Genomic DNA, 121,799 nt, shown 5'->3' with positions numbered 1-121,799 from the left:
CCAGGGTGGCCTGGCGTTCGCCCGCCTGTCTCCCCATCCTGCCTCTTGGGGCTTTGTCCTCAGTGTCCGCAGTCACTTGGGAGTGTGGCAGCCCGAAGAGGCCCACAGAGACCCGCACTGCCCTGGCGGGGGGTGGGTCGCTTTTAGGCCACCGTCCTTCTCCAACCCCAACGCGGCTCCCAGAGGATGGATGAGGCACGAGTACCTCGCAATGTGGAGGGTGCAGGCAAACGGAAATCCCCTGTGGGACCCGGGAAAGACTCTGTCCCTCTTTGGGCCTCAGTTTCCCCTTCCTCCATTTATAAAATGAGAGAATTGGGCCGGGGCCCCCTCCCCTTCAGCTCTGGCATCATGGTTGGGGAAGGGAAGTTTTCCCGCCCGTTCTCGCCACACTCCAGCAGGAGGAGGGACAGACTGGCTGTCTGTGCGGAGTGGGGGTGTGCCTGGGGTGGGGGTCCACCCTGCTGCCCACACTCTCCCTCGCTCTTTCCCAAGTTTCCCCGAGTTCGGCCCTGAGCGCCCTCTGGTGTCATCTCTCCCACCTTCCAGGCATTTACCAGTATTTCCGTAGGGCGTTTTGTAAGATAAAGAAACTATAATAATATTAATGAAAAGTATAAAATGTATAGAGTTTTCAAGAAACTGTGTTCTACTTCCAGAAAATGGTCACTTTAACTTTGTAAATATTTACCTAAAATGATATTTACAAAACTGTGGTATATATTATTTGATTGTATATGTATAACTGTAAATACATTTGTACCTCTCTTGTATTCTAAAATAAAAATTACTTGGAGCATTTATCACTTAGCATCTGAATGGGTTGACACTTTTGTCTACATGAAAAGGAAATATGGAGAGTGCCTGGAAGCTCGAGAGGGGGTGGGAGGAGTTGTCCATTATGCCATCTATAAGGAAAAATCTTTCTGTCGCAAATGGGGTGTCAACTCCCACAGGCAAAGCAACCTGCCTCCAGATCCTAGGACACCTCAGGAGGAGCTGGGCTGACTCCCACTTTCCAGCTGACTCTCAAATATAGGGTCCCACTTTGTCACTTCCCCAAAATTTTTACTTACTCCCTCCCCGCCCCCCCCCCCCCATGTTCATGGACAACTTGAAGGAATTCAAGCAGCCAGTGGGGGGAGACCAAGATGGACACCAAGTGCCCTCCCAATGCATAGAATTCCCAAAGGCTTAGACACCCACTTCAGAGCTTCCTTGAGGAGGACCAAAGAGCAGAGAAGCCATCAATGCAGGGCCAGGCCTTGGCTCCTCCCTCCAGGGGCGTGTGACACCGGGCAGTGTGAGTTCACACCTGTGTTCCAGTACACGCCAGCCATAAGGGTGTCACCCTTTCAGGCTACTGGCATCCTCATCTAGCCACACGCGTGCGTACATATACACACACAACTGTAGCCGCTGAATGCACACTTGCTCACACAGGCCACCCCCCTTTGGAGCTTCAGGTGTGTACTCCCAAAGATCCCCGTACTTTGGGGGACTGCACCCTAGCAGGTGGAGGCATGGGCAGAAATGTACATTTAATGTATTCATTTGCATATCCCATCTGGGGTTTCCTTCCAGGGGGGCCCGTGGAGGAAGTCACCCTTGATTCTCCTCCTCCTGCTCCCATCACAAACCTTGCCTTTGCTTTGATACCTCACCCCTAGGTTTCTGATGCCTCTGGTGGCCCCTGGCATTACCATCCTCCCACTGCAGCCCTCACCCAGGCATCTAACCAAATGGGTGTGGTAGCATTAAGCACTCTCCCCCACCCCCACCCTACAGATCACAGGGACCAGAACCCACCTGGTGTCAATAGGCTGTAATTGCAGCCTAAATGCATATGATAAGTCAGCTGCAGACATTTCCCCCTGCTGGAGGTACAAGGATGAGCCGGCAGGAATCTGGTCATGAAAAATTTGCTATACTCACAATTCCCTAGAATCTGGAGGCAGGGCATAGCACGCAGGGCCACACGGGGAAGCAGTGGGGTCAATTAGGAGGCGGAGGAGCAAGGGGGAAAGGTGGAAAGAGCCCTCATGAATTCAATTAGTGTCTAACAGAGACCCCCTCAATCCTCAAGCCAAGTGAGGACACAGTGAAAAGACAGCTATCTATGAACCAGGAAGCGAACCCTCATCAGATACCCAATCTGCCAATGTCTTGATCTTGGACTTCTCAAACTCCCAAACTGTCAGGAGTAAATTTCTGTTGTTTATAAGCCACTCAGCCGAGGATATTTTGTTATAGCTGCCAAAATAGACTAAACAGTATCCATAATGCCATCGTAACAGGCTCTGTAAATGCGAGTGCTGTAAGAATGGGAGGGATTAAGGTTATGTCTATCCCTCCGAGGATGAAACTGAATCATGTGAAGACTATACCCTTTCCTTGGTCAACTGGAACTCCCAGGCCTACCTCCCTAGCCGGCTCAAAGGACACTACCGCCCTCTTATGGTCGAGGCTGGACTCAACAGATGGACCCTTCTCACACTCGCAGTCATGAGCTTTAGGTGAAAGAAATGCTGTCTCTTTGGAGATTTAGCAAACAATTAGTCTATGGGTCTTCAGGAGGCAGCAAGCCTGATTTTGTGAACACAGTGCACAGGACTGACGCAACTTATTTCATTCAATCCTCTTTAGGGTCCATGTGCCTGAAGAATGATCTTCTCCAATTCCCTGAGGTTTGGTGTGAATGCTATAAACCACGCAGGGCAAGGGTGAGGGGAAGGGTGTAGATGATGGTGGGTGCTGAGCCGGCCCCACGGGGCGGCAGTGATGTGGAATTCTGGCGGCACTACTAGTAGGAACAGCACAAAAGCGGGCTCTTCTTTCGGTCCACATAGTGTCCTTTTGCGCTCATTCACACAATGAGCTGGAAGGAAACTCAGAGTGCCATTTCTCAATTATCTCTGACCCTGGAAAACCATAAACTGGACGATGACTGCGAGGCCGATTTGGCAAGAAGTCCAACACCCTACATGAGATTTTATTACCCAGGTGCAGGCTTCCCGTAGTAAAAATGGCGATGCTGCTCCCTCCTTCCCTTAACGTGAGCCTAACTGTTGCCAATAGTGATCATGGACGCCAGAGCACGAGTTCCCATTGGCTGCTGCTCCGAGGCCCCGCCCCCTCCCCGAGCGTCGGCTGGGAATTGCGGAACGAGATCTCGCGGCTCTCGGCCCGGTCGCGCCTGCGCAATTCATTGGCGCCAAGATGGCGATGGAGATGAGGCTCCCGGTCGCTCGCAAGCCTCTTAGCGAGAGCCTGGGCCGCGAGACTAAGAAACACCTGGTGGTGCCGGGGGACACCATCACCACGGACACGGGCTTCATGCGGTGCGTGGGGACCTGGGGGCTCGGGGCCACGAAGGGCGGTTGCAGGGCTCGGCACGTGTCCCGCTGGCCACAACCTGGGCCCCTGTCCCCGGTGATAAAGCGCCCGCCGGGCCCCGAGCGCATCTCACGAGCATCCCCGCTTTATAAGGCCTTGGGCTGCTGCTCCCCGCATCCTGTGTGTCCCCGTGTGCGTTTGTCCCAGATCCTTGGAGCCCTTCTCTCCCGTCCTCTGCTGGCCCGGGATCTTGGTTCCTCGGCCTGAGGTCTCTGAGCCTTCCTCGCCGGAGACCTGGAAAAGGGGGAGGGTTCGGAGCAGGGGCCCCTTAGGGGGGACAGGGGGCTCCTGGTAGGGCCCCCTCCTCCGCCGCCTGCGTCATCTCAGCCAGGTGCACCATTTCGGAATCAGCACTTGTTTGGGCTGAAGGCAAACACGTGTATTGTGCTACACGCACCCAAGTACATATGCACCTTCGAAGCTGAGCGCCGTGCAATATGTCGTCGTTAAGAGGGCAGGCCCTTGAGTCCGACAGTGTGGGTTCCAGTCCTGCCATCCCATGAATTGTACTTCCTCTCCAAAGTCGGTTTCCTCATCTGGAAAACAGTGCTAATAACAGTAACTATTTGATAGGGTAACGAGGATTAAATAAGATCCTTATGTAAAGAAGCAAAGCCCACCATGATACCACCATCATAGATAAATACTGGTGGTGTTTCCTCTTTTTTGCTGGGGAGGAGAAGTGCACATGCACATCTAAGAAGGGTACAGCACTTACAGAATTGCCCGTTCACCTTTTAGTGTGAGCTTATTGGATCCTGAGAAATCTGGTGGAGTTTATATTCTAACCGGGAGAGACATGATAAACAATAAGCACAACAAACAAGTTATGCAGGATGTTTGGTGATGAATCCAGTGGGGAAAAAAATTAAAAGTTGAGCAGACGAAGTGGCATGTGGTTGGGAATATGGTGGGGGTGGTAGCCGTGGGGTAGGTGACGATTTTAAATGGGGCGGTCAGCGTAGGCCTGATGGGAAAAGTGCCATTTGTGTAGACCTGAGTGAGACGAGAGGGATGTCCATGTAGCTCTCTAGAGTAGCAAGTGTGCTAGTCAGAGAGCAATCGCAGAAAAGCCAGGCTCGGAGGGAGGAGGAACCTGTTAGTTGGAGGAATACATTGTTCTCAATGGGAGAGCGCATCTCAAGTGTTACCCTGGTATCCTTTGTGTCTTCCTCTTGCAACAGGGGCCATGGGACTTACATGGGGGAAGAGAAACTTATTGCATCTGTGGCTGGTTCTGTGGAAAGAGTAAACAAGTTGATCTGTGTGAAAGCTTTGAAAACCAGGTGAGAGCAAAAGGTGTGTATTCTCTGTCTTGTGGCGTCCACCTTGCACAGCCAGGCCTTTTCTGCCACGCCCTACACCCCGCCCCCCCCCCCCCCCCCCCCCCCCCCCCCCCGCCTGCCCTGTCATTCTGGGGGTCTGCGATTTGGAACATGCATAGGTGGCTAGGAAAGTGTGGGCTTTGAAGATTTCCCCACATTGCCTGGCCTTTCCAAACCTTTGTTACCTCCTCTGTAAAAGGAGGGTAATATCACAACCTAGCGCCTTCGTTTTTTTTGTGTGTGTGTGTGTTTTTAATGTATTTTTATTGATTTCAGAGAGGAAGGGAAAGGGGGAGAGAGACATCAGTGATGAGGGAATCATTGATCGGCTGCCTCCTGCTCGCCCCCTACTGGGGATCGAGCCTGCAACTCAGGCGTGTGCCCTTGACTGGAATCAAACCTGGGACCCTTCAGTCCACAGGCTGATGCTCTATCCACTGACCTAAACCAGCCAGGGCGCTCCTATGGTTTTTATTAGAGTCCATTGAAAAGGTGCATGTAAAGTACTTAGCACAGGGCTCAGTGTAGGCTAGCCCCAGAAGGGAGACCACTGGGGTTGGAACAGTGAGCAAGGGAGAGTAGGAGCTGAGCTGGTGGTCGGCCTGCCCTGCAGCCCTGAGAAGCATTTTGACTTCCACTTGTGTAATCCAGGAAGCCCCTGGAGCGGGTGGAGCAGAAGGAGGACATGATCTGGCTTCTGTTTTGATAAAATCACTCTGGCTGCTGTGGGGAGACGGCAGGGGGACAGGGACAGGCTTACAGAGACAGTTGAGGGGTCTTACCAGCTGAAGGGATGGTGGCTTGGACTAAGGTGGTAGCAGTTAAGTGGAGAGTGATTAATTCTGTATGTATTTTGTGTCCTGGGTGTTTTTATCATGAAAGGGTGTTGGATATTTTATTTTTCAGTGTTGTTGTTTTTTAAATATGAGACCATGTCTGTGAGTAAAGATAGCTTTACTTCTTCCTTTCCAAGTGGGATGCCCTTTATTTTCTGTGTATATTTTGAAGGTAGAGCCAGGATTTGCTGGACTTGTTCGAGAGAGAGAGAGAGAGAGAGAGAGAGACAGACAGACAGACACTGATATTGAGATTTCTATCTTTCAAGAACTCCTCTTAAGATCCTAAGGTTTTTGGCTTGAGCAGCTGGAGGATGAGTTGTCATTTACTGAGATGGTAACACTGGGAGGGGATCAGTTTGTGATGGAGGAGGGGGGCTGCTGGGAAGCTTTGTTTTAGGTCTGTTACATTTGAAAATGCCTATTAGAGGTGCTGGGAAGCCAGCAGTTGCCTGGAGTCTGGAATTCAGGGGAATGGTACAGTCCCGTGCCTTTAGGTTGGATGAGCTCACAAAGAGGTGAGTGTGGGCTGGAAAGAGAAGAGGCCCAGAGACAGAGCCTTCAGCATGTCACTGGGATTGGGGTGAAGAGCTAGCAAAGGGGCCGGGACGAGCAGCCAGTGGGTGGGGGAGGCAGTGGGTAGACGGGTTTGAGGGGTGTGTGGTCTCACTCTCCTCTCTCCTCCCTTGGCTGATGCAGAACCCGCCTGTGTTCTGTAGCCCACCGGAAGGTATTCCATGATAAAATATCCCATTATCATTGCCGTGTAGTTGACAATATAGAGGTTCAGGCTTCATGAACTGCTTGTAGTAAATGTTTGCTTGAGAATAGTTAACGAAGACTGTGTACTCTAGGAATGTTGGAAGTGATCAGTGCCTGAGAATAAGTCCCAACAGCATAGTTGTTTGAAATCACTAAATGTGGTACCGACTCAAGGCCCTCATCCTGTTTAACTGAAATCTCAAGTAGTGCTTGGTTTTGTACTAAAGTCCACTGATGGATCACCATTTGTTTTATCTTTCAGATACAATGGTGAAGTGGGTGACATCGTAGTGGGGAGGATCACAGAGGTAAAGTCGCTGTCATCTTGGTCTTTACATAGTAAAAGCAAGCTGGTGACTTAATGAGCGGGATAGGCATTCTGTGTGCAGTTACGTGAACGAAGCAGTCACTGCGTTCGGCTCTTGCTCGTGACCTGAGATGTAAACAGTTGGCTTGTTATTTGGGGGATTTTGGTCGCTCATGTTGTGAGGTCTTGTCCCTGGAGTATGTGTCCAGGTGTGGAATTTCTTTCTGTTTCTAGGTTCAGCAGAAGAGGTGGAAGGTGGAGACGAACTCCAGGCTGGATTCAGTCTTGCTTCTGTCATCCATGAACCTTCCAGGAGGAGAGCTGGTGAGGGCTGCAGCTGGGCCTGTGTACTTTGCTGCCGGGAGCTCTGGGTCTCTTGCTCCACCAGAGGACTCTGCTTTACCTCGGGGTGGCCCCGTTTACTCCTGTTGATCTGCTGTGAAGTTTGCTGCCCGATGTACACGCAGGCTTTTCACTTGGTCCAGGCCTCCCCACATAGGCAGCAGTTGGGGTGTAGTAAGATCCGGAGTGTCCATGGGGAGGAACCCCAAAAGAGAGTTGGAAAAAGAAGCTCTCAGGCTCGGTACTAACCGTTTTCCTTCTGGGAACATCAGCTTTGCACAGAAGTGTTCCTTGAAAAGTGTGTTTTGCATTTAGGTTCGATTCCAGGAATTGGGTGGCATTGGGTTACTCCAGGCAACTGCAGCCTTTTGTAAAATGCCATGGTTTCCCTTTGCCTCCTCCCTGTGCTAGGTTCTGTGGAGAGTGCAGGACAAAGGAGGCATGATTGTGTTCCTGAAAGCTTACAGACTGCCAGGGATGTGCGATAACATCCAAATACCTGGCAGTCGAAGCACAAACGAGTGTGGGATTGTACAGAAAGAGGATTAATGTCAGTGAAGGAAACTCAGGAAAGGTGGGCACTAGAGTTGGTCCTTGAAGGATGAATAGAATTTCAAGGATGAACTCAGGATATCTGAGAGGAAGGGGAATGTGTGAGCAAAGACACAGGCTGGAGGCGGTCGGGTCCTGCTGGAGCGGGCAGGGCTGCCTGGGCAGGTCATTGGGAAAGGGGGCTGGGCTGTATCCGGAGGTCCTGAATATCATGTCCGGAGCTTGAATACTTTCCGAGGAGGGAGAAGGAGAAGAGCCGTGGGAAGGTTGTAAGTGGTTGTTGCTCTCGTCTCCTTGAGGGGCACGGGTGACCTACACGGGTGTTTGGGTGCTGTGACTGCTTTCCGAGATCTCGAAGCGAGTGAGGAAAAGGAAGCAGAGAGGCCCTTCTGTAGGAGCTGACTTAGTAACGTCCTGCCTGTGTGTGTTTCAGAGGAGAAGATCGGCAGAGGATGAGCTGGCCATGAGAGGTTTCTTGCAGGAAGGGGACCTCATCAGTGTATCCTGCACCGTGCACTGCAGCCTCTATGCTTATGTGGGGCTGGGAAGTGGGGCTTAAACTGTGTCTCCCACAGGAGACACATCCGAGTCCCAGATGGAGTGTCAAGGGCTCTGCCGCAGCCCTGCTCCAGTACTTCACGCAGGTGGACTCTCCAGCTCAGGGGTCCTCAAACTACGGCCTGCGGGCCACATGCAAATACAAATATTGTATTTGTTCCCGTTTTGTTTTTTTACTTCAAAATAAGGTATGTGCAGTGTGCATAGGAATTTGTTCTTAGTTTTTTTTAAACTATAGTCCGGCCCTCCAACGGTCTGAGGGACAGTGAACTGGCCCCCTGTTTAAAAAGTTTGAGGACCCCTGCTCCAGCTCTTGTTCACATCTGGGCGGCTAAGTCACTTCTTTGGGTCCTGTAACTAATGGTGGCCTGTGCTTTAAGCTAGACTCACATTTTCTTAATGACATTAGCTTTTATCCCAGGGAGTAGGAAAGGTTGTTCATAGCAAGATACTCATGACAAGTAAGAGGGAGAGGTTGGGTCACAGCGATGTCCTCCCGGCCCAAGACTGCCAAGCGGGACTGTTGGGTGGGAGGGAAGGTTGGAGGGGGGCAGGGACACGGGATGCAGATGGCGTGAAGAACGTGTGTTCCTTCATCACCCTGGCCAGGCTGAGGTGCAGGCAGTGTTCTCTGACGGAGCTGTCTCCCTGCACACGAGGAGCCTGAAATACGGAAAGGTAAGTTGGGCCCTGGCTGTTCCTGTTTGCCGACCGAGACTTCAGGTCTGTTTCCGAATCCTCGGCGCGCTCTGGGATTCCGACCTGAAGAGCCCCGGAAGGTAGGGCTCCAGGCTGGCGTCTAATGATTGCCTCACGCAGCCATGGGCCGGTAGCGTTGTGGTGGATGACAATTCTTACTCTTCTTTTACTGACGAGATTGTTCTGGCGGGAGCCCCTATGACCGAGGACCCTGAGGTCCTGCCGTCTGCTCCCTCCTCCCTCCCAGTGGCTGCTGCAGCTCTGCATTGGGCCAGGGCTGAGAGGCAGCCGTGGAACAAAGGGAAGTCTCGGACTGATGAAACAGGACAGTCCAACTCAGACAAATGTCTAATCAATAAAATGGATATTATCGCTGGGAACGATTGTTCACTTGAGCCTCTAAATGAAGTTTTACTGCTTTGCTTCTATGAGGTTACATTATTGAGGCTATTTTTTAAAATGACAGCTTACTTCCCAAAACAAATTATGACTTGTTAGTGTCTTGGCTTTATCGGAATGAACCTTTTCATTTCCTTCCCTTAATGGAGTGATATAGCCAGCCACGTTGGTTGCCCTGCGTGCGCTGACCTTTTGGGCCTGGGTACTGCGGACCCTCTCTCAGCCGGGTGTGGGATTTGGGCTGTCCTGTCAGAACCAGGGGTGGATGTGCACCCTTGGTCGGTCCCCTAGCCCAGTGTTACACATCTTGTGGGCAAGATAGGTGGTCGGGGTCAAGGTGCAGCAGAACAGTGCTCCTTGGCCTACAAGAGACTCGAGCCAGGTCCTCATTGGCTGCAGCTTCTCTAACAGCCAGCGCACCAGCCCTGGCTTAGAGTGTGGTGGTGATGATTGCAAAGGACAGTGGTAGAGAAGGATATTGAAAGTCACCTTCTCTTGGGATATGTCAGCAACCTATGCACCTAGAAGTGTTCTCTCTGAATAATTACTGTGTATGTGCAGATGGGTGACCAGCAACAAGCTACTAACAAGAAGGACTCTGATTGCACTATAACTAGGACATGCATTCTGTAATCTGCTTTTCCTTCACCTCGCTGATGATCCCACAGTGACCTAATTTGTGATGTATTTCTCTAGCTAGGTCAGGGTGTTTTGGTCCAGGTTTCCCCCTCCCTGGTGAAGCGGCAGAAGACTCACTTCCATGACTTGCCTTGTGGTGCCTCAGTGATTCTGGGTAACAATGGCTTCATCTGGATCTACCCGACACCTGAGCACAAAGAAGAGGATGCAGGGGGCTTCGTTGCAAACCTGGAGGTGCGTGAACACCACTGTAGCCATCGGGATGGAGTGGTGCGCGGTCTCCCTTCTGCTGCTGCCGGGGGTGGGGCTTGCTGTGTTTAACTATATTATTGCTGTAGTCTGTTAGTTTGAAGTGTTTCGTGAACATTGTATTGCCCTCTTTCTGAAGAGATGAGGTCCGTGACAGATGGCACAGTGGTAGGGTAGTAGCTGAACGAAGAGCCACTGAAGAAGCCATTCTTTTTTAAAATCCTTGCCTGAGGATATGCTTTAAAATGGTTTTAGGGAGGGGAGGGGGACGGAGGAGGGAGAAAGAGAGAGAGAGAAACATCGATCGGTTCTTCCTGTACTCGCCCTTAGCAGGAATAGAACCAGTGACCTTTCGGTGTTTGGGATGATATGCCAACCAACTGAGCCACACTGGGCAGGGCAAGAAGCCATTTTTGTGAATCCTGCTTGGAGTTAGCCATTTGATTGGTTTGGAGTCTCAGAGTGATAACTGAGTTATAAATGATTTCTGTGGTTTGCTGTGACCGTTCACTTATTTTGGTCCTGTTTCTATTTCCCTCCCCTTTCCCTTTGCATCCGCCGGCAGCCTGTCTCCCTTACCGATCGAGAGGTGATCTCCCGGCTTCGGAACTGTATCGTCTCACTGGTAACTCAGAGGATGATGCTGTATGATACCAGCATCCTGTATTGCTATGAGGCATCCCTTCCACATCAGGTACTCCTCCCAGGGCTTCCCTTTTCCTCACTGGCCTGGGAGCAGGTATTGCATATTTATCCATTGGCTCCAGTGTTTACTCGGTGATGGCAAGCACATCCTCCAGATGCCTTTGCCATGTCCAGCAGTATGAACCGATCGGTGGACAGCCTTAATGAGCGTCTGGGAGCTCTTTCCCCAAGATACTTGTAATAGTCTCAGTGTCTGGTGCAGGGGTGGGCAAACTTTTTGACTCGAGGGCCACAATGGGTTCTTAAACTGGACTGGAGGGCCGGAACAAAAGCATGGATGGAGTGTTTGTGTGAACTAATATAAATTCAAAGTAAACATCATTACATAAAAGGGTACGGTCTTTTTTTTTTTTTTTTTTTTTTTTAAGTTTTATTCATTTCAAACGGGCTGGACCCGGCCCGCGGGCCGTAGTTTGCCCACGGCTGGTCTAGTGTCAGTAGAAGGGTTTGGGGCATGAAGGTATGACAGCAGCCCTCTGGACTTCATCTTGCCCATTCCGATTTCAGCTCTCTCTTTAGTGAGTGCTGGAAACCTATCTTATTCTTGTCAATTGTATCCCAGAGAGTTTTCTAGCAGATCATAGCCTGTAATACTTAGCCTCTGATAAATGAAACATAGAAAGAAAGATAGAAGGCTTATGTTAACCATGCTTGCTTTCTGCATTTGGCCTGATTTGATGGTCTGCTGTGGTTGGTTTCTTTTCTGAATAAACACTTTTTCCTTTCTTTTTCAGATTAAAGACATCTTAAAGCCAGAAATAATGGAAGAAATTGTGATGGAAACACGTCAGAGACTTTTAGAACAGGAGGGCTAGGCAGAGGTGTCTGAAGGACAGGACTGTGCCTGACAGAGCAGCTCTTGAAAGTGAAGAATCTGAGTTGTAGTTCCGTGTGTGGCTCCGAAACTCATCATGGACCTACATTGGGCTGCCTCCAGCCACAGACCTGCTTTCTTCTGTTCGAAGGCGAAACCTGGGAGAGGTGAACTGCGCTGCTGGCCCCTTGGGCTGCCTGCACATCCCAGCACTTGGGTGGCTTTGCGTCTTTAAAAGTACGCAGTGTTCCAAGTGGACTCCCATCTGGAATAATACGAAGAATCTTTCCTTTTCTACTTAACCATCACTTCACAAAGCACAATGCCTCAAGAAATTGCCTTTATAGCTTGGCTGTATGGCTCAGTGGTTGAGCATCGACCCATGAACCAAGAGGTCCCTGGTTTGATTCCTGGTCAGGGCACATGTCCAGGTTGCAGATTTGGTCCTCAGTAGGGGGCGTGCAGGAGGCAGCCGATTAATGTCTCCCTCCCTCATCAGTGTTTCTATCTCTCCCTCTCTCTAAAATCAATAAAGCAGCAACAACAACAAAAATGGCTCCTTGACCCTAAATTGTCTGTTTTGGCTTCCATTCCCACTTCCTCTGCAGCACAAGTACAACACTGAACATAGCTAGTAAAGTTAACCCAGCAGTCTGAAGAATAAACTTAACCAAGCAGCCTTTTGCTGGGTTGGAATCTTCCCTTCACACGTTCCTTCTAGTGATAGATTCAAGTGCATCCACACCAGCCTGCCTTATTCTGTCCTGCCATTGAGGGTGATTTGTAAGAAGTTGAATTATCGGTAATAGAATGAATATTTTGGATGTTCCTCCTATAATTAAAGTAGCAATGCATTAACTTTTTTTTAAAAAAAATTGATTTTTAGAGAGGAAGGGGGAGAGAATACTGATGTGAGAGAGAAATGTCGATCTGTTGCCTCCCACATTTGCCCCTACCTGGGTATGTGCTCTGACTGGGCATGGAACCTGCCACCTGTTAGTGTACGGCATCCCCCAGCAGCCTGTCTCCCTTACTGATCGAGAGGTGATCTCCCAGCTTCGGAGATCACCAATGAGCCACACTGGCCAGGGCAAGATGCTGAGTTACTAAGAAATGCCAGAATTACTGTGCATTGGTTTGTCTGATGTCGAAAAAATGGTTTAAAGGCACTGTTTCTGTTCTTGTGTTCTTTGTAATACTTGAGAACTGAGTACAATTGAAGGAGGGCATAGCAGATTTAAATTCTGCCAGAGGCCTTAACTACTCTACTTGGCTCACCTAGTAAAATTTAAACCTAGGATAGTTTCAATGGGAGTAACATGGAATACTGTTTTTGAAAATTTTGAAATACAGTTTTGGCTGTTGTTGAATTAAGACTATATATATATATACACACATACATACACACACACATATACATACACACATATATATATATTTTCAATATATTTTTATTTTCAGAGAGGAAGGGATAGGGGAGAGAGAGAGAAACATCAATAATGAGAGAGAATCATTGATAGGCTGCCTCCTGCACACCCCCTACTGGGGATTGAGCCCACAATCCAGGCAAGTTCCCTGACGGAGAAGTCACCGTTGTGGAGTCAATTGAACAGTGACTTACTGGTTCATAGGTCGACACTCAATCACAGAGCCACATCAGCCAGGCATAAAGGGTATATTTCTCGTTTATAATACTCAATAGCTTTTTAAAAAGTCATATTCTTTTTCTGTTCCAAGTGTATCAGTTGTTTTGGGGAGTTTGCAGACAACTGAATATTCTATAGGCTGTTGCAACTTTGAGATTTGCAACAGCCTATAGAATTTTTGAGAACACAGGCCAGGCCATATGCCTCTTGAGAGAAGGGAATAAGAAAAGATGGGAACCCGAGTCCCTGGTTTGGTTTGGTTTGGTTTGAACCAGGGCCATATGTAAGTTTGTTGAAGTTACCCTTCTCAATGATCTCTCTCAAGCTGCCAACCTATGCTGTTCATTCAGTATCTGCTGAAGGGGGTTACCTACAGAGTAGAAATAACAAGGCTAAAAGCGCCTTCAGTAGTTATTTTCTGTGGCCCACTAGAGGGCGCCCTTGTTAAATGTACTATTCCAGCGGGCGGAAGAAATGGAATAAACGGAATGGAATAGGATAGATCAGTGGTTGGCAAACTGCAGCTCATGAGCCACATGCGGCTCTTTGTCCCCTTGAATGTGGCTCTTCCACAAAATACCACGTGCGGGCGCGCACATACAGTGCGATTGAAGCTTCGTGGCCCATGTGCAGAAGTCGGTATTTTGTGGAAGAGCCACACTCAAGGGGCCAGAGAGCCGCATGTGACTCACAAGCCGCAGTTTGCCGACCACTGGATAGATGAATTATAATGGTACTGAAGCCCTTTAGCAACTTGGTGGATCTACTGTCAGGATTTCCTGGGCTCTGGATTCTAGTTTTAAGTCCTCAAAAATATTCTGCAGTGTTATACACGGAGTGAAAAAGTATAGTCAATCTCTAAAATTAAAGCCTGGGCTTGGGGCTCACCTAAAATTAGAAAATGGTTAAAGTAGGAAATGGAGATTTGGGATAAGTGTTTAGGTTAAGTACAGCTGACCTCTATACTGACTTTAATAAAGCATAATTTCAATCTTTGTGGAAAACCAAGATCTCATTTGATCCTCCTGATAACCTTGTAAAGTTGGCAGTTATGACTCCACTTAAAAGTGAAGAAAGCGATTCAGGGAGTTATAAGACTGGATTAAGCCCATTAACAACTGAATGAGGAATAGCTTTAAGCTCTAGAGAGGTATCAGAGCAATCCAGAGAATGGGCTGGACTGATTGTGAAAGAAATGGGTCTAGAAATTTTATTCCAGCATTAAGACATACTTTGGATTGTTACTCATTTTGCTTATTTCCTGTCATTCCCTCCAAGTGTGCTCTTGGAGAACAGGGATGAGTTGTCATCTCCCCTCTACCCCCCTGTATTGTATCCTAGCCCCTAGAACAGTGCTTGATACACAGGGGCTCAATAAATGTGTGTCCTGAATGAATTGTTAGTTCAAGAAATGTGTATTAAAAAGAGTTATCTGATTGCCCACTTTTAAACTAGAGAATGAAGAATGAAGATGAGCAGGAAATTGTGAAAACAGGAATAGAAATAAAAAGAAAGCAAGTCTCCAAAAAGAAAAATTAGGTTGGTACTACTCAGGATGAGATAATGGGTAAATAAATGAATACAGGTCTTGAAGTTTTAAGAGTGGTCTACAAGCCAGGACCAAGTTTGTCAGCCAGATTGGTTTGTGACAGAGCAAAGTTAAACCAATTAACATCTGAATATAAATTCCAGCTCTGAATCTGCACAAATTTTCTTTCATGTGCTTCACAATTCACTTCCTCCAGGTGACTATTTCTTGAAGCCTATGTAAAAACACCATTTCCCAAGCCAACAAATATTTCCAAAATATATAACAAGATAATGTGTAAGACCTGTAATTTGGCTGTGGTTTCCCCCTAATATTAGTAGCAACTTATTAAAAAATCAGTGTCTAATTAGGCCAACTGTTATTTGATACTGAGTGGCACAGTGGAAAACCATGGGTTTTGGAGCAACATCAACTGGACTCAAATCGTGACTTTGTCACATACTAAGCAAGTGACCTTGAGTAAGTCACGTTTCTGAAGCTCTTCCCAGCTGTATAACGGGGACTAGTTCATGCCTCATCGGGCTCTAGTGAGGATTAAATGAGATAATACTGTGTATGAAAAGCATAGCAGTGCCTGGTGTAGAGTAGGCGCTGTGGTGAGTGGATCCTATTAGAAATGGGTATATCCTGGTCAGGCGCACCTTGGGAGACATGGAGAGTAAAGGGTAGGGAACCAAGGTGCTTTTTAGTTGCAGAACATGGGTTCTGACAGGTGTGGGTTTGTGTCTGGGTCATTGGTCAGCTCTGTAGGCCTGGTAGCCAACAGTCCGCACAATTTCTTGGCTTTACACAGTGGATGTTTTCATGTGAATACATGTACACCTGTGAAATGAGTTTTTATCGTCAAGGTTCCGCTCAAGCATCTATGATTGCGCCTGGCTTAGCCTCCTGATGCCCCAAAGAAACAATGAATTCTCTAGCAATATGTCGGATGCTTTCCAGTCATTTATTTTTCTCTAGTTCTAATATTTATGCTTCTTGGGGGAAAGGTGGAAGTTTAGGGTCGGGGAGTGGGCACCAAAAACCTTGGTTTCCAGGAGCGAGCAAAATTTTCTCCCTTAAAGAGCCTCAAGGAAGTAATTCAACTCCGGTTCTGGGAAAATCCAAACCGTAGTTTTCTCCTTGCTTTGGCTCCTCGCGGGTCTTTCAACCCTCGCAGGGGAGTCGTTGGCCAGCCCCAAGCGAGACCGGCTAGAGTCCACCCGCTCCCAGGAGGGTGGGACCGAAACTCAGGAGCCTGGGCAGAGGGCAAGAAGTCGCGGGTGCGCGCGGACAGGGGGGAAAGCTACGGACCACAACTCCCGACATGCCCTGCGGGCTGCGCCGAAAACGGTTGGCTGGGAGCTCTAGCTTTATTGCCCTTATCGGCCAATAGGACGCAGGAGGGAGACATGACCCGGATTCTCGGGGACCAATGGTGGGACAGGGGAGGCGGGTGCTTCCTTACTACTCACCTTGCCCTCGGAAAAATCCTATTTCAAAGGTTGGGCCGGGGCGGGCTCTGGCGGGCAAGGAGAGCAGAGCCGGAAGGTGCGGCGGCGCCGCGAAAACGGCGCCAGGAGGGTCCCGGTCCCCGCGAGGCGCGCGCCGGACGCCGCTGGGGGCGGGGCCGGAGGCGGGGCCTGGCCTCGTTGTGGAGCGGCTCGTAATCCATCATGGCGGCCGCGGGGGTCAGTGTCCGTTCCTGAGCAGCGCCGGAGCTGGAGCCGGTTCCCAGGTCCTGCGGCTGAGGATCACCGCCGTTGTCCACGGCCCCTACCTGCGGGGGGCGGCTGGGCCCCGCGGCGGAGCTCGGGGGATGTGACTGCCCGGCGGCTGCGGCAACGTCCGGGGCCGGGGGAGGGGGTGTCTCGGGCAGAGACCCCCGGGCTCGGGGCGGCCGGGCCTCCTCCCCCCTTCGCCGCCTCCCCGCTGCGGAGCCCCGAGAGTCTTGGGTCCCTCACCGCCCTGCGCCGGCTTTGGGACCCCGGGGGTGGTCTCTTCCCCCCTGGACCTGGGACGCCCGGCTTCCTGAGGCGGAGGAGCGTCGCCCGAGTAAGCCGCCCGCGCCGCGCCCGGCAGCCACCCTCTCACCTCGAGCCGCCCCTGCGTCCGACCGTCCGACTCCCAGCCCCAAGTTTGGCCTCGGAGCCCCCCGCGCCCCCCATTCAAACCCCCTCCCTGCTGTCAGGGGGCCTCCCCTCCCCCAGGTTGCTCCCGGGAGCCTCTTCATGCCCTGACTTCTCCCAATGTCACCGACGGCCCCCCTCGTCCCAGCCCTGCCCCAAACTTCCATGCGGAGGAAAAGTCTGGACTCGTTTCACCGGCCGTTTAAAAAGCGGACTTAGGAGCTGCCGGCCATGCCTTCCTCCTCCGCGGAGCCGGGGGCGCGCGCTCGCTGAAGTCGGGGCGCCCCGTGCGGGCCCTTTTCCGGGGAGCAGGGTCGACAAGCCGCCGCGGCAGCTGGTTGGGCAGGAAATTGGTCCAAAGATGAAGAAGAAACGAGCGGGTGGGTGACTTCCACGGGGAAAGTTCCGGGGAAGCCTCCAAAGACGGTGGACATTTCCTTGATGTGTGGGAACCATCGCAACGACTCGGGGGTCACCGACCCTTTTCCCGCGTCTCCGGCGAATCTTCCTGGTTTAGGTGTTTCTCCTGGAAAGACGTCGGCTATTCAGCCAGTACAAAGGCACAGAACAGTCAGGAAACTTTTTGGGGGGGCATTGCCATGACTTCGGATTGACAAACCGCGAAGATAGTCGGACCCCCTGCTGACACGTGTCAGCCTGCAGGCGGCCGGCTCCCTCGCGGGGTGAGGGAAGGGGTCCCCCCCGTGACTGACCTCAGTTCCCGGCCCGCGGACAGGCGGTGGCTGTGAAGTCCCACGTGGACGTGGGCCGTTGTCGTCCTCGGCTCGCGGGCCCGTCTGAAAGGTGGTGGACCCTCCTCCGGAAAGGGGCCCCGTCCTGGCTTTATGGGGCAGCAGCCTGGAAAAGTGCTTGGGGACCAGCGGAGGCCGAGCTTGCCTGCCCTGCACTTCATCAAGGTCGCAGGGAAGAAGGAGTCCTCCAGGCACGGGGGCCCCCCCTGCAATGTGTTTGTGGAGCATGGTGAGTGCTTGCCCCGCGCTCTGGGCCCGTTTCCCCTGGGTGTTCAGCTCGGGGGAGGCATGCATGAGGGTCGGGAGCCACCGCGCCGGTGTCGGTTCCTTCCTGTGCTGCTTAAAACTTGTTACTGTAGCTATCCTGGTTTCTCTGCAGAAGAAAAAGTTGCGTGGTGACGGTTCGTCATTATTCAGTGGTTTGTTTGTTTTTTGAGTTGCTTATTTCTTGTCTGACTCTCACCGGCTGTCGGTTGACCTTGGACAAGCCATTTCACTCTCCCAGTTTCCTGAGGAGGTTGGACTTCAGCGCTTTCCCAGGATCCGCCGTCCACGATTCCACTCCAACCTGAGGCTGGGCTGGTCCCCGCAGGTGCACAGAGCCTGTGCTACTGTATCCACAGAGGGCTTTTGTCAGTCCTTCCCCAAAGCGTCAGAATCGCAGGTCCCCGCTGGCACCCGTATCCTTGCCCTCTTCAGGCACAAGTACTCACTTGGGAGCTGCTGTGGGAAAATCAGGCAGGGAAGCAGCATTGCATATGAATGGTTACCCAGCTTCTCCTTGTTTTACTTTATACCAGGGGTAATCCTTTCCCATGGATGCAGTGAAAGTTCCTCCTCCACTCTCCCTGTTTCAGATGACATTTGGGGCCAAAAAGTTGTCTTTGACATTTTTATGGACATAGTTGGCATTTGAGTTCTGACAGTACATGTTACACTGTTCACTTCTAGTAATTCTGTGTGAAGTTTTAAGTCAGTGTCAGCTTAGAAGATGTTTGTAATGAGTGGACCACGAACCAATTAATTAGGGTCCTCCTTGTACACTTGCAGCCTGACATTTTTCAGACTGGGTACTTTATATTAAAACTAATTTTAATTTAATGCATGAAATTTGTGCAAGAGTAGGCCTTCCTTCCCCCGGCACCCTGGACCTGGGCTTCCCTCCGGCCCCCAGCAGGCACCTGGGACCCAGGCTTCCCTCACAGCCCAGCTTCGTCCGGAAGGACATCTGGAAGGATGTCTGGTCTAATTAGCATATTACGCTTTTATTATTATAGATATTGGTTGAGCCCACCAATCCTATAAGCAAAGATGTGTGCAAGCAACATAAACTTTAAAATTCAACCATAAATACCTCTTAACAGTGGATGACTACAATAAACAAAGGTCTCTGTTCAGTGAACTTGCATTTGACAGTTGAGGTTTGACTTACTTACAGAAAAATATCCACCTCATCTAAATGTTCTGGGTACTTGGATTTTACTTTGCCTTAAAACATTTGGTTATATTTTAGCATTGGTTTTAGACAGGCAAATATGGTAATATGTTATGTTCTGGTGCTTCCCAAATTCAGCATTTGTAAAGTGAATTATTTACATTTTAAATTGCTAGTGAAATAGGAAAATTGGTTCAGATTTCAGGAGAGCTTTGACCAAACATAGAATTTAAAATGTACATAGCAGTGACCCAGTAAAATCTCACTCTTGGGAAGCTAACCTGGAATAGAACAGTGTAGTCCCCTAGATGTTCCTGATATACCCCTTTGGGGGTCCAGGGTTAAAACTGTTTGCATATTAATGCAATACCAAGATGTTATTTGTACTCTTTGCATGAATGGTGCAAAAGTAATGCATGAATCAAGGCTGTGGTACCAAACTACTAGTATACTGGTAGCCATGTATGCATGCTGTGCACCCATAGTTAAAAAAAAGGGCTTTCACTTAAGAATGTCCTTGGTGAAGTAGCAAAAACTATTAATTTTATTAACTCTTGACCCTTGTGTATATGTGTTTAATATCCTATGGGATGAAATGGGAAGAATGCATAGCACTTTTCTGTTGTGTATTGATTATCTCTAGGCAGAGCACGGGGGCAGTTGTTTGAGTTGGAAGCTGAACTAGTGCTTGTATCATGGACTGTCACTTTTACTTGAAACTATGATGAAAAACTACGACTGACAATGGTTATTCAGAGTTAACGTGTAAAGGAATCTTTCAAAGAAAACAACTGGTAGTATCTGTTGCCAAAGATAAAATTTTAGCTTTCCAGCAAAAAATAGATTGTGGAAATAATCTTTTTTTTTTTTTTTTTTAATTTTGTTTTATTGCTTAAAGTATTACAAAGAATATTACATATGTCACCTCCCCCCCGCCCCTCCATGGAAATAATCTTATTTTGTAGAGATTGGTGGTAATATTTATAAATGTGCTATTTTGATATCCTCCTATATAATAAAAACCTAATATGCTAAGTGTCTGGTTGACCGGTTGGCTGTTCAGCCAATCAAAGCATTATATGCTAATGATATGCTGAGACTGCTCAACCGCTTGCTATGATGTGCACTGACCACCAGGGGGCAGACAGTCGACTGGTCAAGCAGACTCTATGATGTGCACTGACCACCAGGGGGCAGTCGACTGGTCGACCAGTTGCTATGACATGCACTTACCACCAGGGGGCAGGTGCTCCAACTGGTAGATTAGCTTGCTGCTGGGGTCCAGCCGATCCGGACTGAATGAGATGGGCCAGACATGCCCTGGAGCCCTCCCGCCGTCCCTCTCCAGCTGGCTAACCTCCCGCGTCCCTCCCTGGGTCCCGATCGTGCACTGGTGGGGTCCCTTGGCCTGGCCTGCGCCCTCTCATAATCCGGGACCCCTAGGGGGATGTCGGAGAGCCGGTTTTGGCTCAATCCCGCAGGCCAGGCTGAGGGACCTCACTGGTGTACAAATTCATGCACCCGGCCTCTAGTCTTATAATGAAATGTGTTATTTGGAAGATCTACATAATTCAGTGAATCACTCTTTTCTAAATGATCAACGTGATATTATAAAATTACATACAGGTAAAAGATTCATTCAAGGTGCAAGATGAACCAATGAATTTTTATGTAACAGAATACAAAAGTTCATTGATACAGTTTTAGATTCTACATTACAGATAACCTTAGGAAACTACCAGTTACCAAGTTTTGGTGCAGTTTCAAAGAATATCTACAGTTATCTAAAAATAGGTTGAAACAGTTATTTTCCAGTTATAACAAAAACATTTATTTTTAAATGAATAATTAAAAATTTTCAGTTTAAACTTCTAGTATGGTAAATAATGATGAGCTATATAAATAAGCTCTATATAAGCTATATAAACAAAAACTCTTCAGGGTCCTCAATAATTTTCCAGAGTATCAAAGAGGCCTTGAGAAAAAAAAAGTTTGCCCTAGCTGGTTTGGCTCAGTGGATAGAGCATCGGCCTGCTGACTGAACGTTCCCAGGTTCAATTCCGATCAAGGGCATATGCCAGGGTTGCGGGCTCGATCCCCAGTAGGGAGCATGCAATAGGCAGCCGACCCGTGATTCTCTCTCATCATTGATGTTTCTATCTCTCTCTCCTTCTCCCTTCCTCTCTGAAATCAATAAAAATATATTTAAAAAAGTTTGAGAACTGCTGCTATAGAGAGTTTATAAAGAGGGCACATAAGGATGTGTATCAACATACTGTAAAGTACTAATACTGAAAGATGTCCATGTAGTGGCAAAAGGGAAGTTGAAGATCAGTCTGCATGGTGTGGCGCGCTCTCTCTCTCTCTCTCTCTCTCTCTCTCTCTCTCTCTATATATATATATATATGTTTTTATTGATTTCAGAGAGAGGAAGGGAAAAGGAGAGAGAGAGAGAAACATCAGTGATGAGAGGGAATCATTGATTGGCTGCCTCCTGCATGCCCTATGACTGGGAATCGAACCGTGACCTCCTGTTTTAGGTTGACACGCAACCACTGAGCCATGCTGCCCGGGAACTCATCATGGTTTTGATAGTCTATTGAATATTCTTACCCGTTGGTGTTTGGGTGTTTGGAGATGGTTTGTTTTTTTAGCATTCCAGTGTGGGGTTTGTGTGTGTGTGTGTGTGTGTGTGTGTGTGTGTGTGTGTGTTTCAAATACAAGCAATTATGCATTTATTATATAAAAGATAGCATACGGTATATACTGTTCTGTACTTTACTTTTTTTGTCTTTCACTCAATATATCCTCAGGATCTCTCCATATGGGAATATGGGTATCTTAGTTTTTCTTACGGCTGCATTGTACCCCACTATATTGCAAGTGTCATTAATTTTTCAACTAGTCCCCTCTTTCTGGACATTTTTGAGCTGTTACAGTGCTGCAAGAATAACCTTATATCTGTCATTTTAACTTGTGCAAGTTTAGGTGTGGGAGAGCTTGCTAAAAGTGGGAATGCTGGGCTAGAGGGTTAATGCATTTGTAATTTTTATTAGTAGGTAGATGTGACTTTGTAGACTAATAGTAGTAGATATTGATATGGATACTGGTTGGTAGATATTACTCCAAGTTCCCTTCCGTCTTGTACTAGGTTACACTCCCATTGCTGGTAATGCACAAGAGCCTAGCCAAGAGAGTGTGTTGTCAAACTTTGGGACTTTTACCAATCTGATAAGAAATAACATCTTAGTATGTTTCTGATTAGTAGCTCTCTTATGAATGAGGTTGAGCATTTTTAATATTTTGAAGGAACACATATATTTATCTTTTTGTGAACCATCTCACCGGGTTCTTTGTGTGCCAGATACTTAAATAGGCACTTGTGCAGGGTAACGGCTCTTCCCCCCTGTGTCTCACAAGGAACGACCCCACCCCAGCCTCTCGAGGTGTCCTGAGTAGGTCGTTTTCAGCCCTGGCTGTACTTCAGGTCCTACTTCCAGGGATCGACTTAACTTGTCTGGGGAGATGCCTGTGCCTCAGTGTTTTGTTTCGTTGTTTAGTAAGGAGTGACTTCATTCAAAAGGAAGATCGCAAGGATGGGAGGGACTGTTGCAAAGGGAGAGCACTCTGACCATAAGGTCTGCAAGTGTCTCAAGTGTGTCCTTGTTTTGTTTTTGTATCTTTTTTTTTTTTTTTTTTAACTTTCCCGGTTATTTTAACAGGCAGCCTGGATTGAGCATCACTGGCATAAGCCAGTCATAGGCATCCCAGACTGCTTCAGTCTGATGGAAATCTAGGCCTTTTTTCTTTTCTTTTCTTTTTTTAAAATATTTTTATTGATTTCAGAGAGGAAGGGAGAGGGAGAGAGAGATACATCCATGATGAGAATCATTGATCGACTGCCTCCTGCAAGCCCCCTACTGGGGATCAAGCCCACAACCTGGGCATGTGCCCTTGACCGGAATCGAACCTGGGACCTTTCAGTTCCCACGCCGATGCTCTATCCACTGAGCCACACCGGCTAGGGCATAGGCCTTTTTTCTTGTGTTGGGCTTGGGGTTCTTTGCTTCTGGAGGCCAGCGGAAGCCATGAGGGCAGCTGGCCTCAGGCTAGAGCTGAAATGCTGGGGCTGCTGCAGCCACCTCCCCTCTGGACTTTGAATTAGGTGACGTGATACATTTCCCTTATTGTTTAAGCCATTTTGATTTGAATTGACTATTACTTGCACCACCAGTTTTTATCGAAAAAGTAATACATTTTAACCTAATCAGTTTTTTCTATCTCCCATTTTTTGAAAGAAAAATGGCAGCTTCCATTGACAAATGATACTACCAATTCTTTATATCTGTTTTGCTCTTTAGTTTCAAACCACTTTCACACATTTTTTGTTTTGTTTTGTAAAATTGGCAAAATCCTGTTTTATGAAGATAACCTTACTTCTTCCTACCACAGTGAACAATCATATCCCCAAGGTATATTGTTGGGTGACCTTGTGATAACATCAGTTGTTAGAGATAATAAGGTCTTTATATTGCCTTGAAGGACAGTCCTGAGATAGTGTGTCCTAGTCATTGCTGCTGCCTCTTCTAGGTGATGGACTGGATTGGCCAGTACCAGCCCTCCTGCTTCTCCTAGATTTTGGCTTGTTCCTGCACTTGGCACCTCAAGTTAATGTGCTAAGCCCCAGGCCGTGTTTAGAGAACACAGGACCTGTGGCTTAGGGAGCTTTTATTGTTGCAGACTGCATTGCTAGGCAGCCAGAGGCAGAGCTGTAAAGTCTACTGAATGCCAGTGCTGGTTCTTGCTGCCCAGGGAGCAGAGTGGTGAAAAACTCAGCTCAGTTCGAGTCTTCCTTGAAGCCTGCTGTGGCCACTGTTCAAATAGCTTTGACCTCAGAACCTGTCCATTCTTGAGGAATGATGGTGGATTAGGAAGAAAACAAAAAAATCAGTCCCAATGCAAAGAACCTCCTACCTAAGATAGTCAGAACATTGCCTAAGGGGAAAGAAATGTCATGATAGTGTTTCTCTTTCAATTGCCTTTCCTTATCTAGGCTAGTAATAACAACAGGTAACATTTGTTAGTGCTTTCTATACTCAGGCACTAGTCCAGATTTTAAAATTGACTTTTAGAGAGAGAAAAAAACACATTAATGTGATAATGAAATATTGATTGGCTGCTTCCTGCATGCCCCCTACTGCAGATCAAGCCTGGAACCCGGGCATGTGCCCTGACCAGGAATCTAACTGGCAACTGTTTTGTGTGTGGGATAATGCCCAGCTGACTGAGCCATACCAGTCAGGGTCCAATCACTTTTAATATATTAAGTTATTTAATACAACAACAATTGTAGGTATTTTTAACAAGGAAAAATGAAAATTAAGAATTCATCATTATTAGTACATCTGGAGAGTTTATTTTGTTTGAGAAGCATAATTGAGGTAGTTGCTGGGATGAAGTGATTTGTCTGGACAAAGATGAATGCATTTTTATCTTAACATAAAAATGTTAAAACATGCCCTGGCCAGGTAGCTCAGTTGGTTAGAGCATCATCCTGATACACCCAGGTTGTGGGTTTGATCCCCAGTCAGGACACATACAAGAATTAATCAGTGAATGCATAAATAAGTGGAACAACAAATCGATGTTTGTTTTTTCTCTCCTTCTCTCTCTAAAAATCAATTAAAAGTAATTTAAAAAGTTATAACATGATATTATGAGTAACTAGAGGCCTGGTGCACAAAATTTGTGCATGGGTAGGGTGCGTAGGCCTGGGCAGTGATCAGGGCTGATCAAGGCCTTCTGGCTGCCAGCTGGGGCCTTCCTTCGTTCCGTGCCACCCCCTGATGGTCAGCATATGTCATAGAGAGCAGTCAAACTCCTGGTTGGTTCAACTCCTGAGGGAACAATTTGCATATTAGCCTTTTATTATATAGCATAGTGATTACTTCCCCCTCCCATTCAAAACAAAATCTATTGTTTAGTGGATACAATCTAAAGAAAAATTTTTTTCTTAGAGAAATGTGATATATTCTTTTTTTGGTGATATATGAGCCTTTCAAAAGTTTGGCAGTGAAAACAGGGCTCTTTAAATACAAGAAAAGTATATTGTTTGTGTGACATGTTAGCAATAAGCCCACTGTGTAGCTTTATGTTACTTTGGCTAGGCTATGATTTGTGACATTTAATGAACATGCTCCTTGGCATTGTCTAATTCATGATTATGCCCTTGTCAGTCAAACTAAATGCATAGTGTTTCCAGAAAAATGTTCAGGGCCTTGTTTTTTTTTTTTTTTTTTTAGTTTAATTAAAATATGGGTATAATGCATGGACACAGACAATAGGGTGGTGAAGGCCTGGGACAGGGGGTAGGGGCAGGCTAGAAGGGGCCAATGGGGAAAAAGGGGGTGGAATATAATACTTTCAACAATAAAGATCTAAAAAAAATTAACTACATTATTGCCTGGCCTGTGTGGCTTAATGGTTGAGCGTCAACCTATGAACCAGGAGGTCATGGTTCAATTCTTACACATGCCCAGTTGCAGACTAGATCACCATTAGGGGGTGTGCAGGAGGCAGCTGATCAATGATTCTCATCATTGATGTTTCTATCTCTTTCTCCCTCTCCCTTCCTCTCTGAAATCAATAAAAATATATTAAAAAATAATAAAATAGCTACATTGTCTTTATGAAAACAACATACATTTCTGTAAATTACTCAATCAAGGAAGATTTGATTTAGAAAGTAATTTGAAGTTCAATCAGCATGATCGGATCAGTGCTTCTTTAATTCCTGTTCAAATGAAAATTAATCCTCTCCTACTGAAAGTGACACGCAAAGTAAGGAAAATGTGGTGGAGGGAGGAGAGCAGGAATACCAGTTACCCTGAGACCTATGGGTTGTACCGGAGAGGCAAGACCACACCTGTCCTCAGGCCTTTACAAAAGAGTGCAGAGAAAAACGAGCAAGATAAGAAAAACGTAGTGAAAGGATGATTTCTTAAGAAAAGGGATAAAGTGGGTTGGTTATTCCACAGCTACTTGCCACTGCGTAGCACCAGTGCTGTGGGGGCTGTGGTACATCTGCTCAGACCTTGTCTAGCGGGGAACTCTTGTGCCTTTCACAAACCAATTGTCAAAAGGGAGGAAGCTGGGCATTTGCCCCATAGTGTTAATTCTTTGCTGTGGTGCAAGGCTCGTTCCTAGGCCCACCAGAGTTTCAGTGTCATGTATGTTGTCTGGTTGTCTCTGGTTTTGGCTGAACTCAAAGGATGACCATTTGTGCGGAGCATTGATGCTTTTTACCACTTACGTGCTGCAGCTGTGGTGGGTGTCATTTGGAGGATGTACACTCAGCAGTGAGTCAGATGGGATGCACACATGGCTTTTCAGTTATTACCCAGTGCACGTTCCTAATGTACTTCTGAGAAGCCCTGATGACAGTATTGAAAACTTTTTACTGGCTGGAAGTTGAGGCCCATTTCAACAAGAAGGACTTCCATCTCTTCTGAAGTACGCTGTTGACTCACAGGTGATGAGTTACATATAAATAACGCATCTTAGACATACACCAGGTATCTATAATAATAAAAGCGTAATATGCTAATTAGATCAGACGTCCTTCCGGACGAAGCCAGGGCTGCAAGAGCAGCCCAGGTCCCAGGTGCCGGAAGGAAGCCTGGCTCCCGGGTCCAAGAGGGAAGCCGATGCTGGCAGCTGGGGGAAGGAAGGCCTACTCTTGCATGAATTTCATGCATCGGGCCTCTAGTTGTCATATGTTCCTTGCCTAGTATAGCTGCTGTTGGAGTGCTTTCTCTGTGCTAGGCTCTATGCAGAGGCCTTGACATCCTATTTTAAAGGTTACGAAAGAACGCCAGAGCCCTTGCTCTACAATGCAGTCTGTCGTTTGTAACCCTCTGGTAGTTCCCATTATGTACAGAAACAGTCTCTATTTTTGTATCCTTATTCCTAAAAAAATTTTGAGCAAGCAAATTACACACACACACCCACGCGCGTGCACGCGCGCATATGGGAAAGTTGTGTTTGAAGTTTGGGAGTTGAATGTTTTTGCTTTTATGGAGACAAAGTGGGCAAGGACAAGGTAAGGTGGTGAGAAGGGTACTGTCCCTTCCTTGGAACCTTCTCATTATGTGGTGCCTTGGCAGTTTTATGCTGCCTGCCTAATAGAGCACCCTGCTGTTAGATTTGCAATTTTCTGTAGAAGGAAAAAAAATATCAAACAAACAGTAGCACAGCTCTTCATACCTCCTGTTCTTCCTCCCTTCCTTCTGACTTATATGACTTCTGATAGGAAATTTTCCATTTCACTCCCGGAGCGAGGGGAAAATGACTTCCACATTTTGGTTTCTAATTCTAAAATTCTAGATTTCAGCCTGGATTCTTTGATAACAGACCTGAATGCTTATTCTTTGAAATGCATGTGGAAAAATGTTTATCACTGTTGAAATTTGACATTTTTGATCTCATGGAATTCCAGAATTGATTTTTAAATTTCTACTTGTTTGTGGCTAAAATTCTATTTTTAAAAGAGTAGAACGTACTCCCAGCAAATTGAATATCAAATAAATAAAGGGGACCTGGACAAGTAAGGCTTGACAGCGTGACAGTGTATGGTAAACCAAATCTTCCCAGACTGTAGAGGAGTTCTTTTGTCCCTTGACAGTTTCCTCCTCTGTGTTTATCTCCTAGTCAAATAGGAGACAGGGGTGAATCATGGTTTTATATGAATTCGGAACCCAGCTTACCACCTCCTAGCAGTGTGACCACCATTAACTTAGTAGATACTGGTTGAACACATCCTCTACACACACTTCGCTAGGTATGGGGAGTACAGCAAGTCTTTTTAACCTCTGCGTCTCTGGTTCCTGATTTGCAAAATGGCAATCATAGTGCTTCCTTTGATTGTACAATTGATGAGGGAATTAAATAATGAATAAAATGTGTTTAACAGTGCCTGCCACTTGGTTAGCCCCCTTAACAAAAAATAATTATTGCTGCTATTATTGTTTACAATTCTAGAATAATATACCTGTCAGTAATAAGCAGGCTGAAAAGAATTCAACCAGAGGACAATTAAGAAATAAATTCTATGCCGAAACCGGTTTGGCTCAGTGGATAGAGCGTTGGCCTGCGGACTGAAGGGTCCCAGGTTCGATTCCGGTCAAGGGCATGTACCTTGGTTGGTTGCCGGCACATCCCCAGCGGGAGATGTGCAGGAGGCAGCTGATCGATGTTTCTCTCTCATCGATGTTTCTAACTCTCTATCTCTCTCCCTTCCTCTCTGTAAAAAATCAATAAAATGTATTTTTTTAAAAAAAGAAAGAAATTCTAGTAGTAATACTGTTGAGATGAGCAGTTTACCTGCCATAAGGTTGTACAATGTTGATAATTAAGGATTATCCATAAAACCCGTGGGTTATATCTGAACATATGATGACACTGGAATGCAACTATTCAAAAAAATTCCAGAGAAACTCTGCTTGAACTGTCAACACTTTTTTTTTTTTTTTTTTAACTACTTTCTATAGGGTGGTTGGAGGACGTGAGCTGTAGAGATCTGTCCATCCCTGGGCCATGAACTTAGCACTTCTGATGACGTCCCTGAGGGTTTCCTTGTCTGGGCCTTCAGGCTGTTGGTGCTGAGAGAGGCAGCAGCCTCTGACCAGACTTCTCTTTCTTTCCTTCTCTAATTTACTGTGTCTTTAGGGGGAAGTTATCTAATCTTTAAATCTACTGCACACTTCATTGTTTAGGCTCTTTTGTTAGAGTCTGCATAGTTTTCCTTTATAAACCTGTGTGGATATGTGAAGCACAGTTTGGTCTGTAATACATTGAGGTTAGTTTGCTAGAGGTAAGTTCTGAGATTTATGTGTGTGTCTCCATCAGTCCAACCTAGAATTACACAGTAAAGCAAACTTTCAATTTTCCCTGGTCAGAAGGAAGGATTCACTGTACGGACAAAAGCCTAAGACTATTTACTTTCCACCAGACTATTTGCATTACTTTTCCTTTATGTTGTGTGATGGATAATTCTCCTCATGACTTTCTGGGAATCTGTCAGTTAAAGGAATTTAAAGTAAATCTTATGCTGTGCTAGTTATTTGGTGATTGGTTTTCCAGCTCTTGCTTTTGGTCTTCCTTCTTACGTCATTTAGCCGTGTTATTATTTTTTGAAATTATTATCTTTTTAATCGTGTTTAGAGAGCAGAAGGTTGAGAGAGAGAGAGAGAGAGAGAGAGAGAGAGAGAGAGATTGATTTGCCGTTCCACCTTTTTTTGCATTCATTGGTTAAGTATTGAACCCGTAACCTTGGTGCATCAGGACAAGGCTCTAACCAGCTGAGTTACCCAGTCAGGACTATTCATTTATCTATTGAAGGACATTGGATTGTTTCCAGTTATTGATGATTATGAATAGAGTTGTTGTAAACCTTTGTGTATCATTTTGTGTGAACATACATTTTCAATTCACTTAGCATATTAGTTTTCTATGGCTGCTGTAAGAAATTACCACAAAGTGGGTCGCTTAAAACAATAGATATTCATTTTTCACTGCACTAAAAGCCAGAAGCCTGAAATTAGTATCACTGGGAGAAGTCGTGGTGTCAGCAGGACCTCGCTCCCTCCAGAAGCCACCAGCATTTCTTGGCCTGTGACCCCTTCCTCTAATCCAGTGGTTCCCAATGTGGGCACCCGCTCCATAGGGGGGATTTGATTTTTAAGGGGGGATAATTCGAGAATGAGTTAATTGAATTTTTTTTGCATTTTTTATGGTTCTAGGGGCCTCATATACAGTATATAAATATGTATTGTGGCCCTAACTGGTTTGGCTCAGTGGATAGAGCGTCGGCCTGCGGACTGAAAGGTCCCAGGTTCGATTCCGGTCAAGGGCATGTACCTGGGCTGCGGGCACATCCCCAGTAGGAGATGTGCAGGAGGCGGCTGATCGATGTTTCTCTCTCATCGATGTTTCTAACTGTCTATCCCTCTCCCTTTCTCCCATAGAGAGTTAGAAACATCGATGAGAGAGAAACATCGATCAGCCGCCTCCTGCACATCTCCTACTGGGGATGTGCCCGCAGCCCAGGTACATGCCCTTGACCGGAATCGAACCTGGGACCTTTCAGTCCGCAGGCCGACGCTCTATCCACTGAGCCAAACCGGTTTCGGCAATAAAATATATTTTTAAAAAATATGTATTGTGACATATTTATGCATTTCAGTTCTCTATTGTTTTGAAACTTTATTTGCTATTTTTTCATATCACTTCATATTATTTTTTAACAATTTCTTAGTGATTTCTTCCTCAGTACTTCAACTGTTCTTTCGTTCTTTTATTTTTTCTCTTTCATGGATGCCATGTTCTTTGGAAGCTTGCTTAGACCAAGTTAATGGCCTTTTAGGCTTCCTCCACGTGAATAGGAGTTCACTTTTTGTCACAGGGTGGGGGGCATCAGGATTTTAGAGATGCTTAGGGTGGGGCACGGACAAAAAAAGGTTGGAAACCACTGCTCTAATCCCTCCAACCTCTCACTTCCATTGTTACTCTTCTTCTGTTTTGTAGTCAAATCTCCCTCCCTCTTATAAGGACACTTGTGATTATATAAAGGGCCTACCAGGATAATCTTTTTATCTCAAGATCCTTAACTTAAGCACACCTGCAAAGACCCCTTTTTGCCATATATGGTAGCATCACCAGTTCCAGAGAGTGGGGTGAATATGTCTTTTGGAGGGCCTTTTCAGCTTACCACACTTGGGTAAAGACCTAGGCATGTTATTACTGGGTCAGATGATAAGTATACATTTAATTTTATAAGAAGCTGCCCAGCTATTCTGTAGAGTGACTGTCATTTACATCCCTACCAGCACCCTTGCATGCCAGAATTAATGGTATCTTTGCCAGAACTTAATATTATCAGTATTTTTTATTTTAACTGGTCTGGTGGGCACCACATTGTGATTTTAATTTGCATTTCCCTGCTGGCTGATGATTTTGACCATCCTGTCACATGAAAACATTATGCCTTTTAAGTTTCCTTTTTTATTACCTTCATTAGTATGAGGAAGAAAAGAATGAACTGAATCATAGCTAAAAAATAACATTATTCTTTTACAGTAGAATATTTCTAACAGCATTGTTATACAGTGTAGTACACATTATAAATCTTTTATTCCATTTTATCTCCTTTAATTTCTTCATAAAGTTTTGCTTGAGTTAATGATATGCTTGATTCTAGTTTAAGAGGTGACGGTTATAGAGCTTTATAATGAGTAATAAAAAATCCATGTCATGCTGATTCTCTTTTAAATGAAAAATCTTTAACAAGCCCCACCACCATGACCGATGACCCCACATGATACGGATGTATCTTTTTGTCTGCTATCAGGCTGCAGTTCGCACTGGTTAATGTTGCTGTAGGTCAGTTTTAGGGACATTAGCCATCTTTTAGATTAGATTTTAAGCACTAACCATTTATTTTGTCTTGAAGCAGTGATTTATAGTAATAAATTATGCAGAGTTCTTTTTTGGTCCTTGATTAAGTCTAACATAGTATCATTTATTACTTGAATTCTTGTAGAGTTATGAGGGTTAATTACATGAATGCCAACGAGATTAATAATTATCTGAGTTTGTAAGTTCGATCCCGGCCCCATGTCAGGGCACATGCAGGAAGCAACCAATTGATGTCTCTCTCTCATTTCGATGTTTCTCTTCCTCCCTCCCTTCCTCTTACCCACCCCCCTCTACTCTCTCTAAAATCAATGTAAAAAGTATCCCCGGATGAGGATTAACAACAACAAAAATCTAGAAGGAAGATTTCCTGCTGTACAGCTAATTTTAATGGGAAGGGATTTATTATAGAGTATTATATAGTAACAGAGTTATTGGGAGGGAGAGGGTGCTAGGCCAAACTTCATGAATGATTCCCAAGGCCACTCCACAGACCTGGGCCACCAAAGAAGCTGTAGCCTCTTGGTCATTGGGAAGTTGCCAGCTCTAGAACCATTGCCACAGTCAAGAACATTATGTTCCTGGCTCCAGAGCAAAATAGATGTCCTCCCTGCTGCCACTTGATACCCATGAAGCTAATGCCTGACACAGGACCCCTAGTTCTACCCCAGAAAGCCAATGGCTGCCACAGCAGGACTTGCCTCTGGCAGCAGCAGAAGTGTGCTCTGCTTCTCATCTGCTTTCCAAATCTCGTGTGATTGTATCCAGTTGGTGAAACCTAAATCATGTCCAAACCCTAGCTGCAAAGAAAGCCGTGAGGTGTTTTTCACTTTCCAGCCCTGCAATATACTAGAAAGGATGCCAGGAGGAGGATGGAATGGGTACTAAGCATCATCCACCTTTTCATCACAGGTTCTTACCCTGACAGTAAGATGTATCATAGAATTTAGGGAGTCTTTGACTCCTGGAGTTTTATGCACCCTTTGTGAATGTGCATGAGAACATTTTCCTTTTAAAGGAGCCAATGCTTCCATTAGATTCTCAAAGGGACAATGATCGAACAGAGGGCAAACACCATTGCCCAGACAGTTTAGTGATTAGGCACTCAGATTCTGAAATCAGGCAGACCTGGGTTTGAATCCTATCTCTGCTACTTACTTGGTATGAGATCTTGGACATGTTATTTCACTTCTCTAAGCCTTAGTTTTCTCATCTTTAAAATGGGGATATTGGTGCTTATCTCCTAGGGTTGTTATGAGGGTGAAGTATAGAATGCATGTATATTAAATGCCTACTATATTGGCTAGCTCAGAATAACCAGTAACTAACTAATAGTTTCATTCATTCATTCTTTAGAAGAAGGTGGCAACATGAAAATTTTGTTGTGCTGCTGCCTCTGTTAAGAATACTCCCTGGCAACTCCTATGTGTGATAACCTTATTAAACTTAAGAGGATGTCACTTCCTCTATTCCCACTGTGTCTTGTGCTTACCACTGTAGTATTTATTACATTTTTAAAATACTTGTCTCTCTGTTACTTCCTCTGAAATGTCTTTAGAGGTTGTGTTGCGCTTGTCACATAGTACATGTTCAGTAATATTAATGAATGAATTAATAGTGAATGGTTAAAAAACTGGGTGATGTTTTTAGCTTGAAGAGGAGACTAAGGGAAGATGTGTTAGTCATCTGAAAATAGTTAAAGAACTATCATATGTAAAAGGGAAGTGGTCTCACTGTGCACTACTTTGGGCGGCAGAATTAGGACTAGTGGATGGAAGTCACAAAATAAGGCCTATTGGGGCTCCGTGTGAAAAGAGCTTGCAGACAACGAGAGCAGTGAAGCAGCAGGACGGGTGTCTGGGAAGGCAGTGATTAATCTGTCATTGAGGATATTCAAGAGGAGGCAAGATAGAAAGATGGGCTCAAACTCTGGGGGTCTCTTCTAATGCTCTCAGGACTCTTCCTTTTCTAAGTGCCTTTATTGAATGCACGAGGGAGTGGTTCAGGGGGATTATTACCTGGGAGAGAGGGTACTTTAGGAATACTTGGGCTGGGATATTCAGGAGAGTACATGGATTATGGCAAGAAAGGCATGTTTGGCCTATTTAGAGATGACCTGGAGTACCAAGCCCAAGATTTTGAAGCTGTTTGGTGGGCATTGGGAGTTAAGATGGTTCCCAGAAGGATGATTACACTTTGAAAGTGTCCCCAGCACTTAGAACAGTTCTTGGCACCTAGTAGATGTTCAGTAAATATTTGTTGAAGGAACTCATTAAGGATCAGAGCTATGATTTAGCAAAATTAATCTGTAGTTTGAGTTTAGATTGGGAGTAGAAGGGAAGATGTTTAAATAGGAGGTGAGGAAAACTTGAAGAAAGGGAGATGACACCAAGAGCCATCTTGGATATGGGAGTGACTAGACTGGGCAGAGACGGGGAGGAGGTAAAGATGGTTCCATGAACTTCAGTCTGATGACTGGAAGTGGGAGTGACATTCACAGAAATGGGACGATTCTTTGTAGTTGTTCCTTAAGCAGAAGGTGAAGCTTTTGGTTCTGGATGTGCTTTAGTAATGGGATTGGGTTGTCAGTCTCCATTCACCCTTTCCCCGCAGTGGTTTGTATTTTTGTGTCCCTCACTTATCACTTATTTGCATGTCATTCATGGTTCTCACCATGACTTGGAAGTCTAGGTCTCTAGAGAGAATCCACTGTAAAGATCAGAATACCTGCCTGGTAGGGCTTATTTCCTGTGGGTTCAGCAGGACACACCTCTTCATGTAGCTTTCCTGTTCACACCTAAGGTGTGTGATGTGTTAGCTGTAATAATGTGTCAATTAGGAGGCCCTTTTGGTCAGTTCCTGTTTCCCCATCTTGCATAACCAAAGCCCTGTTTTCTCGAGACCTTGCCGCAGGCCTAACGCTCCTTTCCCGGGGTTTGTGGGGATTGTGGGGTAATGGCAGTGTGTGCAGACACCCGCTCCCGGGGCCTCTGCTTGAATGCTGCTCTCTCTGGTCTCCCAGAGCCCTCCCTGGTCTGTGACCTCCGTCTTCGAGGTGTGCTGTAGCTCTGAAGGCAGTGACTGAGGACAAGGACACTTGGCAGGACCTGCGCCTGTCAGGAGCTTCATTGTGCAGGAAGAGCGCTCTTCAGTATCATGGATAAGTTTTTGTCAAAACTCAGAAAAGTGATTACACTTCTCATTCATTAAACAAACGACTTGTAAGGATTGCAGTTGTCCCGTTATGTAAATCAGTATTTCACAGAAGCACGTCTCTGTGAGAAAAGGGGCAACCACTTTTCTTACAAAGAAGAACAGGTCTATCAATGCAAAGGTCAACACATATACATTCGTTTCCTGCCGTAGCTGCTCCCCAAGTTACACTGGCTTAGAAAAGCAGCTGGATTTGGGAGGCTTCGTGGTTTCTCACTTCCTTGCGCTGTGACTTTTGACAAACTGAGTTAGCACTGAGGCTTTTTCCCATTCAGTTCTCCTGGAGAGAACTGCTTCCCGGGCTTTCTGCATTTGGGTGGGTATTTTAATGAATTATTGGTCAAATGAACGATAGACATTTGCCTCAGGTTTCTTACATGCTATTGCAACAATCTTTAGATTTCAAATGAGTTCAGTAGGTCACTTAATTCTTCTCGACTTTTAAAACATTTTACATCTTCCAACACAATAACGTTGGTGCCTTGATCAGCTGTTTTTCAGCAATGCTATAAATGGGCGCTTTTCTTTTCTAAGCCATAGAAATACTTTTACTCTAGCATTTTCTCTTCGCCTTTGGGATCATCTTGACAGTGTCTAAGGCAACCCGATAGTGTTTTGCCAAAAAAGAAAAGAAGTAAGGGCTGTGGGAGTTGAAAGGAAAGTTGCTGTTTCTGTTGTTGCTACTTGCCAAGTTAGAGTTATCTTCGGATGTCTAAAAGAAACGAAAAGAAACTTTGTACATGGTGCCAGTCTGCTGCTGGCCTTTGCAGCGTCAGCAGTGGCTGCCTGCGGTTCTGCTATGTGGAAACGGATTTGAATCCACTTTGACATGATTGTGAGAAGGTTTTGAGGTGTGTGTGTCTGGGAGTGAAAACAAAGCTGCTTCTTGCCTTGTGCACATGGTTGTGGAACTGGGCGTGGAGTCCTCCAGGTCCTCAGCCTGGCAGAGCTGGGCTTCCCTGGTGCTGCCTGCCGTGGATGAGGGCAGCTCTGAACACTGGGTGCAAAGGGGGACTCAGATCATTTTATTCTGCAGGATTCTCGTCTGACCCTGCGAGAAGGCAGTCTGGAGCCCTTTGAGGAGCATGCTTTATAGATGAAGAAACTGAGGCTGGCTCACGTGTACACTCTCAGAACACAGTGAGAACAAGCTGTTCTAAGACAGGCTCTGGGACCAGCCCATCTGGGAAGGGCTTGGTCCTGGAGGAGAACGCCAGATGGTGGGAAGTGCACAGGCCCGCTTTCCTGTTGAGAAGCTAAACTTCATGCAAAAAACTGCAGAAGCTTGATTAGGGTTCTGAGAAAGCTAAGAAGCTACGGCCCCACCAAGGCAACCCGCCTGTCCCACCCCCAAGCACTGTCTCTTTCCCTCAGGAGTTTTACCTCAGTTCCTTCAACTATAAACTGGGACTAATAGTGCCTTCCTTGAAGGGCTGCTGCAATATTGCTTAGATGTTCTGCTGACTTATATTGAGTGCTTCTGAGCAGGATGCTGTGCTGGGTGCTCGATTTACAGAGCGGCTACGAAAGACAGACCTGGGATGGGGTTCTGACTCAGTCTTTACTAGCTTTTCTAACTATACTAGTAGAGATGTAGTAGTAGCTTTTCTAACTATAGAGATCTAGTAGTAGTTTTTCTAACTATAGAGATCTAGTAGTTATCTCAGCCAGAATCACACCTATTTCATTGGATTTGGGAGGTTGACTTAGCAAGGGCATTATCTTGTTCATCAGAGTGGAGGAAGACTGATAAGACACTTTGCAAAGGTTCTCCAGGGCTGAGGAGGCCTGGGGGCAGCTGCACACCTTGCAGGCCTCCTGTTTCCCAGGATATCAACCATTGACTGTAATTGTTGAGTGGATGTTGTCTGTCTGGGATTCTCCTAGGGGTTTGCAATCAGTCTCTTTGCTTAAGCCTCCCATATAGCCCCACAGGGCCTGCATTCCTAGCCACACTTCTCACACAAACCGGCTTGTCTCAGTGGTGGACAGGATTGGCGCCCAAGCTCCTGTCAACCTCAGAATGCTCACCCCCAGGCCACGCTGTGTAGTTTCAAAGATTTAACCTGGTGTCACCTTACGCTTGGTCATTGAGTGATTGGGGTTAAGTTTGTTATTTGCCCACAGGATGTCATTTCGCTGCACCAAGGATGGACAGTAGCAGTGTTTGGTCTTGTCCCTCCTTAAAGTCAGCCCTTTACTGTGGGGACTTATAAGAACTGGACTGTTTTTATCAATTACGATTCCTGTTCCTCTGGGGTTTGTAATAAAAACCCCTGTCCTGTAACAAGAGGTCTGTGTTCCTGCATTTCTTTCTGTTCTCTTAACATATAGATCCTTCCAAGTCTTACAAATATCAGGGACTCTGGGAAGCAGGAAATACTCTGATCTTCTCTAAGTGGCTGTATAACTGATCCTTGTAAAAAGACCTTAAAATACTAGGAAATGACTTTTCTGCTTAAACGTTAGGGTAATAAGTCCTTATTATACTGCTTCTCTACTTTTTAAGGAAGAAAATTTCTCACAAAATTTGGGGGAGCTAAATTTATTTCCCTCCCCCTTTATAACCATTTATGATCTTTTACAGATCATTCAGATCTGCTAATTGACTTCCGGATGGGAAGGTGGCATCTGTCCTTTCTCCAACCTGCCAGTCCTTCCCTGCCCTGAAGCCTCTCACAGCCTTTTCTCTTTTCTTTGTGAAGGAAAGGTCTCTCTTTTGAAGCATTATTAGGACTAGGAGAACAAGATCAAGAATTGCCGAAATATCCTGTTTTAAACCCCCCCTCCTCTTTTAAAATTCATTGTTAGACATTATGCAGTGAGAATCCATTTACCGTTACCAAGCATGAGGGCCTTTCTTCCACATCACCTCACAAACGCTGCTACAGTATGATCAGGAGACTCCCTGTTAATATTCTCTTTCCTCTGGAATAGTTTAAGACTTCATTTAGTGGACTATCCAGCCATTTCTGCAATTTTTTTTTTTTTTAGTAATGTAAAAGTTAATTTTTTTCCACAAATGAAATTTTATATTTATCTCCGTAAAAGAGCTAAATGCTCTTTATTCAAAAAGAAAATTCGGAAGTATAGAAAGGGATACTGAAGAAAGTAGTATAAATCACCACAATCCCACTACTTAGAGATAACTACTGTTTATTTTGTGGCAACCTTTCAGATTTATTTCTCTGCCTATAGCCACACCCCGCTTACACAGAAGGGTTCATATTAGATAAGCAGTTTCTGTTCATTTGCTTTAAAAAGCTCCCTTTACAATAGATGTACACATTTTTCCATGCCGCTGAATGCCGATGGTAATTTTTAATTTTGTGTTGTGTGCATTTTATAGTTCATAGTGATTGTGTATGTTTATGGTGATTTTCAAACGAGTATTTACAAAGAAAACAGTTCGCGGCTGTTGGGTGCATAGTGCTCTAGGCACTTTATAGGAATCGTCTCATCGAATCCATCACTTCCTCTGGATTTATGCAGTACCCTCCTCACTGATAGTCCTGCTTTCGGCCTTTCTGCTTTACAACTTCTTTTTCATACAGAAACCTTAATAATCTTTCAGGAATGCAAATGAGATCATATTGCTCCTCTGCTTAAAACCCTGCAGTAGCTTCTTATTTCACTTTAACTAAAAGCCAGATGCCTAACTGAGGTCTGGCCTATGTCCCCAGCAGCTCCTCACAGCCACGTTGGCCTAGCTTTTTATTCCTTAAATATGACAAATCTGTTTTAACCACAGGGCCTTTGCACTGCTTTCTAGTTCCTCTGCCCTGGGACATTTGGATAATTGACTCTTTTCATTCAGGCTCCAGTTCAAATTGAATTCACGTAAGGCAAACCCCATTATACATATACTTTGTAGAAAATTTTAAAAATTTAGCAAAGTATAGAATAGAACATGTCACTTATAATCTCACCATTCACTCTTAACATTTTTGAAATTCTTTTTCTTACATTTGCTTCATTTATTCATTCTTTTGATAAAATGTCTGCAATATGGCAGGTGTATTGTACGGGTGTTGGGGAGGTTACAGCTTAAACCAGACGATGATTCTTGCCTTTGTGAGGTCTGTTGGGGCATTCATCTTCTGTGGAGGGGGTTGCATGCTGTAATAGTCAAGAACTCAGACTCTAGGGTCAGACCGGCAGGCAGGATTCAAAAACTTCGGTGAGCTTGTTACTGACATTCTCAGTCAGTTTCCCACCGGTGTTAGTTATCTATTTCTGCGTGACAAATGGCCTCAAAATGTAGTTGCTTAAAACAGCGAATATGTATTACCTCACAGTGTCTGTGGGCCAGGAATTCAGAAGTGGCTTAGCCAGGGGTTCTGGCTTGTGGTCTCCACTGAGGTTGCAGTCTAGATGTGGACTGGGGCTGCAGTCATCTGACCGCGTGGCTGGGGTGGAGGATCCACCGAAGGGTGGCTCAGTCACCGGGCTGGCAAGGCGGTGCTGGCTGTTGGCGGGAGGCCGTGGTTCCTTGCCACACAGACCTCTCCACCGGTTGCTTGAGTGTCCCCAGAACAAGAATCGAAGAGACCACCACAAGGCAGAGGCTACATAGTGTCTTGTGACCTGGCTGCAGAAATCCTAAGGACACCGTCATGTCTGCAGGTCAGTGAGGGAGGGGACCACACAGTCAGGTGGAAATCCCTGGGGGCCGTTTTGGATGCTGGCTACTATGCTGGCTGCAGCATCAAAGTGGTAACACATCCTTGGTTTATAATGAGGATTAAATGAAGTAATACATATAAAGTGAATGCAGAAAAGTTCTCGTACATAGTAAGCACTCAGATATCTTAGTTGGGATTGTGTTGTCATTACAGTCATACCACCTCCTCCCCCAGCACAAGGGGAAAATGAACCTAGCAGGAAGCGGGCAGGAAGACGGCGGGAAAGGCTTCTCCAGGGAGGGGACATTGATGCTGAGAAGACTGGACCTACAAGCAGGCTGTGGAGAAGTTAAGAACATTCCAGGCAAAGGGGCAGTGAACGCGAAGGTCCTGAGTGGGCAGGCAGCTGGCTGGAGCAGGGAGTGGCAGCGAGGGAAGCAGTGAGGGGGCCAGGGGCCAGGAAGCGGTCATCACTGTGCCCGTAGGGGAATATAGCTGGGCTTACCCAGAAACCACAGGAAAATAAGAGCCAAGTCTCTGGAGTGCATTCATCCTGTGAAGTGAGGTTCGTGTGCCCCAGGTTTCCCAGAACTCCTCTTCAAGTTGTTTTACTTCTTTCCCACGGGGGAGCACAGACCTGGGTCTTCTGGTCCAGACCACGCTCTGTTCCTGCCTTCTCATGGGTGGCAGACTTCCTCTTCCTGCAGGGGCCGTGCTTCTCTCGTTTCACATGTGTCTTCCTTTCATTTAGCAGGACAGATGCTTGTTCTGATGAGCGTTCCTTTGCAGGGTGATTTTTTATTATTAAATATGACTGATATGCTTCTCTTCAGACTTTCTAGGCCGTTCTGAACGTTTTTTCCACCACGACACCACTACCAGCGATGGATTCGTTTGGTCAGTGCCAGGATTGGGAAAACCGGTCGGCTCTCATGCCCCAGCAGATTTGTGTAACTTGCAAAAATTTCAGCATTTGTTAAAACACTAAACCTGTGGCATAAAAAGAAAGCAAAAGGGGCTTCTCATGGTTTTTATTTTATGGGGGTTTTTTTGGTGAGGAAGTTCAAAGCCTTTATCAGCTTCTCAAGGGGTCAGAGGTGCAAGGGGAGGCTTCGATGCAGTTATGATAGTGCTGTCGGCACCCGCTGGGGGACACCTGGGTGCTGCTCACCCACTCCTCTGGAGTCTTACAGGAGGAGGGAGTGCCATGCAAAAATGTAGCAGGGTGGACAGAGTCCATGTGACAGATGCGGATGTGCCATGGTTCAGTCCCCTGGCCCTCTATTGCTGGACACTAAGTGGTTGGACGTTTTTCTCCCCAGAATCATCTTTGTGATCCATTTTTGTACGTTCTTATTATTTCCTTAGGATAAATTCCTACACGTGGGATTTCTACATCAAAAGAATAGGTCCTGTTAAAAGCTTTTGAACATATTTCTAACTGCCCCTCGGAAGGAGTATCTAATTAGATCAGTTACTTGTGCTCTGACAATAACAGATCAGTCTTTATTTAGCTTTTAGAAGGGGGGAAATCCAGTTATTTGGTGGCCTAGAGACGAAATTCAACCCCACAGACCCCGTGTTTCTAATCTGTCTGTTAGGCCCCCCTAAGCCCCCTTTGCTTTCTTCTTTATGCCACAGGTTTACTATTTCAACAAATGCTGACATTTCTGCAAGTTACACAAATCTGTTGGGGCATAAGAGTCAACAGGTTTTCCCAGGACTGGCACGGACCAAGCGCGTCAGTCGGTGGTAGCGGTGCTGTGGTGGAGAAGGGCTGGGTGAGGAAGCTGCCGCAGGACTGTCCTGCTCTCCTTCCGAGGGTTCCCTGAGGAGAGAGAAGGTGCAGCCCAGCCATGGGTGAATTCATCAGATTGTATTTGGCAGAATGGAGACCAAGTGGGTGCAGGTCGCCGCCCACGACACGGTTCCCAGGGTGGTGGAGAGACTGCTGCCCAGAGCTTCCGACGGGGAGGGCCCTGGGGCCATGGCTTGCGTTGGTCGCTCTGAGGAATGTGGCCGTGGCATTCCACAGACACATACCAAGCACACTTGGCCTCCCCCAGCGCCTCCGCCAGCTTGCTCCCCGTCATGCTGAATAACCAGAGCAACCCACGCGACCACAACATGGAAAGTGGGTCTAGCCAGGCAGGACAGAGGCCCGACTGTGGGCTCAGGGCGAGAAAGGGTGATGGTAGACAGACTTCTGAGTAGGACCCTGAGAAAAGAATGGGAAAAGCGCAGTGAACGTGGCCCTTCTGACAGGAAATCGGAGTGTCGCGTAGGTGGCTAACCCTGTGGCTGTGTTAGATGTTGCTCACCAGGGCACAGAGGAGAATGTCCCCTATGGTTAGCAAGATGGAGAAGCACGGGTGCTTTCAAGGGCTTTCCCCCCGAGCTAATGGGATCTCACTAAACCTGGTCTTCACATTCCAGTCCTGTCCTTTTCCTGATGGCTTAGCCTGTGACCGTGGCATCATCTTCTCAGATGCCCTGCCACCTCCTCTAGGTGTTCTCCTGGATTCCTCCCTTCCCCTCACTCCCCACATCTGATCTAGCAGCAAACGCTCCAGAATAAATCCCAGAGTAAATCACCACCTGGCCCTATCCTCTGCCTGTGCACGGCCGTCTCTGTCCTGGGAGACTTCCCAGCCTCCCAGCCTGGTCTTGTTCCTGTCTGTGTCTGCTCTCCGGCTGCCATGAGAAACCTTTCCTCAGGCATCGACAGCAACCTTTTCACTGCCCAGGTTCCTTCCAGCCGGTACCCATCTCAGTTAGAATAGGATTCCCAACTTCTCCCCACAACCTGTGGTCCCGCATGGTCTGAGCCTGGTTTTCCTCTCGGACTTCACTTCCCATCACTCCCTTTGTTTACTGGGGTGCTTTTCCCTGTTAGTGCCTGCCCCAGGCTCTGCCCTGCCTCTGTGGGGTACTCTTATACCACATCTGTGCCTGGCTTATTCACACCATGCAGGCCCCAGCTCCCGTGGCACCTTTTAGGAAAGTCCTTCCCTGACATCCAGTCCAGAGTACCCACGCCAGCACCACTTCTGTATCTCCTTCCCCTTGTAATTTCTCCACAGCACATGCCATCTGCAATCACCGCATGTATTTATGGATATAGTTGTTTGCTCTCCTCCTGGAACCCAAGGGCCCCTCAGTGATCCCCTTCTTCTAAAGCAGGGTGGGGAACATCATGCCCACAGGCTGTATAAGGCCTGTGAAATCATTTGGTCTGGCCCTGCCAAGGCATCAGGGGTGAGTTAATTACATGGTTAATCAAATATAGCAGGCTGAGTGTTGTTTTTTTTAAAAATATATTTTATTGATTTTTTACAGAGAGGAAGGGAGAGAGATAAAGAGTTAGAAACATCGATGAGAGAGAAACACCGATCAGCTGCCTCCTGCACATCTCCCACTGGGGATGTGCCTGCAACCCAGGTACATGCCCTTGACCGGAATCGAACCTGGGACCTTTCAGTCTGCAGGCCGACGCTCTATCCACTGAGCCAAACCGGTTTTGGCCAGACTGAGTTTTAAGTTGATAATTTTGTATGGCCCACCGAATGATGTTAAAAATATTCAAATGGCCCTTGGCAGCAAAAGGTTCCCCACCCCTGTTCTAAAGGCTCACCTGGCCTCGGAATGTCCTGGGGAGTCTGACCCCCAATGGGAATATTACATTTTAGTTCTGGAAGAGCTGCAGGTTTTATGAGAAAGAAACACATTTGATTTCTCAAACCAGCCACAGCATAACTTCCAAAACTGAGAGTGTATGCGCGCGCGCACACACACACACACGCGCACACACACACACAGGCATCTCTTTTAAACAGAAATGGTCATCTGTATTTGAGCAAAGAAAGTTTCAGACAGAGGGAAACATTAACATGTAGCTCCTAACAAATTACTCAGTCATCAAAATTTAGGCTGAGGGGAATTCTGTAGAACAAATAACTTGGCTTCATTAATGGGTAAATTGAAAGAAAAAAAATTAAGTGGAATTTGTAAATTAAAGGAGACATAATTGCAATGTGTGGAACTTACTAAGATCTTATTCCACACAAACTAGAAAAATTGGGGAAGTTCATTTGTGAGCTGATGGGGGAACTTTGAACTGACTGAATATTGGATGATATTTAAGATTTATTGTTAACTTTTTAGATGTGATAACCAAAAGAGTCATTATGTTTAAAAGTTAGTCTTACAGCCCTGTCTGGGTAGCTCAGTTAATTAGAGCGTCATCCTGATACACCAAGGTTGAGGGTTTGGTCTCTGGTCAGGGCATATATAAGAAGCAGCCAATGCATGCATAAACATGGGCAGCAAATCGATGTTTCTCTCTCTTTCCCTTCTCTCCCTCTAAAAAACCAATTAAAAAAGAAAAGTTTTTATCTTTTAGAGTCATATTGAAATATTTCCAAATGAAATGCTGTAATCTATATAATATATATATATATATATATATATATATATATATATATATATATAAAAGGCTAGTATGCAAAGTGTCCCCTCCAGAGTCTGACTGGGAGACCAGGAGTTCAATTGCTCGCTATGACGTGCGCTGACCACCAGGGGGTGGTGCGAAATGAAGGAAGGCCCCGGCCAGCAGCCAGAAGGCCCTGATCTCCGGCCAGGCCTAGGGACCCTATCTGTACACGAATTTCATGCATCGGGCCTCTAGTATCAGGTATTTGCTTCAGAATAATCTGGGCAGGAGGAGTGAGTGGGAATGTAGGGAAAGCCAGTCAGCTCTGAGTAGACCAGGTGGGGTGGCACATGGGGGTTCCTGGGGTTCTTAAACTGCTCTCTCTACTTTGAGATATATATTTTTAATTTCCATAATAACATTTTAAACTAGGAGGTTGTACCTCCAGAACCCTGATTTTCACATGCCAGCTGTCTGCTGGAGCTGAGTGGCTGCTGCTCTCCTAAGGAGCATCTTTTTAAATGGGAGAACCCTCCCTGTACATTTAATTCATGTGTACAACTGCCCAGTCCCATCTGAGAGTTAGCTTCCTCTTTTTCTGTTTCCTTCCTGATGGAAAGACTGGTGGCGGGATTTGCTTGGTTGCCACATTTGTGAACATATAAATTAATCCATGCTTTGCTAGGTCTACAACTTCATGGGAGGCTTGGTGTGACCTGGCCTTTAGGAGCGATGTGGAGCTTATGGAAGACTCACTGGCATGAGCGAAGCCTTCCTACACTAGAGCCAGAGGGGATGCTCCCGTGTGACCCCAGCCTGGTGGGAATGGAGGAGAGGCAGCACCAAGTAGCAGAAATAGGAAGCTTTTACCTGAGACCAGCCTGCCTGCTGTCAGGGCTGAGAGCTCCTCTGCAGCCCCCACAGCTCTCCGCAAGTCCGTGTCAGCTTGCACTGGCCAAGGGGATTGTTGCTTGTTATAGCCAGTGGAGAAAGGTAGTGAGACGTAAGATGGCCATGATTTTCTGACCTCGGGGATATTGTGTTCCTGGCAGTGCAGTGTTTGCTGAAGGAACAAATTAGTGAGTCTTTCCAAGCCTTGGGGACTTATCTATAATAGACCCACTCCATAGGTCATTGGGGAGAATTAAATGAGCACCTCTGTGAAAAACCTAACATAGAGCAATTAAATATTAATTGCCATTAATATTGTCATTAACAAGGAACGACAAAATTAATTGTGGCCACCATTCTGTGCAATACTCTTAAGTTGAGAACTTTTACCTTTTCACTTAACACAAGCACTTTATAACTTCTCATTGGCCTATCTGGGTCACCACCATCTTTACTCCTGTACTTTAGGGTCATTATTAAGTAAAATAAGAGTGACTTGAACACGGGCACTGCAATTCCTCAACAGTTGGTCTGATAACCTAGATGGCTACTAAGTGACTGATGGGCAAGCAGTGTATAGAGCATCGAGATGCTGGACAAAGGGATGATTCACATCTCAGGGCAGGATGAAGCAGGAGGGTTTGAGATTTCATCACACTACTCAGAATGGTGTACAGTTTAAAACTTATTAATTGTTTATTTCTGGAATTTTCCATTTAATATTTTCAGACTGTGGTTGACCACAGGTAACTGAAACTACAGAAAGCGAAACCACCAAGAAGGGGTGATGCTGTATATAACACATGGTATTGGTATCTATGTTGAAAGTGTACTAAAAACATTCACCACAAGGTGGCACTCTTAAAAAAAAGAACAAAAGATGATAGGTCCACATTGAGTTTTAGACATGGAATTGAGTAGAGGCAGCTAGAGTGCCAATTTATATTTTATACAATTGTGCTTCGAGGTTTGGACAAATAAGGAAATCGAGTCCTTTCATTCTATTGGCTCAATAAGTTATGCAGATGTCAGAATATAGGAATATTTGTTCTTTCTTAAACACTATGACATATTCATTGTATATTAACTTATGCTTTATTTTTAAAATGGTGTAGATATTGTCATTCAGAAGCTTGTGTGCTTAATAGGTAAAAATACACCTGTAAAGAGAACATCATAGATACTTCTTCACAAATGTTTTAAACATACGTTGCCTGATAATTAATTACTATAGGAAGTACAATTTTAACATTTTGTGGTTCTCTTGATGCAAAGCATACCTGCCTTACTGATTTGAAATGGATACCTCCAAGCAGTTATTGCTGTGACTGGCTGGATTTAGGTTATTTTATCAGAATAACTAAGTTATTATCAGGCTGGGTGACCCTTGTGCACCTTTGGAGGGAGAGGAAATATCTCTCATATTTTCCCTTAATAATTTCCCTTAATAATTTTTACTCCTGTATATCTTCATTGATTCATTTAGAGGTTTTTATTGTTTATTCAGACAAGGCATTGTACTAGAGCTATTGAGTCAAACATGATACGCATTTTCAGGAATCGAATCAAGAAGATGAAACACCCAAACATTCAAGTGTTAGGCATTATTTGGTTCACATTAATAATATAGGCGAGAAGAATTACAGTGGTTGAGAGGAGAGATTGCTCCTTACAATGGTGATTGGTCAGGGAGAAATATAGGAGTAGTATTTGGTGGGGGGAAATGAGAGAGAACATTTGGGCATATGAAGAGCCACAGTTAATGAGGCCGATTTTCACCCTACCCAAAATATGACTGTTGAAAGGAGTAGTAGGTACAGGAAGGAGAGACAGGTTCTGAAGACTTTTCTTAACTATTTTTCATTCATTTTTTATTAATTTTTATTTGGCAGTCATATTTTAACTACTGAACCTCTTATTTAAAATATATTTTTCATATCAAACCACATTCTTGATTTCTGAGATAGATAATCTTTATGAGTGTCTCTGAGGCTATGAATTAGAGAAAAGTTGTGGGTAGGTTCTCTCTCTCCCTCTCTCTCTCTCTCTCTCTCTCTCTCTCTTTTAATTGTATCTAGTTTCCTGAATTATCTGTTTCCTTCAGGGTTAATCTGTTTGTCTTGGTCATTTTTTGTGATGCTCTAGGCTTTCCTCCAAAGTCTGGTGATCCTGGTTGTCTATTCATATTTAAGAAAGTGGGAATAGGAAGGCTGATTGGGAGTTCTGTGTATGTGGGTGGGATTATAGATTGCTACATTTCTGGATTAATGAGTAGGGGAATCAAGAAACCCTCTCCAAGGCTTTAACATGGGGGCAGCAACATGCTGCATTCGTTTTTCCCAGACTTTCCTGTATTTCTGTAGGAAAGGCCCCTCCTTACCGTGGTAAGTGTCTGGGTGTGGAGAGATGGGTCAGGTGTGTGTTTGGCTGTCTACCATTTCATGTACAAATTTATACTCCTCAGTTTTCACCCTGTGGCTCACTCGCACCCTCCATACCTGGCAGATGGGCTCCCTCCATCACTGCTCTTTCACGACTCTCCTCAGTGCAATTTCCCCAGGCAGTGCTGCCCCTCCACTTCCAGATTCCAAACGTTTGTTGAAATTTCTTATCTGATGACAACCCCCTTTCTCTTTTCTTCATTGTCCTGGGTTTAGACTTTTTATTCCTTTGTTGTAATTGAAAGGGGTCGCAGGAAGGAGAGGGGATAGCACATGTGCTCAGTCTACCCCTTGTTCCAGAAACCCAGTCATTATTTTAATACCTCTGATGATGGTGGATTACTGCAGACTAAGAAAACAGGCCGTTAAGCCAAGTATATATCAACTCCTAAGTATTACCTAGAGCTTATTTAGAATTTTTTAAATGTTTCTTGCATTTTGAAAATTTGTCATTTTCTCAAAAAAAAAAAAAGGTTTGTGAGAAATAGGAGAACATTCTAGTTAATTGAGAATTATGATTAAGCAAGATTTTAGTATTATCATATATTGATGAGAACTATGACTTTTAAAAAACAAATCTAAGACTTGATTTCTAATTACTTGTTTGAGAAACAGCCCCCCTGTGTCATGTGATAACGGCCTTTGGCCTAAGTAGCTACCAGATGAATGAAAGCCGATCTGGAGTGATGGAGTGGCAGTAACAGCACTGGAGATACGTATGCAGTTTGTTAAGATGATTCAAATGGTAGTTATGGTAACAAAGAGCAACAGAGGGAGAAAGAGAGAGATACTGGAAAAGCAGCAACCATTTTAGTAACAGCCATTATTCATAATGGCAAAGTTGTTTACTATAAAAATTCCATCCTTCTTTGCTCTTTGCTGTCCTCCACCATTTTTACTTTGTTAGAGCTTGCTGACTTATAGCCTAGTGCAGTAAATTTCACCTCTCAAACAAAGTCTGTAAAGTCTCGAGACATATTAAAGACTTTAGTCCCCAACAGTAAGGCTCTTATACTGTTAAACCTTTTATGCTTGGGGAGGGCAGCTTATACATTTATATAGAGAAGTGGGTATGAGGCGGTAAGTGGGTATGAGGCGGTGCATTTGACAATGAACTGCCTCAACTAGGCAAACATGGCCACTTCAAGAAAAACAATATATATACCATGTAAGTAATATTATGTGGGGAGTTACTTTGTGTTTTTTAATTCCTCACCTAAAGATATGTTTTATTGATTTTTTTTTTGAGAGACAGACAGACAGACAGACATGGGTCAGTTGTCTCCCATACATGCTCTGACCTGAGATGAACCTAAAACAAACTGCATCTTAACAAACTTAGGTGTGTACCCTGACCGGGAATGGAACCTGCAGCCTTTGGTGCGTGGGACAACGCTCCAGTCCTGAGCCACCTGGCCAGGGCACTTCGGGTTTAAGACAGTGTCATACTCTTGATGCCTTTAGGTGGCTAATGTCCTGCTTGGTAAAGATAAAATAGAAATAAGGTGAAGTTGCACTTGATCTTGAGAGATACTACTAGCAAACTGACATTTAGCTTGATGGGTAGAGGTTTTTTTAAATCTTTTCCAGCAGCTCCACTTTTTGTATTAATAGAGCCCACTCTGCCTCCTGGCACCTCGGGTGCCTTTTATAATGTCTGTGTTCTCAGAGGAACACTGTGAATGATCAGCAGCAAATGTAAGCTACTTTTAAGAAAGCAAACACAGTTTATGTTGGCTCATCCTCTGGTTTTTGGTTGTCCCTTTTACCTGGTAGGAAGGAAGCTGTGGGGCCTTTTGGAAATGGAATGCATCAGGTAACACTGAAGTTCCCTGGTTTTAGGTCATGCAGGTCTGTATAGCCTTGTTTGCTTTTATCATGTTGGCGGTGGTCTGGGGGAAACCTTGTAGCTTCCATTTTAGAATTTTGCTCACTCCCTATCAATACTTCTTGCTTTAGACCTCACCTGCCATTTTTAAGTGAATAGTTCCCTTCACTTCCCATATCTCATGCTTTCCTCTCCTTGGTTGACAGGGCCTCATCCTCCATGTCTCACCTTACATGTCACTCTCACAGAGACCTTTCCAGTCTTGGTCAGTATTCATCCTTGGTCTGTATTCATCCCTGCTGGCACCTTTTATAGTTACGGTAAAGTCTGTTAGTGTGGTAGGTATTTAAAGCCTCCCTCCTCCACTAGGCTGTGGGCTCCATGCAGGGAAGAGCTGTCTGTCTCGGTCAGTCTGCTCTGTCTGCAGTGCCTGCATTGAGCCTGGCACATGCCATGGGCTGATGCTGTTCACTTTGAATGACTGGGTGGATGGTCCGCCTTTGCCCATCCATCAGTTATCCACGCATGCTCACCGTCTCTGGTGGGTGCACGGGGGACGGATTTAGGTGAGCCATTGGATGTTATCTTTATTAGGACTGGGAGAAATACAGAATTATTTCTGAAAATGGGGTAGGAGGACATGGGGAGGTTTCCCTTTTTACAATAAAAAGATTAGAGGAGGGAACTCCAGGTGTGTGGGGTATTCAGCACTGGAGAAATTGGAACTAGATTTCTTACTTACTTACACAATCAAGTAAGTCCAGAAGGTAGGTTGGACTCTGAGTGGGCAGACAAGGTGGATATGAAGTCCTAAAGAGATGAGCAAATTAAGAAAAGATTGTGGAAAAATGGTCAACCTATATTACCAGTTGGAAAAAGTGAGCAGGCCATGATGAAATCAAAGGTGAGGAGAACATTCGCGTTACCTCCCTGGTCCTAGCGATTCTGTGAATGGGTACCTGACTGATCTTTCAGCTTCGAAGGCAGCCTTTGCCTGGATATAGTCACAGTCTGTTTTGAAGTTGTGCAGAGAAGCTCACTTGCGTCATTCTGAAGATGCAATGAGTCAACGCAGTCCCCGGGGAGCAGTAATGGCCTCAAACAGAAACTTGGAATGAAAAATAGCTGTGGTTTTAAAGACATAGTACTTTCTTCCTATGATTTCATTTGGTAATATGAAGATTAATTCACAGAAAACCCTCCTTAATGGTGGACCTTAAACACATGTGGAATGATTGTTTTCCTTCACTTTTCCTATTTAACCTTTTTAAATAGGACATACAGTTAGGTGCTTGGTTTGGGGGCACTTATTAAAATAATTCTCCAGCACGCACTTGCCATCCACGTTGCCACCCCCAGCTGCTTTTGGACTTCTCAAAAAATGTCACCATGGCTTTTCTTGGTCTTTCTTGACCTTCAGTCATATGTACATGCATGGGATTTTTAGTGGAGAAGAATAATCAGAGAAGAATCTTTTCATTTAATTTTAACCATTGACCATATATACTATTTCAGCTTGATTTTTAAATTGATATCTTTTAATAGAATTACAGGTAACATCTCACTAAAACAAACAGCAAGGGGATATCCAGATTCTTACTTGAAAATGTCTTTTATATTAGCAGATTTGCCAGCTGCATTATTATCTGTTAGTGTGTACCAAAAGTATATTATTTTGAGATTAGAGAATTCCCAGTGGAATTTTTCCCTTAACCATCTAAATCTGTATTGCTTATTGCTTTTTTTTTTTCTTTTCTGTAGTGTCCTACTAAATAGTGAGGCTTCTGGGCAGGAAATGAAAGAGGAGGAGGCAATATAGAATAATTCAGAATGGCTTTAACATGTGTGACATGCATGAGTATATACTCTGCTGTGACCCGTGTGTGTGTGTGTGTGTGTGTGTGTGTAAAGAAAGTCTGAAAAAAGCCTATGAATTAACACATACCCTTATTATGGAGCATAGTGATGTTTTCTATTTTAATTCATTTTTGGAAAATACTTGCAGTGACTTACTAGTGGATGTCATGACCAAGAATGAGTCCTGACCCAAGTTTAAAGACTGGTCATGTAAAGCCTGTGGGCTCCAGAGTTTGTCTACCCAGGTTTAAATCCTGGCTGTCCCCTACCTCAAGCTTTGGCTCTGACTCCTGTGAATACCAATGGTGGCAGCACACACACCCACCTCCGGGGATTTCTGAGAGGATTTGAGGAGATACTGAACTAAAGCTCTTATCGAAGTGCCTGTCCAGAGCCTTCGTAACTCTCAGCTGTGGCAGCGGTGGTCGTGACTGTCCTTAAAGATGCTGCACAGCTGTGTTGGCTTCATGAGAAGTCGTGGAATTTCATTCCCTGAGGATATTGAGGAAGAGAGATTGTACTTGTCAAGAGCATTCATTATTACTTTCTTTCTTTATTTTTTAGTGAAAAATTTTAAACGTATAAAAAGTTGAAAAAACAGTGCAAAGAATCACCAGTATATCCCTCATCTAGATTCATCAACTTTTAACACTTCTACACTCTCCATCTCTCGCTTTACATACAAATACTTTCCTTCTGCCAAACCTCCTAGAAATTGGCTGTAGGCTCACAACAGCCAAGAACAGGGACATTCTCTTACACCACCACAGCACTATTAGCGCGGATAAGAAAATGAACATTAGCCCAATAACATTATATAACATGGGATCCATATTCAAAATTTCCCAAGTCTCAGTAACATTTTAAACAGGAACCATTCAAAGAATTTAGGATGAACTAGATGGCTATGAAGTTCATCATAGAGCTAAAGACTCCTGCAAAGTTGAAAATATTAAAATGATGGTGTAGCCCTAGCTGGTTTGGCTCAGTGGATAGGGCATCAGCCTGCGGACTGAAGGGTCCCAGGTTCGATTCCAGTCAAAGGCACATGCCTGGGTTGCAGGCTCGATCCCCAGTAGGGGGCGTGTAGGAGGCAGCCGGTCAATGATTCTCATTATTGATGTTTCTATCTCTCTCCCCCTCTCCCTTCTTCTCTGAAATCATTAAAAATAAAAATAAAATGATGGTGTATCTTTTTGGCCTCTTTAATGTAAACCCCAGAGAACTGACAAGATGAGGTAGAGCTTGTGGTTGCCTGCCCCATGTGAGCCAGGTAGCTGGGCAATCAGCACACCTGCTTTAGAGATTGTATCCTTGACTTTGCCAGTTCACACGGATTTGTTCTGGTAATAAAACTGGGGACCAGAAAGATATACCTTGACTTGCAAATTTCCAAAGGCTGTCAAGACTCGTTTAAGCAATGATGTTTTCTTTTCTTTTTTGAGAATTTTTCACTTTAAAAAATATTTAGTTTTATTGATTTTAGAGAAGGGAGAGGGAGAGAGAGATAGAAACATCAATGATGGGAGAGAATCATTGATTGGCTGCCTCTTGCACGCCCCCCACTGGGGATCGAGCTCACAACCCGGGCAGGTGCCCTTGGCCAGAATCAAACCTGGGACCCTTTAGTCCGCAGGCCGATGCCCAAACCAGCTAAGGCAAGCAATGACATTTTCTGGTGAAAATGTAGGGCTTACCTCAGAAGTGAACACCAAGGCCTACTTCCTGGGTGGAAATGCTCTCCGTAAGTATTGTAAAGCTCTAATTATTAACTAGTATACAGACTAATTGGAATTTCTGTAAATGGAATGTCCTTTTACCCTTCAGGACATTGTTGATATTATCCTCTCATTGCAATTTAGAACTTTTGGACTCTTTCTTCTGAGAAACAAATTGAGTTCATAGAAGCTGTATTGTGAAATGCATCCTTTGAGTTGAATTTTAGTACTGGGCTTTGCCTGCTCTTAAAAGAGGCAGGCAAACCCAGCTAATGAGTGAAGTTTTAAAACTAAGCCATCATTATCCTGCAGGTGACATGGGATCAGGGTGCATTGCTATCTTGTTGATTTAGGTGCTTCAAACTGCAAAGTTTGTGACTGCCCTCCAGTCATTTTTTTTTTTTTTACCTGCAAGCTTAACTCCAAAAGTTAGAATATGTCATAGTCAACTTCTTTTTTTTTTCATGTCAAGTTCTTAAACTAGCTGATTTATTTTGTTCATTTAGTGAGCTTGGAAAGTTTTTTTTGTTTTTTTTTGAGGCTAAGTTTAAGATACCTTAGAATATAAAAATATGTGTATTTCCTGGCCTGTTCTATCTTTTGAAGGCCAGATTTCATCAAAATAAATGAATCACTGTTTTTTCTTCTTTCATCATCCCCTAATTGGTTTCCAAAATAAAATGATTAATGGCTGAGTTTCTCAATTGTATTGTTTTGATTACAGTCCTACTGGCAGTGCTGGTGATCATTGGGAAACATTTTCAAAATGGGTGATTGTTCCTGACTAGGTCACATGACTTCACCAAGGGTCCCGGATATGTTGCTACTAGGAAGTCTTCAAAGAAGCAAGCAGGCTTTTCTTGTAAGTTAAGGAAAATGATTTTAAATAATGACAACTTAGTTACGATTAGGGCTCTGTTTTTTTAAAATATTTTTATTGATTTCAGAGGAAGAGAGAAGGAGAGAGAGAGAGAGAGAGAGAGAGAAACATCAATGATGAGAGAGAATCATTGATCGGCTGCCTCCTGCATGCCCCCTACTGGGGATCTAGCCTGCAACCCGGGCATGCACCCTTGATGGGAATCAAACCCGGGACCCTTCAGTCCACAGGCTGATGCTCTATCCACTAAGCCAAATCAGCTAAGGCAGGCTCTGTTTTTTCTTGAGATGTTTTTAGTTTTCAGAAAGGGAAAAAAGTGTAGGTTTTAGAGTTCTCTGGAGCATATTTTAATTAGTGAAGTGTTAGACCATTAGTTTGTATGAAAGCATCACCAGCTGGCCCTCTGGCAGAATATGCTGATTATTCCTGACTTCAGGTCCCTTTTTCCTGGTGCCCTCAAAAGGGGAACTCCCACCCTGGCTGCTGTGGCTCAATTGGTTGGGTGTTGTCCAGTGCACCAAAAACTTGCTGGTTCAATTCCCAGTCAGGGCACATGCCCGGGTTGCGGGCTCCATCCTTGGTATGGGCGTGCAGGAGGCAGAAGATTGATGTTACACTCTCACATTGATGTTTCTCTTTCTCTCTTCCTCTTCCTTTCTCTCAAAAAAAATCAATAAAAAGCCCTAGCTGGTTTGGCTCAGTGGATAAGAGGGTCGGCCGGCAGACTGAAGGGTCCCGGGTTCGATTCCAGTCAAGGGCACAGGCTCGGGTTGAGAACTTGATCCCCAGTAGGGGATGTGCAGAAGGCAGCCAGTCAATGATTCTCTCTTATCATTGATGTTTCTATCTCTCCCTTTCCCTTCCTCTCTGAAATCAATAAGAATATATTTAAAAAGTCAATTTAAAAAAAGAAAAAGAGTAACTCCCTTCACATTTCTTAAACACTTTGTTTGAAGAGTGGTTTGTGAGGCACAAGGGTTTCTTCCGAGCACCTGTTTGCACTGCAGGCCTCCTGTTCCCTGTGCTCTACTCATTGCTGCGCTATTCTATAGCTAGTTGGCCACTGAGAATTTCTTATTATAAAGTGGGTGGTTTTAGAATTCCACCTCAGATGGCATCAACCCTTAATGCAGCTGGTTTCACTTAATACGTTTTGTTTAAACAAACCCTGTTCCTGGAAATGGTTTCAGAATAGTCTGTTCCTTGTAGCTGTTCCTTTGCCTTTATTTTTAAAAATTTGTTCCCAACGATATCATGAGTGCATAAGCACAACAGATTCAAAAATTCGGTTTAAGTTGTTGCATTTATGAATAGTGTTGAATCCAGATATAATAGGTTGATTCTTATTCAGTACCTTACTGATTTAATTTGGTACCTTTATTTTGCAAAATTGACCAAATTCCTTTGTTGTTTAGGTATATCCCCCTTTAAGGGACTCGTGCAGAAATCTCCACTGACAAAACAGATAAAATAGGGAATGAGTACTTTTCACTTTGTAAACATGAAAAAAAAATTTTTTAACATGAAAAATTTTTAACAAAAAGCCAGGACTGAGCTAATTACATAATTAGTATATTTTCAAATGGAATATACTAGTACATTTTAATTTTAGGTATGATGCCACAATATTAAAATTAAATTCAGAAAAAAAAACTGGATGAAAATACAAAATAAGGTATTAGTAGTCTCTACTCTGACTTTTCTAAAACAAATTTGTATTTTTATTTAAAAAATTTTAATGACAGAACCTTTTAAAAATAGGAATTTATAAAGCATATATGCAACTCGTTAAGAACTTTTTAACAAAAAGTTCATCATATTGTCATAGGATTTATTTTTGTCTTTGGAGAACTTAGTTTATAAATCATACACTAAACAAAGTGATTTACTGTCTCTCCCTTCCTGACTGTAAGCTCTCTTAGCATGGAGACCATGCCCATCGTGTGCTTTATCAACTCTTTGTGCACATCATATAACCTGACACATAGTAGATGTTTAGTAGAAAGTTAATGAGTGAATGGATAAATGAATCAGTGAGCACTTTTCACATGGCGTGCAGTATGATGATAATAGCAAGCCACGTACATTACTCTTAACTATGTCAGGCACTGTTCTGAGTGCTTTACATCTTTAATTCCATATTTATTAAGTATTGGGTGGTGAATACACAGCCTTCAATAGCATGCTTGATAACATTTAAGTCTTTGTTGCCAAGACCTTTATTTTTTTGTGTTTGACAGTTATTTCAGGCATTTTCCACATCGGCATATTTTGGCAATAAAGTAACACAGGATACTCTAATACTCCCAGGACTAGTGCGTTTGTGATTCCAGGTGCAAATCTCTGTTGGCAGGAGCCATGGACCTATTCTCAAATTTAAACACTGCATCAGAGATAAGAGCTGGTGCCTTTTCCTTTTATCCCTCTCTTTTTCTCTCCTTTTTTTCCCTCTTTGATTTTCATTTCATTTTCTTTTTCTTTTTAATATTTTTATTAATTTTAGAGAGAGGAGAGGGAGAGAGAGAGGGAGAGAGACATCAATGTGAGAGAGAAACATCGGTTGGTTGCCTCTTGTACATGCCCTGACTAGGGATCGAATCCACAACCTAGGTGTGTGCCCTGACCTGGAATTGAACCCACAGCTTTTTGGTGTACGGGATGATGTTCCAACTGACTGGGCCACCCAACCAGGGCTGATTTTCATTTCTTTAGCGGGTCACCACAATCAGTTCTAGGACATTTCTGTCATCTAATGAAGATCCCCTTTGCAGTCAATCCCACCCCCAACCCCAGGTAGCCACTCATCTACTGTCCATCTTTATAGATTTGCCTTTTCTGCACATTTCATATGAGTGGAATCATATAATATGTGCTCTTTTGTAACTGGCTTCTTTCACTCACAGCATGTTTTTGAGGTTTATCTAAATTGTTGCACATGTCAGTACTGTGTTCCTTTTTATTGTTGAATATTATTCCATTCTTTGGAAATACATTTTGTTTATCCATTCGCCAATTGATGGACATTTGGATTGTTTCCAATTTTTGGTCCTTATGAATAACTAGAGGCCCAGTGCATGAAATTCGTGCACTTGGGCGGGAGTCCCTCAGCCTGGTCTGGGCCCTGTCATAGTCCGGGGGATGTCCAACTGATGGCTTAGGCCCGCTCCCTGTGGGGAACGGGCCTAAGCTGGCAGTTGGACATCCTTAGCGCTGCTGTGGAGGTGGGAGAGGCTCCTGCCACAGCCGCTATGCTCGCCAGCCGTGAGCCTGACTTCTGGCTGAGCAATGCTCCCCCTGTGGGAGTGCACTGACCACCAAAGGGCGGCTCCTGCGTGGAACATCTGCCCCCTGGTGGTTAGTGCACATCATAACGACTGGTAGTTCTGCTGTTCAGTCAATTTGCATATTAGCCTTTTATTATATAGGATGGTGCTTGTACATGTTTTCATTTCTTTAGGGTAGATTCCTAGGAGTGGAACTGCTGGGTCTGGTAATAAGCTCTCCACATTCTCACCAACACGTGGTTTTATCTGTCTTTTTTAATTGTAGTTATTCACGTGGCTGTGAAGTGGCATCTCACTGTGGTTTAGTTTCTATTTCTTGAATAACTAATATGCTGAACAATTTTTTATGTGCTTGTTAGCCATTCATATTTCTTATTTGGTGACATGTCAATTCAAAAATTTTAAGTTGGTTTGTGTACTGTCTTATTATTGAGTGGTAAGAGTTCTCTCTATTCTAGATATAAGTTCTTTACCAGGAATATGATAGAACACATGGGTTTTTAATTTTCCTGTGGAAAGGGGAAGGGGCAATAGCAAGAATAGTTAATTTGTATTATTTGCATGTTGTGAGTTGGGCACTGGGCTATGTGTTTCACATGGATTATTTATACCATTTTGTCATTTTCTAAAGCTTATAGAACTGTTTCATATGCTTGTTCTGCAATTAACAGTTTTTCATAGATCAACAATAGAAACAGTTGATTTGGAGAATTCTTATATTTTTTGCGAGTTAGAACTGGTCTTTTAATATTATTACCATTCAGACTAAATGGTGATAATACAGATGCTGATCGCCAGTGATTTAAACAAGCTAGATGTTTATTTCTCTCTCCTATAACAGGCTGGCATTAGCCAACCTGGATGTGTGGGGGACTCCACAGGGTGAAACACCTTATATCCTGTTATTCTTTAAGATGCAATTCTGCTTCAGGATCCAAAAGGCCATTCCAGTTGTCCTGACCCCTTGCAGGCAATGGGGAGTAGAAAAGAGGAGAGGGATCCCATTCCTTTTCTTTTTTTTTAATTTAAAATTTTAGTTTTAAATGAGAGTTTACATTCAATATTGTCTTATATTAGTTTCAGGTGTATAGCATAGTGGTTAATACAGTGATATTCTTTACAAGTGTTCTCCCTGGTATTTCCAATACCCATCCTAGCACCATGCGTAGTTATTACAGTATTATTGACTAGATTTCCTGTGCTGTACTTTGCATCCCCGTGACTATTCTGTACCTACCAATTTGTAGTTCTTAATTCTACCTTTTCACACGGCCCCTCAACTCCCTCCTCCTCCTTTGTGTCTGTGAGTCTGTTTCAGTTTTGTTTGTTTGCTTATTTTGTTCTTTAGACTTTACATATAAGTGAAATCATGTAGTGTTTGCCTTTGTCTCTCTGACTTATTTCACTTAGCATAATACCCTCTGGGTCCATCCATGCTGTCGTAATTGGTAAGATTTCATTCTTTTTTTATGGCTGAGTAATATTCCATTGTATGTATGTACCACAGCTTTTTTTTTTTTATCCACTCGTCTCTTGATAGGCACTTGGGTTGCTATATCTTGACTACTGTAAATAACACTGCAATGAACATAGGGGTGCATGTATTCTTTTGAATTAGTGTTTTGGGTTTCTTTGGATACATATCCGGAAGTGGAATTGCTGAGTCATAAAGCATTTCCATTTGTAATTTTTGAGGACCTTCCATACTGTTTTCCATAGTGAGGGAGCCCATTCCTTTTAAGAAGTTGACACCGAAGTTCAAGTATCATTTCTACTCACATACTATTGGTTAAACTTAGTCATGTGGTCATGCCCTGATGTAAGAGAGTCTGGAAAATGTGTTCTTTATTTTGAGGCAATGTGTCCATCTGAAACTTAGGGGTTAAGGCCTAAAACTTAAGGTTGAGGGTAAGAGAAGAGAACAGATGTGGGGGGCTCCTGTAACTAGTCTGTGTGGGATCCTCATTCATTTTTCATTAAAGAAAGACTAGTTGATAGGCAGTTGTTGGCCTAAGCCTTATTGAAGAGTTACTTTTACTATTGTCTTTAGAATCACACTAGAATGTTCTTCATGGTGAAGTAGTCATAAATATAAATTATTATTGCTCAGGGAATTTGAAAATAACTTAGTGATTAAATCTGATTTTGGAGTTGCTATACTGAATATAGATTTTTATATACCAGCTGGTAGGAAGGGTGGCAAATAAGAGGACAGCTTCTGCCCGGTGGACTTTGAAAGCAGAACTCTTTGTTTTGTAGTTTTCTTTTCAAGCGGCTGTTTCCTCCTCATGTCACCACAGCCCCTCACTGAGCAGTTAACTGTAGCCATTCTTCTCTGGTTAATGTGTACTTCTGGATTAATATGCCAGATCTGTCGCTGTAGAGCGAAAAAGAGCATTTAGAGTGGTCATTGCTTCTCTAAGGACAGCAGGGATTTCTAATAAGTGTGGGCAAGAAACTGTCTGGATCCACTTGTTCTTTGTGTGTTTAAAACCTTGACAACAGAAATTGGTACTAAATGTTTTGAAGAAACAAGCATTAATTTCTAGGTTCCCAGCTCTAGTCTGCTGAGAGGCTCTTAAGTGCGGGGGGAATCCGTTCCTGTGCAGCCCATTTCAGCTGCCCCAGAGGTACCCCCAGAACCTCCTGATCCCCGCTGGTCTCCCCCTGTGGGGAGGTTCAGACAACTTGTTTTCTTTCCCTTCTGGGCCTTCTCTCTCCACTCCCCTCCAGCTGCCTTCTTCCCCCACCCCCAGAGTAATGTGATCTCCTAGGCCTGGTCTGCTGCTCTCGCAGATTCTTTTAGTCTTAGAGAAAGAGAGGAAAAAAATTAACCATTGGTTTCCCAGTTCAAAGTTAACAAAACCGTAAACGCCCAAAACAGTGCCAGTGTTTGAAAATGAGTGTATTGCTTATAAATAACCAGTGCCTTTATTAATCGTTTATATTTTAATCGTTTATATTAAAGTGTACTCAAGGTTACCCTCTTGTAAAGATAGTAAGAGGCCTTTAGGATTATTGCAACTTGCTATTTTTGTTTCTTTTGTAGATATCTTAATCTTTATTTAATATTCAGATTAAAAGCAAACAAAATAAGATTTTTGTGATTTAAAATAAAATTCTGTGGCATTTTTTTCAAAAGTTAACCAAAGTAAAGGAACAAAAACAATTCATGAAAACATGCAAAATGTCCTTAAGTTGAATTCAAGTACTTAGAATTTAATAAGAATATCCCAAACTATTTTTGTTCCATAATATATGTTTATAGCTTAACTAAGCTGTGTGACTGGATTTAAGAATTTGAGGTTTGGTTGTTTCTTCATAACAATGTTAAGATTTGAGACCTATAGTTTACAACAAATTTTAAATAGTTTTTCACTCTCTTGCCCTGGCTGGTGTGTCTCAATGGTTAGGGTATTGCCTGTGCACCAAAGGGTTGTGGGTTTGATTCCTGGTCAGGGCACATGCCTAGGTTTCAGGTTTGATTCCTGGTCGCGCATTCATGAGGCAACTAATCCATGTTTCCCTCTCACATTGATGTTTGTTTGTTTTTCTTTCTCCCTCTCCCTCTCTCCCCACTCTACTCTAGTATCATCAGGTGAGGATTTAAAAAAAATGTTTTTCATTCTCATATCCTAAAACTGGTCTTAAGTATGGGTAACTAGTGGGTGTCATATAATGGGAAAATATCTAACCAGGGAGTTTGGAAATCTGGGTCCCATTCCTGACGTTGCCATTAACTTGCTCTGAGACCTTGTGCACGTTATTTAACCTGCCTGTGCTTCAGCTGTCTCATCCGTAAACGGGCAAAGTAGATTTTTATTTAAAATTATTAAAGATTGCAGACCTGTCTTATCACTATTCCCTCCCAAGCTGCACTAAAATTACAGTAAAAAGATTTTTTAAAAGTGAAAATACATAAGGACTAAAAGAATTCAAAAGGATAAATGGATGTAAGAGAGGTGGATACATTTTTAGAAAATGGCAGTCAAAAGCATGGTGCTAGACTTAGCAGAATTGAGGAAGATGAAGTCCAACTTCTTCTGAGAGAGACATTGGTTAGAAGTGAGCCTGTTTGCTTATAAGAACCTAAGGGGAAAAATCAGAAATTAGAGGCATTAGTACCATAGAAAGCAGGGGGTGGTGAGGCCTGTAATTGAAATCAAAGGGATCAATTAAAAGTCTGTAAAAAGGATGTTCAGATTTTCCACACCCCTCCCCAGCCCTGTACAGCCAGATCACCTCCCTTCCCACCTCCGTGAGACTAGAGATTTTATATTGAGAAATTGCCCTCTAAAGTCTCTGGACCAGGGCATTCACCCCAGCAGGGATGCAGGTAAGCTATTGGGCTGAAAACAGTGAGGTGGGCAAGAGCAGATTTTTTTTTTAAAGGCTGCACACTGAATAGTGCGATTCTCAGCCCTCTCCCATTTACTGCTAGCCAGGTCCCTAACCTATAGGAGATGTAAAGATTCTTTTTGGGGGTAGAAAACCAAATTGAATGGCTCTAGAGAAAAGCCCATTTGGGGATTTCTCTTAGTGGATAGCTCACCACCTCCCATCATTAAAGTCCACCAGTTGTCATGCCCATTTCATGCTTACTGTTTAGTTCCTCACTTGTACATAATAAATGGACAGCCACATTTCTCTAAACATTAGAGAAAAGTCTCTAACGTGATAGATAAAGGGTAAAACAATGTCACAGGAAAAACAACTTGGTGGAAATAAGGACAGTGTAGGAAACAAGAATTCAGAACCTTTCTTTGCTAGTCCTCAGAGAGAGGTCGCAAACATCAAACAAGAGTATGTTGTTAGAAACAATAACAATCAGAACAAGAATGAACTCTTTAATACTGAAAACATTATAGCCAAAATTTCAAATTCAACAGAAGACTTGGAAAATAGCCTATCTTAGAAAGCAGAATATAAAGACAAAAACATGGACAATAAGAAACAGGGGCTGCTGTTTTTATTATAAGACTTTTAGCACTATTTGCCTTTTATCCATGTGTATATATTACTTCGATTAAAAAAATAAAAATTAAAAAATATAAAAAGTTAAAAATAATCAATATTAGTTTCTTCCTGGAGGAAAATTGTTTCATAGTCATGTTAACTTATAAAATATAATGGAGTCTTACTATACTGATAACTTTCTAGAAAGTGGATTTACTCAAAGATAGGTCAGTGAGAATCGTAGCCCTGGGAATAACAAGGGCACTAACGAACAATCAGTGTTATTTGAAAGACAGTCCTACGTGCAGTGTGCACATCCCGTCCTGGGCCTGAAATAGCCCCAATAAGGATGTGGGGTGTGGAGTTTGTGATTTGCCGTAAAGCATGCTTGCAAAACCTTGGCTTTAGGATTAAAAAGTAAGACTCTGTGGCATTTCGGTTTTAGTTGTTACTCCTACCCCGTAGCTAATATTTCTTTCCCTTAATAAAATGAACTGATTTCCTTTTCCCTTGGAAAACCTCCAGACTGCTTTCACTCCCTCAGACTGTACTTTCTGAACCATTTTCACATATCACATTTGTTAATTTTAGCTCTTAACTTAGTCCCAGTAAGACTTAGGCAGGAACACAAACCATTACCTGACATAGTAAGAGCCCTCATTTGGAAATAACAAATAGCTCCTGTTTATTGAGCACTTCCCATACATTATTTCTAACCTTCATAACCCTGTGACATAGCTACTCGTATTACCACCCCACCCCAATTTCACAGATGAGAAAATTGAGCTGAGCGGTAAAGTCACTTGCCCACACCACCACAGTGAATGCCCAGTCTAGAGTCATCAGGCCTTGTGACACGTGGCTGGCAAATGGTGCCATCTCACTGAAAATGTGTGAGACGTAGAGATGAATGTGTCCTTATACACTAGTGGCAAACTAAATAAGTTGTCCCTGCACCATACTTTTGGAAACACAGCTCTATTACATACTTTAATCTAATTAAGGGCCTTTATTTTTTCGTTCTTCTATTCTTAATATGTTTTAAACTATTCTTATTAGTTCTATTTTCAGAGCTATTTTCTTTTAAGACATATTCTTCCAATTTCTCTTTCATCCTCTGGCTTTACACTTATTGTGGGTGTGATTGATGTGCTTTTTTTAAAAAAAATATATATTTTATTGATTTTTTTACAGAGAGGAAGGGAGAGTGATAGAAACATCGATGAGAGAGAAACATCGATCAGCTGCCTCCTGCACACCCCCCAACAGGGGATGTGCCCGCAACCAAGGTACATGCCCTTGACCGGAATCGAACCTGGGACCCTTCAGTCCACAGGCCGACGCTCTATCCACTGAGGCAAACCGGTTAGGGCTTGATGTGCTTTTCTAAGCGGCATTCTCTTTCAGTTGGACACACAGGGGACCCAGAAAGCTAGGGAACCTCGCAGGCTCTCACTGGACAGTGTTTGCAGAATCAAAGGAAGTGGGTTTGTTGGCATGTCATGTGAAATAGCATGCACATACCTCAAGTTTTTTGCCCTTTCCCACTAAAATTATTGGCTAGGCTGGAAACAGTAAAAGGGTCAGTCAGATCTGGGATTATCTGGTCCTGAGGGTCCCACACCAGGCCCCACATCAGATTCACCTCCCTGCCTTCCACGCCTACCCCCTCCTGCCTCCTCCTTGGCGACCTGTCTTCTTCCTCCTTCCCTTGACCCCCTGTCTCCTCCCCCACCCCTTAAAACTAGGACTGAATTCCAAACTTTTAAAAAATTCAATTTTTTTTAATCCTAAAATAGTCTTCAGAAAAGAGTCCCCTTTTGGTAACTTTTTCTAGAGTTGTACCTTTCTTAAATTCAGAAATTGCTTTCAAATGAATAAATTGTAGAAATATCCATTGATATTTGTCTATTCTCAGTGAAAATAAGAAGCAAATCTTTCCTCTTCTAAAACGGTGGTTTTTCAAACTTCAGTACCCACACAGCTCATGCAGCGCGTCCCACATATTCTGATTCTGGAGGTCTAGAATGGAGACTACTGGTAAGTCTGCTTGTTCAGCAAGTACCACAGGTGATTCTAAATAAGTTGTCCCTGCACCATACTTTTGGAAACACAGCTCTATTACATACTTTAATCTAATTAAGGGCCTTTATTTTTTCGTTCTTCTATTCTTAATATGTTTTAAACTATTCTTATTAGTTCTATTTTCAGAGCTATTTTCTTTTAAGACATATTCTTCCAATTTCTCTTTCATCCTCTGGCTTTACACTTATTGTCCACTTTTCACTTAAATTGCAAATTATGTGCCATTTTGGAAAATTCAAAAACTTTGGACCTTACTACTTCCTAGCTTTGTATGTTTGGAGAAGAATATTTCCTCTCTCTTCCCCTCCTCTCCCAGTTTCCTTACCTGTGAAATGAAATGACATTATACAGTATCCAAAGGATTGTTGTGAGGCTTGTGCCTGGACGTATTCGGTGCACAGTAAATGTCTATCCTTCCCCAAACGGAATGCAGCATGACAAACAAGTTAAGTAGGTCACAGTCTTTTTTATTTCTTTGTTGTTGTTTTTCTTTATTTTTTTTTTTAAGTTAATACCTTTGAGGCTTAAGATTGCTTAAAGCGGCGGTTCTCAATCTGTGGGTCGCGCCCCCTTTGGGGGTCGAACGACCCTTTCACAGGGGTCGCCTAAGACCATCGGGAAACACATATATAATTACATATTGTTTTTGTGATTAATCACTATGCTTTAATTATGTTCAATTTGTAACAATGATATTGGGGGTCACCACAACATGAGGAACTGTATTAAAGGGTCGCGGCATTAGGAAGGTTGAGAACCACTGGCTTAGAGGGAATCTGTGGGCCTTTCTTCAGCATAGTAAGAAGATTGAGGCTCTACTTGCTTGTAACAGAATGCCTTTTGTATCTTGCAAGTGAGTTTCATAAGGATCAACACTGGATCTGGAAAGGATAGTACAGGTTTGATATGGTAGTGTACAGTTTGGTGATAGTTTCAATATTCGTTGCTGCTAATTCAGTTTTGGACACCGTTTGTAAGTAAGCATTACTCATTTTTTAAAAATATATTTTGTTGATTTTTTACAGAGAGGAAGGGAGAGGGATAGAGAGTTAGAAACATCGATGAGAAACATGGATCAGCTGCCTCCTGCACACCCTCTACTGGAGATGTGCCCGCAACCAAGGTACATGCTCTTGACCAAAATTGAACCTGGGACCCTTCAGTCTGCAGGCCAATGCTCTTATCCACTGAGCCAAACCGGTTAGGGCAAGCATTACTCATTTTAGGAGGATAAAGTCATTTTAGACTCAAGAGCAGAATATTAGTAATAGTCATTAGCTTTTTAAAATAAACTTACATCCCAATATAAAGCACAGAACATGCAAACAAATATCTGGGTCTATATTAACTGATAGTATTCAAGGATATAGTTAGAATTGCAAAAATACCCACTAATGTATATATAATTCTTGGCATTACTTGCCAATTTGAATATGTAGCCTTCTAAATATGAAATGCTCTATAATGACAGGCTTTATCATAGTCTGGTCCAAAGCTCTTGATCTTTCCAGAATGGCACCAAACAGATTATTGTATTTTTCAGCTTGTTTATATCACCCTTTTGAATTTTATTTTTGACTTTACACTTGGAGGTTGAAAGGTTTAAGACAACACTAAACAAGTCAGCAGTCATTTCCTGAAGGCTCTCTAGTGAGACAGTGTCGCCCAGATTCTAGATAGCATCCACAGGCACTGTACTTGTTACCTTGTAGCCCTGTGTCTCCAGGGGACTGGGCCTTCTTAGCTACTCATGAGGCCTGACCTGGCACTACAACACTACCCGCAGGTTCACTCTATTACAGTAAAAACATTTTGTACATTGATGAGAATTTGTAAAGTTAATGATGTCTTTGCTGAGAACCCCTGTGATATACACTAGTCACATCCAGTCAAATCTTGAATTTTTACGTGTTCTTTATGGCAGACCTAAATGAAGATCTTCTTAGCCATTCCTGGTATACTGAAGATACCCATGCTTTGGTCATTACCCTGTAGGCCGGAAAGTAAAACAAATGAATCCAGCTTTGTCTCTGGGGCTGATCACCATAGCCAGGATCTCTCTCTCTCTCTCTTTTTTTAAAAAAAATGTATTTTTATTGATTTCAGAGAGAAAGGAAGAGAGAGATAGAAACATCAATGATGAGAGAGAATCATTGATAGGCTGCCTCCTGCATGCCCCCTACTGGTGATAGAGCCTGCAACCCAGGCATGTACCCTTGACTGGAATGGAACCTGGGACCCTTCAGTCCGCAGGCTGATGCTCTATCCACTGAGCAAAACCAGCTAGGGCTAGGATCTCTTAACTAAGGCTTCCTCTGAAACATATACCAACCTTAGTTATTTAACCAAAGGTATAGATATTCAAAGCTTTGGTCTACTTGTAATCTATTCTTGGTCAGATGTGGCTGTGTATTAATTTACTGGTCAGGAGCCTGATCCTTGGATCCTGGTAGACCTGCGTGGAGTCCAGCTCTGCCTGTTTCCATATGTAGGACCTTTGGCAAAGTGCTTGACTTCTCTGAGCTTCAAGAATTGGGGTAATAATACTATTTTCCTTACAGGATCGTTGTGCAAATGCAGTGTAGTAGTGTGGACAAACCATGCTTTTCACAAGACTCCGACACATAGTGAGATCTCAGTACATGTTAGTTGTGTGTGTGTGTGTGTGTGTGTGTGTACACTGAGTGGCCAGATTATTATGACCACCCCATCAGTATTTCGTTGGGCCACCTTTTGCCTTCAATACTATGGCGATTCTTCTTGGCATTGATTCCATGAGATGTTGAAAGGTGATGCGAGGAATCTGACACCATGCCTGATGAATAGCACTGTCCATTTCTGTGAGATTTGATGGTTGTGGAACCAGCTGCCTGATGGCTCTTTTAACTTCGTCCCACAAATGCTCAATTGGATTGAGATCTCGTGATTGTGGGGGCCACTTAAGCAAGGTAAAGTCTCCCGCATGTTCTTGAAACCACTCCTGCACAATACGAGCACCGTGGCATGGCGCATTGTCGTGTTGGAAGAAGCCATCTCCATTGAGATACGCCATCAACGTGATAGGATGAAGTTGATCAGCAATGATACTTAGGTATGTTGTGCTATTCAGACGTTCCACACAAATTAAAGGGCCCAAACCATGCCAGGGAAACATGCCCCAAACCATAACACTGCCCCCACCAGCTTGAAGGGTTGTACTCATGCATGTGGGGTGCATGCTTTCATGCTGTTTCCGCCAAATTCTCGCTCTGCCATCTGCATGATGCAACTGGAAACGTGATTCATTGGACCACATGACTTTTTTCCAATGCTCGACTGTCCAATCCTTGTGTTCCTGTGCGAATTGGAGACGTTTTATCTTGGTAACTGCAGACAGCAAAGGTGTTCGAACAGGCCTTCGGCTTCCATATCCCATACGATGCAGTGTATTGCTAATTTGCCTACAAACGTCAGGTGGTCATAATAATCTGGCCACTCAGTGTGTGTGTGTGTGTGTGTGTGTGTGTGTGTGTGTGTGTATGTATTGATTTTAGAGAGAGAGAAAGGAAGGGAGAGAGAGTAACATCAATTTGTTGTTCCACTTACTTTTGCATTCATTGGTTGATTCTTGTATGTGCTCTGATCTGGGATCGAACCTGCAACCTTGGCATATCAGGACGATGCTCTAACCAACTGAGCTACCTGACTAGGGTAATACTTGTTAGTGCTTATTATTCATGTGCTCTAAGATACGGACTAACTTAGGTGTTTTGTTTTTTTAAAGAATAGTTTTTATTGATTTTTAGAGAGAGGGAAAGAGACAAACATATGTGAGAGCGTAACATTGATCAGCTGCTTCCTGCATGATCTCCACCAGGGATCGAGCCTACAACCTGGGCATGTGCCCTGACCTGGAATCAAACCAGCAACCTTTTGGTGCGCAGGATGATGCCCAACCAACTGAACCACACCAGCCAGGACTGGACTAACTTAGTTTTTCTGCCTGTTGCTTTGATACTATTGTTAAATTTTGTTTTCTATTGTTACTGATATTTATCTGATTTTTATTAAATTATTTGGTATGATTGGGGACCCTATTGTTTCCTGTTGACCTGGATTTCTAGTTTTATGCCAAGTAACACATTCTTGTGATTATTATGTTATGAGATTGTCTATTATCAGTCCTAACCCGAGTTATACACAGATTTGAGCCAACACAGCAATAAAATGGGTTTTAAACAATGGTGCCATGACACCTGCCAAACAAGGGGAAAGTTCTCTATTGAAGAAAATGAGTCAAAGAAGGGCTGCAGGCCCTGCCTCTGTAGAGTGCGCATTGTGGAGACTACATCCCCTTACGGATAATCAGAAACTATGTTTGAATATGAACTCCGCACATCTCTTCCTTCTCGCACGTCTCTTCCTTCTTCCAACCATCTCCTCGCCTGAATGTATGATTTGACAAATGTGTTGCATACTTGTAGCTGTTATGTGGGTTCCAGATCTCTTGATTATTCATTCCTTAACCACCCATTGAGTTTAGCCTTAATCACAGTAAGCTCACTGAATAGAAATGAGACCAGTGTTGGTAATTCCAAAGGAATTTGCATTATTCACCAGCGTTCTGGGGACATCGGGTTTGCCAGGGCCCGGAGCACGGTGGGACTCGGCCTTAGCAGTGCAGGTTGGGAACTTCTCATGGTTTCCCAAGTGGCGCGGAGCACCTGCAGTCTCCACAGAGCAGCTGGTGCAGCTGTTTCTTTCTTGGGGTGTTAGGATCGCATGTGCGTAAACGCTCTGCGTATAAGAAATCCTGTTGATTTACAAGTGGGATTGGTTTTGGACCGCGGTAATGGTCTAGGACGGCCTGGGCCTGACCAACGCCTAGAGAGGGTCCCGGCGCGGAGCGGGTTAAGGCCGTTAAGGAGGCGGGGGCGGGCCTCGAGGGCCGGGCTCGGGGCCCTTTGTTAACAGGCGCGTCCTGAGCGGAGACCGAGACCCGGCCGCGGCCATGGGCGGGCGCGCGGGGCGGCGGTGAGGCCGCATGGCGGGGCCGCGGGGGCCCGGGAGGGCGCACGGAGCCAGAAGGACGAGCCGAGCCTGAGCCGCGCCGCGGAAAGGAAGGGGGCGCCGGCCCTCACGGCTCCGCACACGAAGATGTTGGAGATCTGCTTGAAGCTGGTGGGCTGCAAATCCAAGAAGGGGCTCTCCTCGTCCTCCAGCTGCTACCTGGAGGGTAAGCCCGGGCCCGCGGCGGGAGTGGGCGAGGGGGCCGCGGGGCCGCCGCCGGGCCTTCCCAGGCCTTTCCCGCCTGCGCGCTCCCTCCGCTCCCCCTCTCCGTCCCTCCCTTTCCCTTTCCCTTTCCCTTTCCCTTTCCCTTTCCCTTTCCCTTTCCCCTTCTCTCCGTCCCCCCTTTTCTGTTTCTTTCTCTCGCAGCCCCTGCGCGGTGCCGGCCGAGGGGGAAGGGGCCGGGCTCTGGCCCCCGCGCACTCCCGGCCCCTGGGGAGCCCGGGTCGGGATGGCGGTGCCGAGGGGCCCCAACTGCGGGCTTCGACCCGAAAAAGTTTGAGAAAGCGAACTCTGCGGGCCTGAACGGCCCACGTTGTGGAATTTCCACCGTTAATTGGAAATTATGTGTCAAAAAGGTCGCCCTGTGTTTGTGAAAGATAGGATTTTCATTAGATATCGTGTACTACAAAGAGAACGCGGCTCTACCATTTATGGATACAGAATTTCAAGCGCTCTTTCCACTCCCCGTCCCTAGCCCAAACAGACCACGAGGAAGTCCTAGACACACATTCTCTCCCTTTTCCATGGAGTAAAGAGAAATCGCACCAAATGCTAAGGCATTTTGAATGAGTCCAGAGTATTTGGGGCGAGGGGGCGAGTAACCACTTAGGTTGCTTCAGAAAAGCTGAGAGCCAAGAGCGGCTCACTTTTGCCTTCTTTCCGTTCTGCTCTTCTTTTTCTTATCTAAGCCCTCCCCTCCCCCCTTTCCTGTTACTTCTCTTTCATTTTCTGTCCTAGTAAGGTGACGTCTGAGAAAAAGTGAATTGAGGATGCGTGGTTATCATTTGATAGCTTCAAGATGGATCTGAAATTCATCTGCTTTTGGGACTGGTCATCCCAGGCTATTTGCTTTCAGCTGAAAAGGCTGATTGTGCTTAAGAGATGTAATCCTGCTTGCATTTCTCCATCAATTTCATTGAGGCCTTAAAATAGGAATAGAGATGTAAAGCTCATTTTAGAACAAGTAGGATTTCTACTATAGTGTCAGGAAGTTGTAATGTTTTTCTTTTTTAAATGAAAGAGAAATAAACAGAGGCCTCATTAATTGTCTAAACTATTTTTCTTTTCACTTTTTGATTTGAGGGCCTGCCTAGAATCATATGTGTAGCTCAAACCATAAACCCCAGTGATATAGGTAAAACCTGTTTGCCCTTTTGGCCACAGTAGGTGTCCATGGGTCCCTTTCCCTCTCTGGGACTTGGGGCCTGAGAGAAAGCCCACCCAGCTGGAGGGGGCTCACAGAATCTAGCATTAGGAGAGAGACGGTTTATTTGTCCCCTAAAAGTTCATATCTGAACAGCCAAAATCAGCTTCAGTTAATACGTGGCTTGTTTTCCAAGTTGCTCAAAATTCTGAACACATTCTCATTTACATCTGTAACGAGTTAGTGTCAGGCATTATCATCTCCGTTTTGCAGATGGATGCCTGAGGCTGAGGAGATGAATGGACTTTTGTAACTGCAGAGCTGGAGGAAAAGGTTAGGTCACAGCAAAGCTGTGACACTGTTTTGTTTTCGTGGGGCGGGGGGGGGGGGGGGGGGAGATTTAATAGTACCTGGCTGGTTTAATTATTCTTTTTTCGGGGAAGGGGGAATCTAAAGTGACTTATTATGTCTTGAAATAATGTTGGCTCTCAAGTCTAAAAAAAAAAAAGGATTCTGGTACAACAGTCTGCTTTAGGTTAAGGCTTTATCTGGAAAGCTATCACTATAGGAATTCTTTATTGTTACCGAGTTTACCTGATGTCATTGTTACGTTTAATTGGGAAAAATAAATGAAATTATTATTTTGTAGTTTAGAGAATTTAACAAACCTCAGTGATCCTTTCTTAAGGACTGGATGTGCTATTAGTCTCTTGGGAAAAATAATTGCCAACATCTGGGTAAGTCATCCAGCCTTTCTGTTTTTACTGACATCTAAATCAATCAATCAGTGCTTATTGACAGCCACTGGGGCCCAGTCATCACACGTCATGAAGCGAATTAAATATGGTCAAGTTTTCCATCCTGTCAAAGAAGGGTCAGCTGTAAAACTTGATCATGCATCTACTTTGCTATTCGGGCCTAGCTGTCAAAGCAATTATTAAATGCTTACTGTGTGCCAACCACTGTTTCAACATTCTGTGATTTCATTTGCTTGCTTCTCATTATGGCCTTGCGGTTATTTCCATTTTATTGATGAGGAAACTGAGGCACCGAAAGATTAGGAAACTTGTCTAAGGTAACAGAGCTAGCAAGTGGTGGTGCTGGGATTTGAACCCATGCTGTCTATCCCCAAAGAGCCCAGTTTAGCTACTCTGCTTTATGGACTCTGACTGTTTATCTTTGGAACTCTCCGTGAATGTTAAAATGGTATCTTCAGAAACACTAATGCCTCAAAAAGGGGTATTCTTTCTTTCTCTTCTGGAAACCTGATACTGATAAGAATGCTTACTTTTAGCCATATTGATTCCTCTCTGAAACCAATAAAAACATTTTAAAAAATAGCTGTACATGATAACGAATTCTAAAAGGGTATTTAGTGAACAGTGATCCTGTCTCCTGTGCAGTTTCCCTACCCAGAGGCACTCGGGAGTTTCTTGTGTGTCCTCCTAGAACAGTGGTGGCCAACCTTTCAGACCTCACGGGCCACCGGTTGGCGACCGCTGTTCTAGAAACATTTTATGCATATGTAAGCATTTATAGCATTTGAATTTTGTTCATCAATTTTGTGAAAGTGTATCTTTATAGCTGCATCGATTTACCATGCTCATGTTTATCTTTATAATCTTCGGTTTGCTTCAAACACTGAACTTTCTGTTATTCCTCACCTCTAGAGATATGAAAGAAAACATGAACATTAACCATTTGAATTCACCTTTCCTCCAGTTTATTTTTACTTGTTCATATGTTTGTATTTGTATACATTGTGCATGGATGTTGTACAGGGACATGTAAGTTCTGTGTGGTGGAATAAAAAACGAATGTGAAAAAAACAAAAAAACACACACAAAAAACGAATGTGTGTGAAGTGAACTCTTGTTGAACTTTCAAATTTTATTTTAAGGGCCCTCTTTTACGCTTGTTGTCAGCAGTTCACTTTCTGGCGAGTGCTTTATGTGGTCCAGCCACACAGATACACGTTTAGTACTTCTGCTTCAGAGATGCTTGTACTCTTTCCAAACACTCGCTCCTGAGCTCATCAACTGCTGCTCTTGTTCAGTAACAAAGAAAATCGGAGGCTCCTTGTGGAGCCGGATCGCCAGTCAGTCCGTTTCACTTGGGGTTGTGTTAAAGTTGTGGAGCGTTTCTGATGGGACAGGCCTTGGCACCGAGCACTCCATTGACATCCTCACTAATTCTTGTACCAGTGCCCCGAGGTCTTCAGAGAAGAGAAGGAAGAAGGGCCCGCTCACTTTGGTTAGAAACACTTTTGAGTTTGGAGTCAGGAGATCCGGTTTTTGTCCGACTTCTCTCAGCTTTTCTGGTCCATTACCTCTAAGACAGAACAAGCACCCTCTGTCCAGCTCACCTTAGAGGATCGTTTTGAGAACATATGAGATGATTCAGGTGAAAGTTTTGAAACGAATAAAATGCTTAATATATGTATTTATACCAGGACGAGGTTCCTTTGAGATGTCAAGTCCAGTTTTATGGCCTGGATATACATGCTAAGGTCCCCTTCTTATGTGAGGCCCACAGCTCTGGAGCCGGCCAGCGAGGACCCAGATGCCATCCATGTTGCCAGGGATCTTGGGCACATTGCTTTCTGAGCCTGGGTGTTCTCATTTCTAAAACAGGCTCTGTGTAGTCCCTGTCTTGTTGAGTTGGTAGATTCACATGAGAGATTTCATTTAAATTGTTTAGCACCGAGCGGGGCACAGAGCAAGATGTTAGCATATGTTAGATGTTATTTTAAACAAATACTTAGCAGTCTAAAATGTTGGCGTTGCCAATTTTTCTAATGGCTGAAGTATGATAGAATTGAGTTGAACCCGTCCATAGTTTCTCTTTTTTCCCCCGATAGTTTTTCTTGTTAACAAAACAATTTTTTTCAAGTTTGTTTTGATGCATATAATTAATATTTCCTGTCCTTGGTTTTAAGGAAAAGTATCTTCCCTTCCTCTGATTCTATCTTATTCCCTTGGTGAAAATGTTAATTGTGGAAGAAAAAATCCTATTGGTTCATGGTTGGCATCTTATTTCTTCTCTCCAGAGGGAGTATGTTCATAGCTCCAAACATGTGAAAGCTAAAAATCTCATATTGCTTACTACTTTGTTGCAAAAGTAATTTTGCCAGTGTAATTAAACACTGATCCGAAACAGAAACAGGAAAAATTGTCAATGGTTAGGCTTTAAAAATATATAACAATATTGTACAATGTGATGATTATGGTTAACAAATACTGTATTGTATATTTGAAAGTTGCAAAGAATAGATCTTTATAAAGTTTCTCCTTCCAAGAAAAAAGTTATAGCTATGTGTGGTAATGGGTGTTAACTTAGGATAATCCTTTCACAATATATACATATATCAAATTATTAACCTTTAACTTATACAATATCATTATACCTTAAAACTGGAAAATATATGTAACAAGAACTGAAGATCAAATGGGACGTCGGAAGAATATAACTTTCTTCTGTAATGGTGGATTGTAATAGAACACAGAAGAACAATTTCTAAAACAAGTGCCTAAGTTAGTCTTTCTTTTTCACTTTTTTTTACAGCGGAAAGTTTTAAACCTATGACAAAAGCAGACAACATAATGAACTCCCTGGTACTCACCACCCAGCTGTAATATTACCACTTTTGGTCCATCTTGTTTTCTTTCCTAGCGAGGTTACAGTTCCAAAGCCATTGAATAGCTTTGCTAGTTACTGACTCTTGAGAGTCTAACTTTGTCCTCAGATAATAAGAGTTGTTCTCCACAATTGCTTTTCAAGTCTTTTCCTAACCCACACTGTAGGTGATTTGTTATCCTCTCTGTGTTGGGTGGTGGTGAAAGGGAAGACAGACAGATGAGGCAGAGGAGAAACAGGTGGGAATTAGAGAGGGAAGGGAGGGGGAGCAGGAAAGGGAGGTAGAGACAGAGGGGGAGATACAAACAGACTGGGAGACAAAGACAGTAGGCTGGGACAGGAAAGGGAAACCAAGATGAGAGGGAAGGAAGACAGAGAGGGGCCTGGGACAGAGGGAGGGTGGCCTGAGAGGAAGAAAAAGCAAGATCGTGAGCGAGCGGCAGGGCTGGCAGCTGAGTAGGATCACTGGAGGGAGGGTGAGGGGAGTAACCTCTCTCTGCTTCTGTTTCCTGCCCTTGAGTGCAGTAATAATGGAGTTTGCGTAAGAAGGTAGCTCAGATTTAGTGCACATCAAGTGCGTGGCACAGTGCTGGTACTCAGTAAGGGATCAATAACTGTCACCTATTGTATTGCATTTCGTTGCATAAACTTTAACCTCATTACTCTTAATTTCTCTTTAGAGACCTAATTCTTACCAGTCCTCAAATTTGGCTAATAGCATTGTTCATTGAATACCTGAAAATTGAATCTAAAGGCAGGCCATGAATAGAATTAGCCATTGCTTTTAGGAGCCAAAATAATCGTTTTCCGTTCACGTTCAGCTACTCAGGTTAGCAATAGAAATAATAATGGCTAATGGGACATTCTGGGGAAGTTGCCTGCCATTGGGTAACCCTCTGCTTCAGTGACTGGGGTCTGAACTGACCCAGGGCTCCTGGATGATGCTTAAAGGAGAGCAGGAGATGAGAAGTGAGTGCTTTCAAACCGGCTCAGGCCTGGCAGGCAGAGCAGGCGGCCCGTGGCCGGAGACGGCTGTTTTCCAGCCAGTGCAGCTTTTCTCCCCACAGACAGCGTGCGTGGAGAGTGCCTCACCATGCTGTCCGCCTGTTAGGAAGCATCGAGAAGTGGACTCGTGTCACACCACGGTGTGATTTAGGATCCTGGCCACGCTTTACATTCCATTAACAAATACTGCATTTCCTAGATCTTCATGAAGGCTTTCCTGGTCAGGGTTCATTTGCTTCTCATCTTTACTATCTATTATTTCTGCTCTTCTGCTGTTAGAGGTTAACGGGTAGTTAAGGTGCACTCTTAAGTCGTAATGCAATGTTTTGTTGCTAAAGGCCAACAAATGCAGGTGTTCTGAGTAGGAGGTAATTTAAATAAACGCGGGGCAGTGCTGTATGTCCTGCATCATGAGGCCAGTGCTGAAGACTGAAAATGCTTGGTCTCTGCCCAAAAGGAGCTGATGTTTGTGGTGACAGTAACAGGAGGAGGAGTAATTGCCCTGTAGTGCCCTAGTGCCAGGTACCACACCTGACATCCATACAAATATTGTCTGCATGCAGTGTGTATTGAGCCCTCCTGACAGCCCGACCAGGGACTAGGTCCAAACCGTTGTCCTATTGTGCGTTTGAGTCGCCGAGGCTCAGAAATAAGCATCTTCCAGATGTGGTGGGCTGAGGTTTGAACAAGGCCTGCCAACTCCTGAGCCCGGGCTTATGGTACTGCAAGGGACACGGATTCCTTAGGGCGGCACTAGAAACAGACACCAAATATCCAAGTGAGGTGAAGGGTAAGTAAACTTGAGTGTGAGGCGGTAGGGGGAGGAAGGACAAATCAGAGGTGTATAGAGGTAGTGAGGTTGGGAGGATGAATTCCAGGGAGAGTATATAGATAGCCCTTGTCAAGGTGCACACAGATGAGGCAGAAACAGGGTTTTCATGGGGGAAACTGCAAGGCATTTGGGGAGGCTGGAGTGGAAAGTAGGGGTCATTGGAAGATGGTCCCTGACCAGACCCCAAAGGGCCTGTGTGCCTGCTTTAGGAGCTCGGACTTCTGCAGTGGGGGCACCAAGAACAGGCACAACACGTTGTGAGGACCTGTTACATGCTAGGAGCGGTGCCTCCCACTTTATCTGCAAACTGCCCACTGCCTTGCAAGGCACCTGTCCTTAGGTTGCCATAGGTGCACTTGTAGTGAATGGTGACTGATGATTGACAGGCAGAGCCGCCACCCAGACATCTGGATGGGATTTTGACAGAGTGATTTGGTCAGATTTGCCGTTTAGAAGGACCCTTCTGGTATGGGCAGGGTCAGAGGGGAACCAGACACGGGTGTGGTGCGGTAGGGAGAGGACAGGACTGACCAAAGAGATTAGGAGGAAAAGTGGCCAGGATGTGGGTGTGAACTAGATGGGATGAGGGAGAGAAGCGGGCACCAATGACAGGTGTTCAGTGTTTTGAAGATGGTGGTTCTCATTTCACATAGATCTTTGTACTCCATTTCCAGTAATTGTAGACTTCTTTGCAACAGATTCTTAAAAGGTGATACAAAATTCATTTTTTTTTTCCATTTTGGTAGAGGGGGAGGGGATTATAGGGACTGTTTATCTTCAGAAAAGTTAACATGTAGACTGTGAATCGGTTAGGACAGAGAATTTTATTTTCTAAAATTGACTGGCCAGGGACATTACAATGTAAAAAGATTCCAGGGGAAATATTTAAGCCTTAGGCTAAGTTAAATGACTTTATTATTTTTTTTAACTTCTTGCTTTTTAAAGGAGATTTCTCTAGGAAACTAACTTTTTTTTTGCCTATAATGTGATAAAACTGCATTTTTTAGAAAAGAAAATAGTATAATTTGGACTTCTCACTAATTTTTAGCAGCCTTCTTTCTTGACCCCTCTCCCTGTCAGATCACAGGAGTTACACGGAACCAAATCTGAAGTGCTGGAGCTGTCAGCCAGGAAGGCCCTTGGGTTCTGGAATAGAATTCAGGGGTTCTTGTTCTTGGATGGGAAAATATTAAAACTTTATTTTACTAACCTCTAATTGAAAATTAGTATTTTATTTTTTAAGAACTTACAAGACAAACTACAGTAATATTAGCAGTACTTGTGACTTTGTCACCAGTAGAAATCAGATATTTTCCCATCATGTAACAGTTTTGATTATTACTTACACTCATCACTACTTTGAAATGAAAGTAATTACCACTGGATCTTGTTATTTAATGTGTTAATAAAAAGCATTAATATGTTAATAAAGAAGCATATACCAAGTGCATTAATAAAAAACACTATCACACATTTTAAAAAAGGTTTGGGGACTGTTTCAATATAGTTGTTTTCCTTTGCAATTCTTCATACTTATTTTATGCATTTGCAAACTTTATTCTGAGGAGGAGTCCCGAGGCATCACCACAGGGTCCACTGCACAGCACAGTAAAGACCCCCTTAGTGGCCTTGGTGGGTCAGGCTGGCCTTGGATCCCTGTGAATCCTGCTTCCCTTCTGGGCACCGTCTTGTTCTGGGTCACTTCCTCCTTCGCCCCTCGCAGCTCCTGGCCCTCAGTGTCTGTTCTTATACATCCATCCACAGGGCAGACTGTCCTCTTGTTGGACTTCTGCTTTGAGGCCTGTGCGTATCTATTAACCGTGTTTCTCCCCCCGGAGCAGGGCCACGCGTGATTCCTTGCTCATTATCACTGTGCCATCCCCCTGCTCTCCAGCTGCCGACACGGTATTTGGGGGAGCTGGGACGTTCTTGTTCAGATTGTGAAGTTAATGCCAAAGCTGTATTTAGCTAATAAGCTTGTTTTTAAAATAATTTTAACTGCTCTGGCTGAGGGTGTAAATGACAAAGGGCCATGTAGACTGTAGATACAAGTTCAAATTGTGGGAAACAATACTTTTCCTCTAAACTCATAAAAAGTTGTATGAGACTGTTACAAACTGACTTGAGAATAGTCTGAGCATGATCTCATCAGTTGGAACAGAGTAGGAAATAAAACACGAAGCCTTCCCTCTTTTTTGAAGGATCTGTTTTATAGATTTTTAAATTACAGAGATTCCTTGAACTGGAGGATAATAGTGAAGGGCCCACAAAGGAACTAGGAGTAAAGTAACATCGGTCAATAATTGCATGTGACTAAAAGTAAAGGGAATGTTTATCACACCTGACACACCTGCCCTCTCACCCCTCCCCAGCTCTGAAATGGTGAAGTGCCCTTTGTGGACAGGGAAAGACTGCTTAGGGCAGCGGTTCTCAACCTGGGGGTCGAACGACCCTTTCACAGGGGTCGCCTAAGACCATTGGAAAACACATATATAATTACATATTGTTCTTGTGATTAATCACTATGCTTTAATTATGTTCAATGTGTAACAATGAAATTGGGGGTCACCACAACATGAGGAACTGTATTAAAGGGTCGCGGCATTAGGAAGGTTGAGAACCACTGGCCTAGGGAATTGCAGAGGGAACCGTGGCCTTGGGCACAAGCGTCAACAGGAAGGTGGAAAGCTTCCCAGGGAGGTTTTTCCTGGAGGTGAAGTCTCCCCTGCCAGGCGCTGGAGTTCATGAGCGTTTTCCTTCTCTTCTGTTTGCCAGCGGCGGGTTCAGCAGCGCAGCCCCTGGAAGTCTAGACCAGATATGCCATATCAGGGCATCTTTTGTAAACATTTCTGATCAGTGACTCACAACTTTAAGAAAGGATTCTTTTGTATCAAACTGTCTAAATTGTACTGTAAAGACCCAACCCATTTTCTTAGAATACTAAGTTAATCATGCACAGGCCCAGTGAATTTTGTGGCATTTCCAAATGTTTGATATTCTCATAGTTGGAACCCTAGCTTTCTAGAGGTTTGTAGATGTCATAATTCTTGGTGCTTAAAATGGCCTATTAATTACTTTTCCTGAGTTTTGTTGGTGATGGAAACCTTTTCATTAACACTATGGTGAAATAACAGTAGACTTCTAAATGGGATGTGAGGCACTTTTGATGATACAAATATAAATATATTTAAAATAAATATGACCCAGAAAGGATGCTGCAGAAAATGTTCACACACACACACACACACACACACCAAAATCAAGAATAATAGCAGATGCTAAACTTTTATTTCCTGAGATTTAACAATAGCCAAAAGATCCATTGGAAGAATGGAGGAGGGGTGCTGTTTTGGGCATCTTTTTTTAATGAAGGCGACAGGCTTCTTTCGGGGTTTAACTTCCTGACAGTGAGACTGACAGAAAGTTCATGTATTAAGCAAGGAAGCTTTAAGTACATTCTGCAACTTTGGCCTTGTAAGCTGTAATCATTTTTAAAGTTGACGAGCACAGTTCACTATGAAATGAAGCAAGGAATTTGGCATTTGTACATTGTGAGTCAATTTTGACATCAGCCTGGATTGGGAATTGACTGGAAGGTTTGGGGTTGGACTGTGGCTACGCTTCAGTGTCTCGCTCCAGAGGCATGCATGAGCAATGCTTCCCTTTGGGCTTTGGCCATTAATTTGTGGAATGGAGCAAGAACTGGAGAGGAAAATGGAGAGACTGCTTTGGATTTCCTCACATCCTGTTGAAGCAAAAAAAACAGTGGGAGGCCCTTTCCTTCCTGACAAAGGCCTCATCCCTTCACATGGAATTCCCAGCATCTGTCTCCATGTTCGGGACGGTCCCTCTTTAACCCATACTTTAAACCGATGGTCACCCCTGGGTATCTGCCTTCTGCCTATCCCAGGTGTTTTCCAGGCCACTTCCCCTGATTATGTAACTTTCTTTGATCAAATCCAGATGCTGCAGAATGCTTGATAGAAGAGGTCAAATGGCATTTGAAAGAAAAGCATTACTGTATTCATGACTTTGGTTTAATTTCCTGTATGGTCCTGGTCTGCCAAGGTTAAGGTTGTATGCTCACGGCCACGGGGTTGGGACACTGAGGGAAAGGAGCAAATACTTTTTAAGGACAACTTGAAAAGATGCCCTCCTCCCCCAGTGTACTTTTTTTTTTTTTTTTTTTTTTAGGGGAGAGCGCGAACACAGTCCCCAATGTACTTTTTAATGTTAGATTATCAATTATATAAGCATCAGCTGGCTTCTGTTTATAATTTTTTTCCTATTTTTGTAATTGTTTTTCGATGATAAAAACAATCCACATTCATTCTGAGAAATATGTCAAAATATAGGAAAAAATTAAAGAAAATTCTAAATGTTTGTAATCTCACCTACCCTGAATTAACCACTTTTAAACTACTTTTAATGGTACTGTTAACATACCACCCTGAGTTAACATATTGTTCACATTTTGGTGTAGTTCCTTCTGGACTTTTCTCTGTTTTCTCCAAAAGTATTTTGAACAGCTTTATGAGTATACTAGAGGCCCAGTGCATGAATTCGTGCATGGGTGGGGTCTGGCCGGCCCGCCTCAATGGGGACCCACTGGGGGCTGGTCCAGCAGCGGGAAGTGGCTGCAGGAGGGCTCCATCTCGCTCAGTCCCCAGCAAGCTAACCTACGAGTCGGAGCGTGTGCCCCCTGGTGGTCAGTGCACGTCATAGTGAGCAGTTGAGCAGCCTTAGCATATCATTAGCATATTATGTTTTGATTGTTGAATGGACAAGCAGACACTTAACATATTAGTCTTTTATTATATAGGATTTTGTTTTATGGATGGGACCACAAACTAGCTTATCTTGTGTTGATAAATATTTTGTACCTTTATGTTTTGCTATTTAAAAATCACTCTATACAGATCATTGTGTGGCTCTTGTATAAATTCCTAGAGGTAGGGCAAAGGTTATGGAATTTTTAAAAGACTCGGTTCGTATTTCCAATTGGCCTTCTAAAATGTTACAGCAGTTTCTACACCAAGTACAAGCATAGTATGAGAGTGCCCATTTCATTGAAGTCTCACACTATTAGCCTCAAGAAAATGTACCTGCCAATTTAATGGAGAATTTGCATCTCTTTGATTACTAGAGGGTTAACCTGCTTTCCATTTTAATGGTAATTTAAGTTTTCTGTGAATTGCTTATTCATTTTTTTTAATTTAAATTCTTTATTGTTTAAAGTATTACATAAGTCTCCTTTTCCCCCATTGACCTCTCCCCAGCCACTCCCACTCCCGAGCACATGCCCTCACCCCCTACTGTCTGAGTCCATTGGTTGCTTATTCACGGTTTTGGTCTATTTTTCCATAGTGGAGGGATTTTTTTTTTTTTTTTTATATGCAAAAGTTCTTTAATGTTAAGAATCATCCTTTGTCTAGTAGTTTTACTTAATGTAACGATGGTAGACGTTCTTTTGACTTGCTTCCACTTAACTGACTTGGGCTCAACTACCCTTGCCATGGCACAGATACAGGGCTGCCACACCCCAGTGTCTGCTGTGAGCACTGCCCCTGCCCCCTGGAGTTGCAGCCACAGCAAAGCCAGTTGTGTTTCTTTCTGAATCTGTTTTGTTGGGTTTTTTTTAGATATACTTGTTGTTTTAATTACTTGGTTAATATGAAACCAATGAAATCCAAATGTGAAAAGATAATTCTTTCTATGAAAATGAATGCTTTAGACAGACTCAGTAAAAGCAGGTCACTTTTTAAAAATTGCTACTGGGCTAGGGATGAGGTGAGTAAGGCACCTGTGGATAATTGGAGGGGATGTACTGGATTCCATAGCAAATGGCTCTGAGTTCTCCCTCTACCTGCAGGAAAGTGAGCTGGAGATGAGAGTGCATTACAGGTAGGACTTACAGAAGAAGATAACAGCCAGCTCTGAGTGTATAGCCACACTGAAAGGTTAGTCCTTGGCCCTATAGCCAAGACAAGCAAACCAATGCATATTCCAGTAGGGGGAGGAGGTCACATCTACACTAATAAAAGAGAAAGATGCATATTGACCGTACCTTCACAATGCCCACCAGCCAATCAGGAGTGAGCATGCAAATTAACCCAACAAAGATGGCAGGTTAATTTGCATACACAGGCGCCGAGCAGCCAGGGCAGGTGTCCGCACTGCCCCAGCTGCTCCGGGTTTCTAGGCAGCGTGGGAAGGTGGAAAGGCGGCTCCGGGCTGGAGTGAAGGCGGTGCCAGCAGCCGGGGAAGGAAGGCCAATTCTTGCACGAATCTTCGTGCATCGGGCCTCTAGTATTTTAATAAAAAATAATAATTCTCTGCTTTAATGAGCTTTTTGTTGTTGTTGTTAATTGATCAATCCCTCATCACGACCGCACTAAACACACTTTGGAGCAGTGGTTCTCAACCTTCTGGCCCTTTAAATACAGTTCCTCATGTTGTGACCCAACCATAAAATTATTTTCATTGCTACTTCATAACTGTAATGTTGCTACTGTTATGAATCGTAATGTAAATATCTGATATGCAGGATGGTCTTAGGCGACCCCTGTGAAAGGGTCGTTCGACCGCCAAAGGGGTCGCAACCCACAGGTTGAGAACCGCTGCTTTAGAGCCAGTTTAAATACTCAGAGAGCAGGGCCTAACACATCACTAAGCCTTTTCCACATTTTAGGGGATGGCAGTGTTATTAGACCCTCCTTTAAATTATCTGTGTCCCTGTGATTCATAAGATAAAATTACCAAGCATAGTAATGACATAATTTGGGATGCATTCTTTTAGGAAAACGATTCCTGAAGGTTTACTTCAGTCAGTATACAAAAGCTAGAATTGAAAGATCTTCATTATCTATGTTCTGTTGGGTTATTCCAGAGAGTTATTAAAGCATGCCCATTTTTGAAAGTTCTCCAGTCATGTTTCTGGAAGTTTAGCTTAGTCCCTTAGTCCTGGTTGCCTCCAGTGGGTTTTTGTTTTGTTTTTAAGTGAATGCTGAAGAATCAGGCCTATTCTTTTGTTGTTGTTGTTCTTAATCCTCACTTGGGGATATTTTTCTATTGATTTTTAGAAAGTGTGGAAGGGAGGGGGAGAGGCAGAGAAAGAAACATCAATATGAGAGAGACACACCTATTGGTTGCCTCCTGCACATTCCCTAACTGGGGCCAGGATTGAGCCTGCAACGAAGGTATGTGACCTTGAGCAGAATTGAACCTAGGACCCTGAATTCAAGTCTGCAGGCTGACGCTCTATCCACCGAGCCAAACCAGCTAGGGCAGGCCTATTCTCGAGACGGGTGTTATTGCCCAAGAAAAGATATTTGGGTGTCCTCTAATTCCATAAAGAGAGAAAGTTAAAACAGGTTTGTTTTGTTACCGTTTGGGTTTGGCTTAAGTATGTGGTAGGTCCTTTCATTCTTTCAAAATAGAATCCCCTTCCCCCCCTTTTTTTAGTTTGATTTCTTATTGTAGTTTCCTGAAATGAGTGCTCATATTTCATTTCATAATATCCTTACAACTGTTAAGATCCACTTGGAGTAGATTTGCTGGTTTCAAAGAACCCTTGTGCTTATTTGTCATCATCACAGAGAAATTCTAGAGCGGTTGAGTGTAGTTCAAGAAAAAGAAAGGCAGAAAAAAAACTTCAGGAGAAAACAATGAATTATTTGACCCTGTAGTGACTAATAGTAAATTATTAAAAGATGTTTATTGGTTTCCTACCTTTAGAATCTACCTATAGACAAAACATGGAAGATTTTATTATTACAGAATAGAAGACACGCTAACTTTCACAAGGTGAAAGAACGAGGAAAGAAGGCCCTTTTGGAGAGTGAGCACAGAGTGAGGAAAGCTGGAAGGAAGGCGAGGATGTTAACATAGCCTATGAAGCAGAGAGTTGAGGGATAGGTCTCCAGCAGGTAGAAAAAGAAATGTGCAAGTCTGTTACTGAAAATACACAGGTAACCAGTAGTGGATAGCACAGGAGAGATGGGGGAGGGGCACAGGGTTATACAGCTTATGTGTAGAGAGATGGAAATGGTGGCCCAAAAAAGAGCTGCTGCCTCCAGGTGTGAAGGAGAGTGGATGGAAAATACTTGTTTTTCATTATAAGCCCTTCTGTAATATTTGGTTTTTAAATGATGTGCATATATTTTTAAATTTAAGAATGTTTTAAGGCAAGAAACTTCCCTTCCATATTATAACATAAGCAGAGGCAGACTTATGAGGATGGATTATTTCCAATTCATTTTGAATTGGTGCATTTAAATGGCTTAAACTCTTTGGGAACACCACCTTGGAATGCAAATCCTTAGTGTTTTTCGCAAGATTTGGGAAAAGAAGAGTCCATTCTTTACACCACCTTTCTTTTCATATGTAAAGTGCACAGGCGTTAAACAAAATAAATTAGGAATGTATAATTTTGGAAATAACAGAACTTTTTGCTCATGAGAATAAAATTAATTTTTTCCCTAATTATTTTTTTAAATTTCTTCTATTCCCTATTTCTCTTTCAGAAGCCCTCCAAAGGCCAGTAGCATCTGACTTCGAGCCCCAAGGTCTGAGCGAAGCAGCTCGTTGGAACTCCAAGGAAAACCTCCTCGCTGGTCCCAGTGAAAATGACCCCAACCTTTTTGTTGCACTGTATGATTTTGTGGCCAGTGGGGATAACACTCTAAGTATCACCAAAGGTAAAAGGGCTGTGGGCAGAGGTGGTAGTTGCAAGAGCCAGAAATTGGGTGAAGTTGTGGCTTGATTGTTCACCCCTTTGCTGATGAAAAGAGCAGATTTAAAGTTTGGAATGCAGAGATATCCAAAAAAGTCACTTCTCTTGAGAGGAGTTCCTGTGCAGTTGTCCTTCACAAAACAGAGGTTTCCTTCTTCTATCCTGAAAAAGATACCAGACACAGAAAAACACTTTAAAAAGTTTTTATTCATTTCAGAGAGGAAGGGAGAGGGATAGAGAGATAGAAACATCAGTGATGAGAGAGAATCATTGATGGGCTGCCTCCTGCACGCCCCCTACTGGCGATTGAGCCTGAAAACCTTTTATGTGTCCTGACCTGGAATTGAACCAGTCACCTCTTGGTTCCTGGTCGATGCTCAACTGCTGAGTCACACCAACTGGGCAAAACACTTTTTTTTTTCTTAAAGAAAAGGTATTTTTTTTCCTAAAAAGCTTCTTGTATTAAGGCACTTGAGTAAACAAAACATAATAGATCTCTAAAAACTGAGGCTGTACGTTTATCTCGGCTTTCAGTACAAACAGGAAGCTTCATATAAAATGTACTCTTATACACTTAAAATGCATACATCTATGTGGACTTGTTGAAATGAAGTAGGTCTTTAGGAATTTGGAGATTTTTAGTAATCATACAAGACTAAGTGAGAATGAGCGAATTAGCCTGTGAAGCTGATGTGTCTGATTTGCTTCTTTTCTTCTAAGGTGAAAAGCTCCGGGTTTTAGGCTACAATCATAATGGGGAATGGTGTGAAGCCCAAACCAAAAATGGCCAAGGGTGGGTCCCAAGCAACTACATCACACCCGTCAACAGTCTGGAAAAACATTCCTGGTATCATGGGCCCGTGTCCCGCAACGCTGCTGAATACCTGCTGAGCAGTGGGATCAACGGCAGCTTCCTGGTGCGGGAGAGCGAGAGCAGCCCTGGGCAGAGGTCCATCTCGCTGAGATATGAAGGCAGGGTGTACCACTACAGGATCAACACTGCTTCTGATGGCAAGGTAGGGACCCGGCCAGGGGAGCTGATGGGCAGGTGAGGGGGTTATTCTTTGGCCAGGAGAACCCAGAGGTCCTGATGGCTGGGTTGATAGTTATTGCAACAAAACTCAACCAAGAAGGTGTTTGAAGAAGCTTTCAAGTAAACAGCAGGTATCAATTTATTAGCCTTATGAAAGCCCCTCTATTGAGGACCAATCACATATTATAAGGGCTGGTGTGGTTCTCTAATTTTCTTGCTGGATTTTTGTTGTTAGCAGTTTCATAAGATAAGTGGGATATCTGTTGGGTTTCATACAAAGTCAAAAGCCACCTTAATAGCACCTCCCCAAAACAAGTCTGGTCCATAGCCTTCTGTCTATGGATAAAATCATGTTTGTGTCTAGACACAGTTTTTATACAAAAATGGGATCACATATCCGCAGATTTCCAAACCCAGACTAGTTTTGTAAAGAGGTTGATATACTAGATGGTTTTTGTCATCTTCATACAAAGGGTTCTTAAGAGTCCACAAAGGGAAGGGAGGGATGGACACTTAGCAAGATCCTACTGTGTGCTGGGGCATTTCATCTCTTAGTCAATCTTCAGGACAGATATTGCTGTAATCTGCATTTTTGCATGATGAGTGGATGGTAAGAGGGATGACATTTCTTGCCCAAGATTAATTAATGGAATTAGGCTGCAACCCCACTGTCCACTCAGTTGTTGAGGGTGTAGATAGATGAATTGTGGGGGTGAGTCCAGATGGTGTATGTATTCTTTAATTATATGTAATACATGCACATGGTTTGAAAAAAATGAATTACAATGAAAAGTAATTTTGTCTCCTAACTTAGTACCCTACCCAGAGGCAAACACTATAACCAGTTTCTTCCAGAGTTACCTGATGTATATATGTTTACATTTGAAAAATAAAACAAACCATGCATATTGCATAGTGTTCTGCTCTTGCTTTTCCCACCTGATAATATGTTTTGGAGATTGTTTATGGCAGCACATTTAGAGCTGCCTCATCCATGCCTAGCATGGGTGGACCATCATTTATTTAAGTAGTCCCTGCTGGTGGACGTTTAGGTTGTTTTCAATCTTATCTATATACTAGTGGCCCGGAGCACAGATTTGTGCTCATTGAAAGGAAATTAATTAGAAGAAATATTTTAATATCGCTATTCGCCCTTTCTCTATAATAGAAGTGTCAACCAAATTCACGATGGACAATGACAGATCGAAACACACACGTGCGATTGGCGCCAGCAAGTGCTTTATATGTATTGCACATGCTCGAGTCAACTTAGCCTTTTATAGACATAGAACAAACTCGCTTAACTAGACCTGCCTTCTGATGTAGCTGAACTTTTTCCAGCCCCATGAAGCACCCCAACTTGTCTTTCAGGTAATTAACTGTCAGCAGCACAGCAGTAAATATCAACACACTTGTTAACATACTCATGAAACCCTGCTTACTCCTAATATATGTAATGCACTCTGATATTTTGTATGCTTCTGTTTCTTTTTTTCTTAAATTCTGGTCATAATCTACTAAATTGATTCCATAGACTCCCTAGTGGGTCATGCCTTGCAGTTTGGAAAAACACTGCACGTACTGCTTTGTGTACAGTGGCGCATATAAGTTGCTAGAACTGGTGGAAGGGAATGTGCACATACATTTGTGTGGATATCACCCACTTACCTTCTGTGGAGATTGTACAAATGTGCTTTCTTACCAGCAGGATATAAGAGAGCACGTTTTTCCTCACCCTCCTCAGCAGCACACTGTCAGACTTGTAAAAACATCTCTCTTATTGGTAAAGCTGGTACCTTGTTACATTTAATATGCATGTGTCACATTTTGAATGATTCCTATGCCTTTTACTAAATGCATCTTTTCCTACATTTCTGAAATACACCAAATTTACATACACATTTAGGTCTGTTGATCTCTCTTCTTCCATTGGTCTTTCTGTACATGTGCCAATACCAGACTTTTACTTTGTAGTGCTTTATAATGTTTTAATGTCTGGCAGAGCTAGTCCCCTCTTCTTAATCTTTTTAGCATTTTTATGATTGTTCTCACATGTTCATTTGTACCATCCATACAAATGCATGTAGTGTATACGTATATATGCATATTTAATTTTTCTACCTGTTCTTTTCGCATGTGTTAAAGTCCTTTGACCAAAGTCCTGCTGCCAGTTGCTGATGCTTTCCATCACGGCAGACGTCTTTGTGCCAGCCCTGTGGTCTGTGTGGCAGACCGCATAGTCGCTGTTGATGTGTGACTAGAGATCAGTCTCATCAGCTTGTTTTTCGGGAATTATCTCAGATGTGGAGCTAGGTCCTTCCGTTCTGCAGATGTAGGCCCTTGGAAACCTTGCCTTCAGACCACAGGGGTGCCTTTTTAATGAGTTAGGACAGCAGAGTGCACCTAAAGGAGGTGATTTCCTGCAGCTGACACATTGCTTCCCATCTGTGCTGTTTCTCCAAGGCAGGCCATGCTGCATGGTCATCAGTTGAGGTTTGTATTGAACAGGGCAGTGGTCTCTTCTCCCTGGATGTTTAATCAGCACCCTTGCTGGCAGATGCAGGCAGGCATGATCTAGTTTGACAACTCAAAGGGAGAGAGCAAGGCCTACGTGTAGGATGCATGACTTGCAGACTCCGAGAGTCAGCCGATGAAGACAACTCTCCGTCTAAAACAGTGGTTCTCAACCTTCCTAATGCCACGACCCTTTAATACAGTTCCTCATGTTGTGGTGACCCCCAACCATAAAATTATTTTCGTTGCTACTTCATAACTGTAATTTTGCTACTGTTATGAATTGTAATGTAAATATCTGATATGCAGGATGTATTTTCATTGTTACAAATTGAACGTAAGTAAAGCATAGTGATTAATCACAAAAACAATATGTAATTATATATGTGTTTTCCGATGGTCTTAGGTGACTCCTGTGAAAGGGTCGTTCAATCCCCAAAGGGGTCCTGACCCACAGGTTGAAAACCGCTGGTCTAAAAGCTGGTGTGCGCCAGGGATTCCTTTCACTGCAGGTGCAGCACAGGACACTCATTTGATCAGGCACCACCCACCACTGGCAGCTCATCAAAGGCCTTGGCCTCTGGCCCTTCTCCCTCCCTGACAAAGACCTCCCTTTAGCTGTTTGCACCTGGAGGCGTCTTGGCCCCCAGGGTCATCTCGCAGACCATCTGTGGAGCCCTCTGAGGGCTGCACCTCAGGGCCGTGTTGGGTGGGGTCCTGCTCCTGGAATGCGTGGAGCAGCATCAGAACAGGGAGGTAGGTATCGCAGTGTCGGACTGTGGCTAGGCACTGACAACGCTGCTCGTGCAGAGCGGTGCTGCAGTCCTTTCTGGATTTCTAAGAAGAAAATGGAAGGTTGGTAGGAGGGACAGGCTGGGGCTGAATAAGTTTAATCTTGATCTTCAGAAAACAACTGAATTTCAAAGATTCTTCTGTGAGGCTCCAGAGGGTTTCTTCCGTCTCCACCCTCTTGGCTCTGATTTGCCTCTCTCTCCGTGTGCTGAGCTCTCGGCAGCAGTCGCAGCCAGTCAGCCCAGGGCCACCAGCTCGGCCCAGAGCCCAGGGCCGGGGGGCTTAGAGCTGGACTCTTGAAAGGGCCCCACCAGACTGAGTCACTGCTGTTGCCTTCGTCTTGACAGCTTAAACAGCTCCAGCTCTCCTGAGCCTGGGTGTCATTCTCCCATGCTTCCTCAGAATTTGTGATCCTCTGCCAACAATGTGGAATTGAAGACTGATTTTTATTCGCCACCCCCTCCAAATCCTTCCTGGTGCTTCTGGTTGTGTCTTCACGTTAGTTCTGTGAGCTGCCCCTGTCAGGCCCCCCAATTTCTTACAGCCCTTGATGGAGTCTTTTCTTTGAAGAGATGCCCACTGACACTTACTTTCTCAGTCTGCTGGAGTGGCAGGTGCAGGTTGACAGGAGTGGAATTTGGGCTTACGCTTCAGCAGAGGTGGCAGGATGGGCCAGTATGTAATTTCTAGAATTTTAAGATTTATGCCCCCTGACAGAGGCTCGGCAGGTGCAGGCATCCTGGTGAGAAGCCTGCTGAACCTGGCTGGCCTTCCCTTTTGGAGGAGCCTCGGAGCGATGCTGAGCACTGCTAAATTATTAAGTACCGCCTCGCTGCTGGCCTGTAAGAGGCTCTCAGGGGAAGGGCGCTCCTGGCCGAGAGCCTGTGAACAGGACACCTACGGTGGGACTCCAGGGTCAGGCGCCTCAAGGGTACACGAGTCTAAGCTCTGATAAGCCTGGGAGACGGCTGTCAGGAGGAAAGCCGTTCCTGTTGAGTTTCTTTGACAAGCCCTGTCTTTCGGGTTCCTGGTGATCAGGAAGAGGCCTAGCCCTGGCTGAGCACCCAGAGTGTTTATGTAACCGGCTGCATAGCATAATGACATGCCATTCATAATGCTAATTTCACTTTCTTCTCTGAACATGCCATGAATTCCTGATGGAGATTACTCAGGTCACTAGCAAAAGCTGCTGAAAAACTAGAACTAATCAGAGGGAAGCCATCAGACTTCTTGACTGTTAGGAGATGGCTGTGCAGTGCATTTAAGGAAGAATAATTTTAATACTTAATAAGTGTCGGTATATAAATTTTATGTTGAAAGATGAACTGAGTCACAGGGTCTGTAAATTTAATTATTGAAAAGGGTGAAGTTTGTCCAGTCATTGAAAGCTCCCATAACTCTGAAATGTCTAACCGAGAAGCCTGTGAGGGAATCAAATGAGACCGAGAACAAATTCAACATGAACTAGGGCTTGGGGAGCCATTAGCATTCTGGCATTTGAGGGAGCGTGATCTTCGGGTTGGGGAGCACTCCTTTCGAGCTGAGGTGGAGAGAGAGGTAGTGAGCCGGGCCCCAGGTGACCTGCCTGTGCTGTGCCAGTGATTTCCAAGGTGGGGGTGCTCTGAGTCCAGGGAGTGCCTTCTCAGACGGCTTTCTCTCTTCTCGCCATTGCTTGGTAGGGAGGGCACTGTACACCGAGCTAAGCCGAGAGAGGAGGGCGTGGAGCTTCGCAACCTGAAGTAAAGTATTTGCATGCCTGGCAGACTTTTCCAGAGAGGGGTGGGGCTTTAAGAGCTGTCCCCACGTCCCATTGGGTCTCTGACCTGCACTTGGGTCGGGACTAACACTGATGGGTGCTGTGCAAGCTGAGGGCAGGCTCGGCAGGCGGACTGCGCTCCCCTACCCCCTGCAGCACTGCATCTGTTCAGGCGTCTGAGCATGTCGCGCGGCATGTCCCTAGAGCAGGTCACTTCGAGGTGCTCTCAGGCATAAAAGTGGGGCCTTCTGGTGGGCCTCCTCCTTACCTTCCAAGGTCCTGCCATCCGAGGCGCCATCTCACAGAGGGACAAGCTCCCCAGACCTGTGGAGTCTTTCTGGACAATTCCTGAGTTGCTCAGAATTTTATCTTCGTAGGGTTGCTACCCAAAGATTGTAAATTATCAACCTGTAAGCTAAAGTTTGCCATCGGCTTGCCTGAGTTTTAATTCATTTACGTTACCTCTCTAAGCAGCAAACAGAGAAAATCTCCTTGTTGATGAATCTTATTTAATATTCTGTTGAGGGTAATGGAAGGGATCAGCTTGTATATTTGTCATTTCCTTCCTTTAAAACACTTTAACCGTCTGGTATCACACCATCAGGAAGGAGTGGAGCCGACCGTAACCATGGCCTTGCCCTGTGTGCTCAGGCCTTTTCTTCCCTTTCCTTCCTTGAAGTAATCAGATGTTACAGCTACAGCTCACTGGTCCTGTTCCTCTTTCTCTCCCCTGCCCCAGGCATCATCACTGTTCCAAGTCTTCATTCCTCCCTCCCACACCTTTGCAATTTGAGCAAGTCTTACGATCACCTAGTCGTGATTTTGAGTATCCTTTCTGCCTTCTTCAGGATGGTGGGCTGGCCTCGGTGAGCCAGCAGATTCAGTTATGTGCCTGGAGTCCACATGTTCTGTGGGCATTTTAATGTGGAATTGATTCCCTCACCACATCACTGAAGCAGAGAGAAGAAAAAAGATAGCTGTCATATCCACATGGCCCTCTGCCTCCTTCCTTTGCCTCCCCCATCTCTGTTGTGTCTAGATGAGAACTCCTGGTGGTGGGGCTCCCTGCACAGCTGCTCACCACTGCACATCTCAGAGAGGGACTCGCATGCACTGGTGTCTGAAAGCCTTCTGGCTTCCTGTGTGGAAAAGCCCGTGCGGCCCTCCAAGGCCTGGCTCTTCCTGAGGAGCGCTGACCAGCACCCCACGGGGGGCCCAGGGTTGGGCCTTGCAGGGCTGGGCCTCTGATGCTTCTTACTCGGCCCAAATCCAGGAAGTAGGAATGAGAAGGACATTTATGCTTTGTTCAGTAATTTTCATCTCTGATCACTGTTTAGTTCTAGATAATTATATAATTATAGGTAATAACGATAGGTTTTCATAAGCATAATTATCCTATATAATAAGGCTAATATGCAAATTGTCCTCTCAACCGGGAGTTCAGAAGTTCAACCAGGGGGTGGAGCCAGCCGGCCAACCTCCCCCATTCCCTCCCCTGGCCAGATCGGCCCCCATCAGGGCAGGCTGGCCGGACCCCACCCATGCATGAATTCGTGCACCGGACCTCTAGTTTTTAAATATTTTCTAATCAGCAATACTTTTAAAGTTCTACCCTTCACTACTATAATCAACAACTATTATCAAGTACCTATTATGTGCTCATTCTTGTTCTCAACATTGGGGCTACAGGATAAAAATGGATATTTTAGGGCTTTGCTCTCATGTAGCTGACATTCTAGTAAGAGGAGACAGACCATCAACAAGCCGATAAAGCGGAATTATCAGTTAGTGGTGAGTGTGGTTTTTTGGACATTTACACTGGGCTCAGGATGGCAAGAGAGAACCAGGCATGTACTAGTGAGGGTTAGGTAGGTGGAGGATTTCACTCAGGAAGCAGGTGCAGAGGCCCGGGGGCATCTTATTGCATCATTCTGCTTTAGCCGGAATTGTCATGCACATGATAGCCTGGGTAGCTCTTGGTCCTATGTGGAGCGCCCGTTATCTGCGGGTTTGCTATGCATACATTAAGGCTCACAAAGCTGGTTTACTGGAGTGGAGTGTGTATTTACCCTGTGGGCTCTTTTCCTCAGCTCTACGTGTCCTCAGAGAGCCGCTTCAACACTTTGGCCGAGTTGGTTCATCATCACTCAACTGTGGCAGACGGGCTCATCACCACTCTCCACTACCCAGCCCCCAAGCGCAACAAGCCCACTGTGTACGGTGTGTCCCCCAACTATGACAAGTGGGAGATGGAGCGCACGGACATCACCATGAAGCACAAGCTGGGAGGAGGCCAGTACGGGGAGGTGTACGAAGGCGTGTGGAAGAAATACAGCCTCACGGTGGCTGTGAAGACCTTGAAGGTAGGCCGGGGCCGCGGGCTGGGAGGGGCTCAGTGAGAGACCGCTCGTCGTCTGCGGGTGTGCAGAGGAGCCCTTTCCAGGGGGCTGCCGGCTGCACACAGGGCCGAGGGGTCCGTGGGTGCCGAGGAGTTGACTCTGGAGTCTCTTGTCATCTGTTTCTTTGCACTTTGAGTCACTCTCATACTCTCAGTGTGTTTCCACATATGGTGAGGGCTGAGAAGTGCTGTGGTTTTTGGTGTAAAAAGATGAGTCATTTGGAGAAGTTTTTTTCATTCGATGGCAAGAGTCTTTTAAAGCCGTGGGTTTCCGTTGTTTGTGTGGCATTTGAATCACTTCCTATTGAGAGTTAAGGGAAGGAAGGAAGGAAATAAAAACCTAGTTTTGAAAGGAGATTTAACCAAAATGCGTTTGACATTTCTGTGGGTTTTTGTTGGCAGCTTTGAAAAGCAAGTGCTCTTTGTTTCTAAGCAGGTTCCAGTTCTCATTATTGTGTGTCCCGACTTCTGGAATTAAGGACACATTAAGGCAACGGTTCTCAACCTGTGGGTCGCGACCCCTTTGACGGTCGAACAACCCTTTCACAGGGGTCGCCTAAGACCATCCTGCATATCAGATATTTACATTACGATTCATCACAGTAGCAAAATTAAAGTTATGAAGTAGCAACGAAAATAATTTTGTGGTTGGGTCACAACATGAGGAACTGTATTTAAAGGGCCAGAAGGTTGAGAACCACTGCATTAAGACTTCTTACTAACGCGGATCACCTGCCCCGCCCCCTTCTTTCTTGTTATCTGTGATTTTCATCCTCTCAGCTAATGCATAGTGTGTGGCCTTTCCAGGCGGCTTGTTTTCCTTTTGAAGTTCTTAGAAATCTTTAGGATGCCCAGGGAAGGAAGTTTTAATTTGCAGCCTTCTTCCCTATGTGATCCGAGCTTTACCTATGGCGAGAGTGTCCCCTAGTGTTGACCTGCATGATTTTCACTTGTTTTAAGTGAACGACTGTGTGGGCGGACGTGTGCGCAGAAACTGAGAGTCAGCCCCTTTTTGCAGCTAAAGGAAAGGAAAAGAACTGAAACATCCCCTGCTGAGAAAATGGACCCAACTATGTGTACGCTTCTCAAACGGCAGTCAGGCGCACGCAGCGAGACCGCGGCCAAGGCGCTCGCCTTTTAGGGACTCCGTCACCCTCCTGATATCCTCACTCAGAGGCACAGGAAGGTGGAAATGATGATTTCTGATTAATAAAAAGCAACGCTTTAGAGAAAAGACCACATTCTTTAGACCTAGCAACCAAAAGAGCTTCCTGGCACTATATTCAACATGACCCCTGAGATCTGTCCTGGGGCCAAGACTGACATTTTTGTGTGGTGGAGGTGGTGGTGTGGTTCAGGGTCACCTTGTGGACTCCTATGTATTTTCCAGATGGCATTTTTAAAATGTAATAAGCATTTATGAGTTCCTTATTTTTGTTTGCCAGACCCTGCGCTTAACACTGGGGTTGTGAAATGAATTAGACAGAGGTCTTCACTTCAGGCTAGTCTAGGTAGTTAGGATGGTGTAGTTAGTAGTAGGCAATCTAGTTAGTAGGAGAAATGAGCAAGTATATCAGTAATTGTAGTGAGTGTGACAAGGACCACGTAAGGTATGAACGTGGCACTGTGTCACTTCACAGGAGTGAATGGAAGGGCTGCCCAGTGAGCTCTGCTTGGCGGGGAGGAAGCATGGAGGGAATCGGGAGCCGGGGCCATAGTGGAGGTGCAAGCCCCTGGCCAAGGGAGCAAAGGTCAGGAGAGACAGGTGGAGGGCAGAGAGGGCACAGCCAGGGGGCTTGAACCCGGCTGAGGAGCTGGGCTACTATCCTGGAGGCAGCGGGGCCCCTTGAAGGGCTTGATGCACAGGAGTAGGACGATAGGCTTTGTGTTTCACAGAGATGGCGACATTGGTGAGCCCTGGAAAGAACTAAACAGCCATTGCCCTGCCGCTTACGGACCAGGGAGCACAGAAAGGGCTGTGTGCTTGTGCTGCAGCACCTCCATTTAGCACTCGGTTGCGGACTCGGCCCAGGGACACTGGGCCTTGACCTGTTAAAAGCCAGGGTGTCACCCACACATTTGCCAGGATTTGCAGAATGAAACAAGGAAGACTAAAGGTACAAAATACACTGGATTTCAGTCCAGGCAAGACTTGCGTGAAAACTTTAAAAAGAGGTAGAGCGCGTGCAACTTGAAATGTGAGGGAGGCCCAGCTGATGCTGTGGTGGTGTTTTCTGAGCAGCTGAAGAAGGGGGTTTCAGAGTAGGGACTTCCTGCAACTCGGAGGTGCTGGTAGTTCCTTATGCCAGTGAATCAGAATGATCTGGAATGTACTTCTCTAATGACTTATTTTTAAACTTTATTATATGCTTTTAATGATTTTCCCCAAGAGCCTTATTAACTTATGGTCCCAAGGTACAGGATCCAGATGCATGGAGTTCTGTGAGCAGTCACCCCAAGTGGTAGCCATTTAGGGAAAGGAAAATGCATCATTATCTTGAGGGATGTTAACCCAAAACATGGTACTAAGTGACTACTAAATAAATGGTCCCTCCCTCCCCCTCACACTGCATAAAACATCTCTATGTTCCCCACTTCTCAGATAAGATTGTGTCAATACTTCGAGCATTTATCTCCACTGTGGACTCTAAGTGACAGTAATGGCTGACATACTGAGCTCTTACCACGTGCCTGGAAGAGTTCCGAGTGCCTTGCATATATCATCTCAGTTAAACCTTTCAACAACTTTAAGAAAAGGGTAGTACTATTTCCACCATTTAAAGATGGAAAAAACTGAAGCAGAGGGAGTTTAAGTAACTGGGCTGGAGTTACACAGTCAGAAGTGGCAGAGCCGCGCTTTAAACCCAGACAGCCTGCTCCCAAGCCCAGTGATTATGATGTTGTCACTCAGGTTCTTATTCTCCATATACCACAAAATATATACATAAACCACAGTTAAGCATCTTAAAAATCACCTTTTCCCCTCTCCCCATTCACTTCCCTCATAGACTGTAGCCATGATCTGCCTTTCTCTTCAAGACTCCTTGGAAAACCTTGCAGCTCTAAACCAGATGGTCCTCCAAACCAGATGGCCCTCCACTCAGTGCCTCTTTGTGCCAGACCCCAGTGAGCCCCTAAGTCAGTCTCTTCCCTCATCCCTGTCCTGCCAGGGATGTATTGTTGTATTGTTGGCCCCTCAAAGGGCAGAACCCGCAGGGGGAGCAAGGCCCTACATTTAACCATGACTCCTTATTGAACAATCAGGCACCCTTGGCTCCTATACCTTCAGGCATAAGGAAGACCAGAAGAAAGCAGGAGAAAAAAAAAAGGAGGCACTAGGTTGACCCCTATGGGTGGGAAACTGGAAATACAGCAAAAGCCTACTGATGGGGAACTACTAGTTTGAATTTTGACAATATTCAGTAGGTCATAGGCTTGACTTTACCCTTGTTAATGGCAGGATGTGCCTAAGAGAACCAATTGTCAGGTACAAAAAGCCCCAAGTTTCACATGAGTTGTGTTCCAAGTTAGTTTGTAAGTCAGTTTTTTCCTATGAAACAGCTGTGTAAGTTATAGAATTTGGAAAAGACTACTGTTAGTCTAGTTGGGGTGTTATGATTGAATCATAAGCTAACTAATTTACCATTAAAATAGTGGAACATAATGTTGTTATATGTTGACTTAAAATTGTACCCAGTTCTTTACCTATTTTTCAAACAGGTAAGATATGCACAGCCTCCTCCTTGATTTTTGTGTCTTTCCAGAAACAGTCCGAGTGTGCATGATTTTCAACCATGCGGCGGCATGACGTAGACACTGCCCCGCACCTTCTGTGTCGACTTCTCGTAACTTGACGGTTGTTCCTTGTCATACACGTCAGGTTGTCAGACTTGTGTGGCTGTGTTTCAGGATGTACCAGTCTTGGTGGGCATTTGTGTTCTTTCCAGGACTTGACTGTCACAGACGTGCCACGGATGCTTCTTGTTTGCACGTGCGGCTGAGTGGCCTGCTGGGTCCGCTCGAGTAGAACCACTGGATCAGGAGCCATGTGCATTTACGGTTGTGACCTACTCCCAGGTGCTCCCAAGGAGCCCGCCCTTTTGCACGCTGCCGGTGGCGTTGAGGATGCTCGGCCTCCTGTCCCCTCACCAGCTCAGTGTGTTGGGTTTTGTGTGTGTCATTTCCCCCCAGGAAATCGGTTCTATTGGAGAGCTCCAGGAACTAGCGGAGGAAGGGCTCCCTGGCAGCACTAACACGGGACAGTCCTCGCAGTGGCTCTCTGGCTTCTCCAGGGGCCGTGCACCCGGAGAGGCCGCGCAGCGGCGCCCGCTGTTGCTGTGCGCACTGGGCCTTGGGCGGCGTCTCTCCTGGCTGCGGAGCGAGCCTGGACGCAGCGGCAGCATGTGGGGACCAGCGCTCTGGGGCTTCCTCTGTGAGGTGGTTTCTTGTGGAGGTTCGCTTGGGCTTCAAGTCCCCTATCTGCTTTGTGCCCCACCTTCCTCAGTAGAGTTGTCTGCCCCAGCTTTCCATTGTTTTAAACGTGTTGACCCCGGTCCACCCGATGGGTGAAGGATGGTTCTCCCTGTGGTTGTAACCCTGCTCACCTAACGCGCCAGAAATATGTGGAAACTAATCTCTCAGACAGAAAGAAGCCCTGGTCCAGGGCTGGGGTCCTCACTCAGGGAGGCAGTGAGAGCCCTAAAAGCTGCAGCAGCAGGACGTGGAGCCATTTTCAGAACTTATTTTTTTTTAAAAATATATTTTATTGATTTTTTACAGAGAGGAAGGGAGAGAGATAGAGAGCTAGAAACATCGATGAGAGAGAAACATCGATCAGCTGCCTCCCGCACATCTCCCACTGGGGATGTGCCTGCAACCCAGGTACATGCCCTTGACCGGAATCGAACCTGGGACCCTTGAGTCCGCAGGCCGACGCTCTATCCACTGAGCCAAACCGGTTTCGGCGAACTTATTTTTAATGACGTAGAATACGCACTCTTGGAGGTGAGCCAGTGAGCACACAGATGAAGCTGGTTAGAACATACCTGAGAGATGTTGAGTCTGGGAGAATGTATCTGTGAGAAAGACAAAAACAGTGTTAAAGAGCCAGCCTGTCTTAGATACAAGCAGTGTATTCAGTCTCCTTCTCAGGAGCGGAGACCAGCTGTCTTTATAGTAATGAGTTCCGCTGGCGGAGCACTGACCGTGGCCTGGGCACTGCACGAGGGGACACTGCTGTTCTCTCCTCTTGTAGACGAGAACGCGGCAGCGCGTGCTGGCCTCTGTGATCTGTTCTGTAAGTCGCTTGTCATGGGTCCACAGTGGCAGAGCCTGGTCAGCAGAACTCACCAGCGTCTGTTAACCTCTCGGCCGTGCCAGCCAAAGGTTCACCCGCACCTGGGCCGAGCCAGCAGTCCTTGTGAAGAGAGGCCGGGTGACCCTCCTCCCTAACAGATGAGCCTGAAATTCACAGCTTTTACTCAAAGTGTTGCCTTCACCCTAATTAATCTGAGCAAGTTTTATTTTACTATGTAAATGGAAGAATTCTCTTCAGAAACATGGTGGGAAGTTTTTAAATGGAATTGAAGGAATGTAAATGTGGCAGGATAGCACCAGGGACAGGTCTATCTTAACATAGCGACAGGCAGTGTGCCGTTAGCAGTTCACATTATGAGTTGAAGCAGGTGAACCAGCAGAGGGAGACAAGTTCACACTGACTGTTCTGAAAGGAAACAACAGCCCGGATTGAGTTATACTGTCCACACAGGTGCAGGCATGTGTTTGAGTGAATGCAGAGAGAAAGGCGACAGAGAGGAGGGAACAATACAACCTTTGAAAGTTGCATTGTTCTTTTGTGCATGCCCAAGTCTCAGGATGTAGAACATGGTTCTTTTAGAGAAGAGCCAGTAGCTATAAGAGCAAGTGATGTTTCTGAAATTATTTTCACTGTGCGTGGTTTTTTACATGGCGTTTTAAAATAAAAAAAACTCTGCGTGTCTAGAAAACTTCATGGGAGAGCTACTTTTTGAACATATTGTTGGCCAAGCAAGATTCTTAAAGCCCTGGTCCTACACGAGCAGCATTGAGTCTCCGGGTCTGGCAGGCGTTCGCTCTTTGACATGAGCCTGTCAGCTGGTGAATCAGGGCACTTCACGCCCAGAACAGCACGGTCGGCTGAGCGTGTTAAGGGGTAGACAGGACTCGAAGAATTAAACAGCTAATGGGGTGGCAGCAGGGATGAGTCCCTTTCCCCAGATAGCTTGACGCAGAGACTACCAACCATGTTTAATTGACATTTAGAGCAGCTCGCCATTTTTAAAGAGCAATAAATTGTTTCGGAGTTTCAGTCTCACAGAGCCCTAACTAAGCAAAGTGATAATGGGCTGACACATAACTCATTGGTCACGCTTCACTTGTAAACACAGTAGACCAAAAGCAAGGAAGCGCTGAGCGGCCGGCCCGTCCTCTGGAAGTCTTCCCTCAGGAATGTGCAGTCAGGTGAGGACGGCATCAGATCTTGGTCTCCCAAGGGGCAGGAGGAATCTAGTTTTCAAGAAGTCGTCCCCCCTCCCTCCCCCCCCCATCTCCCATGCACTCTTTCTCTTCAGTAAAACTCAAACTCCACGTTGAAACTTGGAGGGTGGCGTCATTGGCCTTTATAGCCAGGTTCTCACAGCAAACAGACCATGTCATTTACCACCACCTGCTTCCTGTGTTGTAGACAGTGGGTTCTTTAAGTCAAAAAGAGGTTTACCCAACAGAAGCCACAACAAGGCTCTGGTACAATAGGGTCTACCACAGGGCCAGGCGCCGCAGCGCTCCGCACTGCAGCCCGGAGCAGCGATTTCAACCCTTTTCATCTCACACATAAACAGATCACTAAATTCAGCACACCAAAAAGCATATTTTTCTGCCAATCTGACCAAAAAAAGGTATAATTTTGATTCATTCACACCAGACAGCTATTTTTGTATTGGTTGTTGTCATTTTTTTATTTGACAATCTAAGGGAAAAGAGGTCTGTGCCCTTGACTAAATAGTCAGGTATTGCATGTTTTAAGAATTCTTGCAGCACACCGGTTGAAAATCGCCGGCCTAGACTCGGAATATGTGAGGAAATGCAGAAGTGTCTTACATTTGCTCTGGGCATTTGCTGATGTCGTTGTCTCCCCTCGGCATTCGGATACTGCGAACTTACTGCCCTGAGGATGGTTTCAGGATCTGAGTAATTGACCTGGCAGAGTGGTGGCTGCTTCATTAAGCGCCCATGACACCACATTCTTTAACAGTGTCAGTGCTTTGTTCCTGCCGTGTTTTGAGACATCGTTCTTCTTTGGTAATCCAGTACCTTTTGTATCACCAGGGTCTCTTCTCTTAAATCAAAGACATTTCAGATTCTTTTTTTTTTTTTTTTTTACCTTATGCATTTTAGGACCCCTTGAAAACTCGCTGTTCCTTAGGGAACTAGTACCACGTTCGTGGCATTTGCCTGTACACATCTCCCTTACCCCCACAAACCCACAAGGTGATGGAAACAGATATGGTCTGTGCCACCAGAAGCAAGTCACCAACATATAGCGGCCAGCCCAGATGTGTTGCCCTGGGGGAAATCCAGAAGTTCAGCACCAAAGCGAGAACTCCGTGGTGCTGTTGAGGTGATCAGCAGCAGCGGTGGAACCTGTCCAGAGCAGTGTGGGGTTGAAACTGGTTGGCCAGGGGATTGTTCATCGAAGCTCCAGCTCGTACTGACCATTGACGCCGCACTTTCCCACTCAGACACGTTCCTTGCTGAGATAATTTCACCACTTTTTTTTCCTGCAGGAGGACACCATGGAGGTGGAAGAGTTCTTGAAAGAAGCCGCAGTAATGAAAGAGATCAAGCACCCTAATCTGGTACAGTTACTTGGTGAGTGCGTGCAATAAACCCTCGGGGTGGTGCAGGTGCCGTTAGAGCAGAGGTGAATGGCTGGCGAGAGTTTGATTTGGACATCTGTTCCCTGCCAGCATTCAACCATTGGTTAAGGAGGCCTTTGTGGGATTGTGTGTGTCGGGGGGTTTGTGAAAGAGAGAATGTTATTACTTTAAATTGATACCTAAAAGCATTCAAATCTCAAATTGGCTTCTGAAACTTAAGAATTTTTTTTGAAGTATGTTTGTATTGATTTCAGAGAGGAATGGAGAAGGAGAGAGAGATAGAATCATCAATAATGAGAATCATTGCTCAGCTGCCTCCTGCACGCCCCCTATTGGGGATCTAGCCTGAAACCTGGGCATGTGCCCTGACCGGAATCAAACCCTGACCTCCTGGTTCATAAGTTGACGCTCTACCACTGAGCCACACTGGTCTGGCAAAACTTAAGAATTTTTAACGTTTCTTCACTGAGTGATTCTGTAAGTAGACATAGCCATCAGACATAACCATTGAGGGTAAACAATGATTTAGGCCGTTTGATGTGGGTTCTGAACTCACTGATAGCCTCTTCCTGTAAGTTCATTGACTTGAGAGGGAGACAAGAGCATGAGCATGCCCCTCCCACAGGAGCACAGTCTCAAGTCACAAGTGCTTGGGGCCCTATTAGAAGTTGGAGCAGAGTCAGCATCCGTTTCAGAAGCATTTTCCTTCAGTGCCAGTCCTTTCTGACACTCGTTCAGTTGGGAGTAGAGCAGCATCCTGAAGCCCTCAATGTCTTGTTGGCAGGGGTCTGCACCCGGGAGCCCCCGTTCTATATAATCACTGAGTTCATGACCTATGGGAACCTGCTGGATTACCTGAGAGAGTGTAACCGCCAGGAGGTGAATGCTGTGGTGCTGCTGTACATGGCCACTCAGATCTCATCCGCCATGGAGTACCTGGAGAAGAAAAACTTCATCCACAGGTAGGAGCCTGGCCAAGCAGCCTCCCCACAGAGCCAGGGAGTGAGTGGGGGCCAGGCATTCTTCTAGAAAAGCCCAGCCTCTGAGGCCTTCTGGCCCAGCCTCTTCTGGCTGGCAACACAGTAGACCTTGAAACAAAGGCAAACACTGAGTCCTGACACTGCCGGCTTCGGGTGTGCGGAAGGCCAGGCCTAAGAAATACCTCACTTTGGAACCATTTTGAGCTAACTAGAAGATTAAATGATTCATAAAAGGCATCCTTCCAAGTAATCGCAGCTCCCTCTGAAGTGGAGTGCTCGTTCCTCAGGCCCGGCGTGGTCCTCGTGGCCTCTTCTGGAGGCAGTGGCATTGCTTTCACACACATTTGCGGTAATGGCCAGTGCGTGGGTTTTGTTTCTGCGTGGGATCGGTTTTCCCCCTCCCTTCTCTTTATTATCATTTCATTCTCCACTTAAGTTGCTGTCATCTGGGTCAGCAGTGTTTCCACAATTGTCAGAATTGTGTGTCTGTGGCTCTAAATGAAGCGCCTTTGCTGTTTTAAAGCCTGGAGTGTTTTGACCTTCAAGTGTGCCACAATTACCTTGGTCTTCGCATTCTTTGGTGGTGGAAATGGCTTCCTAGCAAAGTGACAGCCAGTGCAGGACAGAGCTGATGGGCTTTGCCGGAGTCTTTTATGCAGGATGTTCTCCATGCCACCGTGGTGACCTTTCCTACCCAATTAACGAGTATGAAACCTGCCCAGGAGATTTCACAGTGAGGAACAAGGGGAGCATGTGTGAAGTGCTGCGCTTCCTTGTACGACGGATTTTCTATGCTCCAGGAGACCCTGATTCAGATGCGCTTGTCACTCAAGAATGTGAACCCTCTGAGGCTGCAAATTGAGATTTCCTGACTTCTGGTTTGCCTTGCACAGCAAGGTCCATTCCCTCTTCATTCAGGCAAACTTAAAATCCTTCCCCAAAATCCTGCTAGGCACAACTCTTCTGTATTTAATTTCCCTCTGATTGCTGCTGATGACGCTGTCCTGTGCGGCCATGGCTTTAGCTGCTGCCTCGTCTCATTGCTCCATTCCTGTTTGCCTGTGATTTCATGGCTAATGTCCTTGAACCAAAGATTAGACTCCTACCTCCCTGGTAGAATCGGGAGGCAAAAGGAAGCCGATTGTACAGGAGAGAAGTTTCAGGAGACATTTGGATGAGCATCAGGAAGAAAGAAGAAAGTAGAAAACACAATCTGGGTGAAGGATGCTACGGGCTTTATTTTATTTTGTCCTGCCAAGTCTGGAGAGGACAAGCGGAGACTCACTCGGCTATACGTTTCTCCCGGCTGAGGACTGGCCTTTGGTTTTGTTCCTGGCATAGAGCAGTGACAGCCAGACAGACACTTAGGTGACACTTACCATTCTCTAGGCACCAGTGGAAGCACTTTACATAGTAATGAATTATCACTCACAACAACCCTAAGAAGTAGGCGCTGTGATTATCCTTTTCATTGATGAGTGAGGTAACTGAGTCCCAGCGTAATTACCTTGCTCCAGGCCACAGGGCCAGGGGCCCGCTCCAGTGCCCCCGGCTGCCTCTCACCATGTTGGGATCCCAGGTGGTTCTGAGGGCCGGGCACTGCTCCCTGGCGGAAATTAATGTAAGTTTCCTGGGGGCCAGACTCCCTTTTTCCATTGTCGGTGGTGGATTTGTGAGGCTGGAAGGCAAGCCAGCACCTCTCATGGATGAACTCTTCTCTTTCCCAGAGACCTTGCTGCCCGGAACTGCCTGGTAGGGGAAAACCACTTGGTGAAGGTGGCTGATTTCGGCCTGAGCAGGTTAATGACAGGGGACACCTACACAGCCCACGCCGGGGCCAAATTCCCGATCAAGTGGACCGCGCCTGAGAGCTTGGCCTACAACAAATTCTCCATCAAGTCGGACGTCTGGGGTAAGGGCCTCAGCTCCCTCCCCGCCCGCCCAGGGTGTGGCCTCTTTCCTGTTGTGTTTGTTTTGTTTTTCTCTTGCTTTTTGACTGTCTCTTTCTTGCTCTTTTACCCCTCCCTCCCCCATTATTTAATTCTCTTTTTTGCTTGTTTCTTTTCATTTAAAAGTCGTTTTTTCCCTGTTCTCTCTCCAAAATGAAGTAAAAATAAGGTTTTTCTTCCAAAATAATTTAGGTTAACTTACCCTTTATCTTCATTCTAAGTTCACTGCTTGGTTTTTCGGGGCACCTAGCCAGCCCTGCAGGTAATGCTCTGTAATTTGGTTTGGGCTTTCAGTAGGCTATTACCCTCTGAAGCCTCGTGACCGTATTGTATTTTTACTTTTTAAAAGAACTTCTTAGGGCAAATTGTAAGCCTATCCTAAAGAAGACAGAGTTGCCTAATGAGCGCCGTTGGCCCTATCACCCAGCTTGCTGGTCACCACCTCATGGTGCTCTTGCATCCTCTGGGCCCCGCCCACTCCACCAACCCTTATTTTGAATCAAATTCCAGGCATCATATTACTTTGTCCATAAGTATTTCATTGTGAGCCTCTTAAAGATGGCATTTTCATCCTCATAACTACAATGTCCCCCTCCAAAAATTGACAGTAATTTCCAAATATTATCAAATATCCAGTTAGTGTACAACTTTCCCATTAAATCATAAAAGCCATACTTTTGCCCTGGCCACTGACCCTCCGTGGTTAGAGCGTTGGCCTGCGCACCAAAGGCCTCGGGTTCGATTCCTGGTCAAGGGCAAGTAACCGGGTTGCGGGTTTGCAGTTATTTTCCTTGTTGATACTCAGGCTGTCTCATCTTTGGCTGGTGGGAGCTTCACATTGCTCCTAGTCCCTCTGACAAGACCCTTGAAGCTTTCGATAGCGCCTGTGATGTTTCCCCTTCATTCCCTGCCCTAGACCTGAGCCACCCATTTCTCTAGGGAGGAGTCAGTTCTGCTTCCTTTAATGGGATTAGGAATGTCAAGGCTGAACTAAGGGCCTGCAAAACTTTCAAAGATTTTGAATAAATATATTTTGATTGATTTCAGAGAGGAAGGGAGAGGGAGAGAAAGAAACATGATGAGAGAGAATCACTGATCGGCTGCCTCCTGCATGCCCCACACTAGGGATTGAGCCCATAACCTGGGCATGTGCCCTGACCGGGAATCGAACCTTGACTTCCTGGTTCATAGGTCAATACTCAACCACTGAGCCATGCTGTTGGGCAAAGATTTTGTAAGATTCTTGTGAAGAGTTGGAAGGGACCTTAGCAATATCTCATACTCCAGAAAGGGGAGGCGGCCTGCCTTAAGCACATAACTAGTTGGTCACAGAGTTAGGAGTAGACATGGCCTCCTGACATCTAGCTCTGGATTCCTTCCACACATGTCCCAGCAAGATGGTCTCGTTACCTACCAGACCCTGGAGGGACATCATCAGCGCAGCCCTCTTCTCCCTTCAGCGTGTTCTGGTCTGTGGGGGTGAGTGAACTGAAAGTTTCATTCTGTCCTGGGCTGTTAGTAATTAAGAGCCTGGTAAAATGTCAGTGCCTGGCCTGTTTTTGAAAGTGTAGCTTCTGTCTTCTACACAGGTAACCAATTTTAAATGCAGAATACTTAAATTCTGCACATTTCAAATAACCTTTCTTCTTCTTTTTTCCCTAGCATTTGGAGTATTGCTTTGGGAGATTGCTACCTACGGCATGTCGCCCTACCCGGGAATTGACCTGTCCCAGGTGTATGAGCTGCTAGAGAAAGACTACCGCATGGAGCGCCCGGAAGGCTGCCCAGAGAAGGTCTACGAACTCATGCGAGCATGTGAGCCTTCCCCTGCCAGTTCCAAAGATTGCATGTGGGCTTTGTAAAGCATTCCACTGTGGGAGTGTGTATGTAAAGCAATTAGTGAACGAATTTGATACATATTTTTGCAGACTTTTTTTTCTTTTCAGTTTTTCTCTATCCTTTTATGTATGAGGGTTTTTTGTTCATTTTTTAATACAAAATTGGGATTGATGCATACTTGGATTTCTTTTTAATAAATACCAACTCCTGGGCCTACCTTCACACATCTGTAGTCATAGGTAGATACTCCAGGGGACATTTATCTGGTTGGTTTTAGTATATATATAAAACCATTCCTGCAACTTTCTTTGCACTTAGCAGTGTAACAGACAAATCTTTCCATGTCCATAGTTTGGAGATGTCTCTCCTCCCCACTTAATTTTATCTAACTGTTTAGCATCCTATTAGGTGATTTATTCATTGCTCTTTTCATGAACATTTAGTGACACATTTGTTTAGGATTTTGCCATAAGCAAGGCGGAGTGAGTATCTCCACACACCTGCATTGTACTGGGATTGCTAAAAGTTGAACTGTTGGCTCAAAGGGCTATGTGCATTTTAAGTTTTGACAGATTTTGCCAAATTGTTTTTCAAAAAAAAGTTGTACCAACTTATACTCCCACCAGGCTACATCCTCACCTTGATCAGTCCTTCATCCTCCTTTAATCTCGTTGGCTAGCATTTGTTTACTAATAAGGATTTGGGGCTTTGATAATGGTGAAGTAAGGGTAAAGTCGAAGGCGACCTATTTGGCTTAGTAAATCTGTGCACTTGCTAGAGTGGGGTTGGGAGACAAATATTTGTAAATGCAGTTCCAGCTGTCAACATCTCTCTGGGGTTTTACAATCCATATTCCTGCTACTATCTAGTCTTTTTAAATTCTTAATGTCTAATAGGACACAATGGCCTTCATCACTTAACTTGTCACACCAAAAGGTGGGTAGCAGGAGTGGAATGCTTCTTTCAATTCTAGACTTTTCCTTCAGAATTGCTAACTACACACTTGTTATTGTTAGCAAGGCCTCCTGGGTGGTCTGACTTGGTCTCATCTGTCCAGGTTGGCAGTGGAATCCCTCTGACCGGCCCTCCTTTGCTGAAATCCACCAAGCCTTTGAAACAATGTTCCAGGAGTCCAGCATATCAGATGGTAAAGTGCCCGTCCTGGGGGTGCCTGCCTGGGTGGAAGGTTGGGGTAGGAGGGATGGTTGTAGGGGACTCCAGCCCTGGTCCTTTAGTTCACTTCCAGGGAGAAGTGCGCGGGCCAACAAGTTATCTGAGACCAGAAAGCTGGACAGAAGTGTTGAGTGTGGAGCTCTGTCCTTCGTAGCCATGCAGAATTCTGAAAACTATAAGTGTTGTTTCCTTATCATTTGTATCTCTTTTCTGTAAATGTGTGTAGATGACCACTGTTATTTTAAAAAGAAAACCAGCACACCAACAGTGACACCATACTGATGGCTACTGGTGTGTGTGTGTGTGTGTGTGTGTGTGTGTGTTTGTTGTGGTTTTGGTGTTTCTTAGAAGTGGAAAAGGAGCTGGGGAAGAAAGGCCTGCGAGGGGTTGCAGGCACTCTGCTGCAGGCCCCAGAGCTGCCCACCAAGACAAGGACCTCCAGGAGAGCCACGGAACACAAAGACGCCACCGACCTGCCTGAGGTGCCCCACTCCAAGGGCCCGGGAGAGCCTGGTATGTCCCTGCCCCTCCCCACGGGAGGCCCAGGGCCAGTGTGGCACGTGGGAAGCAGTGAGTGGGACCTGCACAGAAGGGCAGGCAAATCCCATGTTAGTAATCTCTCCCAGACGCACACCTACCCCCACTCCCGTGAACCATCAGGAGCCATTGGCTTCAGCGGTCAGTCAGTCAAATAGGCAGGGATGCTTATGAAACCTGAGGAAGAAGCCCGTTTCATGTGTTACTCACAGTGTGGCCCAGAGTGAGCGTCCTGTCTGGTCTCTGAGAAGTGAGAGGGAGATGGGAGCGGTTCAGGAGGATTCTCAATATGGTCAGGGGCTGGATCTGGTGCCTCCTGTGTGCCAGGCTCTGTTTGGAGCCAGGCTGCTCTGATGTAGCAGTTGTCCCCCTGCCCCCCAACCCTAGAAGTCTGGGTCCTCCTGCAGACCAGTGGAACAAGAGTGCCGGAGGAGGGCCAGCATCTGGTTTGTAGGGGATGCTCTGATGGATCACAGACTAAGTGGGAAGGGACGGGGCAAACTAGCAATATGGGATGTTTTGCCACAGCAAGACCTATAGAACCATGCTTCCCAAGTTTTCTTGTTTTTAATGTTTTTATTGATTCTGAAGAGGGAAGGAGAGGGAGAGAGAGAAACATCTATGTGAGAGAGACACATTGATTGGTTGCCTTCCGCATGCACCCCGACTGGGGCGGGGTTCAAACCTGCAACCCAGGTATGTGCCCTTGACCAGAATCGGACCTGCAACCCTTGGGTGCGCAGGCTGATGCTCTAACCACTGAGAATGCCAGCCAGGGCACATCCTCTGTTCTACAGATGAGAAAGCTGAGGATGAGCAACAAGGAGTAACTTGCCCAGGCCTTGCTGAGCCCAGAGCCCAGACCTCTTAGAGAGTAGGAGGCTAGCTCGAGGTGTCTTGCCCGCTCAGGAGTCTTTAGTTTGGACTTGTTGAACCTTCCCCATGTGTTTCAGATCCTCTGGACCACGAGCCTGCTGTGTCTCCATTGCTCCCTCGAAAAGAACGAGGTCCCCAGGATGGTTGCCTAAATGAAGATGAACGCCTTCTCCCCAAAGACAAAAAGACCAATTTGTTTAGCGCCTTGATCAAGAAGAAGAAGAAAACGGCCCCAACTCCTCCCAAACGCAGCAGCTCCTTCCGGGAGATGGACGGCCAGCCAGAGCGCAAGGGGGCCGGGGAGGAAGAGGGCCGTGAAGTCAGCAACGGGGCTCCTGCTCTCACACCCTCGGACACAGCCGAGCCAGCCAAGTCCCCCAAGCCCAGCAGTGGGGCTGGGGTCCCCAATGGAGCCTTCCGGGAGTCGGGAGGCGCAGGCTTCCGGTCTCCCCACCTGTGGAAGAAGTCCAGCACGCTGACCAGCAGCCGACTAGCCGCCAATGAAGAGGAGAGTGGCAGCAGCGCCAGCAAGCGCTTCCTGAGGTCTTGCTCTGCCTCCTGCGTGCCCCACGGGGCCAAGGACACAGAGTGGAGGTCGGTCACGCTGCCTCGGGACCTGCAGTCCACGGGAAGACAGTTTGACTCGTCCACTTTCGGAGGGCACAAAAGCGAGAAGCCAGCTCTGCCTCGGAAGCGGGCGAGCGAGACCAGGTCTGACCAGGTGGCCAGAGGCACGGTGACGCCCCCACCAAGGCTGGTGAAAAAGATGGAGGAGTTGGCTGATGAGGTTTTCAAAGACACAGCGGAGTCCAGCCCGGGCTCCAGCCCTCCCAGTCTGACTCCAAAACTTCTCCGTAGGCAGGTGGTGGTGGTTCCTTCCTCTGGTTTGCCCCACAAGGACGAGGCCGGGAAGTCCAGTGCCTTGGGGACACCTGCCGCAGCTGAGCCAGTGCCCGCCACCAGCAGAGCAGGACCAGGTGCACCTGGAGGGACCAGCAAGGCCCCCGCAGAGGAATCTCGAATGAGGAGGCACAAGCCCTCCTCCGAGTCCCCAGGGAGAGACAAAGGGAAGTTGTCCAAGCTCAAGCCTGCCCCGCCACCCCCACTTCCAGCCTCTGTTGGGAAAGCCGGGAGGCCCTCTCCGAGCCTGAGCCAGGAAGCAGCTGGGGAGGCCGGCGCCAGCGGGAAAGCAAAATCCACGGCTGTGGTTGTGGATGCTGTAAACAGTGACGCTGCCAAACCCAGCCAGCTGGGGGAGGGCGTCAAAAAGCCTGTGCTCCTGTCCATGCCAAAGCCTCAGTCATCCACCAAGCCAGCGGGGACGCCGACCAGCCCAGTCCCCACTCCCTCCACTTTGCCATCAGCATCCTCCGCCCTGGCAGGGGACCAGCTGTCCTCCACCGCCTTCATCCCTCTCATATCGACCCGTGTGTCTCTTCGGAAAACCCGCCAACCTCCCGAGCGCATCGCCAGTGGCGCCATCACCAAGGGTGTGGTCCTGGACAGCACCGAGGCCCTGTGCCTCGCCATCTCCAAGAACTCGGAGCAGATGGCCAGCCACAGCGCCGTGCTAGAAGCCGGCAAAAACCTCTACACGTTCTGCGTGAGCTACGTGGACTCCATCCAGCAAATGAGGAACAAATTCGCTTTCCGCGAGGCCATCAACAAACTGGAGAATAACCTCCGGGAGCTTCAGATCTGCCCGGCAACCGCGGGGAGTGGCCCGGCAGCCACTCAGGACTTCAGCAAACTCCTCAGCTCCGTGAAAGAGATCAGCGACATCGTACAGAGGTAGCAGCAGCCAGGCGTCAGGCCAGCCAGAGCCGCCTGCAGTGTGTGAGGGCTCCCGTGCCCATGACGGTGGCTGATACAGGACCTGTGAGCTGGGACCGTGGCCCCGGAGCTGAGGGCCACCATGGAGTGTACCGCCCTACTACCTACATTGTGCACCGACTGTCCTCCTGCACTTTCCTCCTCCTCAGCCCGCTCTCTGAGCCTCTCTGTCAGAGTTCTGTCTGTGGGTTCCGCCTGGTGGACTGCAGTCGGCACACCAGCCCTCCCCACGGGGGCGTCAGGCCTGCCCTTCGGCCAGCTGTGAAGGTGGGTGCGCGCTTCCTCTCTGTCTTTCTTTCTGGGGGATTTCCTCTGGCTATGCCTTCGCCTCCGTTTTCCCCAACAAGAAGTGCCCCGAACGGGAGCTGTGTGTCACCAGGCCTTGGGAACTGTGACCTTCACTCACCTGGTGGAGGGAGCCTGTACCCTCACCCTCCTTGCACCTCCTGTGCTTCAGACACGTTCCAGTTCTGCATCCTGGGAAGCTGTGCCAGGGCTGGGGCTCCCCATTTCCTCCCGTGAAGGACAGCTCTCACCTGGGGGTGAAACAGGTGCTAGCACAAGCCAGCCTCTGGGTCGCAGGAAGAAGGGGGACTGTCCTGTCATCCTGCTGCGTGTCCGCGAGTCCAGTCCCAGTTCTCTTGTGACACTGCTAATTCTGGATGGAAAGCCCAAGTCTGCCCGGGAGCAGGGCTGCTGTCCAGCACGCAGGGGCAGGGGCAGAGGGCTGGCTTGTGCGAACACTGGTGCTGAGGTGGCCTGGCCCCGGCCTAGGCAGGTCTTCGGTGGCCCAGTGTTACCTTCCCTTTGAACTTGCAGGTGCCCGAAAAAGGCACTTGATCTTGATTTCTGACGGATCTCCATTCCCTCCCTTGTACTCCCCTAAGACAAAGTAGATTCTTACAGGACTTTCTCCTTTGTGACAAGCCTGTCTTCAGTTTTCTGGAGTTCTTGAAGCATTTCAAAGCTCTGCTCTCAGCACAGCCGATACAGACGTGGGCACCAGCACACAGACGGGAGGAGCAGGACCGGGCCACCAAAGCCCCACTAGTGTTGGTTGCACCCTCGTGGGCAAATGTCTTATTTAATGACCACAAGCAACACTTGGCCATCAGGGATGAAGAAAACCACAAAGAAATGAAACCCTAGAGTGTCTCGAAGAGCCGGTGTGGTGTCATCTCCCCCTGCGCTGCCCAGGACCAGGCTCGGGGCCGGGGCCCAGGCCTCCTTGACAGTGACCTAGAGCAGCTACTGAGGAGTGGGCAGGCACCGGCTGGGTCTCACTCCAGGCCCAGAAGCAACCCTTGGAGAAACCAGGAGAAACCCACCCTCTGCTCCCCACACCTGCCCGTGACCTCACGCAGGCCCTGTTTTTACACTAATCACCCGAACTTGTATTTTATGTCTCTGGATTGTTTGATACTGTTCTCACAGCGCATCACCTCTTTGCCCCCTCAGACTGCTGTTCTGCACAGACTGAGGGAGGTGCTAGCATACCGCCAGCGGCCTTGCAGACAAAGCAAACTGACCCCAGGCCCCTCGCCTCCCGTTTCTGTGAGGTACTGGCCTCCTTTCTTCACATGACGTGCCACTATATTTTGCATTTATACTTTGGTATTACACTCTTGTAGACTTGCTCTTTTATAAATGACGTGTAAATAGTTTTCCACTCCCCTCCCTGCTCCAATGCCTATGGTCTCTCTCTCTTGTTTTTGGTCCAGTACATTTTGTTTCTGTATATGACTTTGTTTTTTGAATCCACATCTCTCCTCCGTAGTATTTTTTAAATAAATGTTTACATTAGAATGTGCGCGGATTGCTTTGGTCTGTAACTCTCCCCTGTTGTCCAGAGCTGTGGTGTGGGTCGGAGGGAGGGCGCCCTTGCTTTCTGGAGAGGCTGGAGGCCCCATGTTGGGTTTTATGGGGCAGAACAATGGCAGGATCCCAGCAGGATCCTGCGGCCTGTGTCACCTCGGCCGGCCGTTCTCAGGCACTTGTCCTGCCCTCGTCTCCAGCCCTTCCTGTGCCCTTGACACTTCCTTGCCAGCAGCCCAGCTCTTGTCAGTGGTGCTCTTAGTAGGGCCACTGCTGACTGGCATGGCAAGGAAGACCAGCCCGAGGGCTGAGCCCACTGTCAGGCCGCCCAGCATCAGGGAAATGGGAGGTGTCATGTCCCAGTTCCTTGCTGGCCTGAGAGAGTTCATCTCTCCGCTGGTGCTCTCTCCCTTCGCCTTTGAACTCACTTTCTGCTGCTGCCCTCAGCCCCGAGACACCCCGCGCTGTGTTCACCACGCCAGGCGCCAGCTTTGTGTGTATGAGGACAGGCAGGGCCTGCTGCCTGCGAGGGCATGGAAATACCACCCTGGGCCCCGCCTCGGCCTCTCCCAGCCCCCAGGCGGGGGCTGACTTTCTCATCTGGGTCTCCATCTGACACCGCTGACAGCCAGGAAGTGGAGTCGGGGCAGTGAGCGGCGCCCTGTGGTAATGATACTTATTAAGCCAGCAGGCTTGTCAGGGGTGCAGATCCTGCTCATGAGGCACAGTGATGCGAGAACCTCTTCCCCCGAGGCCTTGGGCGCAGGACGGGTGCGCGCCGCGGGGTGGAGGTGAAGACGCTGCCTGGGACGGGTTTGCAGGAAGCCGCCTGCGCAGGCCGAGGTCAGGTCTCCCCTCGCTTCACCGAGGAGAAGGCTGAGTCCACGCTGCAGTCTGTAGTGGTTGAACCATCACTGGGCACCCGCTCGCCTAAGTCCAGCTTCTCCTCGGGCATGAGTGACAGCTCTCAGGTCTGAGAGAGGGCGGGATGGTTATGATGACAGCCTCTGTGTCGGACGTGGACTGGTCGCGGAATTGACACAGCAGCCTCTTAGACGGTGTGTTGTAAGACCCTTCCCCCAAATAAGATTCTTCCTTGTAATCACCTGAACTTAAACTTGGGTCTGAACTTGTTTGGGTCACAGAACCCCTTGAGAGCTTAATGCACACTGACTCTAGCCCCAGAGAAAGAGCATGTGTGCGCACACAACAGTTCTCAGGTAATTGTGAGTTCTGCCCTCGAAATCCAGGACCAAGGAGGACCCAAGGGCCAACGCTGTTGCCATTGTTACCACAAAATAGGAGCCTAAAGCGTCAATTTTAGGATAGGCACATGGTGTGTTCATGTAGTGGAATGTTCTGGAGCAATGAGAATGAACTCAGCGCTGCCACACCACAAACGTAATGTTGAGCAGAAATAGCCACACGAACTGAACTGGTGATGCCGGAGCTTTCATCGCTTCAGTGGGCGCGGCTCATCTGCGGGATGGTGTTTGGTGTCAGGGTGGAGGGTAACCTGAGGGAGGGGTCATGCCAGGCTCGAGCACAGGCAGCTCTGGGAGCAGACGGTGCTCTGCTTAGAGTGGTGCTGGCCGCCGGGGTGTCCCCTGGTGAAAGTCCCTCAAGCTGGACACTGCTGATTGGAGCACATTCTCCAGGTGCTGTGTTTCAGTGGGAGCTTTCTCAACATCCCAGCTCACGTGAGCACCCCCAGCTGCTTACAGATGTGCCCTCCGTTACCACGTGCAGCCCTCACGCCTGTGTCCTGTGAGGGAGGCTCTGTGGCTGGGCTCCTTTGATGGGTGCGGAAGCTGAGAGAGGTGAAGAGCTCACCCGAGGTCACCCAGCACATGCGGCCTAGCGCTGCTGTGCAGGCCTGACGTTCTGACGGTGCAGGTGGCCACAGCACGACTAGCAGAGACCTCTGCTCCGGGGCCAGCTCCTCCCACCCTCCCTCCCGCATGGAAGAGAAGCAGTTAAGAATTAGCTCCCCCAAGTTCTTGGGTTTCAAGGTATTTTATAGGAGCCGTTCCCAAATCGGGTGCTCTGGGAAACCAGTTTCCAGGTGTCTTGGCGCAGAAGACACTCGGTGGGACAAGCCTGACCAACCACTGTGTCCCTGTCCCAGCCTACCCTCATCCCTGGTGCTCACCCAGCCTCGTGGGCGGGGCTCCAGCTCCCCCGCTCGCTTGCTCGGAGGGTCACAGCGCCCCATCTGGGTTGGGTCTTCGGTGGAACATGTCACGCAGCGTCTTGGGCACGGGGGCCAGTTGGGACGCGGCGGCCCCTTGTCCACTACAGCAGCTGCCTGATGGCTTCCTGCCCCCAGGAGCCTCTTCTTCTCTTAAGCAGTTTAATATTTCAAACACATGGGAAAATGTAGATGGAAATATTCCCCATCCAGGTTTGTAGCTAAATAAAGACCTTTAGACCTACACCCAAGATGAAGACTTTTTTGTGTTTGAAGTAACCTTGGTGAGCGATGCCAACTGCTCAGGGAGCCTGCGCTGGAGGGGGGTTCACTCTGCCTCCAGAGCTGTTTGCCAGGAGCCTGGAGAGGAACCTTCCTCACCACGGAGAGAGCGGCGGGCTCGGGAGTAGCATGGGAGGCCCCAAACCTCCACAGAGCCCGTGGGGTCGAGTGGGCTGGGTTAGAGAGGAGGGTAGCCACACGGATCGGGAGTGGATTTAACGGGCGAGTGCCCTCAGCAGCTGGGTTGTGCTGATTTTCAGGGTTATTGGACACGGATGTCCTGGCACCTGGCAAGGGTAGCCCTGTTGCTGATTCCTGTTTAAGGGTGGGAGCCTAGTGACAGGACACCCATAGCCTTGAAGGCCGCCTCGCCCCTTCACCTCTGCTCTCCTCATCAAGGTTCCTCTAATCCTGTGGTCGGCAAACCGGGGCTCTCGAGCCACATGCGGCTCTTTGGCCCCTTGAAGGTGGCACTTCCATAAAATACCATGTGCTGGCCCATGCACAGAAGTCGGTATTTTGTGGAAGAGCCACACTCAAGGGGCCAAAGAGCCACGTGTGGCTCGCGAGCCGCGGTTTGCCGACCACTGCGTCTAATCTGACCCCACAGGAGTGTTGCAGCCTTGGTGACTCCACGGCTAATAACGGCTCTTCTTGTAAGGAGTGCGTTTTCCGGTTCTCAGGTGGGAATCAGCAGGTGGCCCTTGGTCTGTCTCACGTGGTCTCAGGAGCACGCTCCGTGGTTCCCGTGTGTGTGTGTGTGTGAATGAGCTGATGGTGATCCAGGTTGCCATCTCCCGCCCCCGCCTTGGCCAGACGGAAACGCGCGCCCACGGTGAGACGGCTGGGCTGCCATGGTGCTTGTCCCTTCTGCCACCCTAGGACAGGATCTGAGCGCCAGAGCTGTCCTTTATGGAAACGCGGCTTGTTTTCTTGAGGTTTGTCCTTCGTGGCTTGAGGGCTGAGTGTCTGCCTCTGTTACCAACAGACAAAGACCCGGGCGGCGGGGGGAGGGGGGTTCCATCCCCATGGGACCATTACATTAGCAGGAGGAGCCCTGGATCCTGCCTCCGTGGACATGGTGGAGGTGAGAGGACCATGTGCCTCCCACGCTCGGTCTGGTCCCTCAGCTGCCCAGAGCCCCCGGGCACCTGAGCCGGGGCAGCGGGGAGGAGCATGAGCGCCAGGGGGAGGCCGCTGGCCACAGCCTAGCCCATCCCATTTCACCACCCCGTTCGCCCCACTCGGCGCTGATGGCTCAGAGCTGTGCACCCCTCAGTGAAGCGGCTCTCTAGCTGCCAAGGACGGAGCGCTGCTGCTGCGGAATGCAAGTCGCTAATAGACTGGAAAACACGGCGAAATGCGCCACGGTGCCAAGCTGGGTCCCGCCCAGCGTGGTCCTAAAAGGCTAATAAAAATCCACCAATTAATTGTGACAGCTCAATGGAAAATTATTCAGTTGCGAACAGGGGCAAACAGCAGCTCCCAAGGAGGAAGGGAGATGTTGTCATGGTAACATCAATACAGGTCTTCTCAGCAGTTGAAGCAGCTGGGGAGTGAGAAGCGTCAAGACTGCGGAGTCTGACACAAGACAGGTGTGTGTGTGGGGGGGAGGGGGGGGGCGGAGAGGGAGAGAACACACGAGAGCAGCGTTAGTAGCGATGCTCCACCTCGCCCCAGGCTGCAGCCCCTCCAGCCTGAGCAGCTGCCCGGGCAGAGAGCTGCCTTTCAGAGTGCTCCCCGCTTGGAGGAGACCAGGGAGGGACAGCCGAGTGCAGGAGGAAATGCACCGCATGTGTTCCCCTCTCCCTCTGACCACAGGCATTTTACCAGCAGCCAATTAGGGGGTGCTGGAGGTGTGCAGCTGCCATCTCCCCAAAGCGCAGGCACTGGCAGCCCAGGAAGGCCAAGTGCCCAGGGCACAGAGGACCTCGAGGCGAGAGGCAGGCAAGCCTTCCCTTAGCGTTTGCAGTTGTTACCGCTTTTATTTCAAAAGGTGCACACACCACATCTCATATTCGGATCATTTGCAGTGCAGCCTTGCTGCAGCAGAAACGTATTCCTTGTCCATCTCCCACGAGACACTGGACAAAGACGGTGCCACCGAGCAGGGCGGTCATCGGGAGGGAGTGGGCAGCTGGTTCGGAAGGGCGCCTCGGCACCGCAGCAAGATTCTTGCCGGAGGGAACGTGTGAATGGGGTGAAGAACGAGATTCTCATTTCTAACTTTCAGAGCCATACTCGGCCCTGTGGGATGCACTCATCGCCATTGCACTTGGACATCCGCTCCGGACATCACCATGGAGACTGTCAAAGCTTTGATTGCCCCACTGTGATCAGTCTTCCTACCTGCAGCTCGCAGCCCACGCAGCCGGCTGCCTGTTCATGTTCACGACCAGCAGGGCCCGCGGGCCCTCAGAGCTGCCGCAGGGGGCAGCTTGCTTTTGGTCACCTCCTTTTGGACACGACGCAGGTTTTTGCTTCAGCAAAGTTGGAAATCAAAAGCACCACTTAACCAGTCCTCCAGCTAATCATTTATTACAGTAATACCACCCCTTTTCAGGCTCTTGGAGGCGGGGAGGGGGCCGAGGGGAAACCCTGGGCGGGCTGCCCTGGGCCCTTCACCGCCGGCCGAAGCGGAAGTGGAAGCCACCTTTCTTCTTGCCGTGGCCGCTGATCTCGTCGGCCAGGGACCCTAACGGGCTACTAGCCATCTCGCCATCAGCCAGGAGGGAGCCGGCTTCCCCACGGCCGTCATCCTGCCTCCTGAACCGGAGCCCGAAGCCGGCACGGGCTCGGCCCGACATCTGCAGCTCCTTGGCCATGACGAGCAGGGCTTGTGGGTGTGGAGCTCTCAGCCACCGCGGGAAGTGGGCTGCGTGTCCCCCCGCCAGGTCGGCCCAGCTCATTCTGCCTCCAGTGCCACCCGTGGTGTCCATGGGCGCTTCTCTGTCCGGGAGAGGAAAGCAGGCGGCCAGCGGCAGGAGGAGGAGGCAGGACAGCAAGTGAAGGCGCACCATCTGGCCCAAGAGGAAAGAGGGAAAAGTTACAGGCTGCTCCCGTGGACCCCGCACCGCACTGGTCAGCTATTTCCCAGGGCCCGGGCAGCCATCAGAGGCGGAAGCTGGGGGCTCAGCGGGGCCCAGCTTGCAAGCAGCGGGAAGAAGTGTCACTGCGCCGGGGGACCGGGCCTGTATTCCATAGCAGGTGTAGGCGCTGGTTGCACCAACTAGCTGGTCTCCCTCTCCTGCCATCTCTGGGTTTGACGGCAGTAACAGTGGAGGTCTCATCCCACCGTGGCCGGAGTGGCTCACAGCAGCACACAGGCAGCCCAGGAGAGCTGCGCAAATTTGGGTTCATTCTTCTCTCATTGTAAGTATTGACTCTTGAGCCATATCCTCTCAGCCTCGGAGCAGCAAGTTTATAGCACAACCTCTCGGTTCCAACTTGGGAATAAATGGGTCCCGCGAAACTGTTCAGCTGGGACACTGCTAATGTCTCTCACTTGGAAACCAGTTGCTCCCAATAGCAGGAAGCGGATTTGATGAACTTGGTCTAACTCAGATACCCACCCGGAGAGGAGCGTGTAACTCAGATACCCACCCGGAGAGGAGCTTCTAACTCAGATACCCACCCGGAGAGGAGCGTGTAACGCAGATACCCACCCGGAGAGGAGCGTGTAACTCAGATACCCACCCGGAGAGGGGCGTGTAACGCAGATACCCACCCGGAGAGGGGCGTGTAACACAGATACCCACCCGGAGAGGGGCGTGTAACGCAGATACTCACCCGGAGAGGGGCGTCTAACTCAGATACCCACCCGGAGAGGAGCGTCTAACTCAGATACCCACCCAGAGAGGAGCGTGCAACGCAGATACCCACCCGGAGAGGAGCGTGTAAAGGTGGCTGGGGCACCGGTGGTCCCCACTTCATCTTCACAATAAACCTCACTTTTAGGCACTGTTATTTCCATTTTCCCACCAAGAAAACAGTCAGAAAGGCTAGGCCAGTGGTCGGCAAACCGCGGCTCGCGAGCCACACGCGGCTCTTTGGCCCCTTGAGTGTGGCTCTTCCACAAAATACCGACTTCTGAGCATGGCCCATGAAGTTTCAATCGCACTGTATGTGCATGCCCACACGTGGTATTTTGTGGAAGAGCCACACTCAAGGGGCCAAAGAGCCGCATGTGGCTCGTGAGCCGCGGTTGCCGACCACGGGCCTAGGAGATTGTGCCAGGTCACACAGAAAGTGAAGGGCTCCTGACTCGTGGCCTGTGGGCGTTGCTTTCTGTCCACGGCTCAGACTTCCCTTGCCACCCCCTCATGGTTTTCCTTACCCCTTTTCAGGGAGGCAGCAGGCCCACACCGGTGACTGGCCCCAATCTCACAGCTTTACTGTGACAGCAGGGGGGCGGGGGGGGGGGGCAAGCCCACGCCTAACTGGGCTTGGCTCAGGAATTGCTACATGGGTGGCGATACAAGGGGAGGTTGAACCCGGATTAGAACTTCCAGACATGCTCCTGCCTCGGCCGTGATTGCTGGGTCCCTCGCAAAGGAAGCCTTTTTTTAAAAAAAATATATTTTATTGATTTTTTACAGAGAGGAAGGGAGAATGATAGAGAGTTAGAAACATCGATGAGAGAGAAACATCGATCAGCTGCCTCCTGCACACCCCCGACTGGGGATGTGCCTGCAACCAAGGTACATGCCCTTGACCGGAATCGAACCCAGGACCCTTCAGTCTGCAGGCCGACGCTCTATCCACTGAGCCAAACCGGTTAGGGCAAAGGAAGCCTTTTTGGTAATGACCGTGGGAGTCAGGTTGGCTGGCCCTCTGAGAACCGAGGCTGGAATAAGAGCTGGATGGGAGAGGACACCCGGCTCCCAGCGCTCTCTCCAGGCGGATCCCTCCAAGACATCCCGAGTGAACTGAGCGAGCAAGCCTTACAGAAGTCCCAAAGCAGCCTGGGGCTGGAGCCGCCTCGGGCCAGCTTCAGGGAGCCCCTCCCTTGGGCTTGGGTGACCCCGCTTCTCACAGGTGCCCCTTCCACAGGAAGCACTGCTGCAGCTGCTTGAACTGGAGGCACCCAGAATGGCGGATGGATCCGCTGGGGGATGGCCTGGGCCGCCGGAAGGGGGACCCCTCGATGCACAGAAGGAAGTGGCCCTTCTCAGCTTTTGGGGTCATGGACCCTTTTAAGAACCTGGTGGAAGGTTGTGACACTCGAAATTGGGCCCCAACTGCCAGGGTGTGGCTGGCAGAGTCTGGGGTGGGAGCCCGGGCGGGCGAGTGCGCGCTCTGGCTTCAGGGTGAGGGCCCGTCCCCCTGCCTGGCCCGAGGGGCTCCTGTGGGAGCGGAGGCTGTACTCACCGCTGCGGCTGCTCCCGGGAGGCTGCGGGCTCTGGTGCGGGTGTGCCCGGGCCTCCCTGCTTTATGTAGCTCCCGGGGACTTCCGCCTGCGCTCTGACGGCAGCCCGCGCCCTGATTGCTGTACATTCCTGGCCCTGGGATTCCATTGGGATCGCTGCTGGTGGGGAGAGGGGGGCAGTGTCCGCTGCATTGACGAAAGACTGACACGGATGTGGTGAAGAGCCTCCTCGTTGGCGTGTAATAAATGCCCCAGGGCTTAGGAACAATAGAAGGTTACAGTTAAATTAGGTCATCGCAGTCTCTGGCTCTGTTGCAAAGACCACAGCTCCCTCTTAACATTTTTTACAAGCAGGTCACGGGTTAGCCAGGGGCGAAGAGCCTAACCTTTCTAAGGTATGAGCCTGTAACCTTTCAAAGGTATGAGCCTGTGACCTTTCGAAGGTATGAGCATGTGACCTGTGGCCTTTCGAAGGTATGAGCATGTGACCTGTGGCCTTTCAAAGGTATGAGCCTGTGACCTTTCGAAGGTATGAGCATGTGACTTGTGGCCTTTCAAAGGTATGAGTCTGTGACCTGTGTTGAGAAATGGAGCGACAAACTGTGTGTGTTTAGCCAACCGTTTTGTGGTTTTTGTGGATAAAAGCTTATTTCTACATCTGGTCGGGGCTGCAGTTCGGTCCTTGCTATGGCCGGGAGCTGTAACTGCAGTCGCTGGCCAGCTAATCAAGGCTCCTAAATTCTACCCTTTGGCTCTGGTGGTCTCTTACGGGTTGCCCCATAACATTTGGAGGCCCCAGCGAGATAATCTGGCCTTGTTGCCGGTGCATGCCCCAGTAAAGGAACCTCCGGTCTCTGGCCTGGGTTCCAGGGAGGCGAAGTGTTTTCCTCTAAATTGCGATCCGAAAGAGTGAGCCACCTGGACCTCCAGTGGGGAGGTGAGAACCTGGTTTCTGGTTTCTGGTTGTTGAATGTTCCCTTTAGGACTCAAAAGAGGGCTGGACGCAGCGGAACCTTGGAGTCTGACCGCCCGGACACGACGGCGTCTGGGGGTCCTGGTCTGGGCAACCTTAGGTTGCATTTGTCTGGTTTGTTTTGTCTTTGTTGTCTTTGTCTTTGTCAAAATGGGTCAGGGATTGTGTGAATGAACTACTGATCTAGGTTATCAAGGATCTCTAAGGGACTTGTCCTGTATCTGGAGGAATGGCTTCTAGACGGTATTCACCATCTCTGGAACTTCCAGGAGGGAAGTCAAAACTCGGACTAGCTAAGGGTTCGAGTCTGACCTGTCTTTTAAAAAAGGTAGAAGAGAAGCGTTCATAGGCAGTTTTCTACTGCCTCTGTTCAGGGAGTTGTTCTGTATCTATGCACAATTAAAACTGTTTTGTTGGTATTTTGTGGTGTAAATGTGGCATGTGCCGGTGTAAAAGTGTTTTTATGTTTGTTTCTGTTTTGTTTTGTTTTCTTTTTTAAAAAAAAACCTTCTAAACATCTCCTGAGTTTCCATGGTGATTCAAAGTTTTTAATGGGGAATGTATCTAGTTGTTGTGTCTATTTAATCTTGTTTTCTTTGTTCAGTATGAGTACCGTTTCTGTCTGGACGAGACATGGGTCAAGAATCCTGTCCTGGGATGTGGGAAAGGGAGGCCCCCACATCTGTTCTTGTCAGGCCCCCATCAGGGGACTTGAACAGTGTTCCTGTTATCTGCTCAAGATCCCAAGGCTGTAAGAGTATTTGTTCACTGAAAGGGTGTAAGTGCAGATGTTTATTTGATGTTTGTATGCCTACCTGGGTATAATTACTTGTTCATGTAAGTATGGAAGTCTGCGAGAGAAAAAACAAACAAAAAAAACAACAGCACACATTTAATTTAGGGCTGAGTGCTCAGACCGATAGCCCAACGCCCCGAGTGGCCACTGGGTTCTTTCCCAAGGGTGCTGGCTCTCTGTCAGAGGTGGAATCGGCCCGCCTAACTAGTAAAAATTTCTGTCTATGTTTGTTTACTAGGGACTTTGATTTGCTCTGTGATTTTGCTGTATTGGGTTGAAATTTTGGAATTCTGGGGTAGGTTTAAAGGTATTTGTAGCTTTTCTAGTCTAATTGGGACATTCAGGGGCGGGCTCACAGCTCCTCAGGGCAGAGAGATTTTACGGGCCCCGCCCCCTGCCTGTGCTGAA

At 46.2% G+C, this 121,799-nt stretch overlaps 4 protein-coding genes across 6 annotated transcripts; 3 read left to right on the top strand and 1 right to left on the bottom strand.

Annotated features, from left to right (window-relative positions):
* The first annotated feature begins 3,218 nt into the window (after positions 1 to 3,218).
* Positions 3,219 to 15,085, top strand: EXOSC2 (exosome component 2). Its single transcript, XM_070430438.1, has 9 exons — positions 3,219 to 3,341; positions 4,581 to 4,682; positions 6,582 to 6,627; positions 6,861 to 6,950; positions 7,954 to 8,019; positions 8,688 to 8,756; positions 9,873 to 10,049; positions 10,630 to 10,758; positions 11,504 to 15,085. Exons 1-9 carry the CDS (start codon positions 3,220 to 3,222, stop codon positions 11,582 to 11,584), a joined length of 882 nt encoding a protein of 293 aa, XP_070286539.1. The 5' UTR covers position 3,219; the 3' UTR covers positions 11,585 to 15,085.
* A 1,161-nt stretch (positions 15,086 to 16,246) lies between these two features.
* On the top strand, positions 16,247 to 17,120 carry LOC139020683 (uncharacterized). Its single transcript, XM_070430437.1, has one exon. It carries the CDS (start codon positions 17,007 to 17,009, stop codon positions 17,103 to 17,105), a length of 99 nt encoding a protein of 32 aa, XP_070286538.1. The 5' UTR covers positions 16,247 to 17,006; the 3' UTR covers positions 17,106 to 17,120.
* Positions 17,121 to 17,153: 33 nt separating this feature from the next.
* On the top strand, positions 17,154 to 111,772 carry ABL1 (ABL proto-oncogene 1, non-receptor tyrosine kinase). Of its 3 annotated transcripts, none has more exons than XM_070430434.1 (11): positions 17,160 to 17,867; positions 84,165 to 84,338; positions 85,094 to 85,389; positions 92,559 to 92,831; positions 100,687 to 100,771; positions 101,564 to 101,741; positions 103,487 to 103,671; positions 105,371 to 105,523; positions 106,605 to 106,694; positions 107,069 to 107,233; positions 108,211 to 111,772. In XM_070430434.1, the coding sequence occupies exons 1-11, from the start codon at positions 17,732 to 17,734 to the stop codon at positions 109,926 to 109,928; spliced, it is 3,453 nt and encodes a 1,150-aa protein (XP_070286535.1). In that variant the 5' UTR covers positions 17,160 to 17,731; the 3' UTR covers positions 109,929 to 111,772. The 3 variants fall into 3 exon arrangements, with proteins under 3 accessions (XP_070286537.1, XP_070286535.1, XP_070286536.1); XM_070430435.1 differs by lacking the exon at positions 17,160 to 17,867 and adding an exon at positions 68,731 to 68,969; XM_070430436.1 differs by lacking the exons at positions 107,069 to 107,233; positions 108,211 to 111,772 and adding an exon at positions 106,783 to 107,003 and having other exon boundaries at positions 17,154 to 17,867.
* A 5,103-nt stretch (positions 111,773 to 116,875) lies between these two features.
* QRFP (pyroglutamylated RFamide peptide) lies at positions 116,876 to 117,274 on the bottom strand. Its single transcript, XM_070430012.1, has one exon. It carries the CDS (start codon positions 117,272 to 117,274, stop codon positions 116,876 to 116,878), a length of 399 nt encoding a protein of 132 aa, XP_070286113.1.
* Between the last annotated feature and the right edge of the window lie 4,525 nt (positions 117,275 to 121,799).

The sequence above is a fragment of the Myotis yumanensis genome, unplaced genomic scaffold (genome assembly GCF_028538775.1).
Source record: "Myotis yumanensis isolate MYYU_CA2020_CCGP unplaced genomic scaffold, mMyoYum1.0.hap1 SCAF_12, whole genome shotgun sequence".
Taxonomy (NCBI): domain Eukaryota; kingdom Metazoa; phylum Chordata; class Mammalia; order Chiroptera; family Vespertilionidae; genus Myotis; species Myotis yumanensis.
Note: the sequence above shows the minus strand (reverse complement) of the source record. Positions and strands in the feature narration are given on the sequence as shown.

Bases quoted from the DNA above. Each gene is read 5' to 3' on its own strand.
- EXOSC2 (XM_070430438.1), top strand. From the start codon at position 3,220: ATGGCGATGGAGATGAGGCTCCCGGTCGCTCGCAAGCCTCTTAGCGAG. The intron at 6,628-6,860 runs GTAAAGTCGCTG...TTCTGTTTCTAG, and splicing joins TAGTGGGGAGGATCACAGAG to GTTCAGCAGAAGAGGTGGAA. The intron at 10,759-11,503 runs GTACTCCTCCCA...TTTCTTTTTCAG, and splicing joins AGGCATCCCTTCCACATCAG to ATTAAAGACATCTTAAAGCC.
- QRFP (XM_070430012.1), bottom strand. From the start codon at position 117,274: ATGGTGCGCCTTCACTTGCTGTCCTGCCTCCTCCTCCTGCCGCTGGCC.
- LOC139020683 (XM_070430437.1), top strand. From the start codon at position 17,007: ATGTCACCGACGGCCCCCCTCGTCCCAGCCCTGCCCCAAACTTCCATG.
- ABL1 (XM_070430434.1), top strand. From the start codon at position 17,732: ATGGGGCAGCAGCCTGGAAAAGTGCTTGGGGACCAGCGGAGGCCGAGC. The intron at 92,832-100,686 runs GTAGGCCGGGGC...TTTTTCCTGCAG, and splicing joins TGGCTGTGAAGACCTTGAAG to GAGGACACCATGGAGGTGGA. The intron at 106,695-107,068 runs GTAAAGTGCCCG...GGTGTTTCTTAG, and splicing joins GGAGTCCAGCATATCAGATG to AAGTGGAAAAGGAGCTGGGG.